Source organism: Anomaloglossus baeobatrachus, chromosome 1 (assembly GCF_048569485.1).
Source record: "Anomaloglossus baeobatrachus isolate aAnoBae1 chromosome 1, aAnoBae1.hap1, whole genome shotgun sequence".
In the NCBI taxonomy this organism is placed as follows: domain Eukaryota; kingdom Metazoa; phylum Chordata; class Amphibia; order Anura; family Aromobatidae; genus Anomaloglossus; species Anomaloglossus baeobatrachus.
The window spans coordinates 478,710,589-478,854,767 of NC_134353.1; positions in this window are offsets into that span (position 1 = coordinate 478,710,589).

The window sequence follows — 144,179 nt, forward strand, 5'->3', positions numbered from 1 at the left end:
ATCCCCCCGAATACCAACAATAGGATGGAAGCCCTCAGTAGAAAAGAGGCTTATTGGATACATAAACTCAACACCCTAAAACCGTTTGGACTAAATGAAATCACGGATCTTTTTTATTAAATTTCCTCTCACAGTATTACCGTCAAATACCTGCCATTTTGTATAAGTATACTTGTTTGCTGCTCAGGTTTTTGAAGGGTCATTTAATCATTAGTAATAATCATCTTTTGAGAGAACCCTTTTTCTGTCTCCCATCTAGTTCTTCCATAATTTTTATAAATTTATTTTAAAAAAAAGGTATAATTCCTACACCCATTTTAATCCATATACCTATAATTTTTATGCCCCCCCTTCTTTTTTTTTAGATATATATTTCATGTTTTAAATAATAATATTGATAGTATTTTTCTTAATATTAATATTGATATTCATTAATATTTATAGAATTAATTCTATACATGTAACCTGCTTTTTATGCCATTTATGCCATGCATGTAATGGATGTATTTTTAATCTTGCTCCAGCGCGTTTTTATTCTATTTATTTTATTCTATATATTTTTATTCTATAATTTTTGTTTTCAATCTGTCCTATTTGAAACAAACACATAAAATCCATCTCTGCTGTTCACAAATATTCTCCTTCACGTTTAATCATTTCCCTACACTAATCTCTCGCACAGGCCCATATGTTTTGAGATTTTTCTATTCAACCTATAAAATATACTATAATAATAATCCTTCTCTGCCATTTTTCCTTTTTTTCCCCTTCCCTCCTCCAATAACAAGCCATAGAAATCATTTTTACATTATATTCTCCCCCACGCACGGACTGCTCAATATAGAGCAATCTGTATCAGTTCATCCAACCTCAAAATATAAAGTTCTAATCAAGATCTGCCTTTATATGATTAAAGGGCCCTATCTCACGACTTCCCCCTGTATACAGCGGCACATCTGATCACTCTCCCTCACTCTCACCCAGCGCACGCGCTATACTGTTTTTTCCCACGGTCTGAACTCATATTACCTTTCCACTACGGGGAGGCCTGTTCCCCCCGCATGCGCCCTGATCTTTTATCTTATTTTCTCTTGCTCCGTGGCAATACCTACACTACCTTTCAGGGAAATACCGGTCCCCTTTTTTTCTACCTTTTTACACATTTTTTCCACTTCTTTACACTGTTGTTTCCCGAAAAAAGCGGGAGTCCCAGCACCCTAGATTCAATTAAATCACACACACAATGTAAATGAAAACAAAGAAACGCACCATATATATATATATCACTGCCCCACAGTACCTTTCTAAGAACAGAATAGTGGTTAGAAAATCTCTCTCCCATTGTTTCCTTGACACTTACTCCTCAGGTTCAAGCCTGACCATTCCCCCTATTTTTGTTCTTTTTCTTCTTTTTATTTTTTTATTTTTTTCCTCCCCCTTTTTTTGAAAAAGACACTAATTCTTTTCTGGTTAAATTCATTTCACTAAAAATATACCTTCCATTTTAACTTGATTGAAGAAAAACCATTTCAGTTAATGTGTACATCATGCAGTCGTTGTTTTTTTCTATCATGACGTAGCTCTACTCCTCATGGCTATGAGTCATGGGGTGATGAGGTCATCCCCAGGAGTGTGGCTTCTCCTGGTAACTTCTATATAAACCTTTGATTTTCCTGTATTTGTATGATATTTTTTCCCTGAAGAAGGAGGCGCACATGCCTCTGAAACGCGTAGGAATGTTTCAATAAAAGAATATCTTTTTTAATAACACCAGCTCGTGGTTTATAGCGCGGCATAAAACCCGTTTTCCATTCTGAACTTCTATAGCACTGTTTTCCTCAACGGGGCCGTTGCTGAACCACTCCAGCACTCACATATGTCTGCACAGGGGTTGTGACTGGCACAGCCCGATCAGGTGAGTGTATTCATTCTTTTACTTTCCCAAACCCATAAACCGGGTAAGACGCTATTTTGCGCCTTTCTTTCCCTACCTACAGTATGATCCGAGGTGCGGCAGCACCTCGGCCATCCCCTAGGACCCCTCCTTCTCGTGCTTGAGGGCGTTCTGGTCGCGCTTCTAATACTCATGTTGTGACTCCGACTTTTTCGCATCTAAGTATGAAAAGACCGCTACCGTGCATGCACGGGACTCCAGCGCCGTGTTTACCTCCATCTGTGCATGTGTACCACGTGACGGCACCTGATTGGTAGCGGGTGATGCCACTGCTGATGCACTGTCCTCCTATTGGTTGCGGCTGATGTCACCACTTATGCGCTGCCATCCTATTGGTCGCGGCTGACGTCACCACTGATGCACTGCCACGTGGCCACCGCTCATTGGCCAAGGTTCTAGCTGGATGCGGTTGTGACGCCCTGGCAAAACCAGGTAGTCACACAATAGGCCCCCGCATAACACCTTCCCTCACAGGGTTACATACAGCCGACCTGAAACCCTAGTCACCCCCCTCAGGGCAAGACAGGCACAACAGTGGGTGGGACCAGGTGGTTAGGGAACACCCACCTAGGGGTCTAGACAGCCTGGGGCGGGAAAACCAGCAGATTAAGTCTAGAGTTCAAGTCTAGCACATCGTGTTTGAAGTTCAAGTTGAGAGGAGTGGAGGCTGGGGCTAGGTGTAGCTCCAGCAGAGGAGAAGCTCGAGTTGAATGGTGCCAGGGTTGGAGCCTTGGTACCTTGGCTAGGTGGCAGACGGTGGTCTCCATCGGCAGGCGACGGGAAAACGGCAGCCGGAGATCCGAGGTGAACCGGGACAGAGTTGGAGCCCGCTGGAACCAACACCAGAGACCCGACCTGGAAACCGTGCACAGAGGGGATATTCGGACCCTGAAGTCAGGACCGGAACCAATGGCGTAGCCAATCAACCGATTGAGGGCAGGATTATAGGTCCTGTCCCAACCAAAGTCCCAAAAACAGACAACCACCCACAGAGAGGGATAAGTCAACCGCTAGGGCCCATCTTCCCACGTGTCAGCGTCAGCGGGCATGGCTCCTCAGGTACATAACAAGCCGGGAGCGGACTCCCATGTTCCATACCGGGAAGTCCAACACAAGCAAACACAGTGCAGAGGGAAAAGACGGCGACCACCAGCCCGGGTGGGGGACCAGAGTACAACCGGCCACGGCGGCCGGCCACCAGCACCTTTGTTTACCAGAGGACTCATGTGATTCATTTACTTGTGAGTAACCAAACATCCCCTGGTAGGTCCAGGTGCACAAGCCCCTGCCATCTCCATACCCTGCACAGAGACACTGGGTCCCGGGGCAACCATCCCTACCCACGGAGGGGTTAACATCCAGCTGCCACTACATCTCCCCCGGGTGTCCCACAACAGCAGCGGTGGTGTCCCACTTCACCACACACCCTGGGTGGCGTCACAAACTAAATACGGCCAAGGCCGTACAACTACATCCCCCTTTTCATTTGGCATGTCCGCGTGACCCCCGGGTCCAGAGGATCCCTCGAGTCACACAGCGGGTCCGGATCCGATCAGCCCGGCTGCTACAGCCATGGGGGCGGCACACGGTTCCTCCTTTTTTGGGGTGGAGCGGAGATAATAAGTTGTTCTTGTGTGTGGAGCTGAATGCTTCTGTCCTCATACGCTCTTAGGTTTTGGGATAAGCGCCGAGGTCCAACCGGACTGATTAAGGGTCAGAAGGCAGGCTCAGGTTCAGGTGTCGTGGTCCTACCGGACTGTTCCAGGGTCAGTTCTCTGGTTGAGGCTAGTGCTCTGTGCTCAGTCACCATCAGCCATGGAGGTACCAGTGGTTAGCTGGGTGTACCTCGAGGCGAGTAGGCTTGGGAGTTAGGGACCCTATGTGTATGTGCTAACCCCTGAACTCTTTCTGGGCATATTCTGATTCTGGGGTTAGTGAAGTATGGTTAGTGCTTTCCTAACATATCCCTATCCATACTGTGTATGCCATACATCGCCCTCTGTGAAGTAACAGAGGCTAGTTGTACATTACCAGACTCTGCGGTAACAGAGCCTTAAGGCCGCTTTACACGCTGCGATATCGGTACCGATATCGGTAGTGTGGGTACCCGCCCCCATCTGTTGCGCGACACGGGCAAATCACTGCCCGTGCCGCACAACATCGCCCAGACCCGTCACACGTACTTACCTGCCCGGCGACGTCCCTGTGACCGGCGATCCGCCTCCTTTCTAAGGGGGCAGTCCGTGCGGTGTCACAGCGACGTCACTGAGCGGCCGCCCAATAGCAGCGGAGGGGTGGAGATGAGCGGGACGTAACATCCCGCCCACCTCCTTCCTTCCTCATAGCAGCCGGGAGGCAGGTAAGGAGAGCTTCCTCGTTCCTGCGGTGTCACACATAGCGATGTGTGCTGCCGCAGGAGCGACGAACTACATCGTTACTGCTGCAGTAACGATAATCGAGAATGGACCCCCATGTCACCGATGAGCGATTTTGCACGTTTTTGCAACAATGCAAAATCGCTCATCGGTGACACACGCACCAAAATCGCTAATGCGGCCGGATGTGCGCCACAAATTCCGTGACCCCAACGACTCCGCATTAGCGATGTCGCAGCGTGTAAAGCCCCCTTTAGGCATTACTGCCATATTGACCATTAACACGTGTACTGCACACTTTAGTTTTTCTCTGTGCTGTAACAGAGTTTTAGGCAATTTTATTAGTCAACATCCGCGTGACCGTTAACGCGGGTGTCACACACTTTAGTTTAGTTAGCTGCTGATTCTCAGTTTGGTCTACAGTCTCCAGCTGCAACACTAATGCATTGTGGACCCTGACTGCTATTCGAAGTCTATTCTCATTATTATTCTATCAGACAGTACTACTGCAGCACAACCATTGTAGAATATTCCACTTAAAGGAGTTGTCCGACATAAATTCAAAAATTTTTGTTAAGCTATTCTGTGCTGTATTGTCATATAAAACACCCCTACCTTGTTATTTTTTGTTTTCTAACTTTTGTTCCTCTTGAATTATCTCTTTATTCTCTGCAGATCTTTGTTGACATTCAACTCCAGCAAACTGACCTCTTTCTGTGCTAAACCTCCCTGTCAGAGCTAGCACCGCCCGGCCTCAGTGACCAGCCCCGCCCCCTGCCAGCCCTGCCCTCTGCCCGCCCCCTGCACACACATTTCCTGTCAGTATTCTGCCCCAGCACTGACCTGTTATTACACTAGCATTGGAAATAACAACCCCACATCGGGCTCTGCACCCCACACCACATCGGGCTCTGCACCGCACGCACACATAGGGCTCTGCGCCGCACACACACATAGGGCTCTGCACCACACACACACATAGGGCTCTGCACCCCCCACCATATTGGGCTCTGCACTCCCCACATACACATCGGGCTCTGTACCGCACACACACATAGGGCTCTGCACCCCCCACACACACAGGGCTCTGCACCGCACACACACATAGGGCTCTGCACCCCACACACAGATCGGGCTCTGCACCGCACACACACATAAGGCTCTGCACCGCACACACACATAGGACTCTGCACTGCACACACACATAGGGCTCTGCACCGCACACCACATCGGGCTCTGCACCCCACACACACATCGGGCTCTGCAGCGCACACCACATTGAGCTCTACACCCCACACACACATCGGGCTCTGCAACCCTCCCCCCCACACACACGGCGCTCTGTACCGACCCCCCCATCGTTCTGCACCGACACCCCCCTACCCCCATAGGGACCACATGTAGGGAATACATACTTACATACTTACCCCTCCTCGGTCCCCACCGCTCCTGCATGTTCGTCTGCTGATTGGTCTGGACATATCAGCACAGTAGTGACGTCACCGCTGTCCTGAACTGTCAGACACAGACAGCGGGGCAGTCATGGGAAGCAGCACAGCGCTCCCACTCATCAGTGTTTTCAAATGTATCGGCATCACAGATGCCGATACATTTGAATGTGGGATCCTGAGCAGGGGCCCAGTGCTGGCGGTAACATCGTAGGCAGCTGCCGCCAGGCCCCTCCCCTCAGCTCACGGGTCCCACAGCAGTGCCGGGGGAGGGTGCGGGGGAATGTGTGGGAGGGTGCAAGGAAGGGGGGTGGGGACTCACGCACTGTACCCACCCAGCAAGGCGGCAACATGCTGTTCCCAGATTTGCATGTCAACATGGTCCTGCCCATGTTGACATGAAATGACCGGAAGCAGCAAAATCGCGGCAGGAGCGGTCACATGACCACTCTGAGCCAGGGGAGAGGGGCTGACAGCGGAGCAGGTAAGTGCTCACTATCTACTTACCTGCCGCAATGTAGCTCAATAGGGAAATAATAAAAAAAAAGTCAAAATATGCCGGATAATCCCTTTAACTCTTGGGTTGCTTTCGTTGTATGTTTTGGGTCATTGTCTATTCATACTGTGAAACACTGTCCAATCCTCCTTGCTGAATTTGCTTGAATCGGAGCAGAAATTATAGCCCTGTAGACTTCAGAATTCATGCAGCTGCTTCTCTCTTTACTTACATCATCAATAAACACTACTTATGCAGTGGCATTCGAAGCCATGCATGCCCATGCCAGAAAACTGCCTCCATCATGTTTTACAGAGAATATGATGTGCTTTGGATCATGAGTAGAGATGGGTGAAACTGCAGATGTTCAGGTTTGGCGGGTTTGGCCGGACTTAAAAAAAACAAACAAACATGAGCCCAGATACCGAACCTCATACAAGTCTATGAAGACCTGAATATGTGTGTTATAAAATGGTGTTAGTAAGGGCTAGGAAACTATGAAACAGGAGAATGATACTTACCGAGTTTCCAGCATGGCTGTGACACTACTTCTGGGTCTGCTCATTAGCTATCATGCATATTCATTGCTTCCCCCATCCACCATATGTGACAATGTCTGTGATTGATTGCAGTAAAACTTCCAGCATGCTGGTGTGTGTGATTGGTTGTGGAGTATAAGAATAAATAAATATTTAAAAAAATGATTTAGGGTCCCCCGTACATTGATACCTAGCACAGATGAAGCAGATGGCTACAGGCTACAGCCTGCAGCTGTGTGTTGACTGGGTATCAAAATGCAAGGGACCCAATGCGGCTATTTTTTTTAATTATTTAAGTAAATAATTTTAAAAAACGGCTTTTTCTCCCCTCCAATTCTGATACCCAGCCAAGATAAAGCAGACAGCTGGGGGCTGATATTCTCAGGCTGGGGAGGCCCATGGTTATTGGGCCCTCCCCAGCCTAAAAATAGCAGCCCACAGACACCCCAGAATTGTTGCAGCCATAAGATGCACTAATGATGGCACTTTACCAGGATCATCCCGATTGTCCTGGTGCAGTGGCAATCAGGGTGATATAAAGGGTTAATGGCAGCTGTGATTGGTCAAAAAATCACAACGGTCAACAAGCCTCAGCTTAGTAATGGGGAGGGGTCTATGAGACCCCCTATTACTAACAATGTAAGTAAAAAGAAATAAACACAAAACAGAGAGAAAAATCCCTTTTTAAAAAAAACCCTTTTTCTCCAATTTATTAACACTCAAAACACCCTGCAGGTCCAACGTAATTCACACAAGGTCCCATAACAATGCCAGCTCTGCTACATCTGAGGTTGTGTGTGGTCACATTAGAATACGTGACTACTCACTACAGCCTCCAAGACACATTGACGGAGCCGCAACTGTGAGCAGTTAGTGAGTTCACCTGACATTACAGCTGGGATTCCCACGGTACTCCAGCTGTGACTTCAAGTGAACTGACCAGAGGTATCATAGTATCATAGTATCATAGTATCATAGTATCATAGTTTTTAAGGTTGAAGGGAGACTCTAAGTCCATCTAGTTCAACCCGTAGCCTAACATGTTGATCCAGAGGAAGGCAAAACAAACCCCAATGTGGCAAACAAGTTCCAATGGGGAAAAAATTTCCTTCCTGACTCCACATCCGGCAATCAGACTAGTTCCCTGGATCAATACCCTGTCATAAAATCTAATATACATAACTGGTAATATTACATTTTTCAAGAAAGGCATCCAAGCTCTGCTTAAATGTTAGTAGTGAATCACTCATTACAACATCATGCGGCAGAGAGTTCCATAGTCTCACTGCTCGTACAGTAAAGAATCCTCGTCTGTGATTATGATTAAACCTTCTTTCCTCAAGACGTAGCGGATGCCCCCGTGTTCCAGTCACAGGCCTAGGTGTAAAAAGATCTTTGGAAAGGTCTCTGTACTGTCCCCTCATATATTTATACATTGTGATTAGATCCCCCCTAAGCCTTCGTTTTTCCAAACTAAATAACCCCAAGTTTAATAACCTGTCTTGGTATTGCAGCCCACCCATTCCTCTAATAATCTTGGTGGCTCTTCTCTGCACCCTCTCCAGTTCAGCTATGTCCTTCTTATATATCGGTGACCAGAATTGTACACAGTATTCTAAGTGCGGACACACTAGTGACTTGTACAGAGGTAGAACTATATTTTTTTCATGAACACTTATACCTCTTTTAATACATCCCATTTTTTTATTAGCCCTGGCAGCAGCTGCCTGACACTGTCCACTAAAGTGAAGTTTACCATCCACCCATACACCCAAGTCTTTTTCTGTGTCTGTTTTACCCAGTGTTCTACAATTAAGTACATAATCATATATGTTATTTCCTCTACCCAAGTGCATGACCTTACATTTATCTACATTAAACTTCAATTCAGGTGAATTTATTGAACTCAGTGAGCTCACCTCAGGTGAAGTCATTGAAGTCAATGCCGGATTACTGAATTAGGCAATATGTGTACATTGAGTATATGGATGGCAGCAAATTTGCATCTCCTTGCAAAGAGCGCACCAAAAATGTATCAAAACTCATGCGGTTTTGATGCATTTTTTTTTTGGCAGGAGATACAGATTTGGTTCAGAAATGTTTGCAACCAAATATTCACTGTGCACGCATTTCCTAATCAGGTAATCTGACATTGGATTCAATGACTTCCCCTGAGGTGGGCTCACTGAATTCAATGAATTCACCTCAGGTCAGTTCACCTGAAGCCACAGCTGGAGTATCTTGGGAACTCCAGCTGTGACCTCAGGTGAGGTAATTGAATTCAAGGCCTGATTAACGGCTTAGGCAAAATGTACATATTAAGTATTTTGGTGCAGACATTTCTGCACTAAATCTGCATCTCCTAGCAAAAAGAAGCTTGAACCCCGCGTGGGTTTTCATGTGGTTTCTATGTGTTTTTTTTTGCCAGGAGATGCAGATTTTGTGCATAAATGTCTGCACCCAAATTCTCAATGTGTTCATATTGCCTAATCTGGTAATTCAGCATTGAGTTCAATTATTTCACCTTAGGGGAGGTCACTGAGTTCAATGAGTTAACCTCAGATCAGTTCACCTGAGGTCACAGCTGGGTTAGTGTTTGAATCCCAGCTGTAATGTCAGGTGAAGTTGCTAATATTACCACTCACAGGCGTGGCACTGTCAGTGTTTCTCGGAGGCCACAGTAAGCAGTCACTTTTTCTAATGTGACTGCGCACTGCAACCTCAGATGTATCAGAGCCGGAATTGTCGTGGGACATCATGTCTGTGGATTTCGTTGGACCTGCAGGGTGTTTTACGGATTTATGAATTGGAGAAAGAGAGTATTTTTTTTTTGTTTTTGTTTTTTTTAACTAAATGATTTTTTTCTGTGTTATGTGTTTATTTCTATTTACTTACAGGGCTACTAATGGGAGTGTCTCATATACCCCACTCCATTACTAACCTCATGCTTGATGATCGCTGTGATTTTTTGACAAGTTTTTGCCAGGATGAGCCTGGTAAAGCGACGGCATTGGTGAATCTAATTTATTTTAATAATATTCAAAAAGCCACATGAGGTCCCTCATATTTTGGTACACAGCCAAGGTAACACAAACAGCTGGGTATCAATATATGGAAGACCGTACATTATTTTTTTCAATTATTTATTTATTTTTTTTAAACTCCACAACCAATCACAGATGCTGGCACACTAGCCTTCTGACTGCAACCAATCACAGATGCTGCCACAGAGGGTGGGCAAGCGAAGGAGTAAATATGCATGAGAGCTAATGAACAGATCCAGAAACAGTGTAACACCCACACGGGCAGGAGACTTGGTAAGTATAATTCTCCTATTTTAATCTCTATTTTGTTTACCTTTACCTCTTTTTATCCAACTGGCAGAACCCAAACAGTAACACAGACTTCCTTGAGAATTTCTTGTTCGCGGTCCGTGCACAGACACTACGTGTCCAGTATGGACCCCGAACTTTATAGTTAGGGTTTGCTTATCATTAGTCATGAGTAGTGAGGGGGCCATATATCTTGTCAAAAGTAATCTGAAAGGTGCCATGCCCATATCAAACTATATCAAAGTGTGTGAGTTCTCTGTGTGAGTGGGATTACCCACTATGGTAGACATTATATTTAACTCGGCCATTGTCTGCATAAACGTATTCCATCCCTGTGGTAATTCCTATTAGTTGTGGCATGACTCTATGTTGTATTATGTACCAAATCCAGCATGTTATTGATATGGATCAAGTGCATGCATAAAAGAATGACATTAGACAGAGTCGGATGTAACCTCTCCTTGATCAGAGAATGGCATGGCTTCAACTGCCTTTATTTTAACATAGCATCTGTTTATACAAACAAGGAAAAGGGGAAATGGTTAGCTTTATAGTGAGCGTGTGTCCATTGGTGGTGGGTTGGAAAGTGGGTTGGGCAGTGGGTTAGTCCATGGGTCAGTCAGTGGTTTGGACCATGGATTACTCAATGGATTGGTCCTCTTCTCCCATCCTAAAGGGTGCTTTACACGCCGCGACATCGCTAACGTTATATCGTCGGGGTCACGGTGTTTGTGACGCACATCCAGCGTTGTTAGCGATATCGCAGCGTGTGACAGCTAGGATCAACGATCGCAAAAACGGCAAAAATCGTTGATTGTTGACACACCGCTCCATATCATAATGTCGTTGGTGTTTAATTCCGCAGGTTGTTCGTCGTTCCTGTGGCACCACACATCGCTGTGTGTGACACCGCAGGAACGATGAACATCATCCTACCTGCGTCCATCGGAAAGGAGGAAGGAAGGAGGTGGGCGGCATGTTCCGGCCACTCATCTCCTCCCCTCCTCTTCTATTGGGCAGCCATTTTGTGATGCCGCTGTGACGTCGCTGTGACGCCGAACTCACCTCCCCCTTGAAGGAGGGATTGTTCGGCAGCAACAGCGACGTCACTGAACAGGTTTGTGCATATGACGCTGCCATATAGCGATATTGTTCGCTATGGCTGCGATCATCACGTCGCACGAACGACAGGGGCGGGTGCTATCGCTTGCGACATCGCTAGCAATCGCTAGTGATGTCGCAGCATGTAAATTAACCCTTTAGAGCTGTGTCACGTGTATGTATTTGAACAAACTATGTAAGGTGAAATAGTACGTTTCATCATCCATTTCCTACAATCCCCTACGGCTCAAGGTTAATTAAGCATTTGATCCTATAGCCCTCCTTAACAGTCCCCCCTAAATACTTTATTAACCTTCTGACCCTACCATGGTCCCCTAACATATCAGCCCAAATTCGCATTTCTAACTCTTTTTAGGCTGCCAGTTGGATGAGCAATGCTAAGCCTTTGGCCCCCTTGGTACAGACTTTACTCATAAGGGAGTCTGATGTATTCACCCTACTCTATCTTGTGATGATTTATTAGTTGGGGACTGAAAAGGATCGAAGGGGACCTAATGGTCCTGTTTCTACAGAATAATCTGCTTCTTGAGCTAGGAAAGTGGTTGCTGATGTTTCCACTTCTTTCTCGATCATTTTCTTTACACGGGGAAAAACACAACATACTATGATAGCTGCGATAATTAAGGCAAGGATAACAATGCCTAACTGGGCTGGCCATCTCTGCCATCCCTTTAAGTCTGCTAGTTAAAACGTACGAAGATGGGTGCAACCAGCACAACCACTATATATATATATATATATATATATATATATATATACTGTATACACTGTATATGTGCCCAATAGGTAGGTTCCACTGTCACCAGACTGAGGATTTTCCAGGTTGAGGACTAAAGGGTGCTTTACAGGCTGCGACATCGCTAACGATATATCGTCGGGGTCACGACGTTAGTGACGCACATCCGGCATCGTTAGCGACATCGCAGCGTTTGACACCTAGAAGCGACAATCAACGATCCCAAAAACATCAAAAATTGTTGATCGTTTACACGTCGCTCCTTTTCATAATATCGTTGGTGGTGCATGCCGCTGGTTGTTCGTCGTTCCTGCGGCATCACACATCGCTATGTGTGACACCGCAGGAACGACGAACATCTCCTTACCTGCGTCCACCGGCAATGAGGAAGGAAGGAGGTGGGCGGCATGTTCCGGCCACTCATCTCCGCCCCTTCTCTGCTATTGGGCGGCCGCTTAGTGACGTTGCTGTGACGCCGAATGCACCTCTCCCTTGAAGGAGGGATTGTTCGGCAGCAACAGCGACGTCGCAGAATAGGTATGTGCATGTGACGCTGCCGTAGCGATAATGTTTGCTACGGCAGCAATCACCACATATCGCACCAACGACGGGGGCGGGTGCTATCGCTCGCGACATTGCTAGTAATCGCTTGTGATGTCGCAGCGTGTAAAGCACCCTTAAGGGATTGCATTGGCCGATAGTGTCACGGGACCTGGAGACTTTCATACTGGAGGGTGTCATTCTGGTGAGTAGGGATCTGCCTTGAGAGTCCCGTTTATTCAGGGCTGTGTTTGGTCTATACCCCTATCTTCACCCGTGTTCCACCCGACCACCTTCCATGAACTACAAGCTTGTCCCTACCCATCACCCGTAATATATATATATATTGTTGTCCTGACTTCAGCTGTGCCGGTTGACTCATTGAAGAAACCCCTAGTGTGTCGCATTGTACTACATTACAATAATCAAATTGGAAAGAAGCAACATGTGTAGTGGTATTAGATCAGAACGTGATCACCCCCACTTACTTGGGTAATCTCAACCTGTTAAGCTCCTGTGGAAGAGTGCAGATTAGTATGTCACACACAGGCAAAGTATGTAGGAGAGCGCTACCAGTTCCCTACCTGAAAACACAGGGGTGTAACGCTCATGATCGCAAGTGTCACCACTGCGACTGGGCCTGGGGTTCAAAGGGCCCGTCCTGGCCTCAGCACTTCTTTCAGCTGGATGTGAACCCGAGTACCACATTCAGCTGAAATGTATTGTAGCACTGAGCCCAGTCTGGACCCTGTGTGGCAGACTGCGGCGGAACACGGTCACTGCAGCCGGCTATGGGAATGACACATGTCCCGGCTACTTGAAAATGCATATGCACTGCTCTCTCCACCCATAATCCTGCCCACCTCTTTCCACTGAAGCCGGTGCTGAGATGTGGGCGAGCTTATGGGCGGGGAGAGCATTAATAGCAGCAGTGATCACACGCCCGCGGCTTTGTGTATCTGCTGGGCGATTGCTGCTATTAACCCCTTAAGGACGAAGCCAGATTTGTACTTAATGCCCAGGCCATTTTTTGCAATTTTGACCAGTGTCACTTTATAAGGTTATAACTCTGGAACGTTTCAATGGATCCCAGTGATTCTGAGATTGTTTTTTCGTGACATATTGGGCTTCATGTTAGAGGTAACTTTAGGATGATATTTTTTTATTTTATTTGTGAAAAAATCTGAAATTTGACAAAAAAATTAAAAATTTTGCAAGTTTCAAACTTTTAATTTTTATGCCCATAAACCGGAGAGTTATGTCACACAAAATAGTTAATAAATAACATTTACCACTTGTCTACTTTAGATCAGCGCAATTTTTGAAACAAAATTTTTTGGGGTTAGGAAGTTAGAAGGGTTCAAAGTTCATCAGCAATTTCCCATTTTTTCAACAAAATTTACAAAACCAATTTTTTAGGGACCACATCCCATTTGATGTGACTTTGAGAGGCCTGGGTGACAGAAAATACCCAAAAGTGACACCATTCTAAAACCTGCACCCCTCAAGGTACTCAAAACCACATTCAAGACGTTTATTAACCCTTCAGGTGCTTCACAGGAACTAAAGTAATATGGAATGAAAAAAATAAAAATTAACATTTTACCTAAAAATGTTACTTTAGCACTAATTTTCTTACTTTTTCAAGAGGTAACAACAAAAATTGGACCTCACACTTTGTTACCCACTTTCTTATGAGCGCGCCGATACCCCACATGTGGTCAGAAACCTTTGTTTGGGTAAATGGGAGAGCTCAGAATGAAAGGAGCAATAATTGAATTTTGGAAAGCAAAGTTGGCTGAAACAGATTGCGGGCACCATGTTGCTTTTACAGATCCCCTAAGGTACCTAAACAGCAGGAACCCCCCTCAAGTGACCCCATTTTGGAAACTAGACCCCTTAAGCCTTCTATCGAGGGGTATACTGAGCATTTTGGACCCACAGGTACTTCACAGATTTTGATAACGTTACTTTGTCATATTGAAAATTGTAATTTTTTTCTCAAAAATGTTGCTTTAGCATCAATTCTCTCACTTTTTCAAGAGGTAATTCCAAAAATTTGACCCAAATGTTTGTTACCCACTTTTTTATGAGCGCGGTGATACCTCACATGTGGTCTGAAACCTTTGTTTGGACAAATGGGAGGGCTTGGAACGAAAGGAGCAATATTTGAATTTTGGAAAGGAAATTTGGCTGAAAAAGATTGCGGGCACCATGTTGCATTTGGAGGACCCCTAAGGTACGTAAACAGCAAAAAACCACCACAAGTGACCCCATATTGGAAACTAGGCCTCTCAAGGAATTTATCTAGATGTTTGGTGAGTACCCTGAACCCCCAGGTGCTTCACAGAAGTTTATAACGTTGAGCCATGAAAATAAAAAAATAAAATTTTACCACAAAATTGTTACTTCAACCAGGTAGCTTTTTTTTTCACAAGGGTAACAGGAAAAAAATCACCATGAAATGTATTCTGCAATTTCTCCTGAGTTTGGTGATATCTTATATGTGGTGGAAATCAACTGTTTGGGCACACGGCAGGTCTTGGAAGGGAAGGAGGGCAATTTGACTGAACATATGGCTGGAATAATTAGTGGACGCTATGTCGCATTTGGAAAGCCCCTAAAGTGCCTAAACAGTGGAGGCCCCCCACAAGTGACCCCATTCTGGAATCAAGAAACCTCAAGGCTTTTATCTAGGTGTATATTGAACATTTTGAATCCACGAATACTTCACAGAATTTGATAAGCTTAGGTTGCCATATTGAAAATTTTCATTTTTTTCACAAAAATGTTTCTTTAGCATCACATTTCTCACTTTTTCAAGAGGCAACAACAAAACGTGGACCCCACAGGTTGTTATCCAATTTCTTGTGATCGCAGGGATACCCCATATGTGGCCAAAAACCTCTGTTTGGATATATGGCAGGGCTTGGAATGGAAGGAGCACCATTTGAATTTTGGAAAAGTTGAAATAAATTACGCGCACCCTGTCACATTAGCAGGGCCTGTTGGGTACCTATACATTAGAAACCCCCCACAAGTGACTCCATTTTGGAAACTGGACCCCTCAAGGATTTTATTAAGGAGTATAGTAAGCATTTTGAATCCACAGGTACTTCACAAAAATGTTGCTGTAGCAACAAATTTCTCTTTTAGGCTATGTGGCCATGATCCAGCGACACGGCGTCCAGTACACAGTGTCAGCCTTCCTACAGAGATGTGAGTGTTGTCCACGGGAGAACGCAGCTGCCCATGCCCACGATTTGGGTTCAGGCTGCTGTGGAGCTCTATGCTACCTGCAGAGCACACTCATCTCCGCAGCATAAATTGACATGCTGAGGCTCGGGAAGCTGCGCCACAGGTCGGTTTATACGTATCCCCCATTTTCTAGGAGGGCAGACCCTCCATTTGAGGAGAGTGGGTGCAAAGAATCTGCACCCACCCTCCCTGGGTCACAGCTGCACAGTGCCGAGCAGCAGCCAGCGTCCTGAACACAGGAAGCTGTCAGCTGCTCTGCACATGTGACCGGCGTCTGCTGAGAAGGAGCCGGAGGAGGGGGCCGCGGGGGATCAGCGCTCAGACAAGTATGTATGACACCGGGGAACACCGGGGAACACCGGGGGGGATAGGGGGGGACCCGGCAGGGCCTGGGGAGCAGGTTTCTGTCGCATGTGTTATGGCACATGCGACAGAAACCATAGGAAAGGGGGAAATGCGGCCGGCGCGCTGCTGTGCTCGCCGGTGCGCGCGGCCATCTTGGATTTTCGGGAGGGGGTTGGGTGTCGGGGGGGGCACTTTGGGGATACCGAGGGGACCGGAGGGAACCAGGAAAAAGATTTATCTCCCATCTGGCATGTTTGATCATGCCAGATGGGAGATAAATCATTTTTTACCGGCGCGGTCATTTACTGTAACCTGATCATCGGTATACGGTGTATACCGGTCATCAGGTGAGCGGGGACCGGAAAAACCGGCCAGAATCATGATCTCCAGGGTCTCAGCTACCCCCGGCAGCTGAGACCCCGAAAATTTTCTGACTCTGGGGGGCGCTAGACCCTTTTTTCCGACCGCCGTTAAAAAGCGGCGGTTTGGAAGAAGTACCCTAATTTGTCGCCGTTAAAAGGCGTATCGGCGGTCGTTAAGGGGTTAAAGAGAGAGATTTTACTGCTCTGTGCCCACCTGGAAGTCAATGGATCCCCGGCTGCTTTGACAGTCTCTCCTCCAGCACACACGCTGAATGTTCCATGTAAGTCCCTCCCCCCATCCATCAGTTAGAGGGAGAAAACCTGATCATTGCCTCCTCCTCAGAACAGCCAGCCCCTGCCACAGCGTTAAGCCACACCCACCTGGAGTAAGCTCCTCCCACTGGCATGGGCCTGCTGTAGAGTTTCAGGCCTGTGCCGTGAGTGATGCAGAAATAGATGACACTTCTGAGAGTGTATCTCTCCCTCCTGCATGTCATCGCTCTGTAGTCAAATAGCAAAAGAGGGAGGGCACCAAAAGATAAATAGATAGATAATATAGGGGGATCTAAACCACTTAGCACATTAGAGAAATCGAATACAGCAACAAAGAGAAGGAATGTGCAAAAAAGTGGGATCACCAAATGGATAAATGTACAAAAAAATCTTTATTTAGTCATAGACACAAGTACCACATACAATTAAAATCAATTAAAAAGCATACAGCTTAAAGGAGTTGTCCGACATAAACTCCAAAAAAAAATTAAGTTAATCTGTGCTGTATTGTCATATAAAACGCCCCCTACATTATTTTTTTGTTTTCTAACTTTCTCTTGATTTTTCACTTTATTCTCTCCAGCTCTTTGTTTACATTCAGCACAACCTAACATGACATGTTTGACTGCCAAACCCACAGTCACAGCTGGCACCGCCCCGGCCTCAGTGTCCAGCCCCACCCTTTGCCTGCCCTCTGCATACACACATTCCCTCCTGTCAGTATACTGCCCCAGCACCTGCAGATAAATGAATACTATGTAATGAACATTATATATAGCCTCTAATGTGTCTATAGGACACACACACACACACACACACACTTATATAATATATTATACATAATCCCCCTCATGCACTCTCTTCTCTCCCACTGCACTGTCTCCTCTGCCCCCCCAGCACTCCCCTGTCTCTCACACCCATGAACTCTCGTCTCTGCCCCCCTGTTGTGTCACCCATGAACTCTCTTCTCTAGCCCCCCCACTCTGTCAGCCGTCCACGCTCTCCTCTGCCCCCTCCCCCTGCTCGCTCTCCCTTCTCACCCATGCAGCATGCTGTCTCTTCTCCGTGCTGTGATGATTGCAGTGTCCTTACAGCTGAGCTATACAGAGCTCAGTGCTGTTGTTCGCTGGTGTCAGGTGACATCCCTGCTTATGACTTTATTCAGAAGCGAGGAGCACGGGAGGCTGCATTCATCACAGAGACAGCGCACGGGGGGTCACAGTTACCCGGGCACCATCTATACATATAATTGCCTTATTCTGTCTGTCTGTCTGTCTGTCTTGCTCCAAAATTGTGTCCTTACAGTGACAGCCGTCGGATTGGCCGCTGGGCTCGGCCTGGCCCCGCCCCTCCACACGGATTGGCCGCCCGGCTCGGCCCCGCCCCCCACATGGATTAACCGTTTGGCCAGGCCCGCTCCCTGCACGCGATGCCCGCTAGGCCACGCCCCCCGCATGTGATGCCTGCTGGCCCCGCCCCCCGCATGGATTAACCGTTTGGCCAGGCCCGTCCCCCGCACGCGATGCCCGCTAGGTCACGCCCCCGCACGCGATGCCTGCTGGCCCCGCCCCCCGCACGCGATGCCCGCTAGGCCACACACCCCGCACGCAATGCCCGCTAGGCCACGCCCCCGCACACGATGCCCGCTAGGCCACGCCCCCACACACGATGCCCGCTAGGCCACGCACGCGATGCCCACGAGGCCACGCCCCCCGCACACGTTGGGCACCTGTACACCACCCCCCAGGACTACTCCTCCCATTATACTCCTCTTTCCCCAGGACTACTCCTCCCATTATACTCCTCCTATTATACTCCTCCTATTATACTCCTCTCTGAGGGGTTCGCAGCATGGGGGATGGAGCAGGATGGGGAGTGCAGCATGGGGGATGGAGCACGATGGGGGGTGCAGCATGGGGGGTGAACCACGATGGGGGGTGCAGCATGGAGGGTGGACCACGATGGGGGGGTGCCCAGTATGGGGGGATGAAACACGATGGGGGGAGTGCAGCATGGGGCATGGAGCACGATGGGGGGTACATAGCATGGGGGATGGAGCACGATGGGGGGTGCAGCATGGGGGATGGAGCACGATGGGGGGTGCAGCGAGGGGGATGGAGCACGATGGGGGGTGCAGCGTGGGGGATGGAGCACGATGGGGGTGCAGCATGGGGGATGGAGCACGATGGTGGGTGCCCAGAATGGGGGGATGGAGCATGATGGGGGGTGCGCAGCATGGGGGATGGAGCACGATGGGGGGTGCGCAGCATGGGGGATGGAGCAGGATGGGGGGTGCGCAGCATGGGGGATGGAGCACGATGGGGGGTGCGCAGCATAGGGGATGGAGCACGATGGGGGGTGCGCAGCATGGGGGATGGAGCACGATGGGGGTGCGCAGCATGGGGGATGGAGCACGATGGGGGGTGCGCATCATGGGGGATGGAGCACGATGGGGGGTGCGCAGCATGGGGGATGGAGCACGATGGGGGGTGCACACCTCCCCCCAAAACACACACACCGCCACGCACGCACCGCACAACACACCACACACACACTGGGAACCACAAACACCGCCCTACACAGACACCCACACACACAGACAACGCCGCACACACACAACACCCAACACACAAACACCGCGGCACACACAAATATACACACATACCGCACAACACACACATTGCACAAAACATACCTCCCCAAAACACACACCCACACCCATATATACCGCGCAACACACACAGCACCACACACACACAACGCTACAGACACACAGAGCTCCACAAACAACGCAACACACAAACAACACTGCTCTCACCCCCCTCACACCCAGACAACACCCAGAACATTTACAGCGCACTACACAAATGTGTCGCCCGGGGATCAGGGGGTACTCAGATCCGGGCCACGGGGTCACTTCTGTGGGTATCACGGTGGCGTGACCCGGTCTGTGATCCCAGGCTGCACAGTAAAAGGGGATTTGGTAAGGGAGATTGTCCGTGACGCCACCCACGGTTGTGGTGAGATTGGAACACCACCGCTGCTCTGGACGGGGATCCCGGGAGTGATGGTATGGAGCAGCTAGATGTTAGTTCTCCCCTCCGTGGGTAGGGGGTTGGTTGTCCCGGGGCCCGGTGAGGTAGGTGGATGGGTAGCAGGCGGGTTACAGGGCCTAGTGAGGTGCAGGGTCGCGGGGGCAGCACGGTGCCGCACGGCACGGTGGTACTCACTCAGCCGGTAATGATGATGACACAGTTCTCAGTAAAACACACGGCTGGATGGACGGGTCCCACAGATGGCTGCGGTTGTTGTTTCTCCCCTTACCCAGTTTGGTGGTGTAAGTCCTTTCTTTTACCTCCCGTGCACACTCCTCCTGCGTTCCGGTTTCCAGCTGGCTCCCCGGTTCAGTACCGGTGGGCCACCGCCCAGCCCCGGCTACCTACGGTTCCACCAACTGTCTCCCCGGCTCCCTGCAGACGGCCACTACCGTCTGCCTGACTTTCTGTACGAGGGTCCTAGGCTCCAACCTAGGCCCCTGGCTATGTATTCTGCTGCTCCGGTCACCTTCATGCAGCAGAGCTGGATGCGATGCTGGACCATCCTGGATTACGTGGGACATGGAGGGCTTTTTGGAGCTGATTAAATTGGTGAACCAGGAAATGTGTTTGTGTTTTTTATTTCTAATAAAGGATTTTTCAGGTGTGTGTGTTTATTTACTGTAATTTACAGATCAATCATGGTAGGTATCTCGGGGAGACGCCTGACATGATTAATCTAGGATTTAGTGGCAGCTATGGGCTGCCAATAACTCCTTATTACCCCGATTTGCCAACGCACCAGGGCAAATCGGGAAGAGCCGGGTACTGTCCCAGAACAGTCGCATCTAATGTATGCGGCCATTCTGGGCGGCTGCTGACTGATATTGTTAGGCTGGGGGGCTCCCCATAACGTGGAGCTCCCTATCCTGAGAATACCAGCCTTCAGCCGTATGGCTTTATCTGGCTGGTTTAAAATTGGGGGGACCGCACACCTTTTTTTTAATTATTTATTTATTTCTATACTCCATAGTGACAGCCCACCGGCTGCTGTGATTGGGTGCAGTGAGACACCTGTCACTCAGCGTGGGGGCGTGTCTCACTGCAACCAATCATAGGCGCCGGTGGGCGGGGAAAGCAGGGAATACAAGATTATTTAATGAGCGGCCGGCTTTTCAAATTAGAAAAAGCCGCCGGAGCTGTGTGAACGCCGCGCAGCGCCGCGCCGGGGATCGGGGATCGGTGAGTATGAGAGAGGGGGGGGAAACTTCAGTCACTCGGGGTATTAGCGGTCACCGGTTAATCCTTCACAGATGACCGCTAATCAGTACACGGCACACAGACAGAGCCGCGGCATGACAATGAAGTCGGGTGAAGTTCACCCGAGTTCATTCTCATCCCGCTACTCTGTCTTCCGACATGTAGTAACGACATTTTGCATCACACACGGACATTTCTCACGGACAACATAACCCCACATCCGTGCAAGGAACGTTTTATTTGGACTCCAATAGGCTAACATTATGTCCGTGTGTGCGTGCTCCGCCCCAAAACCGAACATGCTTCCGTGCCAAACGGAGCAAAAAACGTGGGACGCACACGAGCACACAGAAGATCAAATAACACGCACATGTGTCTTTTAACATAGAACAACATATGTGCACGTTTGGACGTATCCCCGGTATGTACGGAAACAGACCAAACACACACGTTTTCATCGGATGTGTGTTGCGGGCCTCAGATAACAGCATCTGTGTACCTAAGCTCAGGGAATTCCTTGCTGCATTTCACCATTAGGAGGGATAGAAAGTGAGGCTTCCTTTCCTGTCCACTGACCCAGAGAACCCGGCAACTGTACCCACCTGCCCACTTTTGCTATGCTATTTTTATAGCAAATAGTGCTGAAACTTGGTGGCATCCAAAAAGTGGCTGCTATACTAATTTTGTGTCCCACTTGTGCCAAGCAAGTCCCAGCACCTCTGCATTCAACCCTCATGCACATTTTGCTACGCTAATCTTATAGCAAACAGTGCTGAACATAATTGGCATCCAAAAAGTGTCTGCTATATTAATTTTGTGTCGCACTTGTGCCAAGCAAGTCCCACCACCTCTGCATTCAACCCTCATGCACATTTTGCTATTCTAGTCTTATAGCAAATAGTGCTGAACATAAGTGGCATCCAAAAAGTGTCTGCTATACTAATTTTGTGTCCCACTTGTGCCAAGCAAGTCCCATCACCTCTGCATTCAACCCTCATGCACATTTTGCTGCGCTATTTTTATAGCAAACAATTCTGAAAATTAGTGGCATCCACAAAGTGTCTGCTCTACTAATTTAGTGTCCCACTTGTGCCAAGCAAGTTCCAGCACCTCTGCATTCAACCCTCATGCACATTTTGCTACGCTATTCTTATAGCAAACAGTGCTGAACATAAGTGGCATCCAAAAAGTGTCTGCTATACTAATTTAGTGTCCCACTAGTGCCAAACAAGTTCCAGCACCTCTGCATTCTACCCTCCTGTCCATGTTTGCTATGCTATTTTTATAGCAAACAGTGCTGAAAATTAGTGGCACCCACAAAGTGTCTGCTATACTAATTTAGTGTCCCACTGGTGCCAAGCAAGTCCCACCACCTCTGCATTCAACCCTCATGCACATTTTGCTACGCTATTTTTATAGCAAACAGTGCTGAAAATTAGTGGCATCCACAAAGTGCCTGCTATACTAATTTAGTGTCCCACTGGTGCCAAGCAAGTTCCAGCACCTCTGCATTCTACCCTCCTGCCCATGTTTGCTACGCTATTTTTATAGCAAACAGTGCTGAAAATTAGTGGCACCCACAAAGTGTCTGCTATACTAATTTAGTGTACCACTGGTGCCAAGCAAGTCCCACCACCTCTGCATTCAACCCTCATGCACATTTTGCTACGCTATTTTTATAGCAAACAGTGCTGAAAATTAGTGGCATCCACAAAGTGCCTGCTATACTAATTTAGTGTCCCACTGGTGCCAAGCAAGTTCCAGCACCTCTGCATTCTACCCTCCTGCCCATCTTTGCTACGCTATTTTTATAGCAAACAGTGCTGAAAATTAGTGGCATCCACAAAGTGTCTGCTATACTAATTTAGTGTCCCACTGGTGCCAAGCAAGTCCCAGCACCTCTGCATTCAACCCTCATGCACATTTTGCTACGCTATTTTTATAGCAAACAGTACTGAAATTTAGTGACATCCACAAAGTGTCTGCTATACTAATTTTGTGTCCCACTTGTGCCAAGCAAGTCCCAGCACCTCTGTATTCTACCCTCATGCACATTTTGCTACGCTATTTTTATAGGAAACAGTGCTGAAAATTAGTGGTATCCACAAAGTGTCTGCTATACTAATGAGAGTTGAGCGCGGTTCGCGGTTCTCCAGTTCGCGGTTCAAGTGATTTTTGGGGGCTGTTCTAGATCGAACTAGAACTCGAGCTTTTTGCTAAAGTTCGATAGTTCTAGTTACGTTCGAGAACGGTTCTAGCAGCAAAAAGCAGGGCTTTTTACAGCTACAGTGCGCAGGAGCCATCGCTGGCAGCCTGCCAGAAGCTGGTAACCAAGATAAACATCAGGTATCCAAGCAAAGCGCTTTGGTTAGTAACCCGATATTTATCCTAGTTACGTGTGCAGGAAGCCGACACTTCCCCGCTCAGCTCGCTCCGCCCCCTCCTGCACGCGGCATGTACACATACACACACACACACTCACACTCACCTGTCCCCAGCCATGCAGTCCACGACACTGACGTCCTCAGCGCCACATGACCCCGCTAGGCTCCACCCAATTCGCACTCTGCACACATGGCGCTGCTAGGCTCCGCCGACCTGGCACTCTGCACACATGGCGCTGCTAGGCTCCGCCCACCTGGCACTCTGCACACATTACCCCGCTAGGCTCCGCCCACCTTGAATTCTGCACACATGGCACTGCTAGGCTCTGCCCACCTGGCACTCTGCACACATTACCCCGCTAGGCTCCGCCCACCTGGCACTCTGCACACATTACCCCGCTAGGCTCCGCCCACCTGACACTCTGCACACATGGTCCCGCTAGGCTCCGCCCACATGACACTCTGCACACATGGTCCCGCTAGGCTCCGCCCACCTGACACTCTGCACACATGGTCCCGCTAGGCTCCGCCCACCTGGCACTCTGCACACATTACCCCGCTAGGCTCCACCCACCTGGCACTCTGCACACATTACCCCGCTAGGCTCCGCCCACCTGGCACTCTGCACACATGGTCCCGCTCGGCTTACCTGCGGTAATGAAGTCCCGATCTTAGCGCTGTCACTGTCCTCCATGGCCGCCGCTTGTCACATCACCTTCTCTCGCTTCCGACCCGAGACTGACTAGCGGTGACGTCACGGGCCGCTCGCGATACTTGGCTGTGAAGATGATTGAAGTCAGTGTGCAGGAGATCAGCGCAGGTAATGTACCTCGCTGACAGCAGAACTTGTCATCCCCTGCAGTGACCTGTGCTGACCCATTGATGTTAGCTCAGGTCACTGCATTGCTCTCCCAGCCAATGGGGAACATCCTGCTCTTCATTGACTGGGACAGTGTGGCTCGTCATGGGAACCCCTTGGATTACACCAGACCTGTCTTTGTTTTTCTTTCTAATAAATTGGTTAAAGAGGGAATGTATTGGGGAGTGTTTTTTCAAATAAAAATGTGTTTGTCGTCTATTTTTCTTTATTACTGACTGGGTTGGTGATGTCGGGTATCTGATAGACGCCTGACCTCACCAACCCCAGGGCTTGGTGCCAGGTGACATTACACATCTGGTATTAACCCCATTTTTTACCCCGTTTGCCACCGCACCAGGGCACAGGATGAGCTGGGGTGAAGCACCAGGATTGGCGCATCTAATGGATGCGCCACTTCTGGGGCAGCTGCGGCCTGCTATTTTTAGGCTGGGGAGAGTCCAATAACCATGGACCTCCCTAGTCTGAGAATATCAGACCCCAGCTGTCTGCTTTACCTTGGCTGGTGATCCAATTTTGGGGGGACCCCTACGTGTTTTTTTTTAAAAATGATTTATTTAATTTAAAATAACAGCGTGGGGTGCCTCAGTTTTGGATTACCAGCCAAGGTGAAGCTGCCAGCTGTGGTCTGCAGGCTGCAGCCGTCTGCTTTACCCTAGCTGGCTACAAAACTAGGGGGAACCGTACGTCATTTTTTTTCTTCATTTTTTTGGCTAAATACAAAGCTAAGCACCCCTTAGTGCCACATGAAAGGCACCAAAGGGTGCAAAATTACAAAATGCTGGAGAGTGGGACATTATGTGTTTTTCTGCCATTATAATGACAGAAAAGACTGATATGAAGTGTACAAGCACTGTGAAATCACCAGAGCGCTCTATGCTGTGTAAAGCAGTAGAAAATGGCACTGGAGTGAACATGTGAGCGCCTCATGTAGGTTGAAGCTATGGATCCTGGGTAAATTTATGTATTTTCCCTCCTTCAGTTTTTTTGTAGTACGCAAAAAAAACGGAAGGCACATGGATGACAAACAGATGACATACGGACCGTCTACGGAACGGAAACGGATGCCACACGGATGCACCCGTGAAAAAAAACGGACTGTTTTTTGCAGACTGCAAAAATGGATCGGTCGTGTTAATGTAGCCTTATCTGTCGTTTATAAACAGCAGGCAGAAATAAGTGAATAGCGCCCCCCAGCGTCAGAAAATCTCCGGGGTTTCAGGGGTAGCTGAGACCCTGGAGATCATGATTCAGGACGGTTTTTCCAGTCCCCGCTCACGTGATCACAGGTATACACCGTACACTGATGATCACGTTACAGTAAATGACAGTGTCGGTAAAAAATTATTTATCTCCCATCTGGCATGAACAAACATGATAAATCTCCTACCCGGTCCCCCAGTGTCGCCAAAGTGCCCCCCCTGATGCCCTCCCAGAAATCCAAGATGGCCGCGCGCACAGCAGCGCGCCGGCCGCATTCACCCTACTCCTCTGATTTCTGTCGCATGTGCCATGACACATGCGACAGAAAACTCCTCTCCAGGCCCTGCCAGGTCACCCCCTATAACCCCACCGGTGTTCCCCGGTGTCCCACGGTACCTGTGCAGCGTTGATCCCCCGCGGCCCTCTCCTTCACAATAGACGCTGCTGCATGCACAGAGCGGCTGTCAGCTCAAGTTCCTGTGTTCAGACACAGTGAGTGGTGGTGATGCATCTATAAGCTAAATGGGTGGCACGGTGGATCAGTGGTTAGTACTGCAGTCCTGCAGAGCTGAAGTCCTGGGTTCAATTCCCACCAAGGACACCATCTGCAGGGAGTTTGTATGTTCTCCCCGTGTTTGCGTGGGTTTCCTCCGGGTACTCTGGTTTCCTCCCACATTCCAAAGACATACAGATAGGGAATTTAGATTGTGAGCCCCAATGGGGACAGTGTTCCCAATGTATGCAAAGCGCTATGGAATTAATAGCGCTAAATAAATGAATAAATTATTATTATTACTGCAATGCCCTGCTCATGAGGTAAGGAACATAGTTGATCAGGAGAGCTATACTACATTTCCAAATGGAGGCATTTGATTTTATAGTTGCCCTGCTGAATGACTACCAAACATGAGAATCCGTTATACGCCACAAGAAAACACATCTAAATAGCGAGCTCTGTTGTTTAGTATTCATTCAGCTGGATAACTGGACTTAAAGGGGTATTCCATCTCCAAGATCCTATCCCCAATATATAGTAGGTGGAATAGCAATAATATCAGCAAATACCAATATTTGGAAATGTAGAATAGTTCTCCTGATTAGGCATGCCCTTACCTCATGAGCAGGGCATTGCAGCTTTGGTAGCAACCGTTACGACATGGACTCTGCTGCTGTGGACCCGGGGAGAGTGGGTGCAGATTCATTGCACCCACACTCCTCACATGGAGGGTCTGCACTCCTAGAAAATGGGGGATACGTTCCCGTTTTTTCCTTACAATAAATTTGTGAAAGAGGGAATGTTTTGGGGAGTTTTCTTTCAAATAAATTCTTTTTGTCGATTTTTTTTGTTAGTACTGACAGTTTGTGATGTCGGGTATCTGATAGACACCATGACATCACAAACTGCTGGGCTTGATGTCAGGTGACTTTACAACTAGTATCAACCCCATTTATTACCCCGTTTGCCACTGTACCAGGACACGGGATGAGTTGGGGTGAAGCGCCAGGAGTGGCGCATCTAGTGCATGCGCCACTTCTGGGGCGCCTGCGGCCTGCTATTTTTAGGCTGTGAAGGCCCAATAACTATGGACCTTCCCACCCTGAGAATACCAGACCACAGCTGTCCGCTTTACCTTGACTGGTGATCCAATTTGGGGGGGACCCTACTTTTTTTTTGTAATTATTATTATTTATAAAATAATTATAAAAAAAGAGCCTGGGGTGACCTCCACATTGGATCCCCAACCACGGTAAAGCTGCCAGCTGTGGTTTTCAGGCTACAGCCGTCTGCTTTACCCTAGCTGGCTATCAAAAATGGGGGGACCCAACATCATTTTTTTTTAACTATTTTTTAAATAAAAAAAATTAATGGGCTTCCCTAAATTTTGATTGCCAGCCAAGGTAACGCCAGGCAGATGGGGGTGGCAACCCATAGCTGTCTGCTTTATCTGCACTGAGAATCAAAAATACCGCGGAGCGCTACGTCATTTTTTTTAAAGATTTATTTTTACAGCACTGTCATGTCAGGCAATCAAAATACAGGGAAGCCCTTTTTGTTTTTAGTTATTTAAATAAATAATTAAAAAAAATATATATGGGCTCCCGCTGCATTTTTTGTATTGCTAGCTAAGGGTAATCCAAGCAGCTACTGGCTGCTGTTAGGGCCAGGTGGATGGGCAGACCCAGGAGGTGGATCCACTGAGCTGAACACCTTACCGAAGGCAAGGTGCCTGGTAGCCGGAGCACTACGGGTAGCAGGACAGTCCGTTCAGAGGAGTGGAGTGTAGAAGTACCTGGGACCACGGAGTCACTGAAGGTAGTCCGGGTGACGGAGCTCAGGTTCGGAGGCCGAGATGACGTCAGGCAGAGTCCGGAACCGACGGAGCGAGAAGACGGGTCACCACAGGGATCGGAGATGGTATGAACTGACGGGATGGCAGACCGTCACCGTTCGGGGTTCGGGTATCGTCAGGACCGGTTGGCGAGGCAGGAGCGGCTCTAGGAGAGAGATAGGTAAGTATACCATAAGACACAAGGAGACCTGACTCCTAGCTTAGCAAAACACGAAGAACAGGCCCCGCCCACTTGAAAGGATCTCCCTATATACCCTGTACCTGATTCTTCAATATCCTGTTGGAGGATAAGAGAGGGTCAATAATACTAATTTAGTGTCCCACTGGTGCCAAGCAAGTTCCAGCACCTCTGCATTCTACCCTCCTGCCCATGTTTGCTACGCTATTTTTATAGCAAACAGTGCTGAAAATTAGTGGCATCCACAAAGTGTCTGCTATACTAATTTAGTGTCCCACTGGTGCCAAGCAAGTTCCAGCACCTCTGCATTCAACCCTCATGCACATTTTGCTACACTATTTTTATAGCCAACAGTGCTGAGAATTAGTGGCATCCAGAAAGTGTCTGCTATACTAATTTTGTGTCCCACTTGTGCCAAGCAAGTCCCACCACCTCTGCATTCAACCCTCATGCACATTTTGCTACGCTATTTTTATTGCAAACAGTGCTGAACATAAGTGGCATCCAAAAAGTGTCTGCTATACTAATTTTGTGTCCCACTTGTGCCAAGCAAGTCCCATCACCTCTGCATTCAACCCTCATGCACATTTTGCTACACTATTTTTATAGCAAACAGTGCTGAACATAAGTGGCATCCAAAAAGTGTCTGCTATACTAATTTAGTGTCCCACTGGTGCCAAGCATTTTCCAGCACCTCTGCATTCAACCCTCATGCACATGTTTGCTACGCTATTTTTATAGCAAACAGTGCTGAAAATTAGTGGCATCCACAAAGTGTCTGCTATACTAATTTAGTGTCCCACTGGTGCCAAGCAAGTTCCAGCACCTCTGCATTCTACCCTCATGCACATTTTGCTATGCTATTCTTATAGCAAATAGTGCTGAACATAAGTGGCATCCAAAAAGTGTTTGCTATACTAATTTTATGTCCCACTTATGCCAAGCAAGTCCCATCACCTCTGCATTCAACCCTCATGCACATTTTGCTGCGTTATTTTTATAGCAAACAGTGGTGAACATAAGTGGCATCCAAAAAGTGTCTGCTATACTAATTTTGTGTCCCACTTTGGACAAGCAAGTCCCATCACCTCTGCATTCAACCCTCATGCACATTTTGCTACGCTATTTTTATAGCAAACAGTGCTGAAAATTAGTGGCATCCACAAAGTGTCTGCTATACTAATTTAGTGTCCCACTGGTGCCAAGCAAGTTCCAGCACCTCTGCATTCTACCCTCCTGTCCATCTTTGCTACGCTATTTTTATAGCAAACAGTGCTGAAAATTAGTGGCATCCACAAAGTGTCTGCTATACTAATTTAGTGTCCCACTGGTGCCAAGCAAGTTCCATGACATTTCCAGGAGGGATTTTCCGGTCGTTGATTCCTATATTATTCCCAAATTACCCTTACCCGGTATCAATAATACACGGACACTGCTTGCGACTTGGTAAAATATGGCCACAGCAGCCCTTTATTGCCTATTGTTTACACGCTAACACAAGGGGGCGCCGTCCAACGGGCGTCCCCAACATTTAACAATAGGTAATACCATAATAATAATAATACAGTACGTAATACAATACGTAACCCTGGGTAGGCCCGGTCCAGAAACCACCTTCCACCACCAATACATGATCCCTGGCCGCAACACACACCGGGCCGGAGATGAGGTATGAATCACCTACGGATCAATACCCCCCACCTTGCAGGACCCATGCCTGCAAGATCCTTGTAACCGGAGCCACTATATCCTACAAGTGACTCTCCAATCAAACAACATTATCCGTTAAACCGCCTCTGGACCAGACCTACCCCCGCCATAAGTCCGGTCCAGAAGCCATACTCCACCACCAGAACACAATCCCTGGCCGCAACACACCGACCCAGAGATACGAGGCATTAATCACCTACGGATCAATACCCCAACCTTGCAGGACCCCATGCCTGCAAGATCCCTGTAACCAAAGCCACTATATCCTACAAGTGACCCTTCAATCACACAACCGTCAGAAACACGATCCCTGGCCGCAACACACCGACCCAGAGATGGGGGCATTAATCACCTACGGATTAAAACCCCCCCAAGAAGCATCAAGTATCAACCGTGTCTCAAAACCTTACATTACTCTTTACCTCCAACTCAATATTATCCCCGGCTGCAACCTCCAGCCCAGAGATATGAGGCATCAATCACCTACAGATCAATCCCCCATGTGCATGACAGTAACTGTGACCTCAAAAACCTTAAAGCCCGTTAGCGACTTTAATCCAACAACATCCCAGGCTGCAACTAGCCCAGAGATAAGAGGTATTAATCACCTACGGATCAAAACCCCTATGCCTTGCAGAACCACGTGCTTGCACTGCACTTGGATCCAGAACCATGACCCCAACCAGTGACTCCTCCTGCGATTACCATTTCACCAAAATGGATCACTGACCATAACAATGGTCTCATATTTAAATGAGGTAAAAGTCACCAAAGGAGTAATACCCTTACCCAAACCAAAAACACCCGTACTTTCAATTACCTATCACCTGGGGCACTATAGCCACCTGTGACTCCCTGGCAACCATCAACTCCTTAATATATAATCCATGGCAACAACCCTGACCCATATATAAGGCATATAAGGCTTTGATCACCAACGGAGCAATACCTCCTCCCTGCAGACAACCTTGTACCTGCAGGTCACCAGTAACCGGAGCCACTGTACCTTCCCCAGTGGCTCTCCATCCAAACACCAGTAACAATTAGAGCTCCTCTGGACCAGACCTACCCCCGCTGCTGTGACAAAGGACATAATCCCCATTATTTATGCTGATCATACACATATACATCATACACATCATATACATATATTCCCACATTACCCCCATCTTATTCACCCACTTACAAGAATCCAAAATGACAATATACATCACAATCCACAAAGAAATCTCTTTTCTTTCGTTTTTGTGTTTTTTGTTTTTTTTTATTTTATTTTATAAACGACACTTTCTCCAATCCTTTCTTTTCTCTTTTTTTTTTTTTTTTTTTTTGTTGTAATGGCTCTTAAAATTGAATAATTATCCATGCATATAAACACACCAATAATAACAATACACAATAGAAGGGAGGGTGGGTGGGAAGCTGTCATCCAGGAAGTGCAAAAGAAGGTAATTGACTCCCACCTCCTATTATATACACCATAAAGCTCCCTCCTTTCCTTCTGTGAAGCCCCGCTAGTATGTGTCGGTGCAGTACCTTCAGGGACTCCACGTGGATGGAACAGTCTGGTCACAGGTAGGGAACCTTCTTTTATGATTGTCGTGACGCCACTCTCAGTATTGCGGTCAGCGGGGACCGCCACTGCAGATTAAGGGATGCCTGGGGCTGATGGTGGGTGCAGTCAGTATATTAGCCCCTGAGAGTGAGGCAAGCCCCAGGCCCCGGTGTATGTGTGTGGGACCACAGGTCGCAGAATGACTCAAACACAGTCCAAGAAGTCTTTCAACGTGTTTACTCACTGTTTGGAGGTCACGGTGAGATGCCCGGGCGACACTGTGATAACCAGGTGGAACCAGGAATTCCAGGAGGCCGTTCTGAGGGTAGCTGTCCACTCGCCTTCCTTGCACTCTTTCTGTTTTAGGAGGATCCTTTGCTTGAAGCGTGGTAGGACCCCTCCAGGGAAGCTGTTACCACCCTGCTCCCCTCTCTCTGGCTCGTCTGCCGGCAGCGTGGCCTTGGTGGGATGGCTTCTGGCCCTGTCCCCTTATGGGCCTGGTGATTGCTGCTTGGCTCAAGCTCTGTGTAGTCGTGGTGAGGGCATGAAGTACCCCCCCCACCTGTAGGTTAAGCAGCTCTGGATGATCTGCTGCCTGTACTGGGGACCTAGTTCCCCTTGTGTGCTCGGATACCGGGATCTCCGTACTCAGCCACCCTTCTCTCTGGATGATTTTCAGGCCGACCCACGGTACTCCTTTCTCCCCCGCTTTCAGCTACTGCACTCCTCAGGACCTGTCTGACACGAGAGCTCCTCTGCTCCCTTCCACACACTTCAACTTCTTCCTCCAGACTCTCCTCCTTCCTCTCTCTCTCTGCCCTGCTTCCTAGCAACTAGCCCCTGAACACACCCCCAGCTGGGAATTGAAAGTTAACCCCTTCTGGCTACCCAAGGGTCCCCTCTGGTAATGTGGGAGGCCTGGTCACTATATGTTTGTGTGTGCACCTCATCCTGGCCTTTGGAGATTACCTGGAAGCATTGCTCCCGCATGGGTGCAATACTCTGTGGTGCCTGACCAGGTCAGGGGCGCCACATTCCCCCTTAGTTATCATCAGCACGTCCTCGGGCTGCAAAGACAAGAGAAAGAAAAAAGGTAATTACAAACTTTTCCCACACAGGGGCAATTATTTACATTTAAACATACCAAGTACCATTCCACCACCAACCACCCGCATGTCCGAACCCCACCCAAAAACCTCCAGGAGGTAGGTCGCCGGTCCTTTTGGTGACCAGGGCTGGGCCATCACATTCCCCAGACCTTTCCTCCAATCTTCCTCTCCTGAGGAGAGTGGTGTAAGGTAGGCCCCATAAACAGGCGTACCCGCTTCCGAGTGTTGGAGGGCAGGCCCCATAAACAGGCGTGCCCCCTTGTTGGTGCAGAGCCATGCCCCTCAACAGGCAGACTCTGTGGTTGATACCAAGGAGGTAACTTTTTACAATGCAAAAGTTTGTGGTTAAATCCAGTTCATAACCAGTGGTCTAACATTTTAAGGAGGTCTCACAATAGTCCTTGTGGGCACATTTCGCTTAAACGTTACTTAACTATAACAGGTTAAACATTACCTTTCATACCGTCACTTTGAACTAAACTGTACTTTCTCTATAGCGTAATGGGAGCTGACCAAAGTTGCTGCGGGTTGACCTACGCAGTACTATACTGTCATCTGTCTGAGGTTGTGTCCTCCCACCTGATGTATGTGTCTCAACGTGAATAATAGGTGTGCTAGGTATTGATACCAGTGCATGGTCTTCTGCTTCAGCTACATTTGGCTCTTCCAGGTTCTGAACAGGTTCTTCTGGGTCTCTTACTTCTCCAGATTGAGGGAATGTAATAACCGGAATAACTACTGCTCCATTGTATTGAGGCCAACTTGCTGGAAAATCTCCAAGTACAGTATGGATCATCTTTTCTTTTGGTTCTTGAACTGGCAAAGGGTTGGGAATTTCTTCAGGGATTCTTAGTTGTTCAGGACATTTCTTTAGGTGATCTCTAGAAACGACAGCTGTTGTTTTTCCTCCATCTTTGCTGATAAGGCATGTCTTTTCACTGCTAAGCGTCGATGGCAACACAGTATAGGGTTCTTCTTCCCAGTGATTGTCAAGTTTATGACGTCTTCTCTTTCTTTTGAGAACTATATCTCCTGGCATCAAAGGAACAGCAGGTGCTTTTCGATTGTAGGCCTTTTCTTGTTTCTCACGTTGCTGAGTCAGGCTTCGCTCCACACACTCTTGTACTTTCTTGTATTGGGCTTGGCGGTTGGAATCCCAATCAGCACCTTGTTGATGGTCTTCAGGGGTCTCAACTCCCATTTCCAGATCTACTGGCAATCTCCCTGGTCTGGCCCTCATCAGGTATGCCGGTGTGCAGTTCGTGGAACTCACGGGGATGTTGTTATACATGTCCACTAGATCGGGCAGTCTCTCCGGCCACTGACTTCGTTCTTCCAGCGGGAGCGTCTTCAGAAGGTCGAGAATGATGTGGTTCATCTTCTCACACATGCCATTGGTCTGAGGATGGTAAGGCGTAGTACGGATCTTCTGGCAGCCGTATAGGTTACAAAACTCCTTAAACACTTCAGCTTCAAAGGCTGGTCCTTGGTCAGTGAGCACTTGATCTGGATAGCCATGTGGTCGACAGAAATGTGCCTGGAAAGCTTTGGCTGCAGTCTGACCTGTCAAGTCCTTGACTGGTACTACCACCAGGAATCTGGAGTAGTGGTCAACCATAGTGAGAGCGTAGTTGTAGCCTTGTCTGCTGGGTGCCAACTTTACATGGTCCAGGGCCACGATCTCCAGGGGCCGTTTAGTTTGGATTGGCTGGAGTGGTGCTCTCTGGCTGTGCTGGTCTTTTCTTCTAAGATTGCAGGGCCCGCAGTTTCGACACCACTTCTCTAGGGCAGATCTCATGCCCACCCAGTAGAATCTTACTTTAAGTAGGGCCTCCAGTTTCTTCCAACCAAAGTGGCCTGCACCATTGTGATAGGCTTCTAGCACCATCCTCGTATCCTTCTGTGGTACAATCACTTGCCACACCTTCTCATGCGTCCTCGGGTCAATGATGCTCCTGTAAAGTTTGTCTTGATAGATGAATAATCGACCCCTCTCCTTCCATAGGTACTGTGCCTCAGGTGGGGCTCCTTTGTCAAGGCTGGCGCCCGGCTGGCTGATCAGTTTCTTTACCAAGCCTACCGCTGGATCATTTTCCTGGGTCTCCTTCCAGTTGTAGTGAGGTAGTGGGTTCAGGGTCACCTCTTGGCGGTTGGCACGCGACTGCCGACACTGTTTTGCTCCATGGCGATGGAACGCTGGCAGCTCAATCTCTTCAAGATCATCTACATCTTCACCCTCGTCTGCTAGGTGAGGCATCCTGGACAGAGCATCTGCGTTGCCGTTCTTGCGGCCAGCTCGATACTTGACAGTAAAGTCATAATTCGCCAGTCGGGCTACCCAACGCTGCTCCATGGCACCCAATTTAGCAGTATCCAAGTGGGTCAGGGGGTTGTTGTCCGTGAAGACAGTGAATTTGGTGGCTGCCAGGTAGTGCTTGAACCGCTCTGTGATAGCCCATACCATGGCCAGGAACTCTAGCTTGAATGAGCTATAATTCTCCGGGTTTCTTTCAGTAGGCCTGAGCTTCCTGCTGGCGTAAGCAATCACACGCTCTTTGCCTCCCTGCACCTGTGAAAGCACTGCTCCCAGTCCCACATTACTGGCATCTGTGTACAGTACGAATGGCAGACCGTAGTCAGGGTAGGCTAGGATCTCTTCACCCGTCAAGGCCCCTTTCATTTGTCTGAAGGAGTGTTCTTCTGCTTCTCCCCAGTGAAATGGCGGGCCGGAGATCTTTCCTCTCTTCTTTGGGTGGCCTACCAGGAGCTCTTGCAAAGGCGCTGCCATTTTCGTGTAGCCCTTGATGAACCTTCTGTAGTAGCCTACCAAGCCAAGGAACTGACGTACCTCCCGGACGGTAGTAGGTGTGGGCCATTCCTGGATGACTGTGACCTTCTCTGGGTCCGGTGCTACTCCTTCTGCACTGACCACATGACCTAGGTACTGGACCTTTGGCTTCAGTAAATGGCACTTGGATGGTTTCAGCTTCATTCCATATCGGGATAGCGCTTCAAAGACTTCAGCCAGGTGTTTCAGGTGGTCCTCGTAGGTCTTGGAGTACACGATGACATCATCCAGGTAGAGCAGGACGGTTTCAAAGTTGAGGTGCCCTAGGCAGCATTCCATAAGCCTCTGGAAGGTCCCGGGGGCATTGCAGAGTCCAAATGGCATGCTGTTGAACTCACAGAGGCCCATTGGGGTGGTGAAGGCCGTCTTCTCCCGATCTTCTTCTGCTACAGATACTTGCCAGTAGCCACTAGTAAGATCTAGGGTAGAAAAGTAGTTAGAGGTTTTCAAGGCAGCGAGGGATTCCTCTATCCTTGGCAAAGGGTAGGCATCCTTGTGTGTTATCTGATTTATCCATCTGTAATCCACACACATCCTCATCGTGCCATCCTTCTTTCTTACCAGGACCAGGGGAGCCGCCCAGGGGCTACAACTGTCCCTTATGACGCCTGCCTCCTTCATGTCCTTCAGCATGTCCTTTGTGCGCTGATAATGGGCTGGTGGAATAGGCCTATGTCTTTCCTTAATGGGAGGATGACTGCCTGTGGGTATGTGATGTTGCACCCCTTTGACCCTACCAAAGTCTAGTGGGTTCTTACTAAAGACCTGCTCGTATTCCTGCACGACCCTGTAAACCCCATGTTTCTGGTAGACGGGTGTAGAGTCAGTCCCCACGTGTAGTTTCTGGCACCAGTCCTCTAACTGCTTTTGGGAGGTCTCATCCTCTGTTGAGTCAGCTTGTGTCAGGGGACCTACAGGTGTTATGGCGTCATCTGAGCATGTAAACAGTTTGGCTATGGTAGCGTACCTTGGTAGTCTGGCTTCCTCCTCCCCACAGTTCAACACTCGTACAGGCACTCGTCCCTTGTGTACATCAACTACCCCCCTGGCTGTCAGAATCGTGGGCCAGTGGTCTGAATGAGTGGGCTCTAGTACAGCCTGGTAATCTTGTCCTCTGAGACCTACCGCTGCTCTACACCACATCATCATTTCACTCCGTGGGGGTATCACAATGGGGTTAGCATCCATCACCCGTACACTACCAATCTCACCGCCAGTCTGTTTTACCTGTTGCTTCCTCAGAATGATTCGGATCTCCTTTTGCAAGGCTCTTTGCGACCTGCCCTCAGCACCTTCAACAATCTGGTGAAGCAACAACAACACTTCCCCTAGGCAATTTTCTATGACATTAGTGCCTAAAATCATTTGCGGGTTCCTTTCTCTAATATCAGTGTCCACAACAATCAGTCCTTGTCCCTTCATTTCCTGCCTTCCCACCTTTATGGTTACCTCTTTGACCCCGATCTGGTCTATAGGTTGTCCGTTGGCAGCATAGATGGTGAGGGAGGGGTCCGGTGGTCGGAGATCGTCGTCCGACCAAAACCTACGATAAAGGACATACGGGATCGTGGTGACCTGAGAGCCGGTGTCCAATAACGCTGGGGTAGGGATCCCGTCGAGGACGATGGACAGGACAGGACGTCCACCCACGTACTGATCACAGCAGCGACTTGGGCCTGATCTTCTTAATCCTGAGGACTGTCCCCCGGCCCCAGGTTTGGCTCGTTTAAAGGACAGGCCCTTGCATAGTGTCCTGCCTCCTGGCAACGACGACAGATGGGTTGTCCAGATGAGTCATAGCGATCACTGCTCCTGCCTCGGGTTGGGGGACCTCTTCTCCTCCGCATCCAAGGGACGTCCTCTGGGTTGTCAGCTAGCAGGATCCGATGAGGGACTTTGGTCTCTGAGGGCAACTGCATTGCTTTCAGGATTTGTGCGACGTCCTTAGTGAGCTGTTGCACCTGGGAGGATAGTGTATTTATGGTCTCTGCTGGCGTGTTGAGTCCTTTTGCAGTTATCAGGGCCTGCGAGGAGGATTCCGCTCCTGCAGCCGTGGAACTGGCAGGCCATGCTGGTGCGACGGGGTCTGCGTCCACAGGAGGTTGGAGTGCTTTCACTGCCCTGTCTTTCAGAATGGCAAAGTCCACGTCAGGGTGTTCCAGGGACCACAGCTTCATCTGCTTCCCATCCTCAGGAGAGCGCAGGCCCCGCAAGAATTGTTCCTTCATCATCCGGTTTCCTTCCTGATCACTGACAGGGTCCACCAGCTTGAGAGCCCGTAGTGCAGCCTGCAGCCTGAGGGCATAGGCTCTTATGCTATCTTGGGGCTTCTGCCGGCAGTTATAGAAGTCCGTCCTCAGCTCTCCCTCGGTGCGGTGTTCAAAAGCAGCTGCTAGTTTGGCAAAGATGGTCTCAACAGCGCTCCGGTCATCATTGGTCCAGGACTCAGCTTCCAATTCTGCTGCCTCAGTCAATTGTCCCAACACCACAGCGGCCCTCTGCTTACCAGTCATCGCGTGCATGTCTAGCAGGGTGCTGATCTTCTTCTTAAACCCGGTCAGCGTGTCTATTTTACCGGCGTATTGGGGCAGCCATTGCGCTCCTGGGACATACAGCAAGGAAACTGGCATTATGGGGGAGATTTCAGCCGGCGCGGCTGCGACCGCGGCACCGGCACCAGGCGCTGCTGCGTCCAGCGCGACGGGGGCTGGCATCGCTTGGGCTGCGTCGCCCTGACCAGGGGCATTACCTCCTGCAGCGTCCATTTTTCTTCAAAAATCTCCGCGCCCCCTTTCCACTTCCTGGGTCAGAACGCTCTCCGAATTGTGGGGGTTCTGGGGCGGCCACACCTCTTCGTGGGCGGTGCTCTTCTCCCTCGCGCGGGCTGCAGCGCGCGCTTTTGAAGATGGCAATATGGCGGCGGTTCAATTTTTGCGGTCGGACCTCTGAGGCACACGGTCACCTGTCTGAACAGGTCTAGTCCTTATCCTGTTCGTGACGCCAGAAGTTGTGAAGCCCCGCTAGTATGTGTCGGTGCAGTACCTTCAGGGACTCCACGTGGATGGAACAGTCTGGTCACAGGTAGGGAACCTTCTTTTAGGATTGTCGTGACGCCACTCTCAGTATTGCGGTCAGCGGGGACCGCCACTGCAGATTAAGGGATGCCTGGGGCTGATGGTGGGTGCAGTCAGTATATTAGCCCCTGAGAGTGAGGCAAGCCCCAGGCCCCGGTGTATGTGTGTGGGACCACAGGTCGCAGAATGACTCAAACACAGTCCAAGAAGTCTTTCAACGTGTTTACTCACTGTTTGGAGGTCACGGTGAGATGCCCGGGCGACACTGTGATAACCAGGTGGAACCAGGAATTCCAGGAGGCCGTTCTGAGGGTAGCTGTCCACTCGCCTTCCTTGCACTCTTTCTGTTTTAGGAGGATCCTTTGCTTGAAGCGTGGTAGGACCCCTCCAGGGAAGCTGTTACCACCCTGCTCCCCTCTCTCTGGCTCGTCTGCCGGCAGCGTGGCCTTGGTGGGATGGCTTCTGGCCCTGTCCCCTTATGGGCCTGGTGATTGCTGCTTGGCTCAAGCTCTGTGTAGTCGTGGTGAGGGCATGAAGTACCCCCCCCCACCTGTAGGTTAAGCAGCTCTGGATGATCTGCTGCCTGTACTGGGGACCTAGTTCCCCTTGTGTGCTCGGATACCGGGATCTCCGTACTCAGCCACCCTTCTCTCTGGATGATTTTCAGGCCGACCCACGGTACTCCTTTCTCCCCCGCTTTCAGCTACTGCACTCCTCAGGACCTGTCTGACACGAGAGCTCCTCTGCTCCCTTCCACACACTTCAACTTCTTCCTCCAGACTCTCCTCCTTCCTCTCTCTCTCTGCCCTGCTTCCTAGCAACTAGCCCCTGAACACACCCCCAGCTGGGAATTGAAAGTTAACCCCTTCTGGCTACCCAAGGGTCCCCTCTGGTAATGTGGGAGGCCTGGTCACTATATGTTTGTGTGTGCACCTCATCCTGGCCTTTGGAGATTACCTGGAAGCATTGCTCCCGCATGGGTGCAATACTCTGTGGTGCCTGACCAGGTCAGGGGCGCCACACTTCCACCACACTCCACCCCCTAACCAATCACCTTCTTTTCCTCATTCCTAAACGAACCAACACTGTTTAACCCCATCAACTCCCTACCCTCCGGGCTGTCATGTCGCCCCTACACCCTATGGGTTTCATGGCTTTCTGCACCTCTGCATTCAACCTTCATGCACATTTTGCTACGCTATTTTTATAGCAAACAGTGCTGAGAATTAGTGGCATCCAGAAAGTGTCTGCTATACTAATTTTGTGTCCCACTTGTGCCAAGCAAGTCCCATCACCTCTGCATTCAACCCTCATGCACATTTTGCTACACTATTTTTATAGCAAACAGTGCTGAAAATTAGTGGCATCCACAAAGTGTCTGCTATACTAATTTAGTGTCCCACTGGTGCCAAGCAAGTTCCAGCACCTCTGCATTCAACCCTCATGCACATTTTGCTACGCTATTTTTATAGCAAACAGTGCTGAGAATTAGTGGCATCCAGAAAGTGTCTGCTATACTAATTTTGTGTCCCACTTGTGCCAAGCAAGTCCCATCACCTCTGCATTCAACCCTCATGCACATTTTGCTACGCTATTTTTATATGAAACAGTGCTGAAAATTAGTGGTATCCACAAAGTGTCTGCTATACTAATTTAGTGTCCCACTGGTGCCAAGCAAGTTCCAGCACCTCTGCATTCAACCCTCATGCACATTTTGCTACACTATTTTTATAGCCAACAGTGCTGAGAATTAGTGGCATCCAGAAAGTGTCTGCTATACTAATTTTGTGTCCCACTTGTGCCAAGCAAGTCCCACCACCTCTGCATTCAACCCTCATGCACATTTTGCTACGCTATTTTTATTGCAAACAGTGCTGAACATAAGTGGCATCCAAAAAGTGTCTGCTATACTAATTTTGTGTCCCACTTGTGCCAAGCAAGTCCCATCAACTCTGCATTCAACCCTCATGCACATTTTGCTACGTTATTTTTATAGCAAACAGTGCTGAACATAAGTGGCATCCAAAAAGTGTCTGCTATACTAATTTTGTGTCCCACTTGTGACAAGCAAGTCCCATCACCTCTGCATTCAACCCTCATGCACATTTTGCTACGCTATTTTTATAGCAAACAGTGCTGAAAATTAGTGGCATCCAAAAAGTGTCTGCTATACTAATTTAGTGTCCCACTGGTGCCAAGCAAGTTCCAGCACCTCTGCATTCTACCCTCCTGCCCATGTTTGCTACGCTATTTTTATAGCAAACAGTGCTGAAAATTAGTGGCATCCACAAAGTGTCTGCTATACTAATTTAGTGTCCCACTGGTGCCAAGCAAGTTCCAGCACCTCTGCATTCAACCCGCATGCACATTTTGCTACGCTATTTTTATAGCAAACAGTGCTGAGAATTAGTGGCATCCAGAAAGTGTCTGCTATACTAATTTTGTGTCCCACTTGTGCCAAGCAAGTCCCATCACCTCTGCATTTAACCCTCATGCACATTTTGCTACGCTACTTTTATATGAAACAGTGCTGAAAATTAGTGGTATCCACAAAGTGTCTGCTATACTAATTTAGTGTCCCACTGGTGCCAAGCAAGTTCCAGCACCTCTGCATTCTACCCTCCTGCCCATGTTTGCTACGCTATTTTTATAGCAAACAGTGCTGAAAATTAGTGGCATCCACAAAGTGTCTGCTATACTAATTTAGTGTCCCACTGGTGCCAAGCAAGTTCCAGCACCTCTGTATTCTACCCTCATGCACATTTTGCGATGCTATTCTTATAGCAAATAGTGCTGAACGTAAGTGGCATCCAAAAAGTGTTTGCTATACTAATTTTATGTCCCACTTATGCCAAGCAAGTCCCATCACCTCTGCAATCAACCCTCATGCACATTTTGCTACGTTATTTTTATAGCAAACAGTGCTGAACATAAGTGGCATCCAAAAAGTGTCTGCTATACTAATTTTGTGTCCCACTTGTGACAAGCAAGTCCCATCACCTCTGCATTCAACCCTCATGCACATTTTGCTACGCTATTTTTATAGCAAACAGTGCTGAAAATTAGTGGCATCCAAAAAGTGTCTGCTATACTAATTTAGTGTCCCACTGGTGCCAAGCAAGTTCCAGCACCTCTGCATTCTACCCTCCTGCCCATGTTTGCTACGCTATTTTTATAGCAAACAGTGCTGAAAATTAGTGGCATCCACAAAGTGTCTGCTATACTAATTTAGTGTCCCACTGGTGCCAAGCAAGTTCCAGCACCTCTGTATTCTACCCTCATGCAAATTTTGCTATGCTATTCTTATAGCAAATAGTGCTGAACATAAGTGGCATCCAAAAAGTGTTTGCTATACCTATTTTATGTCCCACTTGTGCCAAGCAAGTCCCAGCACCTCTGCATTCAACCCTCATGCACATTTTGCTACGCTATTTTTATAGCAAACAGTGCTGAAAATTAGTGGCATCCACAAAGTGTCTGCTCTACTAATTTAGTGTCCCACTGGTGCCAAGCAAGTCCCAGCACCTCTGCATTCAAACCTCATGCACATTTTGCTACGCTATTCTTATAGCAAACAGTGCTGAACATAAGTGTCATCCAAAAAGTGTCTGCTATAATAATTTTGTGTCCCACGTGTGCCAAGCAAGTCCCATCACCTCTGCATTCAACCCTCATGCACATTTTGCCACGCTATTTTTATAGCAAACAGTGCTGAACATAAGTGGCATCCAAAAAGTGTCTGCTATACTAATTTTGTGTCCCACTTGTGCCAAGCAAGTCCCATCACCTCTACATTCAACACTCATGCACATTTTGCTACGCTATTTTTATTGCAAACAGTGCTGAAAATTAGTGGCATCCGAAAAAGTGTCTGCTATACTAATTTAGTGTCCCACTTCTGCCAAGCAAGTCCCACCACCTCTGCATTCTACCCTCATGCACATTTTGCTACGCTATTTTTATAGCAAACAGTGCTGCCAGTGTAAGGGCCATAGTTGCATTGTCAGGGACAGTCAGTGTTGGTTCTTCAGCTGCTGAAGATAAGCCATCTTCCAGCAAAAGTAAGATGTCTACTACTTTCCGTGGACAATCCGAAGTGCTCCCTTTTTTACGGACCCGAACAACGATAAGAAAGGTAGATGATACATAAAAAAAGAACATGCTTGAATGGATCTCAAGTGCTCCAACAAGTGCCCTTTCCTCCACCTCAACTACCACATAAAAAAAAACAGTCCTCTGAGTTGTCATCCCAATCACACTTTTTTTTCTCCCAGCTCTCAAGTCTCTCTGAGTCTGCGGAGCTATACAGTCACACTATAGCCTGGGAATCAGAGGTCTGCTCCCAAGCTACAGTGAGTACAGACCATGAAATGGTCTGCAGTGTTGCCCAGAAGCTTTGTGACTCAGATTCAGGCCCTGATGATCAAGTTTATGAGCATAATGTAGACCCTCATTCACAAACTGTAACACCTGTTGGTGTAGACAATGAGGAACATACTGATGACGATGAGATGCAGATACCAGATTGGGATGACAACTTAAATATTCGGTCAGGGCAGGAAGAGGCTAGGTCTGAGGGCAAGGGTTGTGCAAACACAATGCTTGATGGTGAAGTTCTAGATCCCACTTACTGTCAACCCATAGTCAGGCACTTGAGGAGGTCAACAGAGGCGGTGGAGGAGGATGCAACTGACGACGAAGTTGCCTTGCACCTTTTTGGACAGAGTCGGAGTACTGGTAGCACGTCTACAACTGCATCCTCAGCCACCACTCTGCCTCTGAGCACAAGTCGGGGTGGCTCTGCAGGTCGCATGTCCTCTAAGCCTTGCCTAGCCTGGTCCTTTTTTGACCTTGCAAAGGAGCTCCCAAATCATGTGATGTGTAAATTTGTCTATAAGTAGAATCTATAAGTAGGGAATCTATAAGTAGAGGCAAAAAGCTCACCAGTTTGACAACTTCTTCCATGAATCGTCACATGAATACCAAGCATAATTCCCAATGGGAAACTCACTGTGCTGCAATGCGGCCTAGCGTAGCGGGCCAACCACCGCCTACCCCTTCCAATGCATCCGCGCGCTCTTCATCTTCTATGACTGTGGGGACAGCTGTCACACCTGGTTTTCCACGCACACCTTCCACCACTGTAACCACAACAGGCAGTTTGCTTGGTAGGTCGTCAGTTGGTTTGGAAGGGAAAACAAGTGCGGGTGTGGAGGTCTCTCAGACATCGATAGCACCAACGTTGGATGAAGGCAACATCATGTCTACGACTGCATTTTCCTCACAAACCTGCATTTTTCCAGGGACACACTACTCACCACCGTCTACACACAGCAGCCAGATCTCTGTCCCTCAGATGAGGACAAATAAAAGGCCATTTCCTTCGACCCATGACAAATCTACGAGGTTGACCTTATCCCTCTGTAAGCTCTTGGCTACCGAAATGCTGCCTTTCCCCCTGGTGGACACACAGGATTTTTGAGACCTTATGTCCGTCGCTGTGCCCCAGTACCAGATGCCCAGTCGCCACTACTTCTCTACGAAAGGTGTGCCTGCGTTACACCAGCATGTCGCACACAACATCACCGCTTCCTTGACAAACTCTGTGTCTGAACGGGTGCATTTCACCACCGATACTTGGACCAGTAAGCATGGACAGGGGCATTACATGTCGCTGACTGGGCACTGGGTAACTAAGGTTATAGATGGAGAAGGGTCTGCTGAACAAGTCTTGCCGTCCCCACGACTTGTGCGTCAATCCTCTGTATGTATAAGTTCCTCCAACGCTTCTGCCTCCTCAACCTCGTCTGGGTCCTCCACCTCTGCCCCAAGCCTGCCTGGTCAGGCCACCAGCGTTGTAACTGCACACAAGGAATCACGCACACCTCCTTACAATGCTGTCATCAGAGCGCAACGGCATCAGGCGGTCTTTAGCTTGAAATGTCTTGGAAATAAGAGTCACACAGCGGCTGAGTTTTGGGCAGCTCTGCGGTCCGAGTTTCATAAATGGTTGTCTCCACTCAACCTGTAGCCAGGTAAGGCCGTGTGCGACAATGCTGCAAACCTGGGTGCGGCCCTTCGCCTGGGCAAGGTGACACACGTGCCTTGTATGGCTCACGTGTTGAACCTTGTGGTTTAGCAATTTTTAACACACTATCCCGGCCTAGATGGCCTTCTGCACAGGACACGAAAACTGTCTGCTCACTTCCGCCGTTCAACCGCCGCAGCTGACCGACTTGCATCGCTCCAGAAGTCTTTCGGCCTGCCGGTTCATCGCCTGAAATGCGATGTCCCGACACGCTGGAATTCGACTCTCCACATGTTACAGCAACTGTGGCAGCACCGCCGAGCACTGCTGCAATACGTCATGACGTATAGCCTGGGCCAACGAGATGCAGAGGTTAGGCAGATCACCCTGATGGAGTGGTATCAGATCAAGGACCTATGCACCCTTCTGCACTGTTTCGACATGGCGACGAATATGTTTAGCGCTGACAATGCCATTATCAGCATGACAATTCCAGTCATTTTCATGCTGGAGCACACGCTAAACTCTATTCGGAGTCAGGAGGTGGTTCAACAGGAAGGGGAGGAAGTACATGAGGATTCATTTGCACACGGGATCACAACATCACCAAGGACCAGACGTTCATAATCACCAAGGCGGCAGGCATGGGACGATGGGGGAGAGGGATTAACAAGGGCACATGGTAGCAGGCAAAATGTTGAGGAAGGTGCAGGAGAACATGAAGAAATGGAGGACGAACTGTCCATGGACATGGAAGACTCAGCAGATGAGGGAGACCTTGGTCACATTTCAGTTGAAAGAGGTTGGGGGGAGATGTCAGAGGAAGAAAGAACGGTTAGCACCTCTTTGCCACAAACACAGCAAGGACTTGGTCCACATGGATGCGCAAGACACATGAGCACCTTCTTGCTGCACTACCTACAACATGACCCTCGGATTGTCAAAATTAGAAGTGATGATGACTACTGGGTTGCTACACTATTAGATCCCCGATACAAGTCCAAATTTTGTGACATAATTCCAGCCATAGAATGGTACGCACGTATGCAGGAGTATCAGCAGAAGCTGTTACTCAATCTTGGCTTGGCTTTTCCACCAAACACCAGTGGTGCAGGGAGTGAATCTCCCAGTTGTAACTTGACAAACATGGGACGGTCTCGTCATCAACAGTCTAACCGTACCAGCAGCACCATATCTGTTGCTGGTAACAGCAATTTTATTGAATCGTTTCATAATTTTTTTAGACCATCCTTTTCAAGGCCAACAGAGACAAGAAGTCTGACACATAGTCAACGGCTGCAGAGGAGGATACAGGAGTATCTCCAAATGAACATCGATGCCATGACTTTGCAACTGGAGCCTTGCTCATTTTGGGCTTCAAATCTTGAAAAATGGCCTGAGCTCTCCACTTACGCCTTGGAGATCTTGTCGTGTCCAGCTGCCAGAGTTGTCTCAGAACGTGTCTTCAGTAGAGTTGAGCGCGGTTCGTGGTTCGCGGTTCTCCAGTTCGCGGTTCGAGAGATTTTGGGGGGTGTTTTAGTTAGAACTCGAACTCGAGCTTTTTGATAAAAGTTCGGCAGTTCGATTTAGGTTCGAGAATGGTTCTATCAGCAAAAGCAGGGTTTTTTACAGCTACAGTGTGCAGGGAGCCATCGCTGGCAGCCTGCGGTAAGCTGGTAACCAAGATAAACATCGGGTATCCAAGCAAGGCACTTTGTTTAGTAACCCAATATTTATCCTAGTTATGTGTGCAGGGAGCCGACACTTCCCCGCTGGGCTCCGCCCCCTCCTGCACTCGGCATGTACACACACACACACACTCACACTCACCTGTCCCCAGCCATGCAGTCCCCGGCACTGGCGTCCTCAGCGCACATGGCCCCGCTAGGCTACACCCACTTTCACTCCGCACACATTACCCCGCTTGGCTCCACCCACCTGGGACTCTACACACATTACTCCGCTTGGCTCTGCCCACCTGGTACTCCGCACACATGTCCCCGCTTGGCTCCACCCACCTGGCACTCTGCACACATTACCCCACTTGGCTCTGCCCACCTGGGACTCTGCACACATTACCCCGCTTGGCTCCGCCCACCTGGCACTCCACACATATGGCCCGCTTGGCTCCGCCCACCTGGCACTCCGCACACATGGCCCCACTTGGCTCCGCCCACCTGGAACTCTGCACACATTACCACGCTTGGCTCCACCCACCTGGGACTCTGCACACATTACCTTGCTTGGCTCTGCCCACCTGGCACTCCGCACATATGGCCCCGCTTGGCTCCGCCCACCCGGAGCTCTGCACACATTAGCCTGCTTGACTCCACCCACCTGGCACTCTGCACACATTACCCCATTTGGCTCAGCCCACCTGGCACTCTGCACACATTACCCCGCTTGGCTCCGCCCACCTTGCACTCCGCACACATGGCCCCATTCGGCTCCGCCCACCTCACACTCCACACATGGCCCTGCTGGGCTCCGCCCACCTTGCACTCCGCACACATGGCCCCGTCCGGCTCCGCCCACCTCGCACTCTGCACACATGGCCCCGCTCGGCTTACCTGCGGTGATGAAGTCCTGCCCTCCCGACCTCAGCGCTGTCACTGTCCTCCATGGCCGCCGCTTGTCATATTTCCTCCTCTCGCTGTTGACCCGAGACTGTGACTAGTGGTGACGTCACAGGCCACTCGCGATACTTGGCTGTGAAGGTCATTGAAGTCAGTGACAGATCTGCTATCAGCAGAGCAGGAGATCATCACCGCAGGTAATGTACCTCTGTCCTGACAGCAGCACTTGTCATGCCCTGCAGTGACCTGGGCTGACCTATTGATGTTAGCTCAGGTCACTGCATTGCTCTCCCAGCCAATGGGGAACATCCTGCTCTTCATTGACTGGGACAGTGTGGATCGTCATGGGAACCCCTTGGATTACAGCAGACCTGGATTTGTTTTTCTTTCTAATAAATTGGTGAAAGAGGGAATGTTTTGGGCATTGTTTTTTCAAATAAAAATGTGTTTGTCGTCTATTTTTTTTTTTATTACTGACTGGGTTGGTGATGTCGGGTATCTGATAGACACCTGACATCCCTAACCCCAGGGCTTGATGCCAGGTGACATTACTCATCTGGTATTAACCCCTTATATTACCCCGTTTGCCACCGCACCAGGGCACGGGATGAGCTGGGGCGAAGCACCAGGATTGGCGCATCTAATGGATGCGCCACTTCTGGGGCAGCTGCGGCCTGCTATTTTTAGGCTGGGGAGAGTCCAATAACCATGGACCTCCCTAGTCTGAGAATATCAAACCCCAGCTGTCTGCTTTACCTTGGCTGGTGATCCAATTTGGGGGGGACCCCCACGTGTTTTTTTTTTTTAAAATTATTTATTTAATTTAAAATAACAGCGTGGGGTGCCCTCAGTTTTGGATTACCAGCCAAGGTGAAGCTGCCAGCTGTGGTCTGCAGGCTGTAGCCGTCTGCTTTACCCTTGCTGGCTACAAAAATAGGGGGAACCCCACGTCATTTTTTTTTTCATTTTTTTGGCTAAATACAAGGCTAAGCACCCCTTAGTGCCACATGAAAGGCACCAAAGGGTGCAAAATTACAAAATGCAGGAGAGTGGGACATTATGTGTCTTTCTGCCATTATAATGACAGAAAAGACTGATATGAAGTGTACAAGCAAAAGAAAATCACCAGAGCGCTCTACGCTGTGAAAAGCAAATGGCACTGGAGTGAACATGTGACTGCCTCATGTAGGTTGAAGCTATGGATCTGTACCGCCCTGGGGGCTCGGCTGCTCTCCGCCGAGCTGCTCGGATCCAGGCTCAGGTTGTCGGTGGCTCGAGCGCCTCCAGACCGGGGGACCCGTCGCTCTGGAAAGGGGGGGGTTTGGTTGTTTGGTTTGGGGTGGACCGGTTTCACGGCCGGAGCCGCGGTGACTGGTAACAGTTCGTGACGCCACCCATCGTGGTGAGGTGATGGGCACCACCGCTGCGGTGAGGGTGCGGGGGCTCGTCCGGGATCGGTGGTGGGTCGCAGCTAGGTGTTTACCCCTCCGTGGGTAGGGGGTTTGTTGGTCCCAGGGCCAGGTTGCAGGAGCGGGGGGTTGCAGGACGCAGTGGCTCGCTTGCGGCGCGGTGCCTGATGACACTGGTGTACTCATGATTAAACCACACAGAGTCAATGGTAAACCAAGTTCGGTGTAGATCGGTTCCCGCAGCCGGTTGCGTGTGTCCCCAGTGAGGTTGGTGATGTCGCCTTTCTACTGCACCTTAAAATTTGCTATAGTGACTCCTATGCTTCAGCAACGGTAGTCCGCTCCCCGGCTTTTGGGTACCGGAAGAGCCCTTTTGCCCGCAGACGCTGGCCCTTTGGATCTCTGGCCCTTGGCGGTGGCTCTTATCCGGAATCGGTGGGCTGTTGCCGTCTATCGGGACTTTGGGTGGGAATGAACCCCTGAGGTCCAGACCACAATCAGTAGATTTGTCTGAGCCCGGTTGCTTCTGGGCTAGAACGGGGTCTGAGTACCCTGCCTGGTGCTCCGGTCGACTTGTTAGCTCCCCGGTTCGGGTCCGAAGGGTCACCACCCTCTTCTCGGTCCCTACGGTTCCGCAGTTCAGTCCCTGACCGGACTCCTGCAGACGGCCACCACCGTCTGCCTGCCTGACTGTTCCAAGGGGTCCTAGGCTCCGTCCTAGGCCCCTGACTCTCAGCTCACCACTTTTGCTCCTCTCACTACTCCTCTCCCCACTCGACTGACTTGTCCTTTCCCTGCCGCAGGCCAGCAGACTCCTCGGAGGGAGTGCCTATCCGCCTGGCTCCGCCCACCTGGTGTGCCTGGCTAGACCTGAGGGAGGCGGTCAGGACTTTTGGCTGCTGGTGCCTCACTGGGGTGGGGGTGTGTGTGGTGTTGTGTGTTGTTACCTGTGACCCCTGGGGGGTAAATTTATGTATTTTCCCTCCTTCAGTTTTTTTGCAGTGCGCAAACAAACGGAAGGCACATGGATGACATACGGACCGTATATGGAACAGAAATGGATGCCACACGGATGCACCCATAAAAAAAAGAACCGTTTTTTGTGGACCGCAAAAACGGATCGGTCGTGTGAATGAAGCATTATTCTGGTCTGCCGTTTATAAACAGCAGGCAGAAATAAGTGAATAGCGCCCCCCAGCATCAGAAAATCTCCGGGGTTTCAGGGGGTAGCTGAGACCCTGGAAATCATGATTTAGCCCGGTTTTTCCGGTCCTCACTCACGTGATCACAGGTATACACTGTATACCGATGATCACGTTACAGTAACTGATAGTGTCGGTAAAAAAATATTTATCTCCCATCTGGCATGAACAAACATGATAAATCTCCTACCCGGTGCCCTCCAGTCCCCCAGTGTCACCAAAGTGCCCCCCCTGACCACCTCCCGGAAATCCAAGATGGCCGCGCGCACAGCAGCGCGCCGGCCGCATTCACCCTACTCGTCTGATTTCTGTCGCATGTGCCATGACACATGCAACAGAAAACTCCTCCGCAAGCCCTGCCAGGTCCCCCCTATAACCACACTGGTGTTCCCCGGTGTCCCACGGTACCTGTGCAGCGTTGATCCCCCGCGGCCCCCTCCTTCACAATAGATTCTGCCGCATGCACAGAGCAGCTGTCAGCTCAGCTTCCTGTGTTCAGACACAGTAAGTGGTGGTTATGCATCTGTAAGCTAAATGGGTGGCATGTGGCTCAGTGATTAGCACCACAGTTTTGCAGCGCTGAGGTCCTGGGTTCAGTTCCCACCAAGGACACCATCTGCAAGGAGTTTGTATGTTCTCCCCGTGTTTGCATGGGTTTCTTCTCTGGGTACTCTGGTTTCCTCCCACGCTCCAATGACATACAGATAGGGAATTTAGATTGTGAGCCCCAATGGGGATAGTGTTCCCAATGTATGTAAAGCGCTATAGAATTAATAGCGCTATATAAATGAATAAATTATTATTATTATTACTGCAATGCCCTGATCATGAGGTAAGGAACATAGTTGATCAGGAGAGCTATACTACATTTCCAAATGGAGGTATTTGATTTTATAGTTGCCCTGCTGAACGACTACCAAACATGAGAGTCCGTTATACGCCACAAGAAAACACATCTAAATAGCGAGCTCTGTTGTTTAGTATTCATTCAGCTGGATAACTGAACTTAAAGGGGTATTCCATCTCCAAGATCCTATCCCCAATATATAGTAGGTGGAATAGCAGTAATATCAGCAAATACCAATATTTAGAAGTGTAGAATAGTTCTCCTGATTAGGCATGCCCTTACCTAATGAACAGGGCATTGCAGTTTTGGTAGCAACAGTTAAGACATGGAGTCTGCTGCTGTGGACCCGGGGAGAATGGGTGCAGATTCATTGCACCCACACTCCTCACATGGAGGGTCTGCACTCCTAGAAAATGGGGGATACGTTCCCTGAGCGTGTCCCCCCATATTGTAGACGGTCCAGAGTCATTGTGGGACCCCCTTATTTTTTTTCTTACAATAAATTGGTGAAAGAGCAAATATTTTGGGAGTGTTTTTTCAAATACATTTTTTTTGTCTATTTTTTTTGTTAGTACTGACAGCTTGTGATGTCGGGTATCTGACAGATGCCATGACATCACAAACTGCTGGGCTTGATGTCAGGTGACCTTACAGCTAGTATCAACCCCATTTATTACCCCGTTTGCCACTGCACCAGGGCTCGGGATGAGCTGGGGTGAAGCGCCAGGATTGGCGCATCTAGTGGATACACCACTTCTGGGGCGCCTGCGGCCTGCTATTTTTAGGCTGTGAAGGGCCAATAACTATGGACCTTCCCACCCTGAGGATACCAGACCACAGCTGTCCGCTTTACCTTGGGTGGTGATCCAATTTGCGGGGGACCCTACTTTTTTTGTAATTATTATTATTTATAAAACAATTATAAAAAAGAGCCTGGGGTGACCTCCACATTGGATCCCCAACCACGGTAAAGCTGCCAGCTGTGGTTTTAAGGCTACAGCCATCTGCTTTACCCTAGCTGGCTATCAAAAATGGGGGGACCCCACGTCATTTTTTTTAAACTATTTTTTTAAATAAAAAAAATTAATGGGCTTCCCTGTATTTTGATTGCATCCCGTAGCTGTCTGCTTTATCTGCGCTGAGAATCAAAAATACCGCAGGGCGCTACGTCATTTCTTTATTTACAGTTCTATCATGTCAGGCAATCAAAACACAGGGAAGCCCTTTTTTTTTTTTTTAGTTATTTAAATAAGTAATTAAAAAAATATACATATGGGCTCCCGCTGCATTTTTTTGTATTGCTAGCTATGGGTAATCCAAGCAGCTACTGGATGCCAACCCCCACTGCTTGGTGTTACCTTCACTGGCAATGGAAAATCCAGGGAAGCATTTTTACTTTTTTGTGCCAAAAAACTAAAAAAAAAAAAATGACGTGAGCTTCGCCATATTTTTGTATGCTAGCCAGGTACAGCAGGCAGGTACGGGCTGCCCCCAACCCCCAGCTGCCTATTTGTACCCGACTGGGAACTTAAAATATAGGGAAGCCCTTTTTTTAATTATTTCATGAATTTCATGAAATAATTAATAAACAAATGACATGAGCTTCGCCCTATTTTTGTGTCCAGCCAGGTACAACTAGGCAGCAGGGGATTGGAATCCGCAGCACAGGTTAGCCCGAGGTTTGTGGGCTCCTCTGCTGCGAATTGCAGTCCTCAGCCGCCCCAGAAAATGGCGCTTTCACAGAAGCGCCATCATCTGGCGCTGTATCCAACTCTGCCAACAGCCCTGGTGACGATGGCTTGCTGGGTAATAAGGGTTAATACTGGCTTTGTATTACTAGCTAGTATTAAGCCAGAGATTCTTAATGTCAGGCAAGTTTGACCTGGCCATTAAGAATCTCCAATAAAGGGTTTAAAAAAGACATGACACACAGTTAAAATAGTTTAATAGAAATAAATACACAGACACATTAGAGACTCCATGTGTATTACTCCCTCTCACCCCTCCACGATCCATAGTCTTCTGTCTTCTTTCCCCTTCAACACATTCAGCTCTGCTCTATCAGACAGCATGGGAGGAAGGACGCTGCTTCCCGTGCAGCTTGAGTGATCAGAGGCTCCGTGCTGAATAGCGGTGACGTCACCACTGACAGGCGCATTGCTATGGCAACAGTGATCTCCGTTATTGACCGGCTGTGTCAGCCGGTCACTAACGGAACGGGGAAAGCAGAACGGGGAGACGACCATGTGCCAGAGCATCTTGCCAGTACACGGAGATACACAAACGATCACCATGTACTGGGAGATGCACTGACAGGACCTAGGACAGGACATGTCGTCTAGCCATGTGACCAGTCTGTAGCCAATGAGATAACCGACATGTGACTGTTCACATGCTATTTTGACGACGTCACGTAGGTCCTGTCAGTTCTGCTGGTTACCAGGAGGATGCAGCGATTATCGGGAGGAATAGCGGCAGGAGACAGAGTGCAGGACGCATCCTGGGGACCGGTGAGTGTTATGGCAATGTTTATTAACTGTATGTCTTCATTTATAATGTGTTTTTATGTGTTTGTGATTGCCTCCTATTGTTTCCTATGGGTTCGAGTGGTTCGCCGAACCGGTTCGCCGAACCGAACTCGAACGAGACATAGGTTCGGCGAACCAAGCTCGAGCCGAACTGCGACCGGTTCGCTCATCTCTAGTCTTCAGTGCTGCTGGGTGTGTGCTGACAAATAAGTGCATGCATCTGTCCAGTGACAATGTGGACAGACTAACGTTCATCAAGATGAGCAAGTCATGGATCCGCACGGACTTCACTACCCCTGTGTCATCCTGGGGAGAGTAAAGGCTTGTTGATTTGGAATGTGCTTGATGCAAATGTACCTGTCAAGTTTGCAACTGGGGCACAAGTGATGCCACTGAAGGGGTGTCTGTGTGGCCCAATTTTTGGAATAAAAAGAGAGACTCTGCTTGGAGTCCCCCTGCTGTGTTTTTAAAAATGAGCCAAGATGAACAAGTCATGGTTCAGCAAAGACTTAGCTACCTATCCCTGTGTCATCCTGGGGACAGCTAAGGCTGGCGTATTTTTGAATGTGCTTGATGCAAATCTACCTGTGAAGTATACAACAGGGGCACAAGTGCTGCCACTGAAGGGGTGTCTGTGTGGCCCAATTTTTGGAAAAAAGGGAGACTCTGCTTGTAGTAACCCTTGCTGTGTTTTTAAAAATGATCCAAGATGAACAGATCTGGGATCAGCAATGACTTTGCTAGACCTTCCCCGGTGTCATCCTGGGGACAGTTAAGGCTGGCGTATTTTTGAATGTGCTTGATGCAAATCAACACATCCAGATTGCAACTGGGGCACAAGTGCTGCCACTGAAGGGGTGTCTGTGTGGCCCAATTTTTTGAATAAAAAGGGAGACTCTGCTTGGAGTACCCCTGCTGTGTTTTTAAAAATGAGCAAAGATGATCAAGTCATGGTTCAGCAAAGACTTGGCTACGTATCCCTGTGTCATCCTGGGGACAGCTAAGGCTGGCGTATTTTTGAATGTGCTTGATGCAAATCAACACATCCAGTTTGCAACTGGGGCACAAGTTATGCCACTGAAGTGGTGTGTGTGGCCCAATTTTTGGAAAAAAGGGAGACTCTGCTTGGCGTCTCCTTGCTGTGTTTTACATGACTTTAGAAGGGCATGCCATGCCTATATCTGTGTCTCCTCCTCTTTTTTCTCGTCCAGCTGTTTAGTTTTCGCATGGGTATTTGTCCTTGTCACTTTCCCATGTGTTTGTGTTGTCTTGGGAGTTGTTGGCCCCTTTTGGACACCTTTGAGGGTGTTTTCCATGTGTTTTTAGGTGTTTGTGATTGCCTCCTATTGTTTTCTATGGGTTTCGAGAGGTTCGTCGAATGGTTTGTCGAATGGTTCATCGAGCGGGGCACCGTTCGACAAACCAAACTGAACTCGAACTCTAGGGGGGGTGGCTCATCTCTAAACACGTGCCAATCTGACCAATTAAATCTGCACTATATCTACTTTGGAAGCCCGTGTTAACACGTGCCAATCTGTCCAATTAAATCTGCACTATATCTCTAGGCCCTGTACCAAGCCTCTTTACTTAAGTCTCCAATAGAACCGCAAACCATACCACAGGGAACCTCCTCCACATTTCTATACACCGCTCAATACCCACTTGCTCTCTTAATTACCAGTTACTCTCCCCTCGGGACAGCACATAACAGGCAGTAGGCAACTAAACATGTGACGGTTTTTCCACAATCAATATGGCTAATAGCAGCGAGACCCTTCTGCCGTCTACAGATACCATGAAGACCGGATATGGTCATTCATTCAGCGCAGCACACTCTGAGAGACACAGGAAAGACTACAGATTATAAAAATCAGCAGACTGACTGTGTATTTGTGAGGAGGGGATCAGTCCCTATCTCGGGGCATCCAGCTCGTCGTGCCTTTCCAGTCACCGGTCATCAGGGTCTAGGGTGTCTCTTCTGCTGGCCCCACATTTAGTTGGGCGCCAAAATGTTGGGGTGGACACTACAGGTGTCCCCTAGTTGCCTGTTCCTGACCTAATTGATATGGATCAAATGCATGCATGAAAGAATGACATCAGACAGAGTCGGATGTAACTTCTCCTTGATCAGGGAATGGCACAGCTTCAACTGCCTTTATTTTAACAGAGCACCTGGTTATATAAACATGGAAAAGGGGGCGTGGTTAGCGCTATAGTGAGCATGCTCAGATGTGTCCATTTGTGGTGGGTCAGTCAGTGGGCTGGTCCATGGGTTGGTCAGTGGGTCAGTCAGTGGGTTGGTCCATGGATTGCTCAATGGATTGGTCCTCTTCTCCCATCTGGACATTCCTTGCATACCAGGGTATGGAGAAGAAGAAGCGGCAGTCGTCTTTAGATCTCTGTCACGTGTATGTATCTAAACAAATGTTTCTTCGGTCATTTCCTGCAATCCCCTACCGCTCAAGGTTAATTAAGTATTTGATCCTATAGCACTCCTTAACACAGGTATTAAGGCCCTGTTACACGCAACGACATCTCTAACGAGATGTCGTTGGGGACACGGAATTCGTCATGCACATCCGTCTTCATTAGCGACGTCGTTGCGTGTGACACGTATGAACGACTGCTAACGATCACAAATATTCACCCAATCATTGATCGTTGACACGTCGTTCAAATCCCAAATATCGTTGATATTGCTGGACGCAGGTTGTTCGTCGTTCCTGAGGCAGCACACATCGCTACATGTGACACCCCAGGAACGACGAAGAACACCTTACCTGCGTCCGGCAACGAGGTGGGTGTCACTTTCCTGTGGCCGCTCTCCGCCCCTATGCTTCAATTGGACGGCTGCCGTGTGACGTCGCTGTGACGCTGCACGAACCACCCCCTTAGAAAAGAGGCAGTTTGCCGGCCACAGCGACGTCGTTGGCCAGGTAAGTCCGTGTGATGGGGCCTAGCGATATTGTGCGCCACGGGCAGCGATTTGCCCATGACGCACAAACGACGGGAGCGGGTGCTTTCACGAGCGACATCGTTAGCGATGTCGCTGTGTGTAAAGCCCCCTTTACAGAACCTTTGAAAATAAACTTCCTTTTATCATTCCATGCTGCAATAATTTTGTTCTGCAGCAGTCTGTTTAGTATAAATTAAGCATTCTTTTTATATCCCTGGTTTACATGACTTACAATTTCAATGACAGTTTTCTTTTCATCAGGGTCTGGACTTAACAATTGTTGGCGATCAGACTCAAGAGTTTTAATAATCTTTAAAGTTGATAGTTCCATCGCATCATGTTTTGCATGAACCAAGTATCTCTGAAGTACATCACTATAAATTTAATTTTCACGACGTCTGGTATGTCACGACGCTGTAAAATTTAGCTAATTTAAGGCTACATTCACATGACCGTTCTGTTTTTGAGGTCCGCAAAAAAGGTCAGTTTTTTTCACGGATGCATCCGTGTGCCATCCATATAACATCCGTTCCGTTCCGTATACGGTCAGTGTTTCATCCGTGTGTCATCCGTGTGCCTTCCGTTTTTTTTGCGGACCGCAAAAAACGGAAGCAGCTACAAAGATAAATAGATGGGTAGATAGATATAGAGAGATAGAGGGAAGAATGAATGAATGAATAGAGGGATAGAGTGATAGATAGATAATAGATGAGAAAGACATATGATGTCCTACCTCCCTGCATATTCTAAGCTGGCACCCTTCAGTGACTTTCATGTGGCACTAAAGGGTGCTTAGCCTTGTATTTAGCCAAAAAAAAAATTAAAAAAAAGACGTGGGTTCCCCCCTATCTTTTGTAGCCAGCTAGGGTAAAGCAGATGGCTGCAGCCTGCAGACCACATCTGGCAGCTTCACCTTGGCTGGTAATCCAAAACTGAGGGCACCCCACACTGTTATTTTACATTAAATAAATAATTTAAAAAGAAAAACATGTGGGGGTCCCCCCAAAATTGGATGACCAGCCAAGGTAAAGCGGACAACTGGGGTCTGATATTCTCAGACTAGGGAGGTCCATGGTTATTGGACTCTCCCCAGCCTAAAAATAGCAGGCCGCAGCCGCCCCAGAAGTGGCGCATCCATTAGATGCGCCAATCCTGGTGCTTCGTCCCAGCTCATCCCGTTGCCCTGGTGCGGTAGCAAACGGGGTAATATTTGGGGTTAATACCAGATGTGTAATGTCACCTGGCATCAAGCCCTGGGGTTCGTAATGTCAGGCGCCTATCAGATACCCGACATCACCAACCCAGCCAGTAATAAAAAAAAATAGACGACAAACACATTTTTATTTGAAAAAACACTCCCCAAAACATTCCCTCTTTCACCAATTTATTAGAAAGAAAAACAAATTCAGGTCTGGTGTAATCCAAGGGGGTCCCACGACGATCCATACCATAGTTAATGTCCCAGTCAATGAAGAACAGAATGTTCCCTATTGGCTGGGAGAACCGTGCAGTTACCTGAGCTAACATCAATAGGTCAGCCCAGGTCACTGCAGGGCATGACGAGCGTTGCTGTCAGGAGGTTAGTAAGGTACATTACCTGCGGTGATCGCTGCACTCCTGACAGCAGCACTGTCACTGAGTTCAATGACCGCCGCCTTCACAAACCAAGTATCGCGAGCGGCCCGTGACGTTACTGCTAGTCACAGTCTTGGGTCGACAGCGAGAGGTGATGTGACAAGCGGCGGCCATGGAAGACAGTGACAGCGCTGACGTCAGGAGGGCAGGACTTCATCACCGCAGGTAATGAACTTTACTAACCTCCTGATGGCAGCGCTCGTCATCCCCGCAGCTGCTGACACTGCAGTGCGGGCAGCTGCGGACACACTGCAGTGCGGGCAGCTGCGGACACACTACAGTGCGGGCAGCTGCTGACACTACATTGTGGGCAGCTGCTGACACTACAGTGCAGGCAGCTGCGGACACACTACAGTGCGGGCAGCTGCAGACACTACAGTGTGGGCAGCTGCTGACACTGCTGTGCAGGCAGCCGTGGGGCTGGGGCTGGAGCAGGACACAGACTGCAGCAGCACCTGACGGAAGTCACACGGAAGTGCTTCCGTGCGGCTTCCGGGGATTTTGCGGACCCATTGACTTGTATTGGGTCATGGTCCATTACTACGGAACAGAATAGGACATGTTCTATAATAACGGAATGGACATATGGCATCCGATGTGGTTTTTTGTAGGATCAGATGCACACGGAAGTGCTCCCGTTTGCCATGCGATCCTAGAGAAAAGACATTGAAAAGATGGTCCTGGAACTGACCAGCACAAACGGAACGGTCATGTGAATGAGCCCTTATCAGCAAGGTGGCGAATAACATTCTGCCATGTGTTGCCTGTAATAGAAGGGCTTAGTTTGATTAGATCTTGTTGGGGGGGTTGATACAGTGCATTTTCTCTGTGTATATATAAATATATATATCTATGTATATATATATATATATATATATATATATATATATATATATTATTTGCTGTTGAGTAGACTTGTTATTATTGGAATTGCAAAGCCTAAAAGAGGACCTATAAACTGCCGATCTTCTTTAGTAGCCGTTTCTTTTTCTTTATGGGCTGTGATTTATCACTCAGGGTTCTTATAGCTTTGTGCCACTTCTTTAGTATATATTTTGCAGCTCTTTCAGAAGAATTCGTCCTTTTAACACCCTCACCCCCAGCCACTAAAACACCCTTCTCACTGTGCCATTTTTTTGACCAGTGTCACTTTAACAGGTTGTAACTCTGCAACGCTTCAATGGATCCCAGTGACTCTGAGAATGTTTTTTCATGACATATTGTTTTTCATGATAGTTGTAAATTTAGGCCGATATTTTCTGTGTTTATTTGTAAAAATGTTGGAAATTTTATGCCCATAGATGCAAGGGTTATGTCACACAAAATAGTTACTAAATAACATTTTCCACATGTCTACTTTACATCAGCACAATTTTTTAAACAATGTTTTGTTGTTGCGAAGTTAAAAGGGTTCAAAGTTCATCAACAATTTCTCATTTTTCCAACAAAGTTTATTTATTCATTTTTTTTAGGGACCACATCACATTTGAAGTGACATTGAAAGGCCTAGTTGACAGATAATACCCAAAAGTGACACCATTCTGAAAATTACACACCTCACACTGCTCAAAATCACATCCAAGAAGTTTATTAACCCTTTAGGTTCTTCACAGGAACCAAAGCAACGTGGAAGGAAAAAATGAAAATGTAACTTTTTTACACAAAAATATTACTTTAGTCAGAAAATTTTGCATTTTCACAAGGGTAACAGGGAAAAAATGCACCAGTCAATTTATTGTGCAATTTGTCCAGAGTATGCCGATACCTCATTTGTGGTGGAAATTAATTGTTTGGGCGAACGATGGGGCTCAGAAGGGAAGGAGTGCTGCTTGAATTCTTGAAAGCAAAATTAGCTGCAATCATTAGCGGGCGTCATGTCATTTTTGGAGACCCCCTGAGGTGCCTAAATAATAGAGCTCCCCCACAAGTGGCCCCATTTTGTAAAATAGACCCCTCAAGGAATTAATCTAGATGTTAGCCCCTTGAACCACCGGAGGCTAAACAGAAGTTTATAACAATGAGCCATGAAAAGAAACTTTTTTTTATTTTACCACAAAGATTCAACCAGGTAGCATTTTTGTCCCAAGGGTATGAGGAAAAAATGCACCATAAAATTTATTGTGCAATTTCTCCTGAGTATGCAGATACCTCATATGTGGTGGAAATCAATTGTTTGGACGCACGACAGGGCTCAGAAATGAAGGAGCGCCATTTGAATTTTTCAAAGCAAAATTAGTTGGACCAATAAGCAGTAGAATAGAGGACTGATAGGATTATTAAAACATAACCTTTATTTGATTTTCTAAAAAATCTAATGACACCCACTATAAAGTGCTCAAGTGCTCAAATGTGCTCGATGTTTAAAATTAGGAATGGAAATACACCGTTCAATACTCGTCCAACTGAGGACAATTAACAAATAATGGTGGTAACGTCAAGAGGATGAAAGGTATCAGTTCACACCCCCACTTCTTACCAATATAGGGGATCACAGTAGTTATCAACACTCCCACCACTAAAATACATCTAACAATGGATAAACCATGGATTACACCATATAGTATGCAGCAGTTTAATCCGTATAATGCAATTAGATTTAGTGGATCAAAAATACCTATGATATAGAATAAATACATGGGCAGTGGCTCATATTTATTAAGATACTAATAGGCATATAACAAATCCACAATAACAGTGGTATAATTACACAAGATGTAACCAACCAGTCCAGCATGTTTTTGTAGCAGGCACCATTACCTGCATTCATACACTTAAGGCTAAGTTCACACACTGCATCTTTATGACGCTGCGTTTTTGTGCGTTTTTTGCCTCAAAGACCGCACAAAAACGCACCCGCGGCAAAAAAACACGGCAAAAAAGCATGCGTTTTTACCACGATTTGGTGCATTTTGCTGCGTTTTTGCTCACTGCGGTTTTATGCATTTTTTTTATCAGTGAACAATGCCATTGTTGAAAAAAAACAAAAAAAAAAAGAAAGGTCTAATGTCATTTCCTTCTTCAATATGTTCTTCATTCTCCGCTAGTGTATGCAGGAGAGCAAACAGCTGCAGAACTACAAGGCTCAGCATGCTCCATACAAGACTGTATGCTGGAGGGAGAGGCAGGGGGAGCAGAACTACAAGGCTCAGCATACTCCATCCAATAGTGTATGCAGGAGAGCAGGCAGCAGCTGCAGAACTACAAGGCTCAGCATCCTACATCCAATAGTGTATGCAGGAGAGCAGACAGCAGCTGCAGAACTACAAGGCTCAGCATCTTACATACAATAGTGTATGCAGGAGAGCAGACAGCTGCAGAACTATAAGGCTCAGCATCCTCCATCCAGGACTGTATGCAGGAGTCTTTTGCCCCCCCAAAAATGACGTGGGCTTCACCATATTTTTGTATGCTAGCCAGGTACAGCAGGCAGGTACAGGCTGCCCCCAACCCCCAGCTGCCTATTTGTACCCAGCTGGGAACCAAAAATATAGGGAACCCCTTTTTTTTAATTATTTCATCAATTTCATGAAATAATTTTAAAAAAAAATGACGTGGGCTTCGCCCAATTTTTGAGTCCAGCCAGGTACAACTGGGCAGTTGTGGATTGGAATCCGCAGTGCAGGGTGCTCATGCTTTCTGGGCACCCCTGCTGCGAATTGCAGTCCGCAGCCACCCCAGAAAATGGCGCTTCCATAGAAGTGCCATCTTCTGGCGCTGTATCCAACTCTCCCAGCTGCCCTGGTAATAGGTGGCTCGCTGGGTAATAATGGGGTTAGGGCTAGCTGTGTATTATCAGCTGGACCTAAGCCCGAAATTCATGGTGTCACGCCAATATTAGCCATGGCCACCATGAATTTCTAGTAAAGATAAAAAAAACCACAACACACAGAAAAATATTTTTATTAGAAATAAAACACAACACAATTAGTGACTGCATCTTTATTGAAATAAAGAACCCCCCTCCGCAGTAATCCTGGGTCAAGGATCCCGCGCCGTCCAATCCGGATCCAATATCATCTGATCGGTTTGCTGGAAGGCAAAGCGATCAGATGATGTGTCAGGTTCAAGGACGTGAATCACATCACACATCAGCTGATTGTATAAACGCCATTTATACAATCAGCTGATGCATCAGTGCAAAAAAAAAAAAATACTTATGTGCTGATTACCGGCAGCTTCTGGAGCAATCGGACCGAAGTCTGATCCTGTCTGATCGCTGCAGGAGCTGCCGGTAATCAGCTGATGAAGTCTCCTGACGGCAGGATCAGCTGATAGGTGAAACCGGCCGGGCGCCGGCGTCACCGCGAGACCTATGATCAGCTGATGCGTCAGGTGACCGCATCAGGCGATCCACTGCCAGGTCCTGCAGCCATCGGACGTGCCCGGGGAGACTGCACACAGCCGGAGCGGCGGTACCTAGAGAGGGGCTATGAGCGGACATGGCACCGGGAGTCTGCAGACAGGTGAGCATGACATTTTTTTTTTCTACTGTTCACTTTTGTTTTCGCAACTGCTTCCACATTCCACCCGGCCATGGCGCCGCACGGGAGCTGACATGGCACCGGACGGAAGATTGAAGCAGCGGTGGTGGTACCGAAAGGATTCACGCTTCTGTGTTTACTGACAGAAGAAATCCTCTTCCTGTACATGTCACTTTACCACCCACCCCTTGCGTTTATAGCTGCGTTTTTAGTCATAGAAACGCACTAAAACGCAGCTATATTTGCAATTTGCGTTTTTCATTGCATTTTTGAACATCTCATTGAACTCAATGGGTGGAAAACGCAGTGAAAAACGCAAAAATAATTGACATGCTGCGTTTTTGTGTGCAGCACAGAAACGTAGCTAAAAAAACGCTGTGTGCAGACAGCAAAAATGAAAACTCATAGACTTTGCTGGGGAAGCAAAGTCATGCAGTTTTCTGAGCAAACACGCACCCGAAAAACGCGCAAAAACGCAGCGAAAAATGCACTGTGTGAACTTACACTTCCAGCAAACCGATCATATTATATTGGATCCGGATTGGACGGCGCGGGACCCTTGACCCGACCCAGGATTACTGCGGAGGGGGGTTCTTTATTTCAATAAAGATGGAGTCACTAATTGTGTTGTGTTTTATTTCTAAGAAAAATATTTTTCTGTGTGTTGTGGTTTTTTTTATCTTTACTAGAAATTCATGGTGGCCATGGCTAATATTGGCGTGACACCATGAATGTCGGGCTTAGGGCGAGCTGATAATATACAGTTAGCCCTAACCCCATTATTACCCAGCGAGCCACCCATCACCAGGGCAGCTGGAAGAGTTGGATACAGCACCAGAAGATGGCGCTTCTATGGAAGCACCATTTTCTGTGGTGGCTGCAGACTGCAATTCGCAGCGGGGGTGCCCAGAAAGCATGGGCACCCTGCACTGCGGATTCCAATCCACAGCTGTCTAGTTGTACCTGGCTGGACTCAAAAATTGGGCGAAGCCCACGTCATTTTTTTTTTAATTATTTCATGAAAGTCATGAAATAATTAAAAAAAAAGGGGTTCCCTATATTTTTGGTTACCAGCTGGGTACAAATAGGCAGCTGGGGGTTGGGGGCAGCCCGTACCTGCCTGCTGTATCTGGCTAGCATACAAAAATATGGCAAAGCCCACGTCATTTTTTTGGGGGGCAAAAAACTCCTGCATACAGTCCTGGATGGGGGATGCTGAGCCTTGTAGTTCTGCAGTTGTCTGCTCTCCTGCATACACTATTGGATGTAGGATGCTGAGCCTTGTAGTTCTGCAGCTGCTGCCTGCTCTCCTGCATACACTATTGGATGGAGTATGCTGAGCCTTATAGTTCTGCTCCCCTGCCTCTCCCTCCAGCATACAGTCCTGTATGGAGCATGCTGAGCCTTGTAGTTCTGCAGCTGTTTGCTCTCCTGCATACACTAGTGGAGAATGAAGAACATATTGAAAAAGGAAATGACATCACACCTTTTTTTTTTTTCAACAATCTTTAATGGCATTGTTCACTGATAAAAAAAACGCATAAAAACGCAGTGAGCAAAAACGCAGCAAAACGCACCAAATTGCGGTAAAAACGCATGCATTTTGGCCGCGTTTTTTTTTGAGGCAAAAAACGCACAAAAACGCAGCGTCATAAAGACGCAGTGTGTGAACTTAGCCTAATTCTTTTTGAGAGTCCCCTGAAGAGTCTGATACGGACGAAACGCGTTGGGAGGGTTTATGGGATTAAGATAGGGTATAACTAGCTCATAGACAGCTCTGGCCTGCCCTTGTTAGGGCAGGAGTTGGGGTCATAGCACTCAGCGATAGATGTAGGACTGAGGGTCCCGTTATGGAATCGCTGGAGGCTTGGACACATTGAACGGCTGATCCCTAGTGACGGCGCATTTACAAATGGGTGAGACAGTTCTTTATTATACATCACCACTGTGATATATTTTTTCCAAATGAACGTATACATCTTGTGTAATTATACCACTGTTATTGTGGAGTCGTTATATGCCTATTAGTATCTTAATGAATATGAGCCACTGCCCATGTATTTATTCTATATCATTGGTATTTTTGATCCGCTAAATCTAATTGCCTTATACGGATTAAACTGCTGCATTCTATATGGTGTAATCCATGGTTGATCCGTTGTTAGATGTATTTTAGTGGTGTGATTGTTGATAACTACTGTGATCCCCTATATTGGTACGAAGTGGGGGTGTGAACTGATACCTCTCATCCTCTTGACGTTACCATTATTTGTTAATTGTCCTCAGTTGGACGAGTATTGAAGGGTGTATTTCCATTCCTAATTTTAAACATCGAGCACATTTGAGCACTTGAGCACTTTATAGTGAGTGTTATTAGATTTTTTAGAAAACCAAATAAAGGTTATGATTTAATAATCCTATCAGTCCTCTATTCTACTGCTTATTGGTTTATATGATAATGAGGCCTTGAGCAACATCTATAGTGTATTGCTGAATTGATTGCTATCTTTGATCAAAATTAGTTGGAATAATAAGCGGATGCCATGTCGCGTTTGGAGAGCTTCTGAGCTGCCTAAACAGTGGAGCTCCCCCACAAGCGACCCCATTTTGGAAATTAGACCCCTCAAGGAATTAATCTAGATGTCGGGTGAGAACCTTTAACCCCCAGGGACTTCACAGAAGTTTATAACGTTGGGCCATGAAAATATTTTCTTTTTTTTTACCAGAAAAGTGTTACTTCAACAAGGTAGCTTGTTTTTACAAAGGTATCTTAAAAAATGCACCTTAAAATTTATTGTGAAATTTCTCCTGAGTACACCGATACCTCATACAGTATGTAGTGGAAATCAATAGTTTGGGCACACGGCAGGGCTCGGAAGGGAAAGAGCGCTATTCGAATTTTTGAAAGTAAAATTAGCTGCAATCATTAGCGAACGCCATGTCACGTTTGGAGACCCCCTCAAGTACCTAAACAATAAAGCTCCCCGACAAGTGACCTCGTTTTTGAAACTAGACTCCTCAAAGAATTTATCTAGATGTTTGGTGAGCCCCTTGAACCTCCAGGGGCTTCACACAAGTTTATAACGTTGAACTGTAAAACTTTTCGGCATACGGCAGGGCTCGAAAATGAAAGAGCGTTATTTGGCAAAAAAATTGGCTGAAATCATTAGCAGACACCATGTTGCGTTGGGAGAGCCCCTTAGGTGCCAGAACAGTAGAACACCCCCCCCCCACGTTACCCCATTTTACAAACTGCACCCCTAAAGGAATTCATCCAGGGGTGCAGTGAGCATATTGACACTACAGGTGTGTCCCAAAATTTTATATTAATAAAGGCGGTGAACAAAAAATAATTACAATTTTACCACTAAAATGTTGTTTTAAACCTAGATTTCCAATGTTCACAAATGGAACAGGTAAAAAAGACCCCATTATGTGTTACACAATTTCTCCTGAACATGGCAATACTCCACATGTGACCATACAGTACAGGGCTCGGAGGGACAGGAGCACCATTTGATATTTGAAGCATAAATTTTCCTAAAATAGTTTGCGGACTCCATTTGCAGACCCCCTAAGTGCCAGGACAGAAGAAATCCCCTTCAAGTGACTAAATTTTGAAAATTACACCCCTCTGGGATTTCATTTATGGGTGTAGTGATTACTTAATCACTGAAAAACACCCATGGTGTCAAACACAGTGAATGTTGTAGAATTAAAAATTGCAAAGGCCTTTGTGCCTAGTACATTGTAGTGCCCGTACATTGTGCTCAGCTTGTGCTTCTGTAAACCTGCATGCTGTACATTTTAGTGGGCTCTCCTCACTAAAATTATGCCAAACATGTGGACACTAACTGTGATTAAGGGGGGCTTTGCACGTTGCGACATCACTAGCAGATTGTAGCGATGCCGAGCGCGATAGTCCCCGCATCCGTCGCAGATGCGATATCTTGTGATAGCTGCCGTAGCGAACATTATCGCTATGGCAGCTTTACACGCACTTATCTGCCCTGCGACGACGCTCTGGCCGGCGACCTGCCTCCTTCCTAAGGGGGCGGGTCATGCGTCGTCACAGCGACGTCACACGGCAGGCGGCCAATAGAAGCGGAGGGGCGGAGATGAGCGGGACGTAAACATCCCACCCACCTTCTTCCTTCCTCATTGCAGGCGGAACGCAGGTAAGGAGATGTTCCTCGCTCCTGCGGCTTCATACACAGCGATGTGTGTTGCCGCAGGAACGAGGAACAACATCGTACCTGTCGCTGCAGCGAAATTATGGAAATGACCGACACTACACAGATCACCAATTTTCGACGCTTTTGCGATTGTTTATCGGTGCTTCTAGGCTTTACACGTTGCAACGTCATTACCGGCGCCGGATGTGCGTCATTTTCGATTTCACCCCGACAACATCGCAGTAGCGATGTTGCAACGTGCAAAGCCCCCCTTAGGCACATTGGGGGGCTCAGAGGGGAGTATTTGGATTGAGAGCACAGATTTTGCTGGATTTCTTTTTTTGACGCGGGAGCCATAAAGTTTCTCGAAAGCTTTTGTGCTACCAGTAACGTGTGAGCCCCCTATATTTCTGTGAGTGGATGATGGACCTAAGTGGAGAACTACCCATGATTAAGCTATCGTAAATACTGCGAAACGTAGTACAAGATCTCCTCGTGGGTGTCTCTACTACCAACCTGCTTGTTCCAGCAGTGACACCCTGACTGGTAATATGCCTCACCGTTTTACTCCTCTCCCGCTGAGATACACAATTTAACCATGGCTGCTTTTCTGACTTTAGGGAGGGTTGAGTGTGAACGAGTGGAGGCGGTGCATCCATAGCGCTGGTTTAAGCTCACCCACTGTACCTTTAAAGCTGTCCTCTATGTTAATAGATTTCAGGTGTTATTGTGTAATTATGCATTGTGTATATTTATTATGTATTTATCTATGTGTCAGGTTTCCAGGTTTTCCAGTTCTCTTTTGAATGAGCTTGCCCTCGGTTAACATGGAGTTTACTGTTCTGTTGCCCTACTTCCTGTCCAGCTGCTTAAAAGGCCGCCTCTAAGCCTAGTCCAGTGCCTGAGTATACTGCTTGCTGTGTGCTCCTGCTTTGCTGCTGCTAATCCTGTTTGCCTTTGGATCCTCCTAAAGACTACCGACCGACCGACACTGGACTTTACCCGGTTTCTCAAGCTGTGCCCGGATTCCGTCTGCCATCTTCGGTCAGCACTCTGCCCGGTTCTCTCTGGTTCGTAACCACTCTGGACATTCATTCCGTACGGACACTCCTGGACTTTTACCGCTTGCCCCTTGTGTCCCGGCTGCTGCGCATTTAGGCCTTCCGGGGTGATTGCCGGACAGTCCCTGTATAGGGGTTCGCTCTGGTGGTCTCCCTGGGGGAGTCCGGTGCGTGGCCCCGGGAATTCCCTTCGCTCCGTTTCGGGAAGGTATTGTGTGTATTTGTACCGCTGTGTTTTCCGTTGTGTATCTACCGTGGTTACATATTATAAAATATCTTGTACCAAGAACTCGTCTCTGATTGTCATTGCCTTACGCTATCGAAATCCTCAGAACATATATAAGTATTACACTATGTATCGGTGACAGAAATCTTCAGCAACCATTGTCTTTTAACATTTCTATATCAAAAAAACCTTTTTTATATTTGTACCTTAAAAAACTCCCCATTCTCTTGTGTTCCATGTTGTAGATGGAGTTGGTTGTGGGCCCTAAGCTGTCACTTGATCGCATGGTTGTACCCACATTACATTACAATGTGCCATAAGTTTTCTGTTTGGTCATCTATAAGGTACCTGAATGTAAATGATTATTTGTGATACTAATTCTCATCAGTACTGTGATTCCTCTATGACCGCAGACTGATGATAACTGATAACAACTCCCAGGATCTACTGGAGGTTGTAGGCTCATGCAATACAATTGTATATGGGACTGACCTGAGATTACAATTGATGTACCATATACTGATGGTGGATCTGGTGATCTATTTATGTCCTGCTGAGGGTTTTAATGCTGTGTTTCTGTACTGATGGGGTTATATGAATGTATTTCTGTACTGATGGTGCTTCTGGTGAGGAATCTTTGTACTGCTGGTGGTTCTGGTAATGAATTTCTGTACTTATTGTGGTTTTGCTAATGAATTTCTGTACTGCTGGTTTGTCTGGTGATTAATTTCTTTGCTGCTGGTGGTTGTGATGCTGTGTTTCTGTTCTGAGGGGGGTCTAATTATCTATTTCTGTACCTCTGATGGTTTTGGATATTGTATTTCTATGCTGTTATTAATTCTGATCCTGTACACAAGTAACAATTCATAACTTGAAAAATTATGTTATACATGGATAGGTCATCAATGTCTGATCTGATAGGGTCCAGACCCCCTGCCAATTGGCTGGTTTAGGAATCTGCGGTGGCAGCAGATGGCTGGAGTACTCAATTCAGGATCTGCTCCATCTTCTGATAGTGGCCATGGCTGGGTACTGCATATCTGCTCCTATCCAAATCAATGAGGCGTATGTGCAGTACCCGCCATAATTGTGCTCACATGACCATCCATTCTCGCCAGTGGCATGGGAGAATCCTAAGTGTGCAGAGCATGTGTTGTGAGAATTCAGAGTTTCATAACAGTGTGTAATATACTTCCTGTCAGGATTCAACTCTGCTTGCTGGTTCCAGCAGTCATCACATAGCCGCTCCACTCATATGCAATTTTCATATTTAGTCATGTGACAATTAGTTTCTCTTTCTACTCCTCTGTTTTTCATTGAATAATGAGAGGGTTAGGAAGAGCAGCTCATCTGCATGTGATGAAAGCGGGCTTTACATGCTGCGATCTCGCTAGCGAGATCACAAGTGATCGTACCCGCCCCGACGGTTGTGCGACATGGGCAAATCACTGCCCGTGCCGCACAACCTCGCTTAACCCCGTCACATGCACTTACCTGCCCTGCGACATCGCTCTGGCCGGCGAACTGCCTCCTTTCTAAGGGGGCGGTTCGTGCGACGTCACAGTGACGTCATACGGCAGGCATCCAATAGAAGTGGAGGGGCGGAGATGAGCTGGACGTAACATCCCGCCCATCTCCTTTCTTCCGCATTGCCGGTGGAGGCAGGTAAGGAGATGTTCGTCGCTCCTGCGGTGTCACACACAGCGATGTGTGCTGCCGCAGGAATGAGGAACAACATCGCTAATAAGTATAAAACGATTTTTTTTGTTTCAGGATGACCTCTCCATGGCAAATGATTTTGACCGCTTTTGCGATCGTTTAAGGTCGCTCATAAGTGTCACACACTGTCATATCGTTAATGACGAAGGATGTGCGTCACAAACACCGTGACCCCGACGATAATTCATTAACGATATCGTAGCGTGTAAAGCCTGCTTAAGTGTGCAAATCATACTTGAATGAGCAGTCACATGACGATTACCCAAACTGTGCGGGGTGGGGGGTGGGGGTCTGTGGTCAAACAGAATTCTTGCCCAGGGTACCAGAAAGCCTAGATACACCTCTGCTCACGAGAATGTGGGTCATGCAGCAAAATAAGGATTCAAACACACAAGTTCTGCAAAAGAATGATTAAAGAAGAGTAAAGGTGAAGTTTTGAAATGGCCAAGTCAAAGACCATGGCCAATGGCCAAGACCTTAATCCTATTTAAATGTTGTGAATGGACAAGAAGCAAAAAGCTTATGTGAGAAAACCCACCAATTTAACAGGTGAAGCTTTTTTGTAGAGAGGAAAGGGATAAAATTCTCAAAGGATAATGTGCAGGACAAGTCAACACTTAGCTTTTCTGCTCAAGGAGGTCACACCAGATGCTGTAAGCAAAGGTTCACATACTTATGTCACTTATAGACAGACATGTGATACTGCATTATTCTCCTCATTTACAAAAATTACAAAGTCTATTTTTTTTTCTTTTTTGTTTGATTTGGTTCTATTTATCTCCAATTAGGACTTGTGTGAAGAAATTATGAAGGGTTCACAAGTTTCCAAGCATTACTATATATCTAGAAATGTAGATATATATGTAATAACCATATGCAAATGTGGCGCCCTGGACTAGCCAGGTCGTCACAGATAACACTCACACACCCCCACCCCCACCAGACAGTAATATTAGCGAAACACAAAACCCTTGTTGCCTCCCTCCAGGGTCTGATGTCCACACCAGGTGGGGCGGAGACAAGTGGTTGGCCCCACCCACCGAGAAGTTCACAGGCCTGGAGGCGGGAAAAGTGTGAGTTAGAAGTTGGAGTTTGAAGTGTGAGGAGTAAACACTTGGGTGTCTGGGTTTGTGGCCCAGGCACTGACAACATGGTTGGCAGATGGTGGTGGCCGTCTGCAGGAGTGGTGAAGCAATGCGGAACCGTAGGACCGGGGTCGGGCGTTGGCCCGCCGGTACCGACCGGAGAGCGAAGTGAAGCCAGCACACAAAGGCAGAGCCATCGGACCCCGACCAGGCTTGGAGCCGCCGACAATAGTCAAATCCGAGTGTGACCGAAACTCCAGGGGTTTCCTCACAGCCAAAGACCCGATAGAAGGCAACCGCCCACACCGTGAGGGTATACAGCTACCGCATAAGGCTAGAGACCCAAGGGCCAGCGCCTGCGGGCAAACGGGCTCATCCGGCATCCATACACCGGGAAGCGGACTACCGTTGGGGATCCATCGTAGTCAAACAAGTACACAAAGGTGCAGGGAAAGACAGCCACCATCACCTGTCCGGGGAGAGACACTACAGCTGGCTGCGGGACCCGTCCATTCAGCCGTTTGGTTTACCGAGGACTTTGTGCATCTCTTACTGACTGAGTACGCCCGTGCCTTCTGGCACCGCGCCGCACTGCCCCTGCAACCCTGCACCTCACCAACCCTGCCTCCCCGTCACACCACCGGGCCCCGGGACCACCGACCCCTACCCACGGAGGGGGAAAACAACATCCCAGCTGCTCCCCACCATCGCTCCCGGGATCCCCGTCACCAGCAGCGGTGGTGCCCATCTTCACCACAACCCGTGGGTGGCGTCACGGACTAAATCCCCCAAACCAACCACCCCTTTCACTCACGGGCGAGGAGCACCGCTCGAGTCCCCGGATCCGGTCCTCCGCTCGAGCCACCGAGCAGCAGCAGCCGCAGCAGCGCCGGACCCGAACGTTAGCGAACGAGCGCAGCGGCGGCGTCCTCCCCGCCCGCGACACAAGCAGCACCAGTCACCATTTTTTTTAAAACCTTGTTACCTTTGCAACCAGAGATAAGATGGTTCATTGAGTGCTGTCATGGGCATGTTGCTTTCTCATCATATTTATTTTTATCTAATAGAAAAAAAAATATTAAAGTTAAAGCCACATGTTTAACTATGAAACGCTGCGTCATTTCAGAGGAAAACATGGTGTAAGGATATGACCGCACTTTGCGTTTCCACCTGCATTTCAGCTGCTTTTTAGGTCCGTTTTGAACTGCACCTTTTTTATGCCAAAAGGCATGCGTTTTGATTTTTCATGATAGTCTATGGAAAATGGTGATTTCTAGATCGCACTTTGCATTTCAAAATGCTGCGTTTAATTTGCATAATTTGTGGCAAAAACCATGCGTTCAAAGAAGCAGCATGTCAATTGTTTTTGCCATTTCTGCAGCGTTTTGCTAACATTGAAGTCAATGAGAAGTATCAAAAAGCAACAAACATCAAAATTCCAGCGTTTTACATGCTTTTTAGGTGCAGAAACAAGGCGTTTTTAACTTCAAAAACACATGCTGTTCAGACATTAAAATAATGGAATAATGTGTCCCTTTACATACACACATAGTCCGACAATTAAATTAATGAAAATTATGATTTTATTGCTATTTTAGCAATAAATATTATAAAACCGCTATAATTTCATGAAATATTACTATTTTCTTTATTAATTCAAAAATTATAAATGTTTTGCTTTTTTTTCTATTTTTTCATTCTGTTTGACTATTTAATCTTTATTTAGCAGTGTCTTCATGTTCAAAACGCATCTGTCAAAACGCAAGGGAAAAAGCATGTAAAAAGCGCTGAAAACGCATCTAAAACGTGGTAAATACGCATGCGTTTTTAGCGCTAAATTTCTGAAAAAGGCAACTTTGGCTAAATCGATTAAGGCCAAAACGTGCATTCTGAACTGCAAGTAGCACGACGCAAAGTGCGGTCATTGGGGACAAAGCCACAGGGAATACTGGTTAGCCAGGTGGGTTACCAGCGGCTTCTCTCTGCTCATTGCTAGTGAGTGGCCTTCCACTACACACTCATTCAGGGAGAGACTTACCACTCAAGGGGAGGAGGCAGGTTCAAGACGCTAGTCTTTCTTTGGGGCTCAGTCACAATGGCTGTTAATCTATGTTTTTCTATAAAACAATGCAGCATTTCCGACTTATATATTTATGGTTGAGCTCATACAGCCAATGTCTGATACATGCTGCCCTTGGATCGATCGGCATGTATCAGCTGTCAGGTTTCATTTAATATCCTTAGACTCATTATCTGGGGAAGAAAAATTGAGTCTTTATTATTCAAATTCAAACTCTCTTGTAAAGATTTTTTCAGCAACATTTCTCAAGTAGGCTGCCATGCTCCTGGCCAACAGATGGAATCTGCTATATGTGTAATAAGAACAACCAGGGCTGCCATCAGGGCATTACTACTGGGACTCCTGTACTGGGCCCGGTGAGCAACAGGCAGGAGGGGGGGCCCGGATACGCTGACAGGCCCCTCCCCTTTCATTCCTCTTCTCACCGGGCCCCAGGGCAGGGGGCGTTGACAGTACATTTCGCAGGGCAGGCTGGTTGTGCAGTGAGCAGCAGGGGGGGGCCCGGACACGCTGACAGCCCGGGCCCCTCCCGTTTCATTTCTCTGCTCACCGGGCCTCATGGGCAGGGGGCGGAGACGTTGCACTTACAGCACCTGCAGTCGCACAGGGGCCCCAAGCGGGAGCGGGCTCCTAGAGCCTGAAAACGTGTTAACACCTTAGCGACCTATGACGTACTGGGTATGTCATGGCTCCCTGGTACTTAAGGACCCATGACGTACCCAGTACGTCATGGCGAGATCGCGGCCCCGGAGGCTGCGATCGCTGCCAATACAGTATCTTAGATTCGGGGAGGAGGGGCCCTCTGCCTGACCTCACGAAGGGTGAAGTCTCCTCCCCGGACCTAAGGAGGCTGTGATTGGCTGACGAACGCCGCTCAGCCAATCACAGCCACTGTAATATTTCAGCCATTGAACATGGCTGAAACATAAAAATCCAGCCCTGATCAGTGCAGCTGTAGCACCGATCATTGGCTGGAGCTGGGTGACCTCAGTTTCACCCACCCCCAGCTCTGATTGGAGAGACCAGCCTTGTGACCGCTCTCTCCAATTACTGTGGATCTGGGGTCGGTAACCACGCCCCTCAGCTTCACTCCAGAGTCTGTGGAAGCTGTCAGAGGAGAGCGATCGGTAAGTTTAAAGTCACTGTCTCCTTTCAGCCGCCGCCATTGCCCCAGCCCCCACCCTTCAGCTGCCGGCTGCAGCAGTCACTGCCCCTGATCCAGCAGCACTGAACCCATCTGCTGTGTCCCCTCCATCTTCCACCGCCTACCCCATCAGCTGCTGCTCCCCTCCCTCATCTGCTGCCCCCTCTCACCTTCCTCCACCTGCTGTGACCCCACCCCCACCTGCTGTGACCCCACCCCCACCTGCTGTGACCCCCCCACACCTACTGTGACCCCCCACACACCTGCTGTGACCCCCCCCAACACCTGCTGTGACCCCCCCCTCCACCTGCTGTAACCCCCTCCACCTGCTGTGACCCCCCCTCCACCTGCTGTGATCCCCCCTCCACCTGCTGTGATCCCCCCTCCACCTACTGTGATCCCCCCCTCCACCTGCTGTGATCCCCCCCACCGTCTATCCGTCCCTCAGGCCATCCATCCCTCTGGCCATCCGTCCCTCTGGCCATCTGTCTCTCATCTATATGTAGCACCCACGGGGCAGGGGTTAAATGTTACTCGTCGCCGGGCCGGTGATGTCGGATCAGGGGGATGTCACAGGTGGTCCTGCCCGGCTTCGTGGCCTTGAGGTGTACAATAAAAGGGGATTTGGATGATGGTGGGGAATGATGAGGATGATAGTCTTGTGACGCCACCTGTGGTATGTGACCAGGGATTAGCCGCCGCTGCTGTCTCTGTCCTCTGGGGCGGATGGTGTTGCAGCAAGGATGGTTCTGCTCCCCACAGGTGGAGTGAGGCCCCGGGGAGGATGATGAGGAGAGTAGTGGCCATTGGTGCCGAAGCGCGGGGCGACGGCAACCAAAAGGCTGAATTAGATGCTGTGGTTCCAGCCGTGATGGGCCCCAGCCGATTCCCGGATCTGTTGGAGGTTAGAACCAGTACGGTGGTCGATGGGCCCTTCCTTGTTGCGCCTTTAAAGATGGATCCCTGTGGCCTGAAGCTGCTTGGGGACCCCGGTTTGTGTAGTGTTAGCTCCTGTCCCGTGTGTAGGTGACACGGGGCGCTGTGGGGCTTCACTGTAATCACGACTCCGGACCCTATGTGGCACTGTGATCTCGTGGTGGTCAGAGGGACCTGCAATCCCCCTGTCCTGCAGATTCTGGTGATACAACGTGAAGTCTGTTCCACCCTAATGCTCTGCACCCTGAACCGCACCGGTCCCGCTCCTGTTCTCTCCTTCTGGAGAACACTCTAACTGTTATGTAAGCTCCTAACTCCCCCTGGTGGCTGCTCCTCCCCCGGTTCCCTGTCACTAGTGGGTGACTACTTTAAGACCCGACCCTAGCCTGGTCCCCAATGGGGAGGGCAACCGAGTTGTGTATATGAGTTTGTGTTGTGGAACTGGTACCAACCTCCTCTAGATCCAGGATGAGTACTGCACCTTAAGTGAGGTGCAGTCCCTGTGGTGACTGAAGCCACAAGGGCGCCACATATCTATCTATCTATGATTCTATCTATCTAGCCATCCATCTATGATTCTATCTATCTACCTAGCCATCTATGTATGATTCTATCTATCTGCTGAAAGAACCTTAATGTGAATCTGTCAGCAGGTTTTTGCTCCCCCATCTGAGAGCAGCATAAAGTAGAAACAGATATCCTGATTCCAGCGATGTGTCACTGACTAGGCTGTTTGCTTTCATTGTGATAAAATCAATGTTTTCTCTGCTGCAGATCTAGCAATTATACAGAGCTCATGAATATGCTGGACTACCTGCAGCATGCCAAGTAGTCCTGTAATGATAATCTCCTGCTGATTAACCAGTGATGTTATTGGGCTGCTTAGTGTAGTTTTGATAAGTGACACATCACTGGAATCAGGATCTCTTCTCCTATGTTATGCTGCGCTCAGATTAGGTGTTAAAAACCCAGTGACAGATTCCCTTTGAAGGAGGTGTTAGGTCTAAATCCACAAGTCTGCATTATCAGAATTTAGTTTCAATTAGTTTAAATACTGTAAGTGACACATTCACTTAAAGAAAAAAAAATAGATATACCAAAAATGAATATATACCAAAGAAGTTAGATTTAAAAAGAAAAAAAAAATGTAAAATGGGACCCGGCCAAAAGAGTCCACCTTGTCGTGGAGGCAGGCTTAAAAAAATCTTTTGGCCAAAACAAAATCTGATGGCTACGTGTGTGATACGGTGTTCAATGTGAAGGGTTAATGTGTGATTGGTGAGGCTGTAGTGCAGAAGTGAAGTTTTCCAAGAGTGGCGATGAGACTGTGGAAGATTCACAGAGCTGGGGCGGAGGCGGAGCTGGGGCGGAGGCGGAGCTGGGGCAGAGGCGGAGCTGGGGCAGAGGCGGAGCTGGGGTGGAGGCAGAGCTGGGGGCGGAGCCTCAAGGGGGCCCTGAACTTTTGCCAGTATGGGGCCCTGAAATTCCTAGTGGCAGCCCTGAGAACAACTGGCCCGTGTTATTCTGAAAAGGCAAAAACCAAGATGGGATAGGCCCTTTAAGGTCACACGTGTGAAGCCCCACAGGTGTAGTGTCGGTGCATTACCTTCAGGGACTCCACTCGGCTGGATCTCGTCACAGGTAGGGAATCTTCTATTTGTCGTGACGCCACTCTCAGTATTGCGGTCAGTGGGGACCGCCACTGCAGGTTAAGGGACGCCTGGGGCTGATGGTGAGTGCAGTTAGTTGGAATAGCCTCCTGAGAGTGAGGCAAGCCCCAGGGCCCTGTGTAGGTGCGTAGTACTACAAGGCGCAGAATAACTCCACACACGCAGGATGTCTTTCAGGGGTTTTACTCACTTCAGGTGGCAGGGTGAGTAACCCGGGCGTAGCTGGGATGAACCAGGCGGGAACCAGGTATCCTTCAGGCTGACTTCTGATGGTGACTACCAACTCGCCTTCCTTAGCCCTTGGTGGTTTGGGGTAACCCCGACTTTTAGTCCCTATGGGGGTCACCCAGGGAAGTTGCTGAAGCCTCTCTCCCCTTCGTTTGCCGTTTGCTTGTTGCCTGGGCCAGATCACTCCAGCTGCTTGCCTCCTGTGAACTATGGGCCCTAACTGTGGCTACGTGGCTGCGGCTTTTGTGGTGTTGTGGTGTGGGCTTTGAGGGCCCCACACCGGCAGGTTTAGCAAGGAAAGGTGGATCTATCCCCGCTCCGGGATCTGCCGCCCGTTTGGGCCTGGTACTCCCTAGCAGTCTCCTTACTTCCCACTCTGTGCTCTCTCTCTAGCTGGAGATGGGTTTCGGGTAGCACTCCTAGGTGACCGTTCTCCCCCGTCGGTAGCCACTGCGCGGGCGCTGTCAGACTGCAACTGCCCCAGGGGTAGGGGTCAGCTCCTCTCGGAGCTCCCTGGACTCTGCACTGCACTGAACCGGCTCACTGCTCCTTCTCCTGTTCTTGCCTACGCCACCTAGCAACCAGGCTCTCTTACCACACCCCTTGAGAGGAGATGGAGGCTTTTGGCCCCCTCCACTATTCCAGTGGAGGTGAAGGCTTTTCCCCCTCCTGGGATCCCCAGGGGTCCTCTCATAGGTACATGTGTGAGACCTGATCACTATGCGCCTGTGTAGTCACACCTCGGTCAGCCTTCTGGATTACCTGTATTGTACTGTCCCCAGCATGGGTGCAGTACTCAGTGGTGCCTGACCAGGTCAGGGGCGCCACACACGTACTACTGAATATCTTAACAAAAGGTTTCAAAAACGCTTTTGAAATGTGCTCTCACCAAGCCCAGATCACATACAATACAAGCTATATTATTGCATACAATACACCATTCGCTTCCAGTATGCAGTAATGTTACATCTTAGTAAGATGTATGTTTTGTACTGGGATTTACAGAAATGACCTTTTCTTTCTGTAATTTATCTTTTATAATGCAAACTCCTGAATCCAGTCTTTTTTTTACAAGCAAAAGCGAGACATTTAAAGAAGAAGGAAACTTTAGAGCTATGTAATGATGTTATAGTCTTGTCTTAAGGAATGTGTTAAATAAACATTAATTTGTGTTGTGCAGGGAGTGGCAGATATGAACTGATCCTAATCTGAATGCATTGTAGGGATTCACTCCCATGAGTTTACTTAGAACTCTCTTTGGAAGGTAAAAATAAATCTAAATATAATACCAAAAAATTGTTATGACGTCAACAACAGTCTGGTTACAGAATACTGGTTGTACAACAGTCAGTCTATGTATATTTCTGATTTATCTTGACAGAAGCAGTTAGCAGGAACACTTGGTGATCAACTTGCATTACATTACCCTACAATAATCATATACACTCTCAAGTCAGGAAAGATTGGGCTGTGAAGGGTGGCATGTTCCTAATTTCTTTCCTTGGCTATTTGGTAATGAGAACACATGTAGGACATCTTTGTTGGAGATTTTTTAGTGCATGATTCCATATTAAAAATATTCTGCATGTATTCATTTTTGGTTAATGAACAGGTGTGCAATCATAGGTAAGTCCACAAGAACAGTTGGAGTAAGTGGGGTTTCCTGAAAGTATATTTTTTAGATACAACCTATCAAGCTAGAGCAGTGCGCTTATAAGTAAACATTATCAAAGTTTAAATACTAGGTGGTGAAAACAAATGTTAATCACCCTGTAGGACTTTTCTGTTAAAGGGGTTGTCCACTACTAGGACAACCCCTTCTCATTTCCCATGTTTCCCCAACTAAGATAAAAAAGCTTATAGTCACCTCTGGTGGTGATGCTGCTCCAGCGGTGTCGACGCTTGCTTACGGGAGGTTGTGATGTCAAGCGAGTCCTACGACCATTCACAGCCGACTTCTTTCTCCCCACCTTCAGACGCAGGAATAACCAACAGGAGGTGTACAGCAGCCGCAGTTCTCACTTCCTCTTAAATCATATGTCCAAAGACTGGGAGAAAGAAGCTGGCGGTGACTAGGCATGGGGTTGTGTTGTCACAACCTCATATGAGCCCCGGGTTGACGCCGCTTAAATGGCACCACCACCGGAGGGAAGTATAAACTTTTTTTATTTAAGTGGGGGAAACATGGGGAATGAAAAGGGGTTGTGCTAGTAGTGGACAATTCCTTTTAGTCATTTTTTTATTTTAATCAGAATATGTTTATTAAAAAAACAAACATCTACTGACTTTAATGTTCCATTTTTAAACATACAAAAACAGGTACAAATATAGAAGTAAATAAGGTACACCATGCAAAAAATGGCAAAACCTGTATATTGGAAAAACACTCTCAACTAAATAAAGTAGTAATGAGTAACACTCTTGTCTAGGACGCTGGACGAAAAAAATCAAACTGTATAGTAAAGATTGAAGACAAATCCTATTAGAATACAGAGTACTAAAATTGTCAGATGGTATCTTTTTGGACATATGTCAAAGCAGATTTCTCGATATTCATAAATGAGGTAAATAAGGCTTGTGGTTGGCAATCTCTAAGCAAGGTTCCAGGTGATAAACCAGGTGTGTTTAGCTCCACATATCCCTTCAAATTTTTGTTCAGCATTTCTTTTTCGGTATTTTACTTTTTATAACCTAATCAAAGTATTGATTTTATTAATAACTTTTAATTAATGGTGCCTATCATTCCAGCCAAATCTAAAAGTTTGCATGCCTGTGAAAGAATATGTCAAATACCAAAGTAGATGGAGCTGGGGTGTGACAAGTGGTGGCGGTAGCGTTTGCTACAGCACATCAAGGACTGGAGGAAGACTTGTGGCGAGGTGTATACAAAGACGTATACCACTATGCGCATCTCCAGATTTATTAAGAGATTCATAATAAATCAAGGCATACGTGTGACGCCTATGGACCATCAGGTCGTCACAGGGTACTGCACAATCTGCCCTCCCGTGCAGTATCCACCTCCTTCTTGGTTCTGGGTCCCTAACTACATGGTGTTGCCTACATCAGCTAATCAAATCCTAGATACGCCCTGCACCACACCCACCAAACACACCAGTGGACGGCTTGAGTGGAATAGATTCGCCCACCTGAGGGGTTGGGGAGGGGAGGTCAGGAGTGTCGGTAAGAGAGAGTTGAGCTTGAGAAGTGAAAGTGAGTGGAGGTCAGGAGCAGGGCTCCTGGGAAGCTATCTAGGTGGCAGACGGTGGTCTAGGCCTAGAGGAGCTGGACCCCCGGTCGCAGGGGATCGTGGCAAGGGGCATGGATCTGTGGAGGAGGACAGCCAGCGGCCTTGCACCATCACCAGGCTGGGACCAAGGCACAACGGGCTACGTGGACTCTAGGTCAGGGAGTAGCTTCAGGTAACCTGACAATTTACCTGAGGAGAACGGGGCCTTCAAGATCGCTCTCCACCTGCTCCAAAATCGGGGTACTAGCACAACGAGGGGGATAGGACTTTCCACTCAAAACGGTCCAGAAAATCACAAGCGTGAACCCTGAGAGCAAGCTCCCATACTTAGCCATAGTGGGGAACGGGACCCGGCATGTTTCACACTACTGGGACCAACAGAGAAGTAAACTTAGTGCTAGGAGGCAGGTCACGGATCACCAGGCAGCACCATTGAGGACGGGACCCGAACTAGGCTCCCCTCAACGGCAGCGGTATCCAGAACTTTGGTTTATCCAGTTGTCGGTGTCAGCTTAATGGACTGAGTGAGTACGCAAGTGACTCCCTTTGCATCCAATGGCACTCCCTTTTATCACCGAGCCCCGGGGTATCCCCCCTACCTGTGGAGGGTCACAACACCTGGCTGCCCCATTCCATCATCCCCGGGTACTCCCAACTGCTGCAGTGGTACTCCTAGTTACCACATACCACGGGTGGCGTCATGAACTCTAATACATCCCCTGTAAATACCCCCCTTCATTTGAGTGGCCGCATGACCCCCGGGTCCGGAGACCCTCGAGCCACCACAGATCCGGATCCAAGCAGCTCGGCTGCTGGCACAGGGGCGGCACATACGCTTCTTCATGAATCTGGAGTGTTTGACAAGTGGCGTGCACCTCTGTGAACCACACCAAAAATTTTATTACAGTTAGGCCTGCAACACACATCCATACCTCCGGTACGTGTTTGGTATGTTTATGCACGTACCGGAGACACGGAGACACGTTGACCAATGTTACCCTCTAGTAGATGGCACACACACGTAAAATCACACGGAACGTGTGTCCGTGTGGTTAGTACGTGTGTGCGTTTTTCCACACGTCCGACATGTCAGTTTTTGGCGGTCAGCACGCAGGCACGGACCCGCTAAAGTCAATGGATCCGTGTCTGCACGGACGGCACACGTAGCATGTCCATATTCAGCACGTACCGTCCGTGTGCGTTTTTAAACGAACGATGTCGGTTTTGAGTTTTTTTTGTTAAATGTCAGTCTACTTACCTTTTTTTTGCAGTTCTCAGTCATCATCCCTTTGGCGCTCGGTCTGTATCTTCCCCTGTCGAATACTCACCGATCCCCAATCATCAGCGCGGCGAAGAACAGCTGTTCCAAAGATACGTGGCTTCAATTAATTTGAAAACGCCGGGCGCTCATTAATCAATCTACTATTTCCTGTTTCCCAAGCCCACAGGCACCTATGATTGGTTGCAGTTAGACATGCCCACACGCTGAGTGACAGCTGTCTCACTGCAACCAATCATAGCCGCCCGTGGGCGGGTATATACTGTGCAGTAAAATAAATAATTAATTAAAAAAAACGACGTGCGGTCCCCCCCAATTTTGATACCAGCCAGGGTAAAGCCATACGGCTGAAGGCTGGTATTCTCAGGATGGGGAGCTCCATGTTATGGGGAGCCCCGCAGCCTAAAAATATCAGCCAGCAGCCGCCCAGAATTGCCGCATCCATTAGATGCGATAGTTCTGGAACTCTACCTGGCTCTTCCCGATTTGCCCTGGTGCGTTGGCAATTGGGGTAATAAGGAGTAAATGGTAGTAACCCATAGCTGCCACTAAGTCCTAGATTAATCATTGCAGGCGTCTATGAGACACCCCCAATGATTAACCTGTAATTTAAAGTTAATAAACACACACAACGAAAAATCCTTTATTTGCAATAAAAAACACTAACAAATACCCTCGTTCACCACTTTATTAAGCCCCAAAAACCCATCCATGTCCGGCATAATCCACAGAGGTCCCGCGTCGCTTCCAGCTCTACTACATGAAGGTGACAGGAGCTGCAGAAGAACACCGCCGCACCTGTCAGCTCCACGCAGCAACTGAGGTGAGTAACGAGATCAGCGATGATGTCACTCAGGTAACTCGCAGCCACCGCTGGATCCTCCAACTGTGAAAGCAAGTCTCACAAGTGACAGCGATGAAGTCACAGGTGAGTTGCGGTCTCGGTGGGAGGACTCCAGCTGGCCGCGGGTAGCCTGAGTGACGGCAGCGCAAATCGCACTGCTCACTTCAGTCACTCAGGGAATAGCGGTCACCGATGAGTCCTTCACAGGTGACCGCTAATCAGTACGCGACACCCAGACAGAGCCGCGGTATGACAATGAAGTCGGGTGAAGTTCACCCGAGTTCATTCTCATCGCGCAACTCTGTCTGCTGTCAGCCGACATGTATCAACGACATTGAGCATCACACACGGATCATTTCACACGGACATTACACATACGCATACACAGCCATTCCACACGCACACACGGCTAGCATACGCCATCACACGGATGTCATACGTACCGGAGAAACGCCCATAAAAAACGTAACACGAACCCGAAAAACGGAATGTGAGACACGTACGTTTTTTATGCGGAAGTGTGTTTTAGGCCTTAGGGACTAAAGTGAGATTTGTGGAGTAAGAAACACCACAGGTCATCAAGAATTAGACGAGCTGTAGCATTATGCCCCTATTCCGCCCCAGCATTGCCCATTTCAGTGGAGTTGGGAGAAGCTGACGTGAAAATGGCAAAAGTCACAAAATTTTATCAGAACTCTGAGTTGCAACAAAATTTTGTGATGTTTCACATAATTTTTTTTGGCATAAAAGCTTTGATGAATAAGTCCCAGAGTCGAAAGGCTGCTTTACACGCAGCGCCATCGCTAACGCGATGTCATTGAGGTCACGGAATTCGTGACGCACATCCAGCCTCGTTAGCGACGTTGTTGCGTGTGAAACGTACGAGTGACCGCTAACGAGCAAAAATACTCACCTTATCGTTGCTCGTTGACACGCTGTCCAGGTCCCAAATATCATTGCTGTTGGAGAACGCAGGTTGTTCGTCGTTCCTGTGGCAGCACTCATCACTATGTGTGACACCGCAGGAACGAGGAACCTCACCATACCTGCGGCCGCCTGCAATGAGGAAGGAAGGAGGTGGGCAGGATGTTCGTCCCGCTCATCTCCGCCCATCCGCTTCAATTGGGCAGCCGCTTAGTGACGTTGCTGTGAGGCCGAACGAACTGCCCCCTTAGAAAGGATGTGGTTCGCCGGTAAGAAGTGTGACGGGGACTAGCAATGTTGTTCGCCACGGGCAGCGATTTGCCCGTGACACACAACCGACGGGGGCAGGAACTCACGCTAGCGATCTCGCTAGCGAGATTGCAGCGTGTAAAGTGGCCTTAAGATCTGCTTGTAATTTAAGAGCATATATCTGTTCTTCATGTGTAATTACTATTTTTCTAGATGTGCATCCTCATGTCCCAATGTAGGACATCTTGCGTCCCAGCCTATATACTCTGTATATAAGAAAGAGTTGTTACTGTCTATGTGATTTACTGGAAGATAATCAAGGTTTAATTTCCAAAATACAGCCCAGTAAGTGACACTGTAGCGCCCATCCCCACCAGGTCCCGGGGGGGCATTCCTCCTCTCATCTCACCTCCTCTCACCTGCCCGGTTCCCGCATGACTCCCACGCGTGCTCCCACTCCCAGCCTTCGGTGGCAGCGTCCTTCCTCTCACCTGCCCCGTGGCTCCGCAGCCTCATCTCCTAATTCAGGTCCTGCCGTAGTCTTCTCACGCTCCCGGGTAATGTGCTCTGCTCCAGAGTCTGCTGCAGCTTCTACTGCTTCCAGGCCACACGCAGGTCTTCAAGGTCTTCAATAAGTGCTCATAGGGTGTGCGCGCAGCCATGCACCCTTTCTTAAAGTGGTAGTGTCCCATTACCTGGAAGTGACCTTAGAAGTCACCTGTTACCGAAAGGGTATTTTAGTTCACTTCCCCTAACAGGAGGCACCTGAGCAACATTGCCAGTAGCGCGTTCCTAGTTCTCAGGTCCCCAGTTGTTATTGTCCCTGTACCTGTTCCAAGTTACTAACCTCTGTCTCGTCCTAGAGGCTCATAACCTTCATTGCCTGTGTGCCGTCACATCAGTGCCTTGACCGAAGTATCGTCCGTATGAGTCATCTCCTGATTGTCATGTCACCAGAGCCTCCACCACAGTGCTGTCTCGTCCAAACCTACTCTTCGGTGCCGTCTCGTCTCTGCCTCCGCTATATCTCGGACTCCAGTATTAGACGTTGTGACTATATCTGTCCATAAGAGACTGCCCCCTCTGGTCCCTGGCTGCCATGCATTTCGACCTTCTGTTGAAGAGCCACATAGTCCCTGTATAGGGGTTTGCTGCTGGTCACTTCCTCAGCAGACTTCTTCTCGGTCCAGTGGGTCCACCCCAGGACGCTCGCCGCTCTTCGGTGAGAGTAACAGACACACAGCTGTAATCAAGGACTCTGCTCCTACATGAAAGTGCTCTCAGATTACATATCAAAAACCTGCTGACAGATTCCTTTTTTGCCTGTTGTATTAATTGCAGAGCATTAAGTCAGCTTCCGACTCCAGCAGCTATCCGCAGTGGTGGCGTGAACTACACATGTCGCAGGCGGAGGAGGGGACGCCGCGCTCTCCCACTGCTCGGGTCCGGCTGCCGCTGCTGCCGCGACCTGCTGCTGCTCGGTGGCTCGAGCGATGGGCCGGATCCCGGGGACTCTAGCGGCGCTCCTCGCCCGTGAGTGAAAGGGGTTTGGTTGTGGGATTGTTTATTGTCCGTGACGCCACCCACGGTTGTGGTGATTATGTGTACACCACCGCTGCTCTGGCTGGGGATCCCGGGAGTGATGGTATGGAGCAACCAGTTGTTGTTTTGCCCCTCCGTGGGTAGGGGTTGGTGATCCCGGGGCCCAGTGATGTGGTGTTGGGTGGTGGACAGGCGGGCTATGGGGCCTGTGGAGGTGCAGGGGCAGCGCTGTGCCGCACGGCACGGAGGTACTCACTCAGCCAGTAAACACAACACAGTTAGCGGTAAACAAACGGCTGGTTGGACGCTGCTGATATCCCCTGCAGTTGACGGTGATGGTCTCTTCCCTGCACCTATGTGTTGTTGTTTGGTAGCGATGGGTTCCCACCGGTAACCCGCTCCCCAGCTTAGATATGAGCCGGAGGAGCTCCACACTTGCCCGCAGGCGCTGGCCCTGGGAAACTGGTGCCTTGGCGGTGGCGGTGTCTCCCCTTAACGGTTGGACTGTTGCCTTCAAACGGGACTTGGTTGTTGGGAGACAGTTGTCCCCTTCACTGATGGATTTGGCAAATTATGGCGACTCCTGGCCTTGCCGGGATCCGAAAGGCCCCTGCCCTGGTGCTGACTAATCTTCGTATACCGCTCCGGTACCGCCGGGTCACCACCCGTCCACGGTCCTTTCGGCAACCTGCAATCAGTCTCGCCTGCAGACGGTCACCGCCGTCTGCCAACCTTGCTGTCTCAGTCCGGGGCACACACCCGGACCAACTTCAGGCTTCTTGCTGTCACTACTCCTACTTTCCTCCTTTACCACTTCACTTCACTTCCTTTCACTTTCAACTCTAACACTCTGCCTGGTTTTCCCGCCTCCAGAGCTGTGAACTCCTCGGTGGGTGGAGCCAACCGCCTGGCCCACCCCCTGGTGTGGACACCAGCCCCTGGAGGAAGGCAACAAGGATTTCTGTTTTGACCTAGTGTGTACCTGCAGGGAATGTGGGGTGCGTGTTGTGTTGTGACCTGTGACCCCTGGCTTGCCCAGGGCGTCACACACAAGTTGGAATTACTGTGATTTTTACCTTCAGATTTGTGCAGGTAAATTCTAAGGTGGGTTACAGTAGCAGTCAAATACATGAGATTGTTATCCATATATAGAAGCCTTTTTATGAGTAGCAAAAAAAATAAAAATAAAAAAAATAAAAGCTGCTATACCTGTCAGAAAGCCTGTTCGAAGCCTTTATTTATAGCAACAATGTCAAGACTGTACCTTGAACAAATATTTAACAGTATAAAAACCTCAAAAATAAAACAAACAAAAGGAAATCCTTCCACTTCATAAAAGACTGAGGCTTAAGAATAACAAAACATAAAGCATTGTCCAATTGTTTAATCTGGTGAGTTATAAAGTAAGTATTTTTCTATCTTAGAAGCTCACATCCAAAAACCACTTCCAAAGAACATATATTTTTTTATCCAGTTTTATAGGAACATGCTCTTATTTACATGCAGATTTCTGATGTATTTTGTTTTCAGTGTTGTTTTCAATGTGTTTTTAACTATAATATAACACAGTTATAGGGCATGTGTTTTGGAAACATTTCCAACTCAAAAACTTAGCCAAAAAATTGTAAAATTGTGTTTTGCATTTATGCTTAGAAAATCAAAGGATTGACTACATTCTTTTTCTGACGCATGTTAAAAGATGCCCAGAAGTAAATGTAATGTGCACTATAGATTTTTCACTGATATGAATGGCAAGATTGTTGAAAATTTTGTTTAGAAATGTGCCACAAAATCTGCTTAGAAAAAGCATCATGTGAACATACCCTCAAGAACATAACCTAACGAGTGAAGAGCGAATATAGTCAACACTATTTGTTACTTGCATGAATATTAAGGTATTCCCCGTTACTCACCTTGTATTTTGCTATTCACCTTGTGAGTTTTCAAGTCTCCTCCCACATGTTTGGAGCCTAATTTCCGGCCTCTAAACATGCGGGCAATACTTGCCAATCACAGTGATGCCGTAGCCATCTTTGCTACAAGCATTACTGTGATTGGCAGGCTCAGAAAAAAAAAATATGTGCGGTCAATAAAGCAGGACAGTTATCCTTAATGAATTTCTTGCAGTTTTCACACTGCTTCTGTGACGCCCTGGACTAGCCAGGTAGTCACATACATACCAACATACACACCCCAGTTACAACAGTCAACCAAAAACCCTTGTTGCCTCCCTCCAGGGTCTGATGTCCACACCAGGTGGGGTGGAGCCAGGCGGTTGGCCCCACCCACCGAGGAGTTCACAGGTCTGGAGGTGGGAAAAGCAGTCTGAGTAGTTTGAGAGGTGAAAGTGAGAGGACAGTAACTGCGTGTGCCTGGGTAGGAGCCCAGGCACTGACAGCAAGGTTGGCAGATGGTGGTGGCCGTCTGCAGGAGTTAGCGTAACTCTGCAGAGCCGTAGGACCGGGGTTGGGCATTGGCCCGCCGATACCGAACCGGGGAGCGGAGTGAAGCTAAGCACACAGGCAGGGCCATCGGACCCCAACCAGGCTTGGAGCCGCCGACAATAGTCAAATCCGAGTGTGACAGGAACCCCAGGGGTTTCCCAACAACCAAGACCCGACAGAAGGCAACAGTCCACCCCGAGAGGATATACAGCCACCGCCACAGGTTAGAGATCCAAGGGCCAGCGCCTGCGGGCAAAACGGGCTCCTACGGCACCTATACACCGGGGAGCAGACTACCGGTGGGCAACCACAGGAGTCAGATCATTCTAAAAGGTGCAGGGAAAGACAGCCACCATCACACCGTCCGGGGAGAGCACAACAACACTGCAGCCGGCTGCGGGACCTGTCCATCCGGCCGTTTGGTTTACCAGAGACTTTGTCATTGATTGTCTGAGTGAGTACACCAGTGCCGTCCGGCACCACGCCGCGCTGTCCCTGCAACCCTGCACCCCAGCCATCCAGCCTCCCCGTTATACCACCGGGCCCCGGGATCACCAACCCCTACCCACAGAGGGGACAACATCCTAGCTGCTCCCTACCATCTCTCCCGGGATCCCCGTCACCAGCAGCGGTGGTCCATCATCACCACGTCCTGTGGGTGGCGTCACGAACTCTCTCCCCAAACAAACCATCCCCTTTTCACTCACGGGTGAGGAGTGCTGCTCGAGTCCCTGAGTCCGGTCCACCGCTCGAGCCACCGAGCAGCAGCAGCAGAAGCCCGGACCCGAGCGTGGCGAGCGCGTCCCCTCCGCCCGCGACACTTCTTGGTCTCATTATTAACACTTATGAATATTCACTGATTCCCCCACCCACCCTCTGGAACAGTGACTGTGATTTCTTGCTCTCACACTAGCTGTCTGGGTCATGAAGTGTAAAAATAAATAAATAATTGCAAAAAATGGCATAGGGTCCCCTTTATTTTCATACCCAGTGCAGATAAAGCATACAGCTGGAGGCTACAGCCCTCAGTTGGGTGCTTTATCTTGGCTGTGTATCAAAATACGAGGGATCCCATGCAGAGTGTGGTCCCCTCCCCCCCATTTTGATGCCCAGCCAAGTTAAAGAAAACAGCTGGGGGCTGGTATTCTCAGGCTGAGGAGGCCCATTTTTTGAAAACTCACAGCTGTCATTGACCCTTTATATTGCCTTGATTATCATCACACTAAGATAATCGGGATGATCAGTGTTAGTGCCAGGATTGGGGCATCTAATTGATGCACCAATTACGGGGTGGCTGCGTCCTTCTATTTTTAGGCTGGGGAGGTCCCAATTACCAAGGGCCTCCCCAGCCTGAGAATACCAGCCCCCAGCTACGTGATTTATCTTGACTGGGTAGTAAACATGGGGGGACCCCACAACCTTTTTTTAACTTATTTAAATAATTAAAAAACTTAATGCATGGGGTCACTCATATTTTGACAGCCAAGATAACGCACACAGCTGGGGGGCTGTAGCCTCCAGCGGTCTGCTTTATCTGCACTGGGTATCACAATACAGGGAACCTTATGCCATTTTTTCCAATTATTTATTTATTTATACACTACACTTCCTGACAGCTAGTGTGAGGGCAACCAATTATAGATGCAAGCACCGACAGTGGGTGGGGAAGCAGGACTGCAAACAATCACAGACACTGTTACAGACAGTTGGTGGGGAAGCAGTAAATATTCATAAGGGTTAATGATCGGACCCAGAAGCAGTGTGACAGTTGCAGGGAAACTCAGTATGTATAATTCTCCTGTTTTAATCCCTCTACACTCTGGCAAATTTGCTCCCAGAAACCAACTGTGAGCAAGAAATGCATCCAGGCATCTTCCCCAGGCTGTTCCTATTCAGTTAGAGCACTATTCTGTCCCGGGCGGAGGGGCCGCGCTCGCTACGCTCGGGTCCGGGGCTGCTGCTGCTCGGTGGCTCGAGCGGTTGGCCGGACCCGGGGACTCTAGCAGCACTCCTCGCCCACGAGTGAAAAGGGGGGTGGTTTGTTTGGGGAGATAGTTCGTGACGCCACCCACGGGTCGTGGTGATAATGGGCACCACCGCTGCTGGTGACGGGGATCCCAGGAGTGATGGCAGGGAGCAGTTAGGATGTTGGTTCCCCCTCCGTGGGTAGGGGTTGGTGATCCTGGGGCCTGGTGGTGGTACGGGGAGGCAGGGTAGCTGGGGTGCAGGGTTGCGGAGGCAGTGCGGCGCGGTGCCGGATGGCACTGTAGTACTCACTCAGGCACAAATTCACAGAGTCTCTGGTAAACCAAACGGCTGGATGGATGGGTCCCGCAGCCGGCTGCAGTGTCTTTGCTCTCCCCGGACAGGTTGATGGTGGCTGTCTTTCCCTGCACCTGTGTAGAATATATTGACTCTGATGGTTTCCTAACGGTAGTCCGCTCCTCGGCGTGTATGTACCGAAGGAGCCCGTTTTGCCCGCAGGCGCTGGCCCTTGGATCTCTAGCCTATGGCGGTGGCTGTGTATCCTCACGGTGTGGACTGTTGCCTTCTGTCGGGTCTTGGGTGTTAGGAAACCCCTGGGGTTCTGGTCACTCTTGGATTTGACCATTGTCGGTGGCTCCAAGCCTAGTCGGGGTCCGATGGCCCTGCCTTTGTGCTTGATGCAAATCTGCTCCCCGGCTCGGTACCGGCGGGCCACCGCCCGTCCCCGGTCCTATGGTTTTGCTGACTTGCACCACCTCCTGCAGACGGCCACCACCATCTGCCGACCTTGCTGACAGTGCCTGGGCTCCTACCCAGACACTAACAGTTTCTCTCCTCTCACTTTCAACTCTCAAACGAATCTGTCACTTTTCCCCGCCTCCAGGCCTGTGAACTCCTCGGTGGGTGGGGCCAACCGCCTGGCTCCGCCCCACCTGGTGTGGACATCAGACTCTGGAGGGAGGCAACAAGGGTTTTGTTTGACTGATGTAGACTATCCAGGGGAGGGTGTGTGTGTGATGTTATGTCTGTGACTACCTGGCTAGTCCAAGGCGTCACAATTCCATCCCAGACCTACTTGCAAGGTGCTCTTGAAAAATATTTGAGTTTCCCGTTGATTTGCATTAGGTTAGTTATTTGTGACGAATGCATGAATATTACAAATTATTCAGCAAGATTAATCTGAAGCCAAATATTTTTCTATTCTCCCATCACTAAACGTAACCCTTTTCAGTAGACTAAAAAGTTTAGAAGGCCTGTGACAAGGAACATTCTGGTGATAAACAGTCTTTTGAAGGTGAAGAGACAGTTATGGAATTCAAGGTTATTTTTACATAGTTTAGCTAAGGCCCCTTTCACACGTCAGTGATTCTGGGACGTTTGTGCTTTTTTTTAAATGTACCAGAATCACTGACATACGCAGACCCATTATAATGAATGTGTCTGCTCACACGTCAGTGATTTTTCACTGCACGTGTCTCCGTGCGGCATACCCGCGTGTGCGTGATTGCCGCACGGAGACATGTCCATTTTTTTCTGGCATCACTGATGTTCCACGGACCACGCAGTGGTGTGGTCCGTGAAACACGTGCCAGAAAAAAACGTGCTTTGAAAATAAAAATCATTTTTACTCACCCGGCGTCCAGCGATGTCCTCTGCAGCCTGTTCTCACTGCTGCTTCTGAGCCGGCTCATTATTGTCGCGCATATTCATTATGCGCGACACAGCCGACCCGGAAGCAGCTGCTGCGGGGGTCACCGCCGGCCAGATGCTGCACCGCGGGAGCGATCAGCACCATGGACAGCGGGAGCGCGCACAGGTGAGTTGTTTTCTAAGTGCAATCACGGGCCACGGAGAACGAAGCCCGGATTGCACTTAGACAACCCACGTGTGCCGTGAATCACGGCACACGCAGGGACATGTGCGTGTTTTACACGCCAGTGAAAAACGTCACTGTTTTTCACTGACGTGTGAAACGGGCCTAACAGGGAGGAAATCAGGGAGGGAAGAACCCTCATGCAGTTTCATTTTGTTTTTAAACCAGATAATTATTAATTTTGCTTAGTTTCCAAACAATACAATGAATATTGCTGCCATACAATTACTAAAGAATGATGATTTCATTCCAAAAGTATAAAATGTATGTAAGTATAGCTAATTAATAATATTACTAATAATAATAATATTTATTCACTTATATAGCGTCATTAATTCCACAGCGCTTTACATATATTGTCAACACTGTCGCTCTCCATTGGGACTCACAATCTAAAGTCCCTATCAGTATGTCTTTGGAGTGCTTGAGGAATACCAGGCAAACAAAGGGAGAACATACAAGCTCTTTTTAGATGTTTTCCTTGGTCAGATTTGAACCCAGGACCCCAGCGCTGCAGTGCTAACCACTGAGTCACTGTGGTAACCACATTTAATCCTGATATTAAAGGGAAACTGTCAAGTACAAACATGCTATTTACCTGCAGACATAGTGATAATCTGCAGGTAAATAGCATTTAAATCCTGTTTATCCACCATAGGCTGCCTTCACACTACGTTTTTTTAACATGCTTCTGACAGACATCAAAAACGCAAAGCACATATAACTGGATTCTGTTGTACGCATGCAAACGCAAGTCTTATTTTACAGGATCCTTTCACTTGCAGTTTATGGGCGGGTATTGGAGACATGTGGAGTCAGTGGGACTCGACCTGACAGCATGGAAGATAGAAAGAGAGAGAGAGAGAAAAGAGAGAGAAGGAGAAAGAGAGAGAGAAAGAGAGAGAAAAAGAGAGAGCGAAAAAGAGATAGAGAGAGAGAGAGAGAGACTGACTCTCTGTGATCACGCCAGGCTGGTTTCTGGGCATGCTCAGTACAGCAAACAGGATCCTTTTTATCAGCATACTGTAGTGGGTGGGCCTACCCCCTACTAGTTCAGCATAGTTACCCGGCATTGTTATTATTAAAAATGTTGAATTTTATTACTGTATGTGATTTTTGTGTATTAGGGCACCCCCTAGTGGTCGGGTGGGACGGCTGTTGCCACCGGGGAGGAGGAGTCGGCCGGATATCTAGGGAGAGATTGTGTGTGTGTGGGAAGAAGGATCCGGGACAGCAGACAGGGAACACCTGCAGCGGCAAGTGTGAGAGTGTGAGCGGAACACCAGGGGACACCGGAGATAAGGAGGTGGACGCAACCTCAGGGTCTATTCCGCTGGTGTGGGTCCAGTGAGTGCTTGACCGGAGAGTGGGAGCTCAGAGAAGAGGAGTATCTAGGGCATATCCCCACCAGAGGGCGCGTTTGGGCAGGTTGTCCCCAGCTCCACCAAGATTGCCGGAATCTGCTGTCCGGAGTGTTTTTATGTGTGAATAAATGTCAGTTTTTATGCATCTCAACTTTTGCCTGAAGACTCTTTGTGCATCGGCCGATGAAGATACTGACACACACTGTCCTAGCATTGAAGAAGTGATGAAGTCAGGGATGTGCCTTGAATACAGAGCTGCCACGACTACACAGCCAGAGGCCTCCCTGGGCCATCACTTCATGTGGCGTAGTCGGCAGGACCCAAGAAGCGGGAGATCAGGTCGTGCCCGGAGCACAGGATCCGGACCATGATGCAAGATTTCCAGTCCCGTGGTGGGAAGAGAACACAGTGCCCGTAGCGTTGGACCGGGTACAAGATGGCGGCAAGGAGGCCGTTATCTGTAAAGAAGAAAGGGCGCGAAAAGTTGGCGCCAAAAGAAGAGCCTGGGGCTGGCCGGCGCCGAAGAAAAAGTGCGGAGTACTCCGCCCAAAGAGGGGAGGCGCCAGCTCCAGGGCACTGAAGAAGAAGAAAAAGAAGTACCTCAGCGGAGGAGTCAAGATGATGCGTGAGGCTGGGGGTGGAGTCCGTTTAAGAGCGGGAAACGAAGGCCCGCCTCCACTCTTCCCAGCCTCAGCATTGACATCACCGCCGTTACAAGTGAGATTGTCAGAGACAGCGATGGAAACCTTTGGACAACCAGAGGAGTTAGCTACCACGATGGCTTTAATCAGCCTAGGCCGGGGCCGACCCAGGTTCGCTCCTGCCGGTGAGGCAGCGTTGGCGGACCTTCCTATCGGACCGGGAGGTTCTACACGCCCGGATAAAGTCTCCTGGAAGACCTCCTGGGACGCGCAGACCGGGAGAACCATCACGGAAGTGAAGGCGACTTATGCCACGCCACCAATGCCAAGCCGTCCGGGAGTTGCAGTCTTCCCGTGGGAGGTTCCACAGCTTGATGTCGCCGCCCCGTCGCCTAGTCATGTACCGGAGCCGGGTGAAGTGGCTGCCCCGATACTGGAGAAAGATCACCGGGGCTTTATGTGGGACCCTGTCATTGTTCCGCCCACGGTACCGTATCCCAGAGCTCCGTCCCCGAAGCCTGACCCAGTTCAGGAACGTCTCCTGGCCGAGACCCTTGTCCGGGAGATGCTGTCCGGTCCTGGCGGTGAAGACCTGGCCCAGCAGTTTGTTACCGGAGTGGTTGTTAAGTTCAACCAACAGGAGGGGTATGGATTCATCCGAGAAGCAGAGACCAGGGGTGACTATTTTTACAACAGAGTTCATCTGGATGTGGAAGGGCTGCCCAAGCGACTCCATACCCTGTGGCCGGGCGAGAGGGTTCAATTCCTGCCGGACGCAGGTAGCCGCGGCCTGTTTGCCGTTTGTGTCTCTCGCATGCCAACCACCCGGGAAGCGGAGCAGTGGCAACAGGAGATTGACTGGGAGGAACAACAAGAGCGGCGCCGGAACCATGCCAGACCGATCCCGTCCGAGCCCTCTCACCACCGACGCATCACGGCTGCTGCCCCGGAAACAGCGACTGAACCGACCCTTGACCCGGAGAGGATTCCATCCGTGGTAGCGGTAACACAAAATGTTACCAACAGGCCGGTCATCATGCTAGACGCGTCGCCATCCGCACCACCACCGTCCCGGGCCGAGACGCCATCACCCCCGCGAGGAGCTGCAGCAGCTGAGCCCGTGGAGCCGCCTTTCGCCCCTGTGTCCTTTAGAAGAATCCGCCGCCAGCCGGGACAATCTTTGGGGGCCTACATCCAGGCTCAAGCGGAGAAATGGAAGCGGGCCTGGCCCCAAGAGTAAGTGCCTACTGCTCATCTGATGTTTAAGTCCGGTGCTGTTAACCGGCAGAAGTTCTGTTAAAAGTTTTACGGGCCTGTTGCCCTCCAGCAAAGACCGGGAGCGCTGCTGAGCCTCCGGGCGCCCATCTAAGACCGGGAGCGCTGTTGAGCCTCCGGGCGCTACGTAGAGACCGGGAGCGCTGCTGCGCCACTAAGCGCCCCTACAGACCGGGAGCGCCGCTGAACTGGAGTCGTTGTTGTGGACTGACCTAAAAGGTTTTATTGTCTTAATATGTTTATAGTTAAGAGCCTTGCCGGGAGGCTCGGATTTTAAGAGGGGAGGCATGTAGTGGGTGGGCCTACCCCCTACTAGTTCAGCATAGTTACCCGGCATTGTTATTATTAAAAATGTTGAATTTTATTACTGTATGTGATTTTTGTGTATTAGGGCACCCCCTAGTGGTCGGGTGGGACGGCTGTTGCCACCGGGGAGGAGGAGTCGGCCGGATATCTAGGGAGAGATTGTGTGTGTGTGGGAAGAAGGATCCGGGACAGCAGACAGGGAACACCTGCAGCGGCAAGTGTGAGAGTGTGAGCGGAACACCAGGGGACACCGGAGATAAGGAGGTGGACGCAACCTCAGGGTCTATTCCGCTGGTGTGGGTCCAGTGAGTGCTTGACCGGAGAGTGGGAGCTCAGAGAAGAGGAGTATCTAGGGCATATCCCCACCAGAGGGCGCGTTTGGGCAGGTTGTCCCCAGCTCCACCAAGATTGCCGGAATCTGCTGTCCGGAGTGTTTTTATGTGTGAATAAATGTCAGTTTTTATGCATCTCAACTTTTGCCTGAAGACTCTTTGTGCATCGGCCGATGAAGATACTGACACACACTGTCCTAGCATTGAAGAAGTGATGAAGTCAGGGATGTGCCTTGAATACAGAGCTGCCACGACTACACAGCCAGAGGCCTCCCTGGGCCATCACTTCATGTGGCGTAGTCGGCAGGACCCAAGAAGCGGGAGATCAGGTCGTGCCCGGAGCACAGGATCCGGACCATGATGCAAGATTTCCAGTCCCGTGGTGGGAAGAGAACACAGTGCCCGTAGCATTGGACCGGGTACAAGATGGCGGCAAGGAGGCCGTTATCTGTAAAGAAGAAAGGGCGCGAAAAGTTGGCGCCAAAAGAAGAGCCTGGGGCTGGCCGGCGCCGAAGAAAAAGTGCGGAGTACTCCGCCCAAAGAGGGGAGGCGCCAGCTCCAGGGCACTGAAGAAGAAGAAAAAGAAGTACCTCAGCGGAGGAGTCAAGATGATGCGTGAGGCTGGGGGTGGAGTCCGTTTAAGAGCGGGAAACGAAGGCCCGCCTCCACTCTTCCCAGCCTCAGCATTGACATCACCGCCGTTACAAGTGAGATTGTCAGAGACAGCGATGGAAACCTTTGGACAACCAGAGGAGTTAGCTACCACGATGGCTTTAATCAGCCTAGGCCGGGGCCGACCCAGGTTCGCTCCTGCCGGTGAGGCAGCGTTGGCGGACCTTCCTATCGGACCGGGAGGTTCTACACGCCCGGATAAAGTCTCCTGGAAGACCTCCTGGGACGCGCAGACCGGGAGAACCATCACGGAAGTGAAGGCGACTTATGCCACGCCACCAATGCCAAGCCGTCCGGGAGTTGCAGTCTTCCCGTGGGAGGTTCCACAGCTTGATGTCGCCGCCCCGTCGCCTAGTCATGTACCGGAGCCGGGTGAAGTGGCTGCCCCGATACTGGAGAAAGATCACCGGGGCTTTATGTGGGACCCTGTCATTGTTCCGCCCACGGTACCGTATCCCAGAGCTCCGTCCCCGAAGCCTGACCCAGTTCAGGAACGTCTCCTGGCCGAGACCCTTGTCCGGGAGATGCTGTCCGGTCCTGGCGGTGAAGACCTGGCCCAGCAGTTTGTTACCGGAGTGGTTGTTAAGTTCAACCAACAGGAGGGGTATGGATTCATCCGAGAAGCAGAGACCAGGGATGACTATTTTTACAACAGAGTTCATCTGGATGTGGAAGGGCTGCCCAAGCGACTCCATACCCTGTGGCCGGGCGAGAGGGTTCAATTCCTGCCGGACGCAGGTAGCCGCGGCCTGTTTGCCGTTTGTGTCTCTCGCATGCCAACCACCCGGGAAGCGGAGCAGTGGCAACAGGAGATTGACTGGGAGGAACAACAAGAGCGGCGCCGGAACCATGCCAGACCGATCCCGTCCGAGCCCTCTCACCACCGACGCATCACGGCTGCTGCCCCGGAAACAGCGACTGAACCGACCCTTGACCCGGAGAGGATTCCATCCGTGGTAGCGGTAACACAAAATGTTACCAACAGGCCGGTCATCATGCTAGACGCGTCGCCATCCGCACCACCACCGTCCCGGGCCGAGACGCCATCACCCCCGCGAGGAGCTGCAGCAGCTGAGCCCGTGGAGCCGCCTTTCGCCCCTGTGTCCTTTAGAAGAATCCGCCGCCAGCCGGGACAATCTTTGGGGGCCTACATCCAGGCTCAAGCGGAGAAATGGAAGCGGGCCTGGCCCCAAGAGTAAGTGCCTACTGCTCATCTGATGTTTAAGTCCGGTGCTGTTAACCGGCAGAAGTTCTGTTAAAAGTTTTACGGGCCTGTTGCCCTCCAGCAAAGACCGGGAGCGCTGCTGAGCCTCCGGGCGCCCATCTAAGACCGGGAGCGCTGTTGAGCCTCCGGGCGCTACGTAGAGACCGGGAGCGCTGCTGCGCCACTAAGCGCCCCTACAGACCGGGAGCGCCGCTGAACTGGAGTCGTTGTTGTGGACTGACCTAAAAGGTTTTATTGTCTTAATATGTTTATAGTTAAGAGCCTTGCCGGGAGGCTCGGATTTTAAGAGGGGAGGCATGTAGTGGGTGGGCCTACCCCCTACTAGTTCAGCATAGTTACCCGGCATTGTTATTATTAAAAATGTTGAATTTTATTACTGTATGTGATTTTTGTGTATTAGGGCACCCCCTAGTGGTCGGGTGGGACGGCTGTTGCCACCGGGGAGGAGGAGTCGGCCGGATATCTAGGGAGAGATTGTGTGTGTGTGGGAAGAAGGATCCGGGACAGCAGACAGGGAACACCTGCAGCGGCAAGTGTGAGAGTGTGAGCGGAACACCAGGGGACACCGGAGATAAGGAGGTGGACGCAACCTCAGGGTCTATTCCGCTGGTGTGGGTCCAGTGAGTGCTTGACCGGAGAGTGGGAGCTCAGAGAAGAGGAGTATCTAGGGCATATCCCCACCAGAGGGCGCGTTTGGGCAGGTTGTCCCCAGCTCCACCAAGATTGCCGGAATCTGCTGTCCGGAGTGTTTTTATGTGTGAATAAATGTCAGTTTTTATGCATCTCAACTTTTGCCTGAAGACTCTTTGTGCATCGGCCGATGAAGATACTGACACACACTGTCCTAGCATTGAAGAAGTGATGAAGTCAGGGATGTGCCTTGAATACAGAGCTGCCACGACTACACAGCCAGAGGCCTCCCTGGGCCATCACTTCAATACCACCGTTCACATGCGGTTGCGTGCGGTATAGTCAGGATCCGGTGACATGCAGTATATGGACGCAGCTCAAAAACGCTACAAGTTTTTGAAAAAAGTAAAAATACTGCAAGTCACTGGATCCTGACTGTACTGCATGCAAACGCATGTGAATGCATGTTGACGCGCGTCCATTGCAAATGCATTGCAATGAAAACGTATTTGTACTGGATCCGTTTTTGCATTAAAAAAATGTTCAGGTTGCATCTTAAAAAAACGTAGTGTGAAAGTACCCTTACTGGAGCAGCTGCAACAAGGGAAAAATGAAGCTTTATTCTCCCTGCAGCTTCTCTCTTCTATTGGGGTGGAGCAAAGAGCACTTAGGTTTTGTGCCCATCATGAATTTTAGGCTGCTTTCACACTTCTGTCTTTTTCCATCAGTCACAATCTGTCGCTTAGGCCTCCGACACACATCCGTGCCGCCGGTACATGTTTGGTACGTTTTTGCACGAATCGGCGGCACGGAGACACGTACACCAATGTTACCCTATGGTAACAGGCACACACACGTAAAACCACATGGAACGTGGGTCGGTGTCGTTTGTACGTGTGTGTGTTTTTCCACACGCTCAACATGTCCGTTTTTCTCTGGCATCACGCAGACACGGACCCACTAAAGTCAATGGGTCTGTGCCTGCACGTATGTGACACATAGCATGTCCATGTGCTACCCATACCGTCCGTGTGCGTTTTTAACCCCTTCACGACCTTTGACGGATATATCCGTCACAGAGCGTGTGACATTAAGCCCCGTCCCGTGCCGTGGGCAGGATGCAGCGATCCGCGCACATATCAGCTGTTTTCAACAGCTGACATATGTGCCTGCATTTTACGAGTGGAATTGCATTCCACCCGTAACATTAACCCCTTACATCTCGCTGCCAAAGTCTGGCAGCGAGATGTATATACGCGCGGTCATGATTTTCACTTACCGCCGCCCCCACCGGAAGTCACGTGAGTGTTCACGTGACTTTCGGTGGTTGCCATGGTAGCACAGGGTCATGTGATGACGCCTGCAGCTATGACGAGTCACTTTCGTTTTCACTCGGCCCGGAGGCCAGTAAAGCAGGAAGTGACCGTATCTGCTGTTTACAGCTGTATAGCTGTGATCAGCAGATAGTGCAGAGCGATCGGATTGTTGATCGCTATAATCCCCTAGGGAGACTAGTAAAATAAAAAAAAGTAAAACAAAGTTTTAAAAAATAAAAATAAAAAAAAACCTAAAAGTTCAAATCACCCCCCTTTCACTCCATTGAAAATTAAAGGGTTAAAAAAAAAATAAATATACACATATTTGGTATCGCCGCGTTCAGAAATGCCCGATCTATCAAAATATAAAATCAATTCATCTGATTGGTAAACGGCGTAGTGGCAAAAAAAATTCCAAACGCCAAAGTTACGTTTTTTGGTCGCCGCAAGTTTTACGAAAAATGCAATAACAGGCGATCAAAATGTAGCATCTGCGCAAAAATGGTACCATTAGAAACGTCAGCTGGAGACGCAAAAAATAAGCATTCACTGAGCCATAGATCCCAAAAAATGAGAATGCAATGGGTTTCGGAAAATGGCGCAAAACGTACGCCACTTTTATTGGACAAGCTTGTGAAATTTTTTTTTACCCCTTAGATACAAGTGGATGACTCGCCCACCCCAGGGCCTTAGGTGACTCGGTGTCGGGCCGAACTAGTCCGGGGTAGTCAGCGATGGCGGGGCCCGACTCCGTGACCCTGGTGGAGTCAGTACAAAATGTGGCGATATTGGGGGAGATGGTAATAATGTTTATATAAGATTCATGACGCCACCTGTGGTAATTTTCAGCTATGGAGCCGCAGCTGCTGGAAGGGACCTCCGGGGATGATGTTATGGCAGCTGAGGTGTTTCTTGCTCTCCACAGGTAGAGCAGGTGACCCGGGGCAACCTTTGGTGCTTGGTAAAGTGTATGGTGTTTGTGGACGAGATGCAGGATAAAGCAGATGACACAGGACTTTCAGTTGAGATCTTTACTCACTGTTTTGGTCTTTGTACTGCAGCAAACCAGTTGCCCACAGTATGCTGGGATCCACTGTCAGGGACCTCCGCCGATCCCGGGTAGTTCCGGGTAGCTGGTGCACCCCTCTTTGTGTCCTTTCCTGGCTGACTTCTTAGCCTTGACTGTTTTAGCTGAGCTGGTCTTGGCCTCCACCACAGGGCCTGTACAAAGGGGGCTAACCGCAGTTGTATCTTGCCCCCTTCACCAGGGATCTGTGGTGGGTTGTGGCCCTGGGTGCTTGCAACCACCCCCGGGCCTTCGGTGTTACTTTTTGAGGAATTGTCTTTCTTCCCTCTGTCTGGGGACCGTCCCCGAATGCAGCCAGATTCCTCCACCCAATCTTTCAGTGGAACAGGTCACGAGCCAATATGCCCTTCCGTGGCCCTGGAATCCTTTCTTTCTTTTGGGGTGATACCTGGGCCTAACTAGACCCCATGGTCTCCACCAGGAACCTCCTTCTGTTTCTGTCCTTTCTGTCTGCTGTCCTCTCCTGACAGCCCACCTCCTCACTCCTCTACTCCTTCTCTCTCCCTGCCTGACAGGCTGACTGACTTGAACTTCCTAGTTCCCTTTGTCTACGCTCTCTTTCTGACTCCTCCCACACACCCACTGACTAGGCCCCACCCACACCATTGGGACCAGTGATGGGACTTACGGCCCCATGAGCTAAACATCTATGGGGGTTGCTGCCACTATCCCTGACCTGGTGTATGCCTACTAATTAGTGTGTGCAAGTTTTGTCTGTACACTGGCAGTTGACCCCATTCTTACCCGAGATGGGATACCACACCTCTGGCTGAGGTGCAATATCTCTGTGGTGATGGAGCCTCAGGGGCACCACACCTATACATGTTTGGTGTCTACAAACTCGCACCGACTTCAGGCATCATACCCACACATCAGTTTTACTATATAGTGAACACGGTGAATAAAACATCCCGAAAACTATTGTGCCATCACACTTTTTTTGCAGTTGTTCCACACTTGGAATTTTTTTGCTGTTTTCCAGTACACCATATGGTAAAACTTATAGTTTAATTTAAAAGTACAACTTGTCCCGCAAAAAACAAGCCCTCACATGGCAAGATTGATGGAAAAAATAAAAAGTTACGTCTCTTGGAAGAAGGGGAGCAAAAAACAAAAATGGAAAGTGCCCGGGGGCGGAAGGGGTTAATCCAAACATCAGCTATACTTATTACCAATCTGGCAGGTCAATTAAGGTCATTAATTCTGGCGCCAAGACCTCATATCCTGCCTCAATTGCAATCGTGACTGCAGCTGGGCACCTTCCCTCTCTGTTCATAATGTGAGCTCTCTGTACCCCACATTTTTGGAAATGGCTCCAAGGATAGACAGGGTGACCGGATCTCATAGGGTGGGAAAAAATGTCGGAATCTTGTTCGTCTGGACCCCACAAAACAATTCCCCTTTCCAGATATTGAGGTAGCCAAAATTTGAGCTCGATCAAACGCTACCTTAACTACGTTACCTACGTAGTACGGCTACGTTAACCCGTGCCGCTCGTTGCTCAAAGTTTTAAAAAAATCCATATTTTTGGCCAAAAAGCTAACATATGGAGCCATAACTTTGTGGGGTCCCGAGGCTCGGTGTCGGTGCAGCGGTGCATTACCTTCAGGGACTCCACGCGGCTGGATCTCGTCACAGGTAGGAAATCCTCTATTTTGATTGTCGTGACGCCACTCTCAGAATTGCGGTCAGTGGGGACCGCCACTGCAGGTTAGGGGTGCCTGGGGCTGATAGTAGGTGCAGTCAGTTGTAATAGCCTCCTGAGAGTGAGGCATGCCCCAGGGTCCCGTGTAGGTGTGTGGAACTACAAGTCGCAGAATGACTCACACGCACAAGCAGGATGTCTTTCAGGGATTTTACTCACTGATGGTGGCAGGGTGAGTAACCCGGGCGTAGCTGGGATGAACCAGGCTGGAACCAGGTGTCCTTCAGGCTGACTTATGAGGGTGGCTACCAACTCGCCTTCCTTAGCCCAATGTGTTTTGGGGTAACCCCTGCTTGAAGCCCTGCTGGGGTCGCCCAGGGAAGTTGCTGGTGCCTCTCTCCCCTTCTTTTTGGCCCGTTTGCTTGTAGCCTGGACCAGGTCACTCCGGCTGCTTGCCTCCTGTGAGCTATGGGCCCTAACTTTGGCTACGTGGCTGCGGACTCTGTGGTGTTGTCTTGGGGGTGTAAAGTGCCCCCTCATGCAGGTTTGGCAAAGGAAAGGTGAATCTATCCCTGCACTGGGACCTGCTCCCCGTTTGGGCATGGTTCTCCCTGACAGTCTCCTTACTTTCCACTCCGTTGCTCTCTCTTTAGCTGTGTGTGGATTTCGGGCAGCACTCCCAGGTGACCGTTCTCCCCCGTCGGTAGTCACTGCGCGTACGTTGTCAGAATTGTGTAGAGCTACAGGGTCTGCTTCTGCCCTCCCTGAACTTCACCACTCAACTGTCTTTGGCTCACTCTTCCCTCCTCTCCTGTTCTTGCCTACGTCACCTAGCAACCAGGCTCTCTACCACACCCCTCGAGTGGAGATGGAGGCTTCGCCCCCTCCACCCCTCGAGTGGAGATGGAAGCTTCGCCCCCTCCTGGGATCCCCAGGGGTCCTCTCAAAGGTACATGTGTGAGACCTGATCACTATGCGCCTGTGTAGTCACACCTCGGTCAGCCTTCTGGATTACCTGTTTTGTACTGTCCCCAGCATGGGTGCAGTACTCAGTGGTGCCTGACCAGGTCAGGGGCGCCACAACTCCAGAACGGTAAATAATAAAAACACGCTTAATATCTCAAAAGAAAGCTAATGTTGTTCTTCAAAATGTATATATTACACACAGGGTGCATGTAATTTCTATTTTAGGGATGGTTCTATTTTAGGGATGGAAGATTCCTCACTGCGTGGCCCAAGATAGACAAAGGAAAATACGACACAGGTATCAGTGAGAATCTAATACAAAAGCAGCTAACTTCAGGAGTAATTGCAAATGTTACTGCTGAATTCGAGACCAAATTAACTGAGAGCCATCCCAGAGATGACTACAAGGAGCTGTTGCAGTTGGTTCTCGTATTTGTTGGATCACTAGACGGCAATATTGTGGGTTTTAGAATTCCAGGAGCCATTCATCACGCTAGGTGGATGGCAAAGGCTATTTACTGCTTAAAAATGTTCATTTTTCGTCGTCAATTTAAGATGTGTAAAGAAGAAGAAAGTTCTGTGCGTGCCATTTCTGTTTTCCTAGTTAAAATTGATTGTAAAGCTTGGTTCAATGCTTCAAAAGCTCATCTTGCGCCAAAGCAAGATTTAGGTATTTTGCATAGTCTGTTAGACTATAAAGAATGCGACAACGACATTGCAGAAATAGTCCTGACCAAATTTTCGAACCATTTGTGGTATTTGAATGCAGAGTTGGTGGGATTATTGTTTTTTGATCCCACCATTACAGACGATGAAAAGTTGTTAATGGCTAATAAATTGCTCAGTAGCACAGATGAACCATCAGAGCACGCTAGGGTTGTAAATCCAAAAGTTAGGAAAGAAAAATTAAAAGAGATAGTTGATGGAGGATTGGTAAATTTACTTACCAAAGAAACATTTACATTCTTTGACCGATTTAACATAAAAACAGATTTCCTAAGACAAAATCCAAACACCTGGCCTCAAAATAATGACTTCCAAGAAGGATTGAAAATTGTCAAAACATTAAAAGTAGTTAATGATATGGCTGAGCGTGGTGTTAAATTAATAACCGAATTTAACGACCTTCTGACAAAAGATGAAGAACAAAAGCAATATGTCCTGCAAGTTGTAAGCAAATGCCGAGCATTATATTCTGACGTTTCAAAAACTACTTTAACAAAAGCTCTAGAATAGATTAGATAACTATGTAAAATTATCAACTCATGTAGGTACTATGTCTGTATCTTTTCTGTGTCTGTTTTGTATGTATTATATACCTCATTTTCATATTTTAAAATAAAAAATGTCATTAGACTTATCAGTATTACTTGTTTTTTTGTTATATTTCTACTTTAAACTCAAAAATATACAAAAACCCCCCAAAATTTATCACTTAATAACAAAATATATGAAGTATGCTCCTAGTGGTACCAGGTCACGTTCTTGGGGCTAAAAGCTGTTGTAACTCCGTTTGACTTAAAATAACAATTATGTATAAAATATAAATTTTGAAGAACAACATTAGCTTTCTTTTGAGATATTAAGCGTGTTTTTATTATTTACCGTTCTGGAGTTATGGCTCCATATGTCAGCTTTTTGGCCAAAAATTTGGATTTTTTCAAACTTTGAGCGACGAGCGGCACGGGTTAACGTCGTTTGATCGAGCTCAAATTTTGGCTCAATATCTGGAAAGGGGAATCGTTCTGTGGGGTCCAGACGGACAAAATTCCGACATCAATTTTTTGCGGTCACCCTAGGAGGCTGATTGGTGAAGTAGAGAGGCATCCAGAGCTTTGGGACACACGTGTTGATGGATACCACGACAGGTTGATGGTTGAGAGAGCCTGAATGTCTGTGGCTGAACAAGTCTACCCCAGGAATGGATGGTCTCAATGCACCCCTGGAAGAAAAGCTAAATATGGTAAGTACAGCCATTGCTGTGGTTTCTCTAATTACCTAAATGTGTTGATTCATATAGGTGAAGGTTTTATATTGTTAACTTAAATATTATGCATTTATTACTGGTGCTGACTCATTTTGAGCAACACAGGAGACCAACATACTGAAAAGTATAAGTCTGTTTATCCTGGCTGGAATGTGTAGTTTTTTATTTGTTAAAAATCAGGGGAACATGACATGTCATGCAATAAATGCACTGTACCCTGACTTGTCATGTGCTTTACCTAATGGCCTAGATGTACACATATCTGCATACATCTAATTTTTACTAGTGATGTTTAAATCCATGTCCACACTGGTAGGCCATTCTATGTGAACTATAGATTTTTATGTGTTTTTCTGAAAGTATGGATAGAAGTTATGTATTTCCTTGGAGTTTAAATTTGTCATATGTGAACAAATGGCATAGCATGTAGTGTTGGTCAATATAATTGCCACATGTATTAATCTTAACATTATTATGCAAGAATAACCATTATACATGTATTTCATTAGTTCATCTAAATCATGCAAACATGGGTATGCTGTGCTGGTCATGTATATATTTAAATACCTTAGTTTTATTATGTGCATTTGTGTATATTAACATGTCATGTTACAATATATCATCATTGACCAATGTAATTTTGTTTTCTTTTTTTTTTTTGTACAAAGCAAAAAAAAAAAACAATTAATGTTGAATTTTCTTTTGATGTTTCATTACAGTGGATTTGGTTAAACAGCGCTGGCGGTCAGCAAGAGACCAATTCTGCCATGAATTTAATCTTAATGCTACATCTGCTGCTGCTTCAAAAAAGAAGAAATACATACATTCACTATGATAGGCTGAGTTACCTAATGCCAATTATGGAGGTACCAAAGTAAGTATTTTCAATGTCAATTTATTGTTGATGTAAATCTTAAATTTTAAAACCATAAAACAAAATTTATTTTTATTAACAGTACTGAAGATAACCTTGAGGACAGTGAAGAGGTGCAGTCTGCTGTGTTGTCTGCAACAGCCACATCAGCATCAGAGCTGTCAAGGTTCAAAATGACGATGATGATGAGACTCAAAGGATCTCTCGGGATCCGGCTGCTGTTTCTAATTAAAATGTCATGAGTGCACTTCGAGACTAAATAACTAGACAGCAAGTCAGTTACATCTATCTCCATGACTGGCTCTGACCAAGTGAACTTTTTATTGTTTGAAAAAAACTCTAGACCGAGCAGTAAAGGGGTGTAAACAAATGTTTTAGTCCAATCAAGTATCGCAGGGCAGGGCTTCATGACATAGAGAGATCTGCACATCCTCCATGGATTGGACAGTCCAGGCTCCAGGAATTTGTTCGTCCATCTGTCTCGGGTGCAAACAGGAAATGGCAACCATCTTCAAGCTGTATATATATATATATATATATATGTATATATGTGTGTTAGTTCACTTCTACTGAACTATATAACTGAGTCTATGAAATGGCTGAATTAAGTATTTTTATATACTCAATTCTTGTCCTCAACAGAGCCTACCTCATATCAGCAACCGACAAGCCAGAGCACCATCCAGCCTGAAGCAGAGGAAGGCTCATCAGATCTGGGCTTGGGGACAAGTCAATCCACTGCCCAAATCACAGGCTAGTCTACAGGGCTCCAAAGTGGCCCATCACCAGTTGTTGGTGATGCAAGCCCACAAACACATGCAGGCACACAGCCTAGATCAACAACACATAACCTTCGGTCACTAGCACAAACATACCGTGGTCACAGACATAGGCGTCGTGAGGAATTGCGTTCCCTGCCAGATGTCATTGATACTAGAATTCTACACATGATGAATTCACTAATTCCAGAGAGTGATGGAGAGAGATTTTGTCGCTCCCTCTTACCCTCTCTTGCATTGGTTGCACCTGATAGGCAGGACAGGTTGAGGGCGTCTATGATTACACTGATATCTGCATGCCAACGTGAGCCAGAGCCCATATATGTTTTTGAAGTGATAGAGCAATGGCGAAGTAATCCTCGTGGGCCACACACTACCACTACACTACATACTATGGAAACCCAAACTGAAGAAACCACATATAATTCACAACAAACAAATACTCTAGTGCAACAAAGACAGTGGCCAACATCTTCTTTGATTAATGATTCTCAAACAAGGCCTTCAATTCTACCTCTACATTCAGGAGCTTTTGTTACCCAAATGACTGGACAACAGCCATCTTTTTACCTTCAAGGGCAACAACAAGCACCTTTGCAAACATCAATGCCCTATCAAAGTAATGTTACTAATGTTCATAGACTCCCCCAAATGCTACAACAACCGCCATCATACCATATGCAACATAGTCAACAGCAGCAGTACTTTCAAGGTCAGCCTTACCCAACCAGCTTCACATACACACATCCACAGCCTGGTCCGTTGCAACCATATTTACCAACGTCACAAGGTCATCAATCTGTTCCCACAACAACAGAAATGTTTGTGCAGAGCACAACAACAGTAACAGGTGGAAATACTAATCAGTCACTAACTACAACATCTAGTGTTGGTCAGCCTCCATATTCAGTAGGTGACAATGCCATGGAGACTACACAGGAAAGCATCACTAGCCTAGAGGATTTAGTTGACACATAATTTTTCAACATGCATTAACATGTAAATTGGTAAAGGACTTGAATTTAACAGTTGGATTCTAACCATCCATAAATGTTTAAGATTAATCCGTCCAATGTTGTGGATGATTATTTTTTAAGCAGCTGAAACACAGGTGAAAACGCAAAGTGCGGACACAGCCTAACTTTTTTATTTTTCCCTCAATCTTGCCATATGAGGGCTTGTTTTTTGTGGGACGAGTTGTACTTTTAAATTAAACCATACGTTTTACCATATAGTGTACTGGAAAACAGCAAAAAAATTCCAAGTGTGGAAAAACTGCAAAAAAAAGTGTGATTGCACAATAGTTTTTGGGATATTTTATTCACCATGTTCACTATATGGTAAAGCTGATGTGCATTGTGATGCTTGAGGTCGGTGCGAGTTTGTAGACACCAAACATTTATAGGTTTACTTGTATCTAAGGGGTTAAAAAATTTCACAAGCTTGTCCAATAAAAGTGGCTACTTTTTTGCCATTTTCCAAAACCCGTAGCGTTCTCATTTTTTGGGATCTATGGCTCAGTAACGGCTTGTTTTTTGCGTCTCGAGCTGACATATTTAATATTACTATTTTTGCGCAGATGCTACATTTTGATTGCCTATTTTTGCATTTTGCGTAAAACTTGCAGCGACCAAAAAACGTAATTTTGGAGTTTGGACCTTTTTGCCGCTACGCCATTTGCCAATCAGGGTAATTGATTTTATATTTTGATAAATCGGGCATTTCTGAACGCAGCGATACCAAATATGTGTATATTTTTTATTTTTTTAACCCTTTAATTTTCAATGGGGTGAAAGGGGGGGTGATTTTAACTTTAAGGTTTAGGGTTTTTTTTATTTTTTCAAACTTTTTTTTACTTTTTTTTTTTTATTTTACTAGTCCTCCTAGGGGGCTATATGGAGGAACAATGCGATCGCTCTGCACTATTTGCTGATCATAGCTACAGAGCTGTAAACAGCAGATATGATCACTTTCTGAGTCACTTGGCTCCGGACCGAGTGAAACCGAAAGTGACTCATGATAGCTAGAGGCGTCATCACATGACCCTGTGCTACCATGGCAACCACCGAAAGTCACGTGATCATGCACGTGACTTCCGGTCGGGAAGGTGGTAAGTGAAAATAATGGCCGCGCATATATACATCTCGCTGCCAGACTTTGGCAGCGAGATGTAAGGGGTTAAATGTTTCGGGTGGAATGCGATTCCACTCGGAACATGCAAGCACTCATGTCAGCTGTTGAAAACAGCTGATATGTGCGCGGATTGCCGCGACCTGCCCACGGCAAGGAGCGGGGATTAACCTCACACGCTCCACGACGGATAGTTCCGTCCTTGGTCGTGAAGGGGTTAACTACCAACAGATTGTTAGAATAGTCAAAAAGTATTTACAAGTTTTGTTTTCAAATGAGACAAACAGAAAAACACTTGGCCCCGGGGTTAATTTTGTTTCCAAACGGGGTTCCACTTTAGGAGCAGCAATTTCCCCCACTGATTATACTAAAATTGGCTTTAAAAAATCCACATACCGCAGTTGGCTTTCCACTACAGGTTCATACCGATGTGGAAGTAAATCATGTGGACTGTGTCCTTTTATGTCAAATAAAAAAAACATTGTTGCCACTGCCACTAATAAAACATATGCCAATGAACAATTTCATAACTGTGGAGATGATTTTGTCATCTATGCTATTTGTTAGGGCCAGGTGGACGGGCAGACCCAGGAGGTGGATCCACTGGGCTGAACACCTCACCGAGGGCAAGGTGCCCGGTAGCCGGAGCACTAGCAGGACAGTCCGTTTAGAGGAGTGGAGTAAAGAAGTCCCTGGGACCACGGGGTCTCTGATGGTAGTCCGGGTGACGGAGCTCAGGTTCGGAGGCCGAGATGTCGTCAGGCAGAGTCCGGAACCAATGGAGCGAGAAGGCGGGTCACCACAGGGATCGGAGATGGCAGGAACTGACGGGATGGCAGGCCGTCACCGTTCGGGGTTCGGGTATCGTCAGGACCGGTTGGCGAGGCAGGAGCGGCTCTACGAGAGAGATAGGTGAGTATATCACAGACACAAGGAGACCTGACTCCTAGCTTAGAAAACACGAAGAACAGGCCCAGCCCACTTGGAAAGGATCCCCCTATATACCCAGTACCTGATCCTTCAATATCCTGTTGGAGGACACTGGCCCTTTAAGAAAGGGTCAATGACCGCGCGCGCCCTAATGCGCATGCGCGAGGCCCGGGTGCCAGAAGCCAGGGCAGGGAGCGGTGAACAGAAGGCAGGAGGGCCGGCCTGGAGCAGAGCTGCCGACGGGCGCCGGGAGCGGAGACCGGGCCGCCTGGGGACCGCAGGTGATGGGGCCTGGAGGCTGTGGAGCGGGGGACTCCTGACAGAGGAGCCGGGGAGCGAGGCAGGGAAGCCGGGGAGCGTGGCAGGTGAGCCGGGGAGCGAGGCAGGGGAGCCGGGAAGCAAGGCAGGGGAGCCAGGGAGCGTGACAGTACCCCCCCCCACGCCCCCCTCCCCGCAACCGGGACAGGAAGGCACGTATCAGAGGAGTACTCACATTCTCCCGGGGTTCCCAGGACCTATCCTCAGGACCATACCCTGCCCAGTCCACCAGGAAGAACTGTCGGCCCCATACGGTTTTCATGGCCACGATATCCCTTACCGCATAGATGTCATCATCAGCAATAGGAGGAGGAGCAGAACTGGCAGCAGCGGAGAAGGGACCAAGGACAACCGGCTTGAGCAGGGAGACGTGGAAGGAGTTGGGTATCCTCATCGTGGCCGGGAGCTGCAGCTTGTAGGAGACCTCATTTATTTTGCTGAGGACTTTAAATGGCCCGATGTAGCGAGGACCCAGCTTGTACGATGGTAGCTTCAATCGGACGTACTTGGAAGCAAGCCAGACTAGATCTCCTGGAGAGAAACACGGAGGATCCAGACGCCTCTTGTCTGCGTGTCTCTTCATCCGCAGGGAAGCACGTCCAAGGGACGTTTTGACAGAGTCCCAAATTGTCGTAAAGTCACGGACTACAGCATCAGCAGCAGGGACATCCGAGGAAGACGATACAGGTAATGGGACGGAAGGCTGAAGACCGTACACGACATGGAAGGGAGAGCTGGAGGAGGACTCACTGACGTGGTGGTTATGGGAGAATTCAGCCCAAGGAAGAAGCGTGGACCAGTCGTCGTGATGGGCGTTAACGTAGTGACGTAAAAAGGAGGTCAAGATCTGATTGACTCGTTCCACTTGGCCATTCGACTGAGGATGGTAGGCTAAAGAAAAGTCCAGAGTCACTCCCAGATGTTTGCAGAGAGCCCTCCAGAAGCGGGAGGTAAACTGAGTTCCTCTGTCGGACACAATGTGTGATGGAAAGCCATGCAACCGGAAGATGTGCTGTATGTAAGCGTCAGCGAGTTCCTGGGCAGAGGGCAGTCCAGCCATAGGGACGAAATGAGCCATTTTGGAGAACCGATCCACCACGACCCATATGACTGTGTGTCCGGAGGACAGGGGCAAGTCCATAATAAAGTCCATTGCAATGTGTTGCCACGGAACGGAGGGTATAGGCAGAGGCAGAAGACGACCATATGGCAGGTGTTTGGGCGTCTTGTTCCCGGCACAAGAGGAGCAGGATGAGACAAAAGAAGCGACCTCCGTGCGAAGGGATGGCCACCAGTAGTGACGTACAATTGTACTCCATGTTTTCTTCTGACCAGCATGGCCGGCTATTTTCGAGGCATGGCCCCAGTGCAACACTTTTTGCCTGTCAGTCTCAGAGACATAGGTCTTCCCAGGCGGTATCTGGGCCAGGGTGACAGGAGCCACCGGAATGATCTTACTAGGACAGATGATGGGCTGGGATGTCTCCTCCTCCTGCTCCATGGGCATGAATGACCTGGACAAGGCATCTGCTCGTACATTCTTGTCCGCGGGTCGAAAATGGAGCTGAAAATCGAACCTGGCAAAGAACAAGGACCACCTGGCCTGCCGTGGGTTCAGTCGCTGAGCGGACCGCAGGTATTCCAGGTTCTTGTGGTCCGTGTAAATAATCACGGGGTACACTGCTCCCTCCAGAAGGTAGCGCCATTCCTCCAGAGCCAGTTTGACTGCCAATAGCTCTCGGTCACCTATGGTGTAGTTGCGTTCAGGCACTGAGAAGCTCTTGGAGAAGAAACCGCAAGTAACCATCTCCCGGAGGAGGACTTCTGCATGAGCACTGCTCCGGCTCCCGAGGAGGAGGCATCCACCTCCAAGGTAAACTGTCGGTTTAACTCAGGACGGTGGAGCACAGGGGAAGAAGCAAATGCCTGTTTCAGGGAGCCAAACGCGGCGTCGGCCGCAGGTGACCAGTCCTTTGGATTAGCCCCCTTCTTGGTCAAGGCGGAGAGAGGTGCAGTCAGAGCAGAGAAGTGAGAGATGAACTGACGGTAATAGTTTGCGAATCCCAGAAAGCGTTGGATTGCCTTCAGTCCGGAAGGAGGGGGCCAGTTGAGAATGGAAGAGACCTTCTCCGGGTCCATCTGCAGACTGGTATCGGAGATTACGTAACCCAAGAAGGGAAGAGAAGACTGCTCGAATACACACTTCTCGTACTTGGCGTACAGACGATTCTCTCTCAGTCTTTGTAGTACCAGCTGCACGTTCTCTCTGTGGGTCTGGAGGTCTGGAGAGAAGACCAGGATATCGTCAAGATACACCACCACACAGACGTAGAGAAGGTCCCGGAACACGTTGTTCACCAATTCCTGAAACACTGCTGGTGCGTTACAGAGGCCGAAGGGCATCACACAGTATTCATAGTGCCCATCGCGAGTATTGAATGCGGTCTTCCATTCGTCCCCAGAGCGGATGCGGACCAGGTTGTAGGCACCCCGAAGATCCAACTTGGTAAACACACGAGCTCCTCTAAGCCGATCAAACAATTCGGGGATGAGCGGCAGGGGGTATTTATTTTTCACGGTGATTTGGTTCAATCCCCGGTAGTCAATGCATGGGCGTAGATCGCCCTCTTTCTTCTTAACGAAGAAGAAGCCTGCTCCCGCAGGAGAGGAGGACCTCCGAATGAATCCCCTTGCCAGGTTCTCCGTGATGTAGGCAGACATGGCCCTTGTTTCAGCAGGAGACAGCGGATATATCCGTCCTCGAGGTGGTGTAGTTCCCGGGAGTAGGTCGATGGCACAGTCATAAGGACGATGTGGCGGAAGTACCTCTGATTCCTTTTTTATCAAAGACGTCCGCGAAGGACCAATAGGCCGAAGTCAGTCACGGTAGGGACTCCGGAACCGGAGGTCGTCGGATGGGCTGTATAGCCTTCAGACAGTTCTCGTGGCAAGATGAGCCCCATCGGGTGATTTCACCAGTACCCCAGCTGACTGACGGTTCGTGTGTCCGTAACCAGGGGAGTCCCAGCAGGATTTGATGGGACATGTGTGGGAGGACGTAGAGAGCGATGATCTCGGTGTGCAGGGCACCGATACGTAGTTCCACCGGCTTGGTGATCCACGAGATGGTGTCAGAGAGGGGTCTCCCATCTACAGAGGCAATCACGAGGGGTTTGTCGAGTGGAGTAACAGGCACCTGTTACTTGTCCACCGTGGCCTGCTGGATGAAATTGCCTGCTGCCCCGGAATCGAGGTACGCCTCGGCCGTGAACCGCGTCTCTCCCGTTGTCACTTGAACAGTCCACGTAACCGGGTCTGAGAGAGTCCCAGCACCTAGGGTGGCCTCTCCTACCAACCCTAGGCTTTGGAGTTTCCCGGCCTCTCTGGACAGGAGCGTAGAAGGTGTGTGCCCTCTCCGCAGTAGAAGCAGAGGCCCTTGGCGAGCCGTTCTGCTCGGCGTTGTTCGGACTGCCGCAAACGGTCAATCTGCATGGGCTCGTGGACAGAGACACCAGACGACGCTGACTGAAGTACGGCGGGCTTCTGCGGAGGAGAGGAATGCCGTATCGGACGTCTCTCACGGGACACCTCTTTGGATCGTTCCTGGAATCTGAGGTCCGCGCGGGTGGCTAGTGCGATCAGGGCATCCAGGGTGGAAGGAACATCGCGGCCTGCCAGCTCGTCCTTAATACGGCTGGAGAGTCCTTCCCAGAAGGCGGCAGTGAGGGCTTCATTGTTCCACCCCAATTCTGAGGCCAAAGTGCGGAAGCGGATGGCATACTGCCCTACCGTCATAGTCCCCTGACGTAGCCTGAGGAGTGATGAGGCGGATGCAGCGGTACGTCCAGGTTCGTCAAAGGTGTTTCTAAATGCCTGCAGGAAGTCCTGGATGTTGGTAGTCACAGAGTCCTCCTTTTCCCACAAGGGGTTCATCCAGGCCAGTGCCTCACCCTCTAGATGGGACATCACAAACGCCACCTTGGCTTGGTCGGAGGCAAACAAGTGCGGAAGCAGCTTGAAATGAAGGGAGCGCTGGTTTAGGAATCCCCTGCAGGTCTTGGGATCTCCGGCGTACCGGGGTGGTGAGGCCAAACGAAGTCTGGAAGCATCCGAGGAGGCGGCCACGGGAGCTGTGGCCGTGGATTGTACAGTGGAAACCTGAGAGGCCAAGGATGTGGCCGTCGCTTGTAGCGTGTTCAGGCGGGTATCCACAGAAGACATGAAGTTCAGCATGCGGGTCTGGGTCTCGCGCTGGCGTGTGAGTTCCTGCTGCAAAGCCGCAAGTGCTTCGGCGGGATCCATGGCCAGTTCTTACTGTTAGGGCCAGGTGGACGGGCAGACCCAGGAGGTGGATCCACTGGGCTGAACACCTCACCGAGGGCAAGGTGCCCGGTAGCCGGAGCACTAGCAGGACAGTCCGTTTAGAGGAGTGGAGTAAAGAAGTCCCTGGGACCACGGGGTCTCTGATGGTAGTCCGGGTGACGGAGCTCAGGTTCGGAGGCCGAGATGTCGTCAGACAGAGTCCGGAACCAATGGAGCGAGAAGGCGGGTCACCACAGGGATCGGAGATGGCAGGAACTGACGGGATGGCAGGCCGTCACCGTTCGGGGTTCGGGTATCGTCAGGACCGGTTGGCGAGGCAGGAGCGGCTCTACGAGAGAGATAGGTGAGTATATCACAGACACAAGGAGACCTGACTCCTAGCTTAGAAAACACGAAGAACAGGCCCCGCCCACTTGGAAAGGATCCCCCTATATACCCAGTACCTGATCCTTCAATATCCTGTTGGAGGACACTGGCCCTTTAAGAAAGGGTCAATGACCGCGCGCGCGCCCTAATGCGCATGCGCGAGGCCCGGGTGCCAGAAGCCAGGGCAGGGAGCGGAGAACAGGAGGCAGGAGGGCCGGCCCGGAGCAGAGCTGCCGACGGGCGCCGGGAGCGGAGACCGGGCCGCCTGGGGACCACAGGTGATGGGGCCTGGAGGCTGTGGAGCGGGGGACGCCTGACAGAGGAGCCGGGGAGCGAGGCAGGGAAGCCGGGGAGTGTGGCAGGTGAGCCGGGGAGCGAGGCAGGGGAGCCGGAGAGCGTGGCAGGGGAGCCGGGAAGCAAGGCAGGGGACCCGGGGAGCGTGACACTATTGTACCGCCCTGCGCTCGGCTACAGCCGAGCCGCTTGGGTCCGGGCTCGTTTGGTGGGTGGCTCGAGTGCCTCTGGACCCAGGGTCACTTCACTCAGAAAGGGGGTGCTGGTGCTTTTGGATGGGGGTAGGTGGGTGCACAGCCGGAGCCGCGTTTGAGTTCTTGACGCCACCCACGGGTTGTGGTGAATGGATGGACACCACCGCTGCCGTTGACTAGGCTCCCGGGGACGGTGTTGCGCAGATTGGTTTTGACCCCCTCCGTGGGTAGGGGGATGATGGTCCCGGGGGCCCGATGGATCTGCTGAGGCAGGGGAATGGATGCGTGTCAGTGCGGTGCGGCGCGGTGCGCGGCCCGAGAGCGCTGTTGTACTCACTATTACAGACACACTGGAGTCTCTGGTAAACCAAACAAGATGGTAGACGGTGCCCGCAGCCGGCTGCGCTTTTCCCCTTTTTTAGGTTGGTGGTTTCCGCCTTTCTCCTGCACCTCACTTTCAGTAGAATGTTGACTCCTATGCCTGAGCAACGGTAGTCTGCTCTCCAGCTTTGTGTATGCCAGCAGAGCCTGTATGCCCGCAGACGCTGGCCCGTGGGCTTTTGATGTCTGGGCGGTAGCATTCTATCCCTCTGGTTGGGCTGTTGTCTTCAGTCGGGTCTTGGGTGGGAAAGGACCGAAAGTCCAGGCCCCAATCAGTGAATTCAACTCAGTCCAGTGGTTTCTTGGCCTCATACTGGGGCTGAGTACCCCTCCTGGTGCTCCTGTTTCCAATCGGTTCCCCAGTTCGGTACCGGCGGGACACTACCCAGTCCCAGTCCCTTACGGTTCCACCGGCTGTAATCCCAGCTCCTGCAGGTGGCCATCACCGTCTGCCTCCTGGCCACAGGGTATCCGGGCTCCAACCCAGATCCCTGACAGACGTCTCCTCTTTGCTACCGCTGTCCTCCACTCCTGTCACTAATCTGCAGTTTTTCCCGCCTCAGGCCATCCAAACTTCTTGGTGGGCGTGGCCAACCACCTGGATCCGCCCCCGGGTGTGAACGTCAGAACCTGAGAGGGGTGACTCAGGGTTTTAAGGTTTGCTGCTGGTACCTTTTAAGGGGAAGGTGTTTGTGTAAGGGCCTACCTGTGACTACCTGTCTAGTCCAGGGCGTCACATTCCCCCTTGGTTTAATGCAGACGATCCACGGGCTGCCCGTCCACCACCGGTTTATTTTGTTGCTTTGAACTAAAAAGATAAAACATATTTACATTTATTATAACCTTTGTTTCTGGATCTTCCCTTACGGGAGGCACATTTTTTAACTGTTGCTAACTTAAAACATTTTTATTAATAACAGTAACGGGACCGGGTCCTTCCGCTTGCCCACCCAAGCAAACCTAGCCTTGATGCTGCCCCTAAGAAATGGGCAGCACCCCTCTTCCCCAGTCCAGGAATGGGCCCAGGTTTTGCTTTACGGGACGGGTACAAAGTTCCACACCCAGCTGTCTCTCAGGGGCCCCACGTCCAGGGGACCCCTGGACCCGGAGGATTGCCACCGGTTGCAGTGGTGGCGGGGCCTCGGCCATTATTTTCCCGCAGGCCCATCCTCCAACCTGCCTCTCCGAAGACTGTGAAATGGGACAGGCCGGTCCTGGATTATTTGCAAGCTCAACAGTTTTTTGGGTGGCCTGCAAGTTCTCAGCCATGTTCATTTTAACCCCTTCAGCCCCCAGCCTGTTTTCACCTTAAAGACCCGGCCATTTTTTGCAATTTTGACCAGTGTCACTTTGACAGGTTATAACTCTGGAACACTTCAATTCTGAGATTGTTTTTTAATGACATATTGTACTTCATGTCAGTGGTAAATTTAGGCCGATATGTTTTGCGTTTATTTGTGAAAATTTCGGAAATTTGGCGAACATTTTGAAAATTTTGCAATTTTCAAAATTTGAAATGTTATGCCCATAAATCTAAAAGATATGTCACACAAAATAGTTACTAAATAACATTTCCCACTTGTTTGCTTTACACCAGCGCAATTTTTGAAAAAAAAAAAAATTCCGTTAGGAAGTTAGAAGGGTTCAAAGTTCATCAGCAATTTCTCATTTTTCCAACAAAATTTACAAAAAAAAATTTTTTAGGTACCACATCACATTTGGAGTGATTTGAGAAACCTAGGCGACAGAAAATACCCAAAAGTGACCCCATTCTAAAATCTGTACCCCTCACTCTGCTCAAAACGACATCCAAGAAGTTTATTAACCCTTTAGGAGCTTCACAGCAACCAAAGCAATGTAGACGAAAAAATGAAAATGTTAATTTTTTAACACAAAAATGTTACTTTAGCCATAAAAATTAGTATTTTCACAAGGGTATCAGGAAAAATGCATCATAAAATGTATTGTGCATTTTCTCCTGAGTACACAGATACCCCATATGTGGTGGAAATCAAATGTTTGGGCACACGGCAGGACTCGGAAGGCAAGGAGCGCCATTTGAATTTTTGAGTGCAAAATTAGCTGCACTCATTAGCGGACGCCATGTCGGGTTTGAAGACTCCCTGAGGTGCCTAAACAATGGAGCTCCCCCATAAGTGACCCCATTTTGGAAACTAGAGCACTCAAATATTTTTTCTAGATGTTTGATGTGCACTTTGAACCCCTGGGGGCTTCACAGAAGTTTATAACGTTGAGCCGTGAAAAGAAAATTATTTTTTTTACCACAAAACTGTTGCTTCAACCAGGTAGCTTTTTTTATCACAAGGGTATCAGGAAAAAATGCACCATAAAATGTATTGTGCATTTTCTCCTGAGTACGCAGATACCCCATATGTGGTGGAAATCAAATGTTTGGGCACACGGCAGGACTCGGAAGGCAAGGAGCGCCATTTCACAGCAAAATTGGTTGGAATTATTAGCGGACGCCATGTTGCGTTTGGAGACCCCCCTGAAGTGCCTAAACAATGGAGCTCCCCCACAATTGACCCCATTTTGGAAACTAGACCCCTCATGGAATTTATCTAGCTGTTTAGGGAGCACTTTGAACCCCTGGAGGCTTCACAAACGTTTGTAATGTTCAGCCGTGAAAATATTTTATTCTTTTTTTTACCACAAAATTGTTTTTTCAAACAGGTAGCTTTTTTTTCCACAAGGGTATCAGGAAAAAATGCACCATAAAATGTATTGTGCAATTTCTCCTGAGTACACAGGTACCTCATATGTGGTCGAAATCAATTGTTTGGGCATACGGCGGGGCTCAGAAGAGAAGGAGCGCCATTTCACAGTAAAATTGATTGGAATTATTAGCAGACGCCATGTTTCATTTGGAGACCCCCTGAGGTGCCTAAACAATGGAGCTCCCCCACATGTGATCCCATTTTGGAAACTAGACCTCCCCCCATACAAAAAAATTAGTTTGGCAAAATAAAAAATACAGACATCAGTAAAAAAAAAAAAAATGAGCGCCTGCCACTAAGACCAGTGCCAAACGTGAGAGCAATGCACGAGTCTCGCATCGCATCATCCACTGCAGTCTGGAAGCGAGCAACTGCGCTGGATAATGCTATGCGAGAGGGCGGGGCAGCAGATGAGAAAGGGCGCAGTGGATGGAAAATGGGAAAGGGTGCAGCGGGTGGAGGAGCGGCAGAGGATGGGAAAGGGCGCAGCGGATGGATGATGGGAAATGGCGCAGCGGGTAGAGGAGCGGCAGAGGATGGGAAAGGGCGCAGCGGATGGATGATGGGAAATGGCGCAGCGGATGGAGGAGCGGCAGAGGATGGGGGGGAGGGAGGTGAGATGGGGATACCTACCTTACAGGATGGATCTAGACAGCCGGATCACAGCAGATAGAAGAGGCAGCAGATGAAGGAGGCAACAGATTGAGGAGGGTGAGAGGGGGCAGTAGATGAAGAGGATGGGAGAGAGCAGGCAGCAGATCGGGGAGGGGGGCAGAGTCTGATGGGAGAGAGAGATGGCACATGGAGGAGGGGGGCCCCAGGGGGAGGGTGGCTTGCAGCACATGTGGGGGGAGGGTGGCTTGCAGCAGTACATGTGGGGGGAGGGTGGCTTGCAGCAGTACATGTGGGGGGAGGGTGGCTTGCAGCAGTACATGTGGGGGGAGGGTGGCTTGCAGCACATGTGGGGGGAGGGTGGCTTGCAGCACATGTGCTGCAAGCCACCCGCCCCCCACATGTGCTGCAAGCCACCCGCCCCCCACATGTGCTGCAAGCCACCCTCCCCCCACATGTGCTGCAAGCCACCCGCCCCCCACATGTGCTGCAAGCCACCCTCCCCCCACATGTGCTGCAAGCCACCCTCCCCCCACATGTGCTGCAAGCCACCCTCCCCCCACATGTGCTGCAAGCCACCCGCCCCCCACATGTGGTGCAAGCCACCCTCCCCCCACATGTGGGGGGAGGGTGGCTTGCAGCACATGATGGAATAGGAGGTGTAGTGGCGATGGAGAAGGGGCAGCCGATGAAGGAGGCGGTGGCCGCCGATCGGGAACAGTGGGGGCCGATTCGGGGGCAGCAGCGGCTGAAAAAGGTGGGTGCGACGGCGGAGGGGACAGTGGCGAGCGTGGCGGCGGGGACAGCGGTGGATCTGGTGCGGCGGCGCTGACAGTGGCGAGCGTGGCGGCGGGGACAGCGGTGGATCAGGAACGACGGCGGGGACAGTGGCGGCGGGGACAGCGGTGGATCGGGAGCAGCGGCGGAGACAGTGGCGGCGGGGACAGCGGTGGATCGGGAGCAGCGGCGGGGACAGTGGCGAGCGTGGCGGCGGGGACAGTGGCGAGCGTGGCGGCGGGGACAGCGGTGGATCCGGAGCAGCGGCGGGGACAGTGGTGAGCGTGGCGGCGGGGACAGTGGCGGCGGGGACAGCGGTGGATCGGGAGCAGCGGCGGGGACAGTGGCAAGCGTGGCGGCGGGGACAGTGGCGGCGGGGACAGCGGTGGATCGGAAGCAGCGGCGGGGCGATCGGGGACAGCGGCGGGGCTGGCGGTGGCGATCGGAGCCGCGGCAAGGCTGGCGGTGGCGAGCGGGGGTATCGGAGACAGCGGCGGTGGCGGGCGGGGCGATCAGAGACAGCGGCGGGGGCGGGCGGGGCGATTGGAGACAGCGGCGGGGCTGGCAGGGCGATCGGGGACAGGGGCGGGCGATCAGGGACAGAGGCGGGCGGCAACTTACCGATGGGCACCCGCAGAGACCGCTCTCCTCGGCTTCCAGGGACGGTCACAGGCCGCAGATCCACATTGATTGGAGAGAGCGGTCACAAGACGTCGTTTAGCACCATGTCACCGTGACGTACCCAGTACGTCAAAGGTCGTTAAGGGGTTAAAACAGGGCAAATCAACAAAGTCCTAACGGGCACGGGCTGTATGGTCCCAACGGGGACTTTTCAACTTGGTAGTCAGGATCCGCTACCCTCTATTCATCATGTTAATCAGGTGAAAGTCTCGGATGATTGGTGCTCATTCATTCAGTTATTTACACAATCAACATGTTGCGCCCCTAGATGGCAGTTTCCCTGTACCTAAGCGGGGGCCTACCTAGGTTGGGGCGTGTGGACCTCCTGGGCCCAACATTGTCAGGGGGAGGTGGCGGGACAGAGGGGATGACCGGTCCCTCTTCCCATGTGTCAGGTATAGCGGGTAGAGACCTACGGGGGCATGGTGTAGGTGCATCCCTGGGCGCTTGTTCAGGTGACTTGCTGGTGGGCGTCTCCGTCTACATTTCCTCCACCGGTTGTGGGAACATTATTACGGGAACAATCACCGCACCATTCTGCATTGGCCAGTCCGCTGGGAAGTCACCCATCATGGTATGAATCACCTCTTTCTCCTTTTCCCCGCTCGGCATGGGAACCGTAGCCTCATCTACCAGTCTCAAGGGATCCGGGCATCTCTTCAGGTGGTCCCTGGAAACGGTAGCCGTGGTCTTCCCCTGGTCGCGACTGATCAGATAGGTCTTCTCGTTCTCCCATCCAGTATGCTGTATGACATATGACATATGGGGTCCTCTCCCATTGATCGTCGAGCTTAAGTGTCCTTCTCTTGCACTTCAGTACCACATCTCCGGGTTCAAAGGGGGCAGCCAAAGCCCACTTCTTGAAGCGCTGCTCCTGCTTTTCTCGGCTCTGGTGCAGATTCCTCTCCACACTCTCCTGGATCCGTCTGTATTGCGTCTGTCGCCTGGCATCCCAGTTGACAGTGGAGGGAAGAGCTTCGGGCGCTTCTATGTCCATTTCCAGGTCGGGCTCTCATTAGGTACGTGGGCGTGCACTTGGTGGAACCGCAGAGGATGTTATTGTACATGTCCCGCAGATCAGGCAGTTTCTCCGGCCACAGGTTCCTTTCCTCCAATGGTTGTGTCTTGAGGAGGTTCAGGACCAGGTGGTTCATCTTCTCGCACATCCCATTAGTTTGGGCATGGTACGGCATGGTCCGGATCTTCTTGCACCCGTACAAGTGGCAGAACTCCTGGAACACCTCTGCTTCAAAGGCTGGGCCCTGGTCCGTGAGCACCTTTTCCGGGAAGCTGTGCGGTCGGCAAAAGTAGGCCTGGAAGGCTCTAGCTGAAGTGTGGCTCGTCAGGTCTTTAACGGGGACAACCACCATGAACCTTGAGTAGTGGTTCATAATGGTCAGGGCATAAGTGTACCCACTCCGGCTGGGCGTAAGCTTGACGTGGTCCAGGGCGACCAATTCCAGCGGATGGTGGGTGATGATCGGTTGTAGAGGGGCTTTCTGGCTGGCCTCGTCCCGCCTTCTCAGTGCACAGGGGCCACATTCTCGGCATAAGGCCTCTACGGACTCTCAAATCCCACTCCAGTAAAACCGCTCCCTCAGCAACATTTCCAGCTTCTTCCAACTGAAGTGCCCTGCGCCATCATGATAGGCCTGCAGGACCTTGGGCATGCTTGTCTAGGGGACCACCAGTTGGCGAACCTTCTCATGGGTCTTCGGGTTGATCAGCTCCCTATACAGCTTCCCTTGATGTAAGTAGAGCCGGTCTCTCTCCTTCCAAGACCGCTGAGCTTCTGAGGGGGCTGCGGGGGCCATCCTGGAAGAGCCCTGCGCAATCATGGTTTTGACCAACTGGACTGCAGGTTCCTGGTCTTGAGCTTCTTGCCACCCTTGGCTGGGCAGCGGCCAGCCCTGTACTTGATAGTGAAATCGTAATTGGACAGTCGAGCCATCCACCGCTGCTCCAGGGCGCCCAGCTTGGCTGTATCCAGATGTGTCAACGGATTGTTGCCCGTGTAGGCAATGAACTTCGCCGCCGCGAGGTAATGCTTAAACCATTCGGTTATCGTCAACACGAGGGCTAAGAACTCAAACTTGAAGAGCTGTAATTTTCGGGGTTTCTCTCCATTGGCCGGAGTTTTCTGCTAGCGTAGACTATCACTTTCTCCTTCCCGTCCTGTACCTGGGACAGGACCGCACCCAGGCCCACATTGCTGGCGTCGGTGTAGAGGACGAACGGGAGGCCGTAATCGGGGTAGGCCAAGATTTCTTCCCCTGTAAGGGCTGACTTCAACTGGTGGAAAGACTCCTCGTGCTTCTCGCCCCAGACAAATGGGGGCCCAGGGGCTCTCCCGTTCTTGGTCTGTCCCACGAGGAGGTCTTGCATGGGTGCGGCCATCTTCGTGTACCCCTTGATGAAACTGCGGTAGTAGCCTACCAGGCCCAGGAAGTGCCTCACCTCCTTCACCGTGGTCGGTCGCGGCCACCTGTGGATAGCAGCAACCTTCTCAGGATCCGGGGCTACACCTTCTGCGCTCACCACGTGTCCAAGGTACTGCATCTTGGGTTTCAGCAGATGGCACTTGGAGAGGCTTCAGCTTCATCCCATACTTGGAGAGGGCCGCGAACACTTCTGCCAGGTGCTCCAGGTGGGCCTCGTACGTCTTGCAATACACAATCACGTCATCCAAATACAATAGAACAGTCTCGAAGTTGAGATGCCACAAGCAGCACTGCATGAGCCGTTGGAAGGTGCCGGGGGCATTGCACAGCCCGAATGGCATATTGTTGAACTTGCAGAGTCCCATGGGGTAGCAAATGCGGTCTTCTCACGGTCTTCCTGTGCAACCGCCACCTGCCAGTATCCACTGGTAAGGTCAAGGGTAGAGAAGTAATTAGCAGTCTTTAGTAGAGATGAGCGAACCGGTCCCGGTTCGGCTCGAGGTCGGTTCGCCGAACGGAGGTCCCGTTCGAGTTCGGCTCGTCGAACGTTCGACGAACCGAACTCGAGCCAATAGGAAACAATGGCAGGCAATCACAAACACAGAAAAACACCTAGAAAACACCCTCAAAGGTGTCCAAAAGGTGACAAACAACTCACAACACAACACAAACACATGGGAAAGTGACAAGGACATATACTCATGCGAAAACAAAACAGCTGGACAAGGAAAAAGAGGAGGACACACAGATATAGGCATGGCACGCCCTTCTAAAGTCATGTAAAACACCGCAAGGTGACTCCAAGCGGAGTCTCCCTTTTTTCCAAAAATTGGGCCCCACACACACCCACCCCTTCAGTGGCAGCACTTGTGCCCCAGTTGTACACTTCACAGCTAGATTTGCATCAAGCACATTCAAAAATACGCCATTCTTATCCGTCCCCAGGATGACACCGGGGTAGGTAGCAAAGTCTTTCCTGATCCCAGCTCTGTTCATCTTGGCTTCTTTTAAAAACACAGCAAGCAAGGGTTACTCCAAGCGGAGTCTCCCTTTTTTCCAAAAATTGTGCCCCACACACACCCACCCATTCAGTGGCAGCACTTGTGCCCTAGTATTACACTTCACAGCTAGATTTGCATCAAGCACATTCAAAAATACGCCATAATTAACCGTCCCCAGGATGACACCGGGGTAGGTAGCAAAGTCTTTCCTGATCCCAGCTCTGTTCATCTTGGCTTCTTTTAAAAACAATGTAAGCAAGGGTTACTCCAAGCGGAGTCTCCCTTTTTTCCAAAAATTGGGCCACACAGACACCCACCCCATCAGTGGCAGCACTTGGGCCCTAGTTGCAAACAGGATGTTTTGATTTGCATTAAGCACATTCAAAAATACGCCATAATTAACCGTCCCCAGGATGACACCGGGGTAGGTAGCAAAGTCTTTCCTGATCCCAGCTCTGTTCATCTTGGCTTCTTTTAAAAACACAGCAAGCAAGGGTTACTCCAAGCGGAGTCTCCCTTTTTTCCAAAAATTGGGCCCCACACACACCCACCCCTTCAGTGGCAGCACTTGTGCCCCAGTTGTACACTTCACAGCTAGATTTGCATCAAGTACATTCAAAAATACGCCATAATTAACCGTCCCCAGGATGACACCGGGGTAGGTAGCAAAGTCTTTCCTGATCCCAGCTCTGTTCATCTTGGCTTCTTTTAAAAACACAGCAAGCAAGGGTTACTCCAAGCGGAGTCTCCCTTTTTTCCAAAAATTGGGCCCCACACACACCCACCCCTTCAGTGGCAGCACTTGTGCCCCAGTTGTACACTTCACAGCTAGATTTGCATCAATCACATTCAAAAATACGCCATTCTTATCCGTCTCCAGGATGACACCGGGGTAGGTAGCAAAGTCTTTCCTGATCCCAGCTCTGTTCATCTTGGCTTCTTTTAAAAACAATGTAAGCAAGGGTTACTCCAAGCGGAGTCTCCCTTTTTTCCAAAAATTGGGCCACACAGACACCCACCCCATCAGTGGCAGCACTTGGGCCCTAGTTGCAAACAGGATGTTTTGATTTGCATCAAGCACATTCAAAAATACGCCATAATTAACCGTCCCCAGGATGACACCGGGGTAGGTAGCAAAGTCTTTCCTGATCCCAGCTCTGTTCATCTTGACTTCTTTTAAAAACAATGTAAGCAAGGGTTACTCCAAGCGGAGTCTCCCTTTTTTCCAAAAATTGGGCCACACAGACACCCACCCCATCAGTGGCAGCACTTGGGCCCTAGTTGCAAACAGGATGTTTTCCCCAGGATGACACCGGGGTAGGTAGCAAAGTCTTTCCTGATCCCAGCTCTGTTCATCTTGGCTTCTTTTAAAAACACAGCAAGCAAGGGTTACTCCAAGCGGAGTCTCCCTTTTTTCCAAAAATTGTGCCCCACACACACCCACCCATTCAGTGGCAGCACTTGTGCCCTAGTTGTACACTTCACAGCTAGATTTGCATCAAGCACATTCAAAAATACGCCATAATTAACCGTCCCCAGGATGACACCGGGGTAGGTAGCAAAGTCTTTCCTGATCCCAGCTCTGTTCATCTTGGCTTCTTTTAAAAACAATGTAAGCAAGGGTTACTCCAAGCGGAGTCTCCCTTTTTTCCAAAAATTGGGCCACACAGACACCCACCCCATCAGTGGCAGCACTTGGGCCCTAGTTGCAAACAGGATGTTTTGATTTGCATCAAGCACATTCAAAAATATGCCATAATTAACCGTACCCAGCATGACACCGGGGTAGGTAGATAAAGTCTTTGCTGACCCATAACTTGTTCATCTTGGCTTCTTTTAAAAACAATGTAAGCAAGGGTTACTCCAAGCGGAGTCTCCCTTTTTTCCAAAAATTGGGCCCCACACACACCCACCCTTTCAGTGGCAGCACTTGTGCCCTAGTTGTACACTTCACAGCTAGATTTGCATCAAGCACATTCAAAAATACGCCATAATTAACCGTCCCCAGGATGACACCGGGGTAGGTAGCAAAGTCTTTCCTGATCCCAGCTCTGTTCATCTTGGCTTCTTTTAAAAACAATGTAAGCAAGGGTTACTCCAAGCGGAGTCTCCCTTTTTTCCAAAAATTGGGCCACACAGACACCCACCCCATCAGTGGCAGCACTTGGGCCCTAGTTGCAAACAGGATGTTTTGATTTGCATCAAGCACATTCAAAAATACGCCATAATTAACCGTCCCCAGGATGACACCGGGGTAGGTAGCAAAGTCTTTCCTGATCCCAGCTCTGTTCATCTTGGCTTCTTTTTAAAACAATGTAAGCAAGGGTTACTCCAAGCGGAGTCTCCCTTTTTTTCCAAAAATTGGGCCACACAGACACCCACCCCATCAGTGGCAGCACTTGGGCCCTAGTTGCAAACAGGATGTTTTGATTTGCATCAAGCACATTCAAAAATATGCCATAATTAACCGTACCCAGCATGACACCGGGGTAGGTAGATAAAGTCTTTGCTGACCCATGACTTGTTCATCTTGGCTTCTTTTAAAAACAATGTAAGCAAGGGTTACTCCAAGCGGAGTCTCCCTTTTTTCCAAAAATTGTGCCCCACACACACCCACCCATTCAGTGGCAGCACTTGTGCCCTAGTTGTACACTTCACAGCTAGATTTGCATCAAGCACATTCAAAAATACGCCATAATTAACCGTCCCCAGGATGACACCGGGGTAGGTAGCAAAGTCTTTCCTGATCCCAGCTCTTTTCATCTTGGCTTCTTTTAAAAACAATGTAAGCAAGGGTTACTCCAAGCGGAGTCTCCCTTTTTTCCAAAAATTGGGCCACACAGACACCCACCCCATCAGTGGCAGCACTTGGGCCCTAGTTGCAAACAGGATGTTTTGATTTGCATCAAGCACATTCAAAAATATGCCATAATTAACCGTACCCAGCATGACACCGGGGTAGGTAGATAAAGTCTTTGCTGACCCATGACTTGTTCATCTTGGCTTCTTTTAAAAACAATGTAAGCAAGGGTTACTCCAAGCGGAGTCTCCCTTTTTTCCAAAAATTGGGCCCCACACACACCCACCCATTCAGTGGCAGCACTTGTGCCCTAGTTGTACACTTCACAGCTAGATTTGCATCAAGCACATTCAAAAATACGCCATAATTAACCGTCCCCAGGATGACACCGGGGTAGGTAGCAAAGTCTTTCCTGATCCCAGCTCTGTTCATCTTGGCTTCTTTTAAAAACAATGTAAGCAAGGGTTACTCCAAGCGGAGTCTCCCTTTTTTCCAAAAATTGGGCCACACAGACACCCACCCCATCAGTGGCAGCACTTGGGCCCTAGTTGCAAACAGGATGTTTTGATTTGCATCAAGCACATTCAAAAATACGCCATAATTAACCGTCCCCAGGATGACACCGGGGTAGGTAGCAAAGTCTTTCCTGATCCCAGCTCTGTTCATCTTGGCTTCTTTTAAAAACAATGTAAGCAAGGGTTACTCCAAGCGGAGTCTCCCTTTTTTCCAAAAATTGGGCCACACAGACACCCACCCCATCAGTGGCAGCACTTGGGCCCTAGTTGTACACTTCACAGCTAGATTTGCATCAAGCACATTCCAAATCCACAAGCATTTACTCTCCCCAGGATGACACAGGGGTTGTAAATTCCTTCTGGATCCATGACTTGTTCATTTTGATGAACGTCAGTCTGTCCACATTGTCACTGGACAGACGCGTGCGCTTATCTGTCAGCACACACCCAGCAGCACTGAAGACACGTTCAGAGACAACGCTGGCAGCTGGACACGACAAAATCTCCAAGGCGTAAGTTGCGAGCTCTGGCCATTTTTCTAGGTTTGAAGCCCAAAAGGAGCAAGGCTCCAGTTGCACAGTCATGGCATCGATGTTCATTTGGAGATACTCCTGTATCATCCTCTCCAGCCGTTGACTATGTGTCAGACTTGTTGTCTCTGGTGGCCTTGCAAAAGAGGGTCTAAAAAAATTATGAAAAGATTCCATAAAATTGCTGTTACCAGCACCAGATACGGTCCTACTGGTACGGGTAGACTGTTGAAGATGACGAGACCGTCCCATGTTTGTCAAGTTACAACTGGGAGATTCCCTCCCTGCACCTGCACGGTTGTTTGGTGGAAAAGCCGAGCTAAGATCGAGTAACAGCTTCTGCTGATAGTCCTGCATACGTGCGTCCCTTTCTATGGCTGGAATTATGTCACAAAATTTGGACTTGTACCGGGGATCTAATAGTGTGGCAATCCAGTAGTCATCATCACTTCTAATTTTGACAATACGACTGTCATGTTGGAGGTAGTGCAACAAAAAGGCACTCATGTGTCTTGCGCAGCCATGCGGACCAAGTCCACGCTGTGTTTGTGGCATAGAGGTGCTACCCGTTCTTTCTTCCTCTGACATCTCCCCCCAACCTCTTTCAACTGAAATTTGACCAAGGTCTCCCTCATCCGCTGAGTCTTCCATGTCCATGAACAGTTCGTCCTCCATTTCTTCATGTTCTCCTGCACATTGCTCAACATTTCGCCTGCTACTATGCGCCCTTGTCGATCCCTGTCCCCCATGGTCCCATGCCTGCTGCGTTGGTGATGATGAACGTCTGGACCTTGGTGATGTTGTTGTCCCTTGCGCATATGAATCCTCCTGTAGTTCCTCCCCTTCATGTTGTCCCACCCCCTGACTCCGAATAGTGTTTAGCGTGTGCTCCAGCATGTAAATGACTGGAATCGTCATGCTGATAATGGCATTGTCAGCGCTAAACATATTCGTCGCCATGTCGAAACTGTGCAGAAGGGTGCATAGGTCCTTGATCTGAGACCACTCCATCAGGGTGATCTGCCCCACCTCTGCATCTCGTTGGCCCAGGCTATACGTCATGACGTATTGCACCAGGGCTCTGTGGTGCTGCCACAGTCGCTGTAACATGTGGAGAGTTGAATTCCAGCGTGTCGCCACATCGCATTTCAGGCGATGAACCGGCAGGCCGAAAGACTTCTGGAGCGATGCAAGTCGCTCTGCTGCGGCGCTTGAACGGCGGAAGTGAGCAGACAGTTTTCGTGCCCTGTTCAGAAGGCCATCTAGGCCGGGATAGTGTGTTAAAAATTGCTGGACGACAAGGTTCAACACGTGAGCCATACAAGGTACGTGTGTCACCTTGCCCAGGCGAAGGGCCGCACCCAGGTTTGCAGCATTGTCGCACACGGCCTTACCAGGCTGCAGGTTGAGTGGAGACAACCATTTATTAAACTCGGACCGCAGAGCTGACCACAACTCCTCAGCTGTGTGACTCTTATTCCCAAGACATGTCAAGCTAAAGACCGCCTGATGCCGTTGCGCTCTGCTGCCAGCATAGTAATGAGGCGTGCGTGATTCCTTCTGCGCAGTGAGAACGCTGGTGGCCTGACCAGGCAGGCTTGGGGCGGAGGTGGAGGACCCAGATGAGGTGGAGGATGCAGAAGCAGTGGCGGAACTTGGACAGACAGAGGATTGACACACAAGTCGTGGGGACGGCAAGACTTGTGCAGCAGACCCTTCACCATCTATCACCATAGTTACCCAGTGCCCAGTCAGCGACATGTAACGTCCCTGTCCATGCTTACTGGTCCAAGTATCGGTGGTGAAATGCACCCGTTCACACACAGAGTTTCTCAAGGAAGCGGTGATGTTGTGTGCGACATGCTGGTGTAGCGCGGGCACACCTTTCTTAGAGAAGTAGTGGCGACTAGGCATCTGGTACTGGGGCACAGCGACAGACATAAGGTCTCTAAAATCCTGTGTGTCCACTAGGCGGAAAGGCAGCATTTCAGTAGCCAACAGCTTACAGAGGGATAGAGTCAACCTCTTCGCTTTGTCATGGGTCGCAGGAAGTGGCCTTTTATTTGACCACATCTGAGGGACAGAGATCTGGCTGCTGTGTGTAGACGGTGTTGAGTAGGGTGTCCCTGGAAAAATGCAGCTTTGTGAGGAAAGTGCAGGCGGAGACATGATGTTGCCTTCATCCAAAGTTGGTGCTATCGATGTCTGAGAGAGCTGTACACACTCACTTGTTTCCCCTTCCAAAACAACTGACGACCTACCAAGCAAACTGCCTGTTGCGGTTACAGTGGTGGAAGTTGTGGGTGGAAAAACAGGTGTGACAGCTGTCCCAACAGTCCTAGAAGATGACGAGCGCGCGGATGCACTGGAAGGGGCAGGCGTTGGATGGTTTGCTCCGCTAGGCCGCATTGCAGCACGGTGAGCTTCCCTCCGGGCCATATGATATTTAATCATGTGACGATTCATGGAAGAAGTTGTCAAACTGCTGAGGTTTTGACCTCTACTAACACGACCATGACAAATTTTACATATCACATAATTTGGGCGATCTTTTTCTATGTCAAAAAAGGACCAGGCTAGGCAAGGCTTAGAGGCCATGCGACCTGTTGATCCACCCCGAATAATGCTCAGAGGCAGAGTGGTGGCTGAGGATGCAGTTGTAGACGTGCTACCAGTGCTCCGACTCTGTCCAGGAAGGCGCAAGGTAACTTCGACGTCGGTTGCATCCTCCTCCACCGCCTCTGTTGACCTCCTCGAGTGCCTGACTGGGGGTTGACAGTAGGTGGGATCTAGAACTTCATCATCAATTGTTGTGTTTGCACTCCCCTCCCCCTCTGACCGAGCCTCTTCTTGCCCTGACCGAATATTTAAGTTGTCATCCCAATCGGGTATCTGCGTCTCATCTTCATCAGAATGTTCCTCATTGTCTATAACCACAGGTGTTACAGTTTGTGACAAAGGGTCAACATTATGCTCAGAAACTTGTTCCTCTTGGCCTGAATCCGAGTCACAAAGGTTCTGGGCATCACTGCAGACCATTTCCTGTTCTGTACTCACTGTAGCTTGGGAGCAGACCTCTGATTCCCAGGCTATAGTGTGACTGAACAGCTCTGCAGACTCAGCCATCTCAGTTCCACCATACTGTGCAGGGCTGATGGAGACTTCAGAGCTGGGAGAAATCAAGTGTGATTGGGATGACAACTCAGAGGACTGGTGTTTTTTGGATGCGGTACTTGAAGTGGCTGAGAGGGCACTTGTTGGACCACTTGAGATCCATTCAAGCATTTTCCTTTTTTGCCCATCATCTACCTTTCTTCCTGTTGTTCGTGTCCGTAAAAAAGGGAGCACATCGGATTGTCCATGGTAAGTAGTAGACATCTTACTTTTGCTGGTAGAGGGTCTATCTTCAGCAGATGATAATGGAGCTTTGCCACCTTCCCCACGGACAAAACCTTTTTTGCCTTTTACACCACGCCTCTTCCCCTTTCCACCAGCATCTGTCATTTTGCCACTCATGTTGATTGCGACAAGATTGTGGACTGAAAATGTGGTAGTAAAAATTGAGAGGTGGTGTAGATTGCAGTGGTGGTCTAGCTTTATTAACAGCAGAATAATAAAGAATAAATATCCCTGACAATGCAACTACAGGCCTTAAACTGGCAGCAAAAATTGCTAGTCTAATGGCTTAGTTATAATGAGTTGGAGTGTGCAATGCAGGCAGACGCGCTCTGCAAATGTCTTTGCACTAGTGGGACTATAGCAAAGTCCAATAGCCACGTATAGGATGCCACTAGGTACACTGAGTGTTTGCTAGTGTAATGGCTTTGTTATAATGAGTTGGAGTGTGCAACGCAGGCAGATGCGCTCTGCAAATGTCTTTGCACTAGTGGGACTATAGCAAAGTCCAATAGCCACGTATAGGATGCCACTAGGTACACTGAGTGTTTGCTAGTATAATGGCTTAGTTATAATGAGTTGGAGTGTGCAATGCAGGCAGACGCGCTCTGCAAATGTCTTTGCACTAGTGGGACTATAGCAAAGTCCAATAGCCACAGATAGGATGCCACTAGGTACACTGAGTGTTTGCTAGTATAATGGCTTAGTTATAATGAGTTGGAGTGTGCAATGCAGGCAGACGCGCTCTGCAAATGTCTTTGCACTAGTGGGACTATAGCAAAGTCCAATAGCCACAGATAGGATGCCACTAGGTACACTGAGTGTTTGCTAGTGTAATGGCTTAGTTATAATGAGTTGGAGTGTGCAATGCAGGCAGACGCGCTCTGCAAATGTCTTTGCACTAGTGGGACTATAGCAAAGTCCAATAGCCACGTATAGGATGCCACTAGGTACACTGAGTGTTTGCTAGTATAATGGCTTAGTTATAATGAGTTGGAGTGTGCAATGCAGGCAGACGCGCTCTGCAAATGTCTTTGCACTAGTGGGACTATAGCAAAGTCCAATAGCCACGTATAGGATGCCACTAGGTACACTGAGTGTTTGCTAGTATAATGGCTTAGTTATAATGAGTTGGAGTGTGCAATGCAGGCAGACGTGCTCTGCAAATGTCTTTGCACTAGTGGGACTATAGCAAAGTCCAATAGCCACAGATAGGATGCCACTAGGTACACTGAGTGTTTGCTAGTGTAATGGCTTAGTTATAATGAGTTGGAGTGTGCAATGCAGGCAGACGCGCTCTGCAAATGTCTTTGCACTAGTGGGACTATAGCAAAGTCAAATAGCCACAGATAGGATGCCACTAGGTACACTGAGTGTTTGCTAGTATAATGGCTTAGTTATAATGAGTTGGAGTGTGCAATGCAGGCAGACGCGCTCTGCAAATGTCTTTGCACTAGTGGGACTATAGCAAAGTCCAATAGCCACGTATAGGATGCCACTAGGTACACTGAGTGTTTGCTAGTATAATGGCTTAGTTATAATGAGTTGGAGTGTGCAATGCAGGCAGACGCGCTCTGCAAATGTCTTTGCACTAGTGGGACTATAGCAAAGTCCAATAGCCACGTATAGGATGCCACTAGGTACACTGAGTGTTTGCTAGTGTAATGGCTTTGTTATAATGAGTTGGAGTGTGCAACGCAGGCAGATGCGCTCTGCAAATGTCTTTGCACTAGTGGGACTATAGCAAAGTCCAATAGCCACGTATAGGATGCCACTAGGTACACTGAGTGTTTGCTAGTATAATGGCTTAGTTATAATGAGTTGGAGTGTGCAATGCAGGCAGACGCGCTCTGCAAATGTCTTTGCACTAGTGGGACTATAGCAAAGTCCAATAGCCACAGATAGGATGCCACTAGGTACACTGAGTGTTTGCTAGTGTAATGGCTTAGTTATAATGAGTTGGAGTGTGCAATGCAGGCAGACGCGCTCTGCAAATGTCTTTGCACTAGTGGGACTATAGCAAAGTCCAATAGCCACGTATAGGATGCCACTAGGTACACTGAGTGTTTGCTAGTATAATGGCTTAGTTATAATGAGTTGGAGTGTGCAATGCAGGCAGACGCGCTCTGCAAATGTCTTTGCACTAGTGGGACTATAGCAAAGTCCAATAGCCACAGATAGGATGCCACTAGGTACACTGAGTGTTTGCTAGTGTAATGGCTTAGTTATAATGAGTTGGAGTGTGCAATGCAGGCAGACGCGCTCTGCAAATGTCTTTGCACTAGTGGGACTATAGCAAAGTCCAATAGCCACGTATAGGATGCCACTAGGTACACTGAGTGTTTGCTAGTATAATGGCTTAGTTATAATGAGTTGGAGTGTGCAATGCAGGCAGACGCGCTCTGCAAATGTCTTTGCACTAGTGGGACTATAGCAAAGTCCAATAGCCACAGATAGGATGCCACTAGGTACACTGAGTGTTTGCTAGTGTAATGGCTTAGTTATAATGAGTTGGAGTGTGCAATGCAGGCAGACGCGCTCTGCAAATGTCTTTGCACTAGTGGGACTATAGCAAAGTCCAATAGCCACGTATAGGATGCCACTAGGTACACTGAGTGTTTGCTAGTGTAATGGCTTAGTTATAATGAGTTGGAGTGTGCAACGCAGGCAGATGCGCTCTGCAAATGTCTTTGCACTAGTGGGACTATAGCAAAGTCCAATAGCCACGTATAGGATGCCACTAGGTACACTGAGTGTTTGCTAGTATAATGGCTTAGTTATAATGAGTTGGAGTGTGCAATGCAGGCAGACGCGCTCTGCAAATGTCTTTGCACTAGTGGGACTATAGCAAAGTCCAATAGCCACGTATAGGATGCCACTAGGTACACTGAGTGTTTGCTAGTGTAATGGCTTAGTTATAATGAGTTGGAGTGTGCAACGCAGGCAGACGCGCTCTGCAAATGTCTTTGCACTAGTGGGACTATAGCAAAGTCCAATAGCCACGTATAGGATGCCACTAGGTACACTGAGTGTTTGCTAGTATAATGGCTTAGTTATAATGAGTTGGAGTGTGCAATGCAGGCAGACGCGCTCTGCAAATGTCTTTGCACTAGTGGGACTATAGCTAAGTCCAATAGCCACGTATAGGATGCCACTAGGTACACTGAGTGTTTGCTAGTATAATGGCTTAGTTATAATGAGTTGGAGTGTGCAACGCAGGCAGACGCGCTCTGCAAATGTCTTTGCACTAGTGGGACTATAGCTAAGTCCAATAGCCACGTATAGGATTCCACTAGGTACACTGAGTGTTTGCTAGTATAATGGCTTAGTTATAATGAGTTGGACTGTGCAACGCAGGCAGATGCGCTCTGCAAATGTCTTTGCACTAGTGGGACTATAGCAAAGTCCAATAGCCACGTATAGGATGCCACTAGGTACACTGAGTGTTTGCTAGTATAATGGCTTAGTTATAATGAGTTGGAGTGTGCAATGCAGGCAGACGCGCTCTGCAAATGTCTTTGCACTAGTGGGACTATAGCAAAGTCCAATAGCCACAGATAGGATGCCACTAGGTACACTGAGTGTTTGCTAGTGTAATGGCTTAGTTATAATGAGTTGGAGTGTGCAATGCAGGCAGACGCGCTCTGCAAATGTCTTTGCACTAGTGGGACTATAGCAAAGTCCAATAGCCACGTATAGGATGCCACTAGGTACACTGAGTGTTTGCTAGTGTAATGGCTTAGTTATAATGAGTTGGAGTGTGCAACGCAGGCAGATGCGCTCTGCAAATGTCTTTGCACTAGTGGGACTATAGCAAAGTCCAATAGCCACGTATAGGATGCCACTAGGTACACTGAGTGTTTGCTAGTATAATGGCTTAGTTATAATGAGTTGGAGTGTGCAATGCAGGCAGACGCGCTCTGCAAATGTCTTTGCACTAGTGGGACTATAGCAAAGTCCAATAGCCACGTATAGGATGCCACTAGGTACACTGAGTGTTTGCTAGTATAATGGCTTAGTTATAATGAGTTGGAGTGTGCAATGCAGGCAGACGCGCTCTGCAAATGTCTTTGCACTAGTGGGACTATAGCAAAGTCCAATAGCCACAGATAGGATGCCACTAGGTACACTGAGTGTTTGCTAGTGTAATGGCTTAGTTATAATGAGTTGGAGTGTGCAATGCAGGCAGACGCGCTCTGCAAATGTCTTTGCACTAGTGGGACTATAGCAAAGTCCAATAGCCACGTATAGGATGCCACTAGGTACACTGAGTGTTTGCTAGTATAATGGCTTAGTTATAATGAGTTGGAGTGTGCAATGCAGGCAGACGCGCTCTGCAAATGTCTTTGCACTAGTGGGACTATAGCAAAGTCCAATAGCCACGTATAGGATGCCACTAGGTACACTGAGTGTTTGCTAGTATAATGGCTTAGTTATAATGAGTTGGAGTGTGCAATGCAGGCAGACGTGCTCTGCAAATGTCTTTGCACTAGTGGGACTACAGCAAAGTCCAATAGCCACAGATAGGATGCCACTAGGTACACTGAGTGTTTGCTAGTGTAATGGCTTAGTTATAATGAGTTGGAGTGTGCAATGCAGGCAGACGCGCTCTGCAAATGTCTTTGCACTAGTGGGACTATAGCAAAGTCCAATAGCCACAGATAGGATGCCACTAGGTACACTGAGTGTTTGCTAGTATAATGGCTTAGTTATAATGAGTTGGAGTGTGCAATGCAGGCAGACGCGCTCTGCAAATGTCTTTGCACTAGTGGGACTATAGCAAAGTCCAATAGCCACGTATAGGATGCCACTAGGTACACTGAGTGTTTGCTAGTATAATGGCTTAGTTATAATGAGTTGGAGTGTGCAATGCAGGCAGACGTGCTCTGGAAATGTCTTTGCACTAGTGGGACTACAGCAAAGTCCAATAGCCACAGATAGGATGCCACTAGGTACACTGAGTGTTTGCTAGTGTAATGGCTTAGTTATAATGAGTTGGAGTGTGCAATGCAGGCAGACGCGCTCTGCAAATGTCTTTGCACTAGTGGGACTATAGCAAAGTCCAATAGCCACAGATAGGATGCCACTAGGTACACTGAGTGTTTGCTAGTATAATGGCTTAGTTATAATGAGTTGGAGTGTGCAATGCAGGCAGACGCGCTCTGCAAATGTCTTTGCACTAGTGGGACTATAGCAAAGTCCAATAGCCACGTATAGGATGCCACTAGGTACACTGAGTGTTTGCTAGTGTAATGGCTTTGTTATAATGAGTTGGAGTGTGCAACGCAGGCACATGCGCTCTGCAAATGTCTTTGCACTAGTGGGACTATAGCAAAGTCCAATAGCCACGTATAGGATGCCACTAGGTACACTGAGTGTTTGCTAGTATAATGGCTTAGTTATAATGAGTTGGAGTGTGCAATGCAGGCAGACGCACTCTGCAAATGTCTTTGCACTAGTGGGACTATAGCAAAGTCCAATAGCCACAGATAGGATGCCACTAGGTACACTGAGTGTTTGCTAGTATAATGGCTTAGTTATAATGAGTTGGAGTGTGCAATGCAGGCAGACGCGCTCTGCAAATGTCTTTGCACTAGTGGGACTATAGCAAAGTCCAATAGCCACAGATAGGATGCCACTAGGTACACTGAGTGTTTGCTAGTGTAATGGCTTAGTTATAATGAGTTGGAGTGTGCAATGCAGGCAGACGCGCTCTGCAAATGTCTTTGCACTAGTGGGACTATAGCAAAGTCCAATAGCCACGTATAGGATGCCACTAGGTACACTGAGTGTTTGCTAGTATAATGGCTTAGTTATAATGAGTTGGAGTGTGCAATGCAGGCAGACGCGCTCTGCAAATGTCTTTGCACTAGTGGGACTATAGCAAAGTCCAATAGCCACGTATAGGATGCCACTAGGTACACTGAGTGTTTGCTAGTATAATGGCTTAGTTATAATGAGTTGGAGTGTGCAATGCAGGCAGACGTGCTCTGCAAATGTCTTTGCACTAGTGGGACTATAGCAAAGTCCAATAGCCACAGATAGGATGCCACTAGGTACACTGAGTGTTTGCTAGTGTAATGGCTTAGTTATAATGAGTTGGAGTGTGCAATGCAGGCAGACGCGCTCTGCAAATGTCTTTGCACTAGTGGGACTATAGCAAAGTCCAATAGCCACAGATAGGATGCCACTAGGTACACTGAGTGTTTGCTAGTGTAATGGCTTAGTTATAATGAGTTGGAGTGTGCAATGCAGGCAGACGCGCTCTGCAAATGTCTTTGCACTAGTGGGACTATAGCAAAGTCCAATAGCCACGTATAGGATGCCACTAGGTACACTGAGTGTTTGCTAGTATAATGGCTTAGTTATAATGAGTTGGAGTGTGCAATGCAGGCAGACGCGCTCTGCAAATGTCTTTGCACTAGTGGGACTATAGCAAAGTCCAATAGCCACAGATAGGATGCCACTAGGTACACTGAGTGTTTGCTAGTGTAATGGCTTAGTTATAATGAGTTGGAGTGTGCAATGCAGGCAGACGCGCTCTGCAAATGTCTTTGCACTAGTGGGACTATAGCAAAGTCCAATAGCCACGTATAGGATGCCACTAGGTACACTGAGTGTTTGCTAGTATAATGGCTTAGTTATAATGAGTTGGAGTGTGCAATGCAGGCAGACGCGCTCTGCAAATGTCTTTGCACTAGTGGGACTATAGCAAAGTCCAATAGCCACAGATAGGATGCCACTAGGTACACTGAGTGTTTGCTAGTGTAATGGCTTAGTTATAATGAGTTGGAGTGTGCAATGCAGGCAGACGCGCTCTGCAAATGTCTTTGCACTAGTGGGACTATAGCAAAGTCCAATAGCCACGTATAGGATGCCACTAGGTACACTGAGTGTTTGCTAGTGTAATGGCTTAGTTATAATGAGTTGGAGTGTGCAACGCAGGCAGATGCGCTCTGCAAATGTCTTTGCACTAGTGGGACTATAGCAAAGTCCAATAGCCACGTATAGGATGCCACTAGGTACACTGAGTGTTTGCTAGTATAATGGCTTAGTTATAATGAGTTGGAGTGTGCAATGCAGGCAGACGCGCTCTGCAAATGTCTTTGCACTAGTGGGACTATAGCAAAGTCCAATAGCCACGTATAGGATGCCACTAGGTACACTGAGTGTTTGCTAGTGTAATGGCTTAGTTATAATGAGTTGGAGTGTGCAACGCAGGCAGACGCGCTCTGCAAATGTCTTTGCACTAGTGGGACTATAGCAAAGTCCAATAGCCACGTATAGGATGCCACTAGGTACACTGAGTGTTTGCTAGTATAATGGCTTAGTTATAATGAGTTGGAGTGTGCAATGCAGGCAGACGCGCTCTGCAAATGTCTTTGCACTAGTGGGACTATAGCTAAGTCCAATAGCCACGTATAGGATGCCACTAGGTACACTGAGTGTTTGCTAGTATAATGGCTTAGTTATAATGAGTTGGAGTGTGCAACGCAGGCAGACGCGCTCTGCAAATGTCTTTGCACTAGTGGGACTATAGCTAAGTCCAATAGCCACGTATAGGATTCCACTAGGTACACTGAGTGTTTGCTAGTATAATGGCTTAGTTATAATGAGTTGGACTGTGCAACGCAGGCAGATGCGCTCTGCAAATGTCTTTGCACTAGTGGGACTATAGCAAAGTCCAATAGCCACGTATAGGATGCCACTAGGTACACTGAGTGTTTGCTAGTATAATGGCTTAGTTATAATGAGTTGGAGTGTGCAATGCAGGCAGACGCGCTCTGCAAATGTCTTTGCACTAGTGGGACTATAGCAAAGTCCAATAGCCACAGATAGGATGCCACTAGGTACACTGAGTGTTTGCTAGTGTAATGGCTTAGTTATAATGAGTTGGAGTGTGCAATGCAGGCAGACGCGCTCTGCAAATGTCTTTGCACTAGTGGGACTATAGCAAAGTCCAATAGCCACGTATAGGATGCCACTAGGTACACTGAGTGTTTGCTAGTGTAATGGCTTAGTTATAATGAGTTGGAGTGTGCAACGCAGGCAGATGCGCTCTGCAAATGTCTTTGCACTAGTGGGACTATAGCAAAGTCCAATAGCCACGTATAGGATGCCACTAGGTACACTGAGTGTTTGCTAGTATAATGGCTTAGTTATAATGAGTTGGAGTGTGCAATGCAGGCAGACGCGCTCTGCAAATGTCTTTGCACTAGTGGGACTATAGCAAAGTCCAATAGCCACGTATAGGATGCCACTAGGTACACTGAGTGTTTGCTAGTATAATGGCTTAGTTATAATGAGTTGGAGTGTGCAATGCAGGCAGACGCGCTCTGCAAATGTCTTTGCACTAGTGGGACTATAGCAAAGTCCAATAGCCACAGATAGGATGCCACTAGGTACACTGAGTGTTTGCTAGTGTAATGGCTTAGTTATAATGAGTTGGAGTGTGCAATGCAGGCAGACGCGCTCTGCAAATGTCTTTGCACTAGTGGGACTATAGCAAAGTCCAATAGCCACGTATAGGATGCCACTAGGTACACTGAGTGTTTGCTAGTATAATGGCTTAGTTATAATGAGTTGGAGTGTGCAATGCAGGCAGACGCGCTCTGCAAATGTCTTTGCACTAGTGGGACTATAGCAAAGTCCAATAGCCACGTATAGGATGCCACTAGGTACACTGAGTGTTTGCTAGTATAATGGCTTAGTTATAATGAGTTGGAGTGTGCAATGCAGGCAGACGTGCTCTGCAAATGTCTTTGCACTAGTGGGACTACAGCAAAGTCCAATAGCCACAGATAGGATGCCACTAGGTACACTGAGTGTTTGCTAGTGTAATGGCTTAGTTATAATGAGTTGGAGTGTGCAATGCAGGCAGACGCGCTCTGCAAATGTCTTTGCACTAGTGGGACTATAGCAAAGTCCAATAGCCACAGATAGGATGCCACTAGGTACACTGAGTGTTTGCTAGTATAATGGCTTAGTTATAATGAGTTGGAGTGTGCAATGCAGGCAGACGCGCTCTGCAAATGTCTTTGCACTAGTGGGACTATAGCAAAGTCCAATAGCCACGTATAGGATGCCACTAGGTACACTGAGTGTTTGCTAGTATAATGGCTTAGTTATAATGAGTTGGAGTGTGCAATGCAGGCAGACGTGCTCTGGAAATGTCTTTGCACTAGTGGGACTACAGCAAAGTCCAATAGCCACAGATAGGATGCCACTAGGTACACTGAGTGTTTGCTAGTGTAATGGCTTAGTTATAATGAGTTGGAGTGTGCAATGCAGGCAGACGCGCTCTGCAAATGTCTTTGCACTAGTGGGACTATAGCAAAGTCCAATAGCCACAGATAGGATGCCACTAGGTACACTGAGTGTTTGCTAGTATAATGGCTTAGTTATAATGAGTTGGAGTGTGCAATGCAGGCAGACGCGCTCTGCAAATGTCTTTGCACTAGTGGGACTATAGCAAAGTCCAATAGCCACGTATAGGATGCCACTAGGTACACTGAGTGTTTGCTAGTGTAATGGCTTTGTTATAATGAGTTGGAGTGTGCAACGCAGGCACATGCGCTCTGCAAATGTCTTTGCACTAGTGGGACTATAGCAAAGTCCAATAGCCACGTATAGGATGCCACTAGGTACACTGAGTGTTTGCTAGTATAATGGCTTAGTTATAATGAGTTGGAGTGTGCAATGCAGGCAGACGCACTCTGCAAATGTCTTTGCACTAGTGGGACTATAGCAAAGTCCAATAGCCACAGATAGGATGCCACTAGGTACACTGAGTGTTTGCTAGTATAATGGCTTAGTTATAATGAGTTGGAGTGTGCAATGCAGGCAGACGCGCTCTGCAAATGTCTTTGCACTAGTGGGACTATAGCAAAGTCCAATAGCCACAGATAGGATGCCACTAGGTACACTGAGTGTTTGCTAGTGTAATGGCTTAGTTATAATGAGTTGGAGTGTGCAATGCAGGCAGACGCGCTCTGCAAATGTCTTTGCACTAGTGGGACTATAGCAAAGTCCAATAGCCACGTATAGGATGCCACTAGGTACACTGAGTGTTTGCTAGTATAATGGCTTAGTTATAATGAGTTGGAGTGTGCAATGCAGGCAGACGCGCTCTGCAAATGTCTTTGCACTAGTGGGACTATAGCAAAGTCCAATAGCCACGTATAGGATGCCACTAGGTACACTGAGTGTTTGCTAGTATAATGGCTTAGTTATAATGAGTTGGAGTGTGCAATGCAGGCAGACGTGCTCTGCAAATGTCTTTGCACTAGTGGGACTATAGCAAAGTCCAATAGCCACAGATAGGATGCCACTAGGTACACTGAGTGTTTGCTAGTGTAATGGCTTAGTTATAATGAGTTGGAGTGTGCAATGCAGGCAGACGCGCTCTGCAAATGTCTTTGCACTAGTGGGACTATAGCAAAGTCCAATAGCCACAGATAGGATGCCACTAGGTACACTGAGTGTTTGCTAGTGTAATGGCTTAGTTATAATGAGTTGGAGTGTGCAATGCAGGCAGACGCGCTCTGCAAATGTCTTTGCACTAGTGGGACTATAGCAAAGTCCAATAGCCACGTATAGGATGCCACTAGGTACACTGAGTGTTTGCTAGTATAATGGCTTAGTTATAATGAGTTGGAGTGTGCAATGCAGGCAGACGCGCTCTGCAAATGTCTTTGCACTAGTGGGACTATAGCAAAGTCCAATAGCCACAGATAGGATGCCACTAGGTACACTGAGTGTTTGCTAGTGTAATGGCTTAGTTATAATGAGTTGGAGTGTGCAATGCAGGCAGACGCGCTCTGCAAATGTCTTTGCACTAGTGGGACTATAGCAAAGTCCAATAGCCACGTATAGGATGCCACTAGGTACACTGAGTGTTTGCTAGTATAATGGCTTAGTTATAATGAGTTGGAGTGTGCAATGCAGGCAGACGCGCTCTGCAAATGTCTTTGCACTAGTGGGACTATAGCAAAGTCCAATAGCCACAGATAGGATGCCACTAGGTACACTGAGTGTTTGCTAGTGTAATGGCTTAGTTATAATGAGTTGGAGTGTGCAATGCAGGCAGACGCGCTCTGCAAATGTCTTTGCACTAGTGGGACTATAGCAAAGTCCAATAGCCACGTATAGGATGCCACTAGGTACACTGAGTGTTTGCTAGTGTAATGGCTTAGTTATAATGAGTTGGAGTGTGCAACGCAGGCAGATGCGCTCTGCAAATGTCTTTGCACTAGTGGGACTATAGCAAAGTCCAATAGCCACGTATAGGATGCCACTAGGTACACTGAGTGTTTGCTAGTATAATGGCTTAGTTATAATGAGTTGGAGTGTGCAATGCAGGCAGACGCGCTCTGCAAATGTCTTTGCACTAGTGGGACTATAGCAAAGTCCAATAGCCACGTATAGGATGCCACTAGGTACACTGAGTGTTTGCTAGTGTAATGGCTTAGTTATAATGAGTTGGAGTGTGCAACGCAGGCAGACGCGCTCTGCAAATGTCTTTGCACTAGTGGGACTATAGCAAAGTCCAATAGCCACGTATAGGATGCCACTAGGTACACTGAGTGTTTGCTAGTATAATGGCTTAGTTATAATGAGTTGGAGTGTGCAATGCAGGCAGACGCGCTCTGCAAATGTCTTTGCACTAGTGGGACTATAGCTAAGTCCAATAGCCACGTATAGGATGCCACTAGGTACACTGAGTGTTTGCTAGTATAATGGCTTAGTTATAATGAGTTGGAGTGTGCAACGCAGGCAGACGCGCTCTGCAAATGTCTTTGCACTAGTGGGACTATAGCTAAGTCCAATAGCCACGTATAGGATTCCACTAGGTACACTGAGTGTTTGCTAGTATAATGGCTTAGTTATAATGAGTTGGACTGTGCAACGCAGGCAGATGCGCTCTGCAAATGTCTTTGCACTAGTGGGACTATAGCAAAGTCCAATAGCCACGTATAGGATGCCACTAGGTACACTGAGTGTTTGCTAGTATAATGGCTTAGTTATAATGAGTTGGAGTGTGCAATGCAGGCAGACGCGCTCTGCAAATGTCTTTGCACTAGTGGGACTATAGCAAAGTCCAATAGCCACAGATAGGATGCCACTAGGTACACTGAGTGTTTGCTAGTGTAATGGCTTAGTTATAATGAGTTGGAGTGTGCAATGCAGGCAGACGCGCTCTGCAAATGTCTTTGCACTAGTGGGACTATAGCAAAGTCCAATAGCCACGTATAGGATGCCACTAGGTACACTGAGTGTTTGCTAGTGTAATGGCTTAGTTATAATGAGTTGGAGTGTGCAACGCAGGCAGATGCGCTCTGCAAATGTCTTTGCACTAGTGGGACTATAGCAAAGTCCAATAGCCACGTATAGGATGCCACTAGGTACACTGAGTGTTTGCTAGTATAATGGCTTAGTTATAATGAGTTGGAGTGTGCAATGCAGGCAGACGCGCTCTGCAAATGTCTTTGCACTAGTGGGACTATAGCAAAGTCCAATAGCCACGTATAGGATGCCACTAGGTACACTGAGTGTTTGCTAGTGTAATGGCTTAGTTATAATGAGTTGGAGTGTGCAACGCAGGCAGACGCGCTCTGCAAATGTCTTTGCACTAGTGGGACTATAGCAAAGTCCAATAGCCACGTATAGGATGCCACTAGGTACACTGAGTGTTTGCTAGTATAATGGCTTAGTTATAATGAGTTGGACTGTGCAACGCAGGCAGATGCGCTCTGCAAATGTCTTTGCACTAGTGGGACTATAGCAAAGTCCAATAGCCACGTATAGGATGCCACTAGGTACACTGAGTGTTTGCTAGTATAATGGCTTAGTTATAATGAGTTGGAGTGTGCAATGCAGGCAGACGCGCTCTGCAAATGTCTTTGCACTAGTGGGACTATAGCAAAGTCCAATAGCCACGTATAGGATGCCACTAGGTACACTGAGTGTTTGCTAGTGTAATGGCTTAGTTATAATGAGTTGGAGTGTGCAACGCAGGCAGACGCGCTCTGCAAATGTCTTTGCACTAGTGGGACTATAGCAAAGTCCAATAGCCACGTATAGGATGCCACTAGGTACACTGAGTGTTTGCTAGTATAATGGCTTAGTTATAATGAGTTGGAGTGTGCAATGCAGGCAGACGCGCTCTGCAAATGTCTTTGCACTAGTGGGACTATAGCTAAGTCCAATAGCCACGTATAGGATGCCACTAGGTACACTGAGTGTTTGCTAGTATAATGGCTTAGTTATAATGAGTTGGAGTGTGCAACGCAGGCAGACGCGCTCTGCAAATGTCTTTGCACTAGTGGGACTATAGCTAAGTCCAATAGCCACGTATAGGATTCCACTAGGTACACTGAGTGTTTGCTAGTATAATGGCTTAGTTATAATGAGTTGGACTGTGCAACGCAGGCAGATGCGCTCTGCAAATGTCTTTGCACTAGTGGGACTATAGCAAAGTCCAATAGCCACGTATAGGATGCCACTAGGTACACTGAGTGTTTGCTAGTATAATGGCTTAGTTATAATGAGTTGGAGTGTGCAATGCAGGCAGACGCGCTCTGCAAATGTCTTTGCACTAGTGGGACTATAGCAAAGTCCAATAGCCACAGATAGGATGCCACTAGGTACACTGAGTGTTTGCTAGTGTAATGGCTTAGTTATAATGAGTTGGAGTGTGCAATGCAGGCAGACGCGCTCTGCAAATGTCTTTGCACTAGTGGGACTATAGCAAAGTCCAATAGCCACGTATAGGATGCCACTAGGTACACTGAGTGTTTGCTAGTGTAATGGCTTAGTTATAATGAGTTGGAGTGTGCAACGCAGGCAGATGCGCTCTGCAAATGTCTTTGCACTAGTGGGACTATAGCAAAGTCCAATAGCCACGTATAGG